The 135,432-nt window shown below is 39.3% G+C and overlaps 1 protein-coding gene across 3 annotated transcripts; it reads left to right on the top strand.

Annotated features, from left to right (window-relative positions):
- Positions 1 to 14,239: 14,239 nt before the first annotated feature.
- On the top strand, positions 14,240 to 128,282 carry MYO1B (myosin IB). 3 transcript variants are annotated; one of them, XM_074145753.1, is made up of 31 exons: positions 14,289 to 14,372; positions 30,814 to 30,954; positions 45,112 to 45,227; positions 65,625 to 65,719; positions 68,293 to 68,397; positions 71,320 to 71,366; positions 73,981 to 74,044; positions 83,005 to 83,103; positions 83,465 to 83,568; positions 84,467 to 84,614; positions 85,285 to 85,403; positions 86,199 to 86,285; positions 86,610 to 86,675; positions 98,532 to 98,636; positions 100,133 to 100,195; positions 101,016 to 101,216; positions 103,342 to 103,568; positions 103,761 to 103,961; positions 105,194 to 105,287; positions 105,732 to 105,881; positions 108,045 to 108,113; positions 108,996 to 109,082; positions 109,372 to 109,458; positions 112,228 to 112,314; positions 115,433 to 115,507; positions 115,919 to 116,053; positions 116,947 to 117,053; positions 119,898 to 120,030; positions 121,576 to 121,728; positions 122,570 to 122,697; positions 125,272 to 128,051. In XM_074145753.1, the coding sequence occupies exons 2-31, from the start codon at positions 30,820 to 30,822 to the stop codon at positions 125,393 to 125,395; spliced, it is 3,411 nt and encodes a 1,136-aa protein (XP_074001854.1). In that variant the 5' UTR covers positions 14,289 to 14,372; positions 30,814 to 30,819; the 3' UTR covers positions 125,396 to 128,051. The 3 variants fall into 3 exon arrangements, with proteins under 3 accessions (XP_074001855.1, XP_074001854.1, XP_074001856.1); XM_074145754.1 differs by lacking the exon at positions 109,372 to 109,458 and having other exon boundaries at positions 14,240 to 14,398; positions 125,272 to 128,282; XM_074145755.1 differs by lacking the exons at positions 109,372 to 109,458; positions 112,228 to 112,314.
- Positions 128,283 to 135,432: the final 7,150 nt, after the last annotated feature.

Here is a 135,432-nt window from a genome sequence, read left to right as displayed (position 1 = left end):
GTGCAATTACTTCACTTAGCCTTACAGTTCCCCCTTTGAGCATCTGTTTTAATTATACTGAAACAAGCTATGATTTTGCTGGCTTAAAATTTCCAAGACTGGATGCCAGTAGCAATGTGTTTGGCTACTGCCTTACTCTAGTTCTGCCAAAGCAGAAACTCCCCAGGATATTTGCTTCTGATTTTTTTTTCAATTCTTTTTTTTTTTTTTGAGGGGGTGTCAATCCTTAAAACAAGTGATGCATGATCTGCTGTTAGTTTTGACTTTCAGACTCATTTATCAACAAACGTTCCCTCCTCTCTGCAAAAATGGTACATAGGAGTTCTGTAATAATGGAAAAAAATTCTTCTTGCTTTAGCAATGCAAAGAGAAGGGATCGGAATAGGGCCAGCATGAAAGTGTTATGGTGGTGAATATTAAGCCTTGCAGCTAGTGTTTATAGCTGTAGAGGATATTTTCTTGTAATTTTATTCTTGTCTTTATAGTTATTATACTGAGTAACTTCTTCTGTTTGTTCAGGAGATGTCTATGTTTGGTATCCTGGGGAGCTGGGATACGTAATGCTTTCTTCTTTTTTAGGAAGAGTACACTGAAGAAAGAGAATAAAACAATATTTAACACATCCCTTGTGCAAATAAAATGAGTTACTATAGATTACTGTTATGTTTGAAATCAGCTATAGCTAACTGGTTAACAACGAAAGCAGCGGGTGGTGAGGAAAGAAAATACTGCTCAAGATTTCTTAACACAGATAATGGAAGGACACAAGCAGATGAGCAGGATTACTCTTTTTTGTTTACTCTTTAAGTGCCAACTGAAAAAGTGTGACATCTAAGATGAGTGATTAGCACTTTTTTTTTAAAGACACGACTATAGGTATGCATAGTCTCCCTAGTTAAAATTAAAAATTGCTTAATATTATATTAAATGAGCGATTATGCCTTAAAACACCATCTCTAAGGGACTGCTTGCAGTGAAGACTAAAGCATGACTTCAGATCATGCAATCAGTCCTTGTTACACTCCATCCTGCCATGACTATGCCATTGGCCATACCAGAGGTGGTTCTGGGAGCTCCCATTCATGGGTTTCAGCTGTTGTAGCTGGTAGGTATTCCCCTAAATTTAAAAGGTCAGCTGGCATCTGGGGGCAGACTGTTTCTTTTTTCCTTTCACTTATTCAGGTTACATTTCTGTGGATCCTTTAGGAAAATATGAGCTGAGGAGAGGAGTTTCCTCGGCTGTGTTGTAGTCTTCTGCTAATGAGGACATGCAACCTGTGTGTCTCCTAAAGGAAAAAATTGCTGTTTAAGTGATAATTAGGTGTTCTCATGTTAGATATCAGTGTGGTGGTGAATTTAACCCTGTTGGAAGCAGTGGCACGATCCTACTCTGTGTTTCGGCTTCAGGAAGTTTGTTTTGCTATATGCTCTTTCTTAACAAGAGATGAAATTATTCTAAACGAAATTCCCTGAAGTGGGTGTTCGTTTTGAAATATCCATGCAAAAAAATGTGGACAAGGGACAATTATGTTGACAGTGATATTTCCATCACATCTTTATGTTAATAGCTTTGAATCTGTGCTTCCTAATGTGTTGTATTTGAAGCGGTGGCAGATTAAGAGCTTTGGAACAAAACCAGACTTTCCTGAGGAAGTGTTAATGCAGCTGCAGGATCAAGCTAACAGGTGAAGTCCTTCACCACCTGATATCTGCAAAACTCCACTCTCGGAGCATTATTTTCAGAAAACAGTTTATTTGCTGAATATGAACTTCCGTGAATTTCCTAAAAGTTTGGTTGCAGTGAGGGCTGAAAAAGCAAGAAGGTTAAGAGGCTGCAGAAGTAGCTGCAACCCTGCTTCCACTCCAGATGAAAAAGATGCAGAGGACTAAGTGAGTATCACTGGCAAGTAAGAGTGCGCTTGCTGCTTAATTAGTTGAATCTTGCTTGCAGAGGATAGGGTTTGTTTCTGCAGATGGCTGAACATATTAATTGGTATTTCATACCCCTTTCTATGGACACCTTTCTATTGCAACCTTTTTCTTCAAAAACTTCAAAAATAAAACTACAGTATTACTGAAAAAGTCAATAATACAGATGCTAAGTGAGCCAGAGCAATAAGAAAGGAGTCTACCCTGAGGGAAGGAGTGGGAAGGCCCAGTGTAACTTATTGGATGTTTCAGCAGTGATATGTCCATAGTTAATAAATTCATGAGAAGCTGTTGTGCAACAGTACACAGAACGGATCAGTGAGTAAGCATTTGAAGAGCCTTGTTTTAGTAGATTAATAATTATGCAGGGCTATTCTAATTTCACAGAAGGTATTTCAGTGTATGATCTGAATCACTGTATATGAAAAGTAGAAGTCCAAAAGGCTTCATAAAAATTTAATATTAGTAAAAACAGTTTCATGATTAAAAAAACTGCACAAAAGCCTTTTTATTTTAAATTAAACACCTGTATGGTTTTTGCAACAATATAGCAGGCTACTGGCATAATCAAAAAACAGTAAAAAACTAGGCAAAGGACAAAATGAACCTATATAAATTCACCTCATAAATGAGGTGAAGAGACTAGCTTTCTGAAAGGTTTGTTTTGAAAACTGATGTGATATTTAGTTTCCAGCTCTCAGTATGGCTTTTAATTTGGAATCCTCTGTTCCTAACATGCACAAGGAATAGCAAAACCATAACTAACATTAATACATCCAATTGCGTTTCTATTGTTACCTTTGGCACAAAGATTCAGCATCTCTTTCTAGCTTTTAGATGCAGAAGCACAGAGTAAGTGCCTTTAGAGTGAGAATGTGCCTTTCTGTTTTCCAGTAAGGCTCCTTTAGTCTCTGTGTTTACAAGGACAGCCCAAAACTTGGCATAGGTGGCTGAGGCAAAATTGCATCAAATCCTGAATGCTATCTAAAGTCCAGACTTCAAGTCCAGCCACCTCTACTCAGGATAAGCTCATTCCTTTTGGCATAACCAATGCTTAGCAAATAAAATCTGGCTGTTCAAAAGTTTGAGAACACGATAAACTCAGATATTTGCCCATATCACAGTGTGGATGTTTAAACAAGACTGAGTTGTTCATTAACATTGATAGGCTTTAAAGGAAATCCTTCCTTACATCTGAGCTTGATTAAGGCCTTGTGCCTCTCAAACTGCACTGTCAGGAGGTGAGCAACTGCAGACTAATCAGAGTTGATATCCTAGTTTCTGCTCTGAAATAAAAAAACACCAAACCAATGCATTTTCCTCAGAAGCTTTGAAATGTCGAAGTGGCAACAGTTGGCGAGTGTTTGTATGAAATGTGCAGTGGTCTCTGCAGTGCTTGTTCATTCCTCTGAGCTCATGTCTACTGGAATGTCTCACGTGGAGAAAATTATCTATTCTTTAAACAAGAAAATGTAAATTAATATCTTTTGTAGGAAACGTGCTGAATAAGGATCTCCTACAGACCTAGTTCTGTATGTAGGCAGAGACAGTTTTGGACTCAAGCCATTAATTTTTCTCCCTACAATCAAAAACATTCATTATAGCCTACGTAGTTTTACTTGAAGTCTACCAGCTTTGTTTGCAATAAAGAATCCAGCCTTTTGGAAATGTCTCTGTCTTTTCTGGTATGCTATCTTGATAAAATTATCAGCCTTAATTCTTGCACCACGGCAGATGAGTTTTATCCATTCTTTCATTGGACTACAGAAACTCCCTTGCTGTAAGTGTTCTTTCCAAGGGCTTGAATAGCATATGTATCTTCAGTATCTGCTTCTCTGTTGCCTTTTTACATTACTTGCTGTCCTGCGTTTCAGCAGCCTGCTCAGTTCTGTGGTCTTGCAGACACAGTATATACTTTGACAGCACACTTAGTGTGATGCTAAAGCCTTACACAGTAGTGGCTCCCTGTAAAGTACAGTGTGGTAACCCTCACCTTGCATTCTATAGTGAAAGTTTCCCTGTCATCGCCTCTGCTGGGGTAACTGCTAGACATGACAGGCAGTAGAGCAAGTAACTTTGACCAATCTGGACTCTTCTCACTCTTTTTGTATAGGCGTAAGAAGCAAATGAGATGGAGAAGAGGGGCAGGCACCTCATCTGTTTCCCAGTATTTATAAGATGTATGGCAGGAATAATCCTTCTGCTCTGCTAAGTAAAATGCATCTAACTCTCACAGGCTCCTAGGATGGGTGATGTGCTGGAGGAAAGGTTCCTTTTTTATCCCTTCCTCTCCGGATTCCCTCTCTCATTAATTTTTTAAGGCAAAAGGTGTAATTTGTCCCTTAAGCAGGTGCTTCAGACCTCACAGATGAAACAGCAGCTTTCTAGCTATTTTCTCTCTCTCAGTTATGCTTTCCTAAAGAGAATAATCATAGAAACCATAGAGTCATGTGTGAGCCCTTTCTAGTTGCATGTTATATTAAAACGGTAAATCACTTTCTTTCATGAATGTGTTTTTTCTGTGTGGCAGCTGTTGGGTAATTTAGTCCAAAGTCAACTGAACATCTTTAGTTACTTCAGAGATAACATGTCCTACAGATGGTTTCAATTAATATTTGTTCAGGGCTGTCTAAAGCAAGTAGCCAGTCTGCTTGTTTAGTAAGTGTCAGTTGGAAATATCTCTCTTTATGCACATGAAATGTGACCTTCAGACTTTTTGTGGTCTGCTGGATAATACCCCCAAAATAGCTTGGCACAGGGTTTTAATTTATGTCCTTCTCTCAGTACCTTTTTTTACCTGGCGTTGGAAGTGGACGCAATACCCAGGGCTTGTGAGCTGGTCAGCCCCAAGCCTCTGCAACAGTTTGAGGAACAAAAATAGTGATCTTTGTTAAGCAGTTATTATGGATTTTACAGAGTGTTCTTTCAGTGTTCAAAGCCTGGTTCAGCCCAGCTCTTCTGCTTCAAATAAGCACACATTTAAGAATAGTATTTAATCATTAACATGATTTATATACTTCACTGGCTGAAGTCCTTCAAAAAGTAGCAGGGCCTTTTTTAGTTAAATCAGTATTGGAGAGAAGGGTGGTTTATTACTTGCACAATAACGTTTGTTAATGAGTGAATATGAAATAACAAAGTGGGTATTTTGAAGAAAGCACATACTATGACCACCTATCGATGAGGTCTGTGAAAGCAAACGGTTTGTAGTACTTATTATACACATACAGGACCACATATCATATATATATAGAATTTTGTTATAATGTATACATTTTGTTTGGGTAAAAATGAGAATCTACATATTACACAGAATAATAATAACAGAGAATAGCTAAATCATACACAATCAGTGGATGCTGAAAGTGTTTGCGTAAGTTATGTTTTGACAGACTAGTGATTAATCTGGTGGCATTTAATAAAGTATATTCTTGGGTTTAAACAGGTAGTGGAATAGCTTGAGTAACTGCATTGATGAGGAGTTAATATGGCAATGTAGAGGCAAATTGCACTGATGCGTTTGCTTTGTTTCTATTTGGACAGAGTTAAAAGTTTGGCTGAGGCATCAGTTACATCATTGTTGCCTTGCTTTTTCCAGTAGAATTGCAGTTGGTTCGCGCTGGTGTAGCTGGGGCTGGATTCAAGTTCCTTGCTTCAAGAAGGTTGCAAATAGCATCTCTTACAAGCACTGCATTCACCTATGATGGAAGCAGAAACACACTATACACATATGTTATTAATTTGCTTCTTGTTGGCAAAAATTTGCACTCCTAAAGAGTTCACTATGTTGGAATAAATCTGGAGAACAAAGAAATTGCTTTTTCCCTGTATATAAGACATGCATAGTCTCCAGTGAGTAGTTAACATTTGGGAAACATAGGAAGAACTCTGGGGCTGGCAACGTCTGTCTGGCGTGTACAGTCACATCCATCCCAGTTGGGTTGCCTTCCACAGGCTTTTCTTGCAATTAAGTTGAAAGAAAAAAATGTCCTTATGTGCCCTAGATAAGCTGATCTCTTCTCTTTAGCTAGCAGGGGAAGTGGAAGGCTCTCAGGCTTACAAAGTTATTAAGATGGAACTTCCAGAAATGTCTTATTTCTGAGTTCGTTAGCCATTGATTTTTCCATGCTGCACTTCTCTTTATTATTTATACTGCTTTCGTTGTTGCTACCGTTCATAGACTGGTGGATAGCCAGTAAAGAGTTTGGCTAAATTGTCCATCTGTCTGTACCTTTGCTTGGAGTCAAAAAGGTTTTGAGTTCACAGCCTAAAACTTGCCTAGTCAGTTCCAGTTTAAACTCTTCTTTAAGGAAATCCCAAAGGTGAGAGGATCATACATAATTAAAGAAATATATGAAAAATAACTTCTTCATATGTAACTAGGTGAACACTATTCAGTATTAGTATTTGTGATGAGACCTTTTATAAGGTCTTTGTTAAGTTTTCACAGTTTCCTGTTAAAGACCAAGGTCGTTCTCTTTTAAACTTCTGTTGGCTTAAATGGTGCAACTCCTTTTGTAACACTGTCTTCGGTCAGTTACTTTTATAAGAAGTGGGCTGTCATTTTTCAAATTCTAGTGTAAATTGCAGTTTTAAATAGTGGAAAAAAGAATAAAACATAACTCCTCATTAGAAGTCTTGATAAATATATTGTAGAAATTTCACAGCTTTTCATACTACCACACAGGAATGGTCAATCCCAGTCTGGAGCAACTTGTTAAGACTCAATACATGCCATGCGGGATTTATTATTATGATATACTTGGCTTTATTCTGAAAATAAGTTTGCATATACCTACAGTTCAATTCTGGTGCTTTTGTGGTGGGTAATTGTGTTTGCAAGAATAGTTGTAGTCCAATATCTTTAATACAAGCACAAGTTTTCCTTCTAAGCAGAGTCCTTGATAACAGAGGATCTTTCCCTCCCTTAATTAAGCTTTTTATGATTTGCTTGAGGGGATGTTTGTGGAGGGATGCATACAGCTGTGTCTCCAAAAAGTTTCTTTTTCAGAGGGAGGAAAGATTAATTTGTTATAATAGGAAAAATGGGGACTTCTTCCTGTTCTGTAACATCAACAATACAATCCTTTGTGTGTGGGAATATTATTTAGGAAGTCTGAAACTGCAAGTGTTACCTCTGAGCAAATTCTTCCTTAAGCTCTTGAAATACCTTCCATGTTTGCAGAATTATGGGGTGACAGTTCAGAAGGTTCTCATAGCTGTAAGTTTTTAATTTTCTTTTTTTTTTTTTTTACTGTGCTTTTTCTTAATTTTAATGGATGTACTTACTCTTGAACTGAAAAGCAGAGATGTTTGGGTAGTTTGACTGAGGAAACCATACTGGGAAGAGTTACTAGGGCATGTTAGCAGGGAAAGTGGTCTATGGTTTGCTTAAAAAAATAAGAGAAGAAAACCTGTTTGGGGACTCCTGGTTTCATGACTCAGTGTGCTGATCCAGCAGCTGGTGAGTCCATCAGACAGCGTAGTACTTGCTTCTCTGGGGAGTCCATTTTTCTGTGCCCTGCATCCCAGGTGCTTATGAAGAGAAACCAGAAAATAATCACCCAAGTACATAACAAGGAGGTGCTCAGCCCTTCAGAGCAGATGAACCACATGGAGGTTCATTCTTTCTGGTCGTGACTGAGTTTGGCTGCTGAGACCATTGGATCAGATGGGGGATGTGCCCTTGTATGATGGCCTCACAGAGCTGCAGAGCCTGCCAGTGTTAAATTCTCTGGAAATTTTTCCATCTTTCCTCCCTGCTGGCTGTTGAAGAGGACACCCAACGCCATTTCTGGGGAAATCCTGTTGAATTGAATCAGTTGCCCCCAGATTTATACCCAGTCAGTTTTCACATGTGTTTTCAAAGAAATGAACTGTGGAAATGAAAGTTCTAACATGTCCCCATTGTAACTTGGTCATGCTAATGTAAAGATCTCACCAGTGTTAGCGTTGACAGGGGGAACTTTTCAGTTGACAGGCCCAAATATGTTGATGTCTCTAGGGAACACTCTGCTGCTAGATAGAGCATGGTGTATGGCGGGATGAGGTGGGGGCTGAGCCACCTCCGTACTGGGGCTTTCTTGGCTATCACAAGACTGTTACCATGAAATATACTAGTTTAGTTTGGGGGCTTCATCAGCTTGCGTCATGTGCCAAACTAATTTCAAACCTGAATTAGCCAGAAAAAGTGAATGCTGCCTCTCAGATGCTGTCCTGTGCTTAATGCCAACACACAGAGTGAAATCTCCCCTGAGGTGATCTCTTTTCTTGAATTCTAAGCCTAGACCCTTGGGCTGTCTTACGCAGGTCTTTGCTACAAAGGAGAAAAACACCATGCTAATTGAAAGCATATTGCTGCCTTTGGACAAAAAGGGAAAGACCCTATTTGGCAAAATGGGGAGACATTATGGCAAAATGGAAACTTGACAGTATTTTCCCAGAATCACAGAATTGTAGGAGTTGGAAAGGACCTTCAGAGATCATCTGGTCCAATGCCCCTGCCAAAACAGATTCATCTAGAGTAGGCTGGACAGGAACACATCCAGCCGGGTTTTGAATGTCTCCAGAGAAGGAGACTCCACACCCTCTCTGGGCAGCCTGTTCCGATGCTCTGTCACCCTCAAAGTAAAGAAGTTTTTCCACATGTTCAGATGGAACTTCCTGTGTTCCAGCTTGTGTCCGTTGTGCCCTGTCCTGTCACCAGGTATCCCTGAGAAGAGCCTGATCTCATTCTTCTTGACACCTGCCTTTTAGATATATATAAGCATTGATGGAGGTCCCCTCAATCTTCTCTTCCCCAGGCTAAACAGACCCAGGTCTCTCAGCTGTTCCTCTTACGAGAGGTGCTCCATTCCCTTGATCATCTTTGTAGCCCTCCGCTGGACTCTCTCCAGCGGTTCCCTGTCCTTCTTGAACTGGGGGGCCCAGAAGTGGACACAGTTCTCCAGATGCTGCTTCACCAGGGCAGAGTAGAGGGAGAGGATGACCTCCCTTGACCTGCTGGCCATGCTGTTTTTAACATGCCCCTGGAGACCATTGGTCTTCTTGGCCACAAGGGCACATTGCTGGCTCATGGTCAACTTGTTGTTCACCAGGACTCAAAGGTCTCTCTCTACAGAGCTGCTTTTTGGCAGGTCACCCCCTATCCTGTACTGGTGTATGGGATTATTTCTCTCCAGGTGCAGGACCATACACTTGCCCATGTTGAATTTCATCAGGTTCCTCACCACCCGACTTTCTAGCCTGTCTAGATCTCATTGAATGGCAGCACAGCCTTCTGGTGTGTCAGCCACTCCTCCTAGTTCTCTGCATCCTCCGTCACCAGGGCGCCCACTTCATTCAGCAGCCGGCCCACATTTTCCCTAGTCTTCCTTTTACTGCTGATGTACTTGAAGAAGCCCTTCTTATTGTCCTTGACGTCCCTTGCCAGGTTTAATTCCAAGTGGGGCTTAGCCTTCCTCATTGCATCCCTGCATACTCTGACAGTGCTCCTATACTTGTCCCAAGTGGCCAGTCCTTTTTTCCACATTCTATAAACTTCCTTCTTCCATCTGAGTTTTTCCAGAAGTTCCCTGCTCATCCGTGCAGGTTTCCTGCTTCCTTTGCCTGACTTCTTGCTCTTAGGGATGCACTGATCTTGAGCTTGGAGGAAGTGGTGCTTAAATATTAGCCAGCACTCTTGCATCCCCCTTCCTTCTGGAGCCTTAGCCTGTGGGACTACTCGAAGTAGGTCTTTTAAGAGGTTTTGACAGATGGGAATACAAATCCTGTATAAGATCCGCAATTGGAGGAGGCAGATGATCTATCTCCGTACTGAATTAACCAGAATTCTTTGGAAAGCATTAACATTGCTTTCCAAAGAACCTAAGGAGCATTCCAGCATGTGGCTGTACAGAGCCATGGCTCATTTGTTCTAACTTGCATGCAATTTAATTTGCCACAGGTGGGTGAAGGATGAGCTATATTCATGTACAGTCTTTGCTTTCTGGTTTTCCAGTCACAAAACTGGAATTCTCTGGACCACTGTCAGCTTGTTTGTTGAGTCATTCACTTGTGTGCAGACAGAGCTCAAACCTGTGACCATTTTCCATGACAGAGAAGCCAGAGACTCTTATCGTTAAATCCCTGTGCTCAGTCTTAGAGCAAGATTTCCTGTCGTCGTCTTGTGAGTACTGTTTTGGGTTTTTTTTTGCTTGAAGTGGAAAAATATTATAACTACTGTAGGGTATATTCCCAAAACTTCTGGTATGCGCTCACTGCCACTGATTTAGAACAGAGGTACAGCTGCAGCATTTTATGAGTGTGCAGAATTTTCTCACTGAATACAGGAAAAATGGCTAAGCTTGGTCTTGTGGCTAAGCATGAGATTAGAAACGTGGACATCTAAATTGTGCTTTCAGCTCTGTGAAAAAATTGCTATATTTTTTGGTGAAGTTATTCTTGCTTACTCAATTTCCTCAAATTTGCCTCAAATTCCTATTATAAATTGGAATAATTTGATCTCACATAGTTAATCTCTTCATAATTGAGAATTGTATAGCCAAACAAATATGAAATAATAAATCACGTCAATCAGTAACTATCCTTGGTGTCTGAAAGAAAGGTTAAGAAAAACAAGGATTGTTTTTGTTTTCTCATTTTTTAAAGAACAAACACTATTGATTGAAAGCTAATTTTAAGTTATAAATAATATCTGTCTTAAATACTGATTTGTTAATTATGGTATTTAAATGCATGGTCCAACCAACTAAATGCATTTGAAAACACTTCTACCTCTCATCCAATTTTATCTAATAACATCTGATGTTTCTGTATTTCTAGTGCAGTAATCACATCCTAGAGCCATAAATGCAAGTGAGACTAGATTACTATCCTGCCTTGCTGTAAATCCCAAAAGGCAGTACAAATTATGGTTCACAGTAGTTCTGGTTTTGTTCTGTGAAGTGGCTGGTTCAGCTATTCTTTGCCTTCTTTTCTTGGCAGGCTTGGCTAGGAAGTACTTCTAGCCATTAACTAGCGCTCTTCTAATTGCCAGCGATTGTCATAGGCAAATTTAAGGACTGTTGTGTGTTTGATTCGTGGTTTGTCAGTCAAAATGGGTCCCCTGAATCTCCGCAGTTGTGCCCTTGCAAGCTTAGCAACAACTACTTTTACAGCTGGTTTTGTATCTGACTTGCTTGGCTTGTGAAGCTGTTGGCCTTAAGGCTGTAATCAAGAAACTATAATCCACCCTGTGGAAACATCCAAAAAAAGAAAAGGAAAAAAAAAAAAGAGAGGGTCATCTGTAAATAAGCAGCTCCTAAACTGCTCTGATGTTCACGGATGTCTGCCACGGCTTCTGGTGAGTTTGTGATTCAGGAGCTACAAAACAGGGATGCAGCCACATTCCCATTTTCTCTCTGAAATTGCTGTAGGCTGTTGCCAAATGAAGCCTCTGCTATGCCCTTTCAGAATGATGTGCGTGTGCTAAAGAAAGCATTTTAATGATTCAGTAGTTGGAAATTCCCCTTAAATATCCCCTAGGTTATACCATATGTTCAAAAGAGACTTGAATGTGTGTTGAATACTGATTATCCCTGATCTCTTATATGGCCCAGGATATACCATTTGGCTTTAAGAAATGAGCCTTTTCTTAAAGAAAAGAATTCTTGGTATCTGCCTGATCATCTGTGACCAGGCGTGTCTTTTAGTTTACTTTAGATTTTTTTCATTTACTGCAGATTGTGTCAGTGGTAATTACGGTAGTCCAGTAGATGTAGTAAAGAGGAAAAAAATATTCTAGATTGAGTTGTGATACTCTTTGTATTGCACTAACTTGCTTTAGGGAAAGCACACAGATTCCAGGACCAATGTTTCTTACTAAGCCAGGACAAAGCAAAGAGTATAAGATAGAGGATAGGATGCTAACTCTCATTTTATAAAGAGTGAAAATAGAAAATTGCCCCAGAATAAGGATGGGTAATGAGAATACCTTCTTTTACACAGGTCTGAAACAAGAGAGGAATGGAGTGTTGGAAGGCTAGAGGGAAAAATGGATATTTTTGGTTCATTTCCTGGAGGACAAGGCAGCCTCACGAGGATGCTTAATATTATCTGTGTTATAAATGCTACCAAATATCACCACCTGTTGCAGATAGACATTCTTATTTACAGGAATCTAAGGATCAAATGGGCACAAAGAAGGCATCTGAGAAGTAGCCACTGTTAACCCTTTTGAAGCACAGCAGTAGGACCATCAAAGAAAAGCTACACTGCTGTTTTTTTCTGTTTTGACGCTTCTCTCTGGATGAAATGGAGAATTTTAACCTGAGGTAGAAATTTTTGTATTTTCATGCCAAAGGAATGACAACCTATGATAATTTTAATGTGTAAAGTTGAAACAGCTATTTTCTCTGTGAAATGTTTGCGGTCACTGTCTTGTGATGTTGCTGTTCTGAGTGCATTGTTGATAAATAGTGTTGGCTGGACAGCAACTGCTTTCCTTACAAAAACTTGAATTTAGTTTTCAGTTAGATTTGGAGTAAAAGGAAATTACTTTTTTTTTCTCTTCCTTCATTATTTGGGAAAGAATGCAATAACTATGTCCCAGAACAGCAAGCTGAGTCACTCACCCGAATGGAGAACCAGGCAAAAGGATGGTGTCACGGTGCTGCCCAGGAGAACAGTTCTTACCTGTGTTTCTTTCAGACCATCCCAAGCCTAAATTATCTTCTTGAGAATACCTGCATCAGAACTGTCAGTGTTTCCACAGAACCCATCCATAGTTTTGACCAAGACTTCATTATTTCAGTGGGAAAAATATTTTGTTGAAACAGTTTTCACTGCTTCTGATGAAAGCAGTCATTATTTTTAGAGATATAAAAACTTAAGGGTGAAATAAATCTTAGGAGCTAAGCATCTGCTTGGAAAATCTACAGATAATAAAATAGTAATGAGTCTATGAATTAGTAGGGCTGTAGGGCTCTAGTTCCTCAAATTCATCTGAAAGCTGTCTCTAGCGTTTATATAGTTACAGATTTGGAAAATTGTGTGAGAATACAATTTCTTTCTATACGCAGAAGAACTACCAAGGAATTAGATCTGTAGCTGAAAAGACAGTATTGACTTTGAGATAACTGAAATGTTTTAATGAGAGAGGGTTTTAAAATGCATTTTGCATCTTTACTGTTTGGGTCTGATCATATTGAATTTGGAGATGTAAGCTGGATTTCTTCCACATACTGAAGAGTTTTGGTTGAATGACTGCAGTTCAGATCCTCTTCACTGTTACCTGTGAAATGTAGGGTTAGTTTGTAGTTGAATTGAAGCTTGTTGCTGTTTAAAGCCAACCCAGCTTGGAAAAAGCCTACTTGCAATCACAAAAAAAAAAAAATAACAGAAAGATAATGTGGTAATTGGTTTGTTAGGAAAAAGCACATGTGGTGAAACTTTTCACGCGGGGTGTTTTGCCAGGAAGCGTGTGTGTGTAATATATAGACCTAAATCCTCCCCTGTCTCATCTGTGCGTTGGGGACTTTTTATGGGGGTGGGGAGAAATGTCTGCTGATTTCCCCTCAGACCCAGTTTCAGGCCAGGGAATGGCTGAGACACAGGATGAATATGACCCCGAGGGCTTTTTCTTCCTTTTTTTTTTTTTTTTTTTTTTTCTTTTCCAACAATGGGGTTGTTGCCCTACATTGTTGGTGGCTTATGTGCTTATCAGGGGCAGGATTGGGCAGATAAGATATGTTATGTCAAAGCCTGCCATAAATACTTTCTGATGCTTCCATTTAAAATGCTGGTACATTTTGAGGAGGTGCTGAAAACCTTATTGCAGAAATCCAGTCAGGGATGTTGGGTTTCATGCCAAAATAGGTCAGTTTCTCCTTTTGGTTAGTTTTTCAAAGGCTAAAGGTGAACTGCACAGGAAAAAAAAAATAGTAATAGCAGGGTGTAACTGGAGAACTGTAGATGCTTTACAGGTTTGAGGCGTATAAGTCACAACAAACAGGATGGGTGAAACAACCCCCCCACCACCTTTGCATCACACGGGGCACACCAGGTGAGGAAGAGTCCAGCTCGGGGCACCTGCCCTTGCTCAGCCCCTGCGGGGTCATCCGGGGAGACCTGCCATTGCACAGGCTGGGAAACGAGGAGCTGGACGCAGCTGGAGCCAGGCAGCGGCGGAGCTCCGGGACGGGCTGGGCAGCCCCCGGCCCGGGGACCGGCGCCCACCGGGCGGCGCTGCGAGGCCGGGGCGGGCGGGCGGGCGCTGCCGGGGGCCGGCGGGCGGCGGCGCCTCCGCCCCTGACAGGCGGGGAGGGGCCCGGGGCTGGGGCTGAGCCCCGCTCCGCTCCGCTCCGTTTCGCCGCGGCTTCGGCAGGGCAGCGTCCGCCGCTGGCTCGGGGCGGGAGGCGTCGGGGCTGCCGTGGGACAGCGGGCAGCGCCCTTCGGCGGCAGAGGTACGGCTCTCCCTCCCCCGGCAGAGGTACGGCTCTCCCTCCCCCGGCAGAGGTACGGCTCTCCCTGCCCGCACGGCCGGCCCCCGGACCCCTTTGTTGTGTGGGACCAGGGGCTGCGGGTCGCGGAGCCCTGCCGCCCCGGCGGGGCTCCGGCACGGACAGCCCGGCGGGACGGGACCCGGCCCGCCGCGAGGATGGGGCCGGGGCCGGGGCCGGTGCCGGTGCTGGTGCTGTAGAGAGTCGGGGCAGGGGGGGAGGTTGACGCCGGCTTCTTTGCGAGGAGGGGGCGGCGGTGCCGGGGGCCGAGCACGGGAATGCCGGCGCCTCTTGGGCGTCCTTCCCCGGGGCAAAACTGCGGCTTTGGGACGATTTACGGGGGTTGTGGCTTTCGTTAGCATCTGGTGGATAGCTGTGGGCTTTAGGCAGCTTAAATTTAGGCATGAATGCTGGTGTGCACGCACGCAGAGATGGTCCGGATCTTACCCTTTAAAATAAGAATCTGTGTATGTGCTTTTTCTGGAAAGAGATCGTGGCATCTGTTTCTTCTCGTCTAAAATAATTACCGTGTGTGCACGGCTTCGCTTAATTCAAAAGAGCGGGCTCGGGTACGGGGAGAGGGGAGGACCGTGGGAAGAGTGTCGGTAACTTGGAGCAGGATGATGAATTCTGCCGTCGGGTAACTTTTGGGGAAGAGACTTGAGGAAGGACTTTCTAGGGCAGGGTCGTTGTCCCAAAGAGCTTGCTCGAGGGGACGGCTTGCTGTAGCCTCCCAACTAAGACCGGCTGTCTGCAGCTCCGGAGGGCGAGGCAGTGGGGATTCTGTGTAGGACATCTGCTGCTTCTGTGTTTTGGGAAGGGCATCTCTTTGTTCCTCGCAGTGGCCAGATTCCCTCCCCATGCGAAACAATGGCCATCCTAGCAGGGGCTGCAGGGAGCGGGGCTGGTGGTACAGTCATGAAGTGCATAGGTGCTTGTCTTGCCCGCAGTACCTATGTGCTTGTTATGTCCATGCACATGCATGCTGGTTGCTTTTTCGAGTAATTTAAACCTTTGCGATTTCAGATTATGTGATTAAGTCAATTGCTATGTATTTAATCAGAACCACTGCCTTAAAGGACAAACATAACAGTAATGAAATAAAAGCTAACTACTCTTGAAATGTATGTTGGGGAAGCTATTTAGAAATAGATCCAGATTAGAAATTAGCACTGGAAAATGTAAAGTTCAGGTAAAATGGCTGACTCTGCAATTTTTGTGTAGAATCATGAGTTTTCCATATCCGGCTGTCCTATTGTTAATTGTGAATTAAGGCTGGCAACAAGCTGCCCATCCTTCCCTGGATGAATCATCACTTTGTCAAGCCCTGTGTCAAAAACAAGGCTTTCCCCAAAAGCATGCAGTGTTAGGGAACAGAAATAGTCTGACCCATCTGGTAAAGTAGAGTTCAGTGCTTGGCCGCTTTTAAACATATTAAAGGTAACGACATTCTTCTCTTCATGTGTTTTTATTTCCAGTTGTCCTAGGCCTGAGTTTAAGAAAGTCTTTAATTTAGTGCTTAATGCAATATGCTGCCTCTGGCTTGATTTTGTGCGAAGGTATAATAGCTGTAGCATTCCCATTATTCCCAGAGTAACATACAGTAGTCACCGCTCATGTCGGTGTTTACCATCATGTAGCAATTACTGGAGTATTAGGTTACCACAAGTTCCTCTTTGTCCTTAGAAAAAAAAGATGTTTCTGAAAACACCTATGTGATGTTCAGTGGTGTATTTGATGGACATCTTAAAAGCTTCTGGCTCCATATGTGTACGACAAACAGATTGAGTGCTCCACAAGGCGAAAGAACTCGTGAAGGCATCTTAGATCACAGAAGGTTGCCTTTTTTTTTTTTCCTTTTTTTTTTTGGTAAGAGACCTTGTTAAATCACACTGTGAGGAAATGATGCCAGGGGACGGTAATTTAATTTAGCTATGTGTGTTAGCCCTTTCAAATATTGTGCAAGACTTCATGTCATTCCCTTTAGAAGGGCAAATGTACATTGCAAGCCTACTAGTGCTTCTGGGGGAAGGGAAAATAAAAGTCTGGCAAATCAGAGGAGGAAGTGGGAGAAAGAAATTGGAAACATAAGCAAAGCCATTAATTTTCCCACTGTGCACTCTTAAGAAACTGCTGGCAATATACTGAAGATACTCTGCCTCATGGAAGTGTCATGGACTTTCTTCACATGATCCTCTGAGATCATCTGGTTTCTCTGAGCTCTGTGGGAACAGAAATTCCTCGTGTTGGAGTCTGATCTCATCTTCCTTCAGCACCAGTAATAGCAGTGGCTTGGGAATCGGAGAGGAAGGTGAAGAAAGCGCAAGTGGGATGGTTTGGAGAACAGCTTAGTGCTCATGTAGGCCAATATGGACACTCTGCGTTTCCTCCTTTTGCTTGCCCTAGTGTGGTCAGAACTGGAACGAATGCTAACATACCCACCAAAGTTAAGTGCTCTGTTGGTGTGCTAAGCTTTTTTAGTGCAGCTCACATGTCAGACCATCCTATAAATTGTACCTTATATTTCATCCATCCTTTTTGTTGTGCTAATGAAGAATAAACTGAAATGGAAAGTGGTGACTTGAGTGATTGTATGCATCAAGCTTAGGGAGTTTCCTGGGTGTGATGAAAGGCAAAAAACGAAGGCTTTCTTTTTCCCTATTAGCTATGTGCTTAGTCTTTCAAATTCTCAGAGCCTCCTTACTTTGAAATGATAGGTAACTAAGTAGCTTCTTGTGTTTGTTGCGGGACTACTGGCAAAAAAATTAGGAAGGCTGCAAGTAGTCGATGACCAGCCCTTGAGTCTGTAACCTGATCCACAGCTTTTTCTCTTCAACTGGGAAAGGAAGTAACAGCTCCTATTACACCCTTATGTAACCTCTCCATTCATATCCTCCGAAAAAGAAGGAAACCAGAGCTTGATTTCTGATGTATAAACTAACATCAAGGCATGCTTTGTCATAAAGAAGCAGTAAAGAATAACGTTAATTTTCTTTTGTTTTGCAGTCCTAGAACAAAAAAAAAGAAAGTAAAAGTAAAGATTTTTCTTTTGCGCTGATGGGAAGGGTTGCAACTCTTTGTCATGTGCAGTGAAGTAGCTATTAAAGAGAACACTGGAACTGCAACAAGGGTCTTTTTGTCAGTCTTTCCTGGTGGGTTTGAGCATTAGTCTCAAAACATTCACCTTTACAGTTGTGCTCTGCTTTGCTTGTAGATTATGAAAGCTTTGCTCTTTCGGTTTCTATGACTCCAGATTTTAGTGTCTGAACTGAGTGCAGAGACCAGGATCTCCTCTTTTTTTGCTGTTGGACTTATGCCCTGTCTTGGGGGAGAGTGATGGGGAAAGAGAAAGGTGAGGTTCTCAAAACCTTTCCATGTGCTTTCACATATGAAAAACATATGAAAGAAGTATAATAGGTGTTTCAGCCTTCAGATAGAAGTACCTCTGCTCACTGAGGAAATGAAGGAAGTCTTTCTGTAACTCTTGCTGGGCTTCCCAGCTTCCATACCTCAGTAGGGACATTAGCTCTTTTCCACACTTCTTCATCATTTTTGCCTTTGGTCTATTGCCAAGCTGTTTTTTCTCTAGCCAAGTGGCCTCTACTTCTTTACTTTCCTCTGGTGCCTGTCCTCCATCCTCCTGAAGCCACTGGCATATCATGCTTGTTGCAATTTTATGTTCTATCTGGGAGGTGGGTAACTGTGAAATGTGTGATTTGATCCTCAGGGACCACCCTGGCCTGTGACAGGCTCTTCTTTCAGTAGAGTTGGGGTATACTTGGCCATTTTCAGTGACTCCTGCCATTTTTGATCCTTTGCTCAGTGTTTGAAGAAACTTCCAGAACCAAGCAGTTTATCTTGCCTTTTGCTTACCTTTGTTTAAGTAACTGTAGAGTCTTTGGAGTTGCCTGCAGACTCAAGGTTTTAGATTAATATATCATCTAGCCACAGGGATAGAACAATCCAAATTGTCTTCTTCCTTGTGAAGAGCTAGGGGCATAGCTTTTGGAGAAAACTATGCAAACACTTAATCTTTTTTTCTCCCAACTCCTAGTTACTGGGAAATTTCCCATATGGTATCAGCAAGTAAAATTGTGTCCATTTCTTGATTTAATTCTGCTAGCAAAGCCACGGTGGCGATGAAAGTGTTTCAAGAGGAGAGACTGAAGTTTTAAAATAGGGTTTTAGAGGTGAAGAAGGCTTATGAAGTCCCCTTCTCAGATGCAAACTGGTTGGGGAATCATTCTGTGCAGACAGTATAGCGGGAGTAATGGACCCCAGAGGAAAGAGCAGCATCCTTTCTCTCCAGTGGAAAATACATGCATACGCCTGTGCACACACACACTAACGCTTGAGCCTTTGGGATGAAAGAGGTGGCCTCTAGCCTAAGCAGCCAGACTTAACATTTAAGCAAACAAGCTGAAGGCCCAAGATAAGGAATACAAATATCCAGGGTCCCAAAGAGTGAGGATGAGAAATATTTACCGTCACAAAGATTTTCTCCTTTGCAGGGGTGGGGAGTGGGTGTATCTTGGGCTTTAGGTAATTGCTTTGTCCCTGACTTTGTGCAGTGCTGACTCTGAATTGCTTTGATGTGGGTGTACTAATTATGTTCATAAATTTTGCCTTGTTCTCCCTCTCTTGTAGAGGCAGAAGTCCTTACAAGGGTCTTATATTAGCAGAAATTCTTATGCTGTTGGGCAAGAGGATCACAAAAAACAAAGTTAGCAGGAAGAAAGAAAAAGTGTATAGGAAGGAGAAAAAGAGGACATAATTATGAGGAATAGGTGCTGAGTAACAGAAGGGTTGGTGGGTACTGTACTATCAGAATTGCTTGCTGTAGATTTCTTTATTTTCTAAATACAGGCAACAACATTTTCCCCTACTGTCAGCAGAAAGCAGTTTTTAAAAGTTTGTGACCACAGCCTGGTCAGCATTGGTACAAGTTTCCTGGGCCCACAAATATGCTCTGTATATGAGCTCTCTTGCTTTTCTCTCTGCTCCTTTTTCTGTAATTTTCCATGATGTTCATAGTTTGCATGCTCCAAAGTGCTACTTGGGGGTACTTTGGATTAGAAATAAGAATAATTTAAACTGCAGAACTTCCTACAGTGGAAATAAAAACAAGTACAGAGCAGTCACATCCTGAAATATTTCTACTCTTTTATATGCATTTTCTTTATGGAGTCTCTTCTTCCTTGTGTCTTCATGAGCACGCTGGTGTTTGAATATCTTTGTAAAGGCTTAACCTTAAGGTAACCATTTCTTGTGCACAGTAGAGCATATGTAATGTCTTGATACTGTGCTTTAACTTTTGCACTGACCTTTGAAAACCCTGTACCTCAGAAACGAAACAAGGAAACCACTCAGTGTTGAATTCTGTATCTTGGGAAAGCATGAGCAAAGGAAGTTGCACCTACTCTCTGTATTTTAACACCTTTGTGTTAAAACGATTTGTAGGACAGTTAATGGTGTCTTTTTAGACCAAAGAGGTATCCTTAAAGTCCTTATTGCATAAGGACTCTTTGGATGGCACTGTAATGAGTTAGTTCTGCTTTTAGGAGAGCTGTTGAAGGGAGTGAAGTTGGTATTAATTCTCTCCATTGTTCCTCTGTGGAAGCAAATGAGCAGCTTAACAGAGGTGCTGGTGACACTGGCTGAGAGATGAAGAGGTGCCATTTTTTCTGAGACTCCAGGGACCAGTTAACCGTCCACCAAGTAGCTATGCTAGAGCTTCTTGTTTGAGGTCAGAGAGAAAAGCTTATTCTAGTGGGGCTTATGCTGAGATGTGAAAGGTGGAATACCTGGGATGTCTAACTTGTGGCAGGAATACCAGCTGCTCTCCCTTCTCATCAAGAGAGGCTTGGCGAGAGATCAGAAGGAAGATGGTTGGGGTTGAAAGGCAGATCACTTTTGGGAGTAGTTAAACCTACAAGTTAAACCTTATAGCTAAACCAGTAACCAATTGGTTACTAAGTATCTGGAGACCCTTCCTAGTTTTTGCCTTTGAGTGCATGTCTGCGTCTGATGAAGCAGTTGAGCTTAGTCGCGCAGGGTAAGCTAGGGAAGTGCTGATTCCAAGTGAAACTTTTGAGAAGGAAAAAGAGGAGTGAAGAGGGTGAAAATGAATCCCCTTCTCTTGGAAGGAATATTCCTGTTTGTGGAGAGGAAATATTGCTGCCGCAACATACCAGGAATCCTCTGTACAGTCTTGGTTAACCCTGCCAAAGATGGGCTCAAATAGGAGTGGGAGCAGAAAAGGGCTACTGGGATGGTTAAGGGGATGGAGAAACTGCTGAGAGGAAAATGAGCAATCCTGGTTAGGCTTTATGCAGAATGAGGACCGTGAGAAGATCCTCTCTAAATATTTTCCGTGGGGGAGAAAACACATTTAAATTTAAAATTAAAACAAAAAAAGTCTCACCCTACTGCATTAGCCCAAGCAAGATGTAGATATTAGGTGACCGTGAATAAATTTAGGCTAGACATTAGGTTCAATGTAGGAACAGTCATTAGAAGGCTGAAAACTTGCACTCTGGAGAAGTGCAGTACAGTAGTCATGATTGTACGATACAGAGGTTTTGGCACTGGTCTTGGACATGCAGAACAGATACAGCTACTATTGCCATTGTTCAGTTCACAGACTGTCAGGCGTTACAAGGGCTCTGGAGATTACCTTCAGTGATCAAAGAGTGCAAAGCTGTGTTAAAACAAAGTTCACTCTGGGAGAAACCTTGGAAAATCTTTTGGCAAACAAGGGTGGAGCTGGAGCTTCTCTTACCTCGTAACAGATTTCTGCTACAGGAGAAGCTTGCGTGTATCCTATGTAAATAGATCTTTTCTGCTTCCCAAAACTGCCAGATGATAGTTCTTGCTGAAACAAAGTGAGGCAAAACTCAGTACCTGTGGGTATCTGTGAGATCAGCTGTTTTCCTTTGGCCAGAGGAAGGTGCTTCCTATTGATATTTTAGGAAGGTGTCCCTCTCTAAATCTGCAAAGCGTTATATTTCATTTGGAAATACCTTTGTCATGCTAGATGTTAGTAGTAACACTGCCGGCTTCTGACTTCACGGACATCTGGACAAGAGTGATTACTGTGTGTTGAAATGCAGCTTCTTGGACTTCTCCCATTGTCTGAGAGATACTTAGGAACAGCTGGAGATACCTTGATTTTAAAAATGGATGACTTTATCCCTGTGATTTCAAGTGTCCTATTGTTGAGAATGAAAATGACAAAACTGTGGATATAGTTCAACACTTAAGACAAGCAAGCATGTCTAACTACGCTTAATTTATCTAAGCCTCCTCTGCCCTTAAATAGATGCTTTTTTAGCTTGGTTTTGGGCAAATGTTGCTTCCTTTTCCTGCAACACTTGTATCCAATTTTTTTTTTTTTAATTTTCTCCCCCCTGCTTTTCATTAAAAATAGCAGTGTTTTGCTGAAGAGAAACTGATGTGCAGAATAGACAGCGATGGCAAATTGTAGGATGAAGCCTTGCGCTGTTCTGTTACCTTGGCAGCTGGTCCTGGGAGAAATGGGACTAATCGAGTCTGACTTCCCGCAGGTTTTTCTCTTGTGACGGATTGCCTTGCAAAGAAGCAATAATTTCCATTTGAAGCTTTTCTGCGGCTAGGGAATTTTGCGAGGCCGTTCTTTTGCAGTGGCTCTGTGGTACTTAATAAGGTGTTTGTTCTCCTTGCAGCTTATGTCTCTGATGGGACGCCTATGCTCAGATCTCCTCCCCTGCCTGCTTTTACAAATGTGTGGAAAAATACCTATTCTGTTGTCTTTTACTCCTCTGTCCTTTGAATGAAATTCAACATTAGGCATGTATGAGAGACTGGATACACAGACCAAGACATGTACAGCTAGCATGATTTGTCTTATTTTTATAAAATACCAGGCTAAAAACATTCCAAGTATTATTTAAAAATATTACAAGGAGCATATCAGGTCAGGTTTCTAGGAGGGGGAAACTACAACAGGCAGGAATAAGATCTCTGGGGTGGTGTTCAGGTGACTTATTTTCCTTCTGTTTTAAATGGAAAAGGAAAGTGAATGGTGTGGAAATACATAGTGCTTTCGGCCATGCAAATTTTAGCTTTACCCAGACTTTTACTGTTTGGACAAGAACATGGGTGCCTGGAAACTTGGACCTTGCTCTGTGGGTAGCTCTGTGAGTGCGACAGTGTCTCCCAGCTGCTCTAGGAATTATGGGCACACTCAGTTACTGTGGGTGGTTTGGCAGTGGGTAGATAGGGGCACCAAAGCCTCTCCTGGGGTCTGGATTTCCTGAAGCTCCTTTGTGACTCGCTTTGTGTTTGTCCGTGTCCGGTTTTAAGTGGTTCAGTGACTGCTGTGATGACTTTCTGTGGCTGCTTTTCCTTCTGCTGTTGGCAGCTGAGTGAAGTTGCAGCGTTACCTGTTCTGTTATTTCATATTCTGCATATCTTCAAGGCTTATCACCAGCTGCTTAACAGGCAACGCACCCAAGCGTTTGAGGAGAAGATTAGTGCGTACTCTGGTATTTTAACCCTGTACTATTAAGACATCTCTTAATACCCACCTTATTAGATGCTATACATTGGTATTTACTCCAGTTGCCCTGCCGTGAGATTTCTTTTGCCTGTGTCGGGGGTGTGTGGTTTATGTGCTGACTGGAGGAAAGCAAGGCTTGCTCTGCCTGTGCACTTGTGTGCAAGGGAAAGTAAAAACCCTATTATAATAAAAGTATAAATGAAAGAACTAGATTACAGTTGATTGCTGGATTGCTCCCAAAAGAGTGAAACCTCAGTTGAAAGAAATGTTTTGACTTTGTGAGGGCTGGTTGTTTTTAAGTAGTATTTTGTGAGGATCTGCTACCAGAGGATCTTTTGAACATGAGTTCTGGTGTGGTAGCAAGCTACTGGTGTGTCACATACAACAAAGAAAGAAGATCCCCCAAGCCAAATAAGTCCTATCTTGGTTTTCATGCCCCTGTTCTGTAACAGCTATGCAAACATAACCTTTGGATTGGGCAAAATCCCTGAAACTGGCAGAAAACTTTAAGCGGCAGCTTGAAAGATGGAGGTAATCAGTTTAAAAGGGCACCCCCTACTTAGTGGAGTTCAGATATACACTGTCAATCTGAAATCCAGTCTTTGGTTTAGGGGAAGAAGGCAGGACCTTTGCCAACTTTTGGTTTTGCAGTCACATTTTGCTCCTTATTTTGAAAAAGATTCAAGAGAATCTTAGCAAGGTATGTGCCAAAAAGAGATCCCCTTTATTCCTGAGTATTTAATCCCTTTCTGTTGATGTGGACCTGGAATGATTATAAAACTCTGTGGTTAAACAATGACTAAGAAAAGCCTAAATGTAAGAAACCATCACGGATCCTGTTTCTGCTGAAGTCAGTGGGAATTTAACCAGAATTTTGGACTGCAAACAGCCTTGTTAGTGAAGATCTATTTCTAGATGCATTATGCATTGGAAGTACCCAAGGTGTTCTCCCTGTCAAGCAGAACTAATTTAAAAAAAAAAATAAATATCAGGCTCTGGAATAACCTTTTATGGAAAAGGCTACTCCACACCCATAATATTTGAAACCTGTCAATATAATCCAAAATGTATAGGAACTTTTGCAGGATAAAAATGGAGCACCAAACATTTTTGTATTATTTTAAGACTGTATTTTAGCAGGTGCTAATGAAGGCTGCCTTAGCAATTTTGGAAGACCAAATGTTTTTCCCAAAACCTAGCATGACTGTATGATCAACCCAGATGAGTTGAAGCGAGGCTGCAAGTTGACTTAGGAAATAGATCAACCCCTGAGTGCAATTACTGGTGGCAGTTATTGTGTTGTGGTTGCAATATAATTATTAGAAGTAATTTGAAAACCTGCACTGCTGGGAGTATAAAATAGAAATAGTAGAATAGATATACCCTGCGGTCTCTTACAGCAGGTAATAGCCATGCTAATGTCATTCAAACTAGTATGCAAAAGTAACAGAAACTAGCCTTAGAGAAATGCAAACACAGCCCCTCACACCTTCCCCGAGGTGCATGAATTAGTCTTTTATTGGGGAAGAGAAGGAGGGCAAAATTGTAGCTTCTCCATACGTGGCTCAGGTTATTTTGGTTTTGTGGTGATGTACTGTGCACCTTTTATGTGATGCTTAGTCTCGTGACAAAGAATGCTTGAAGGAGGCATGAAAGAGGTATCTCTCTCACTTTTGGGGGATTGATAACAACTAATTACTGCTTAATGTAGTTTGTGACCAAGCTGATGTAAAAATAAAAAAAAAAACCACCCAAAATCCCTAACTAAAAAAACCCCAACCCAACAATTCCTCCCACAACAAACACCAAAGACCTCCAGCAGCAACAACAAAATGTCTCCCCTCTGCATTTATAAGGGACCTGAGTCCTGTTAATGAAGGTGGTTTCAGCCACTGTTTATGTCAGTAGGAGATGATGTCCCAGCGAACATTTTGTACATGTCCTAATGAAGTCTAATTATTACGCTGTCAGTTTTTCTACACTGCAGTTTAGTCTCCGAGGTTAAACTGTGAAAAGATGATATTGCTTCATGTAGTTGCAGCTGTTTGCTCAGCAGTACTTTAAGTGGCCTGTTTCTTCCTTGAGAATTGCCCAACCTTTAGCTAAATGCGTGGCGTTTGGTAGCAGGAGCCAGCGGAGCGTGGCGTTCGTTCCTCCTATGGAATTCTGCTGGGCAAATCTTCTGTCATCTAAATTGCAGTCACTGGCATGCAACTCTGTTGTAATCTGATGTTGCTAAAGAGCCATTCCCATTTAGCTGATGCTGAATGCAAACATTCCTGCAGTCCTAATAAAAATAAACCCTGTATTGCTGCATTTTACTTTTGTAATTTACCTGAGCTGTTTGTTGTTAACTACTCAAGGAATCTGGTATGCCTGCATAATGTTCAATGCCTACAGAAAATAAAGAGAAGTTGCACAATGGTTTCAAATAATACTTCTTGCTTGGTAGGTAAGATGTGATGTGAGAACCTGAAACGTTAGCTGACTCGAAAGCCCCAGACTATAAACTTTTTCAGTTTGGACAACACTGATTTGTTCAGTAGGACTGTGGGAGGAAAAGGAATTCAGAAGATATTCAGACGTTGGCCAAACCAAAAGGAAAGATGGAGAGTCAGAGGATGCATTTTAGTTCTTTAAGAGTGCTTTTACTGCTGTTGCGATACCTATTAACATTCCTGCCTGCAGTCGATGTGTCAGGTTTCTCAAGTCCATTTTCCTGCCAGAAGGAATTGTGGGCTGCAACATTGCAGTATTTTCTGCATGCACTTTTCTTCAGCGCATTGATGGTGACAGAGCAACATCTGTGAGCAGTCACAGCTGGGCAGGAGGGTGCAGGTGTTCCTAGCAGACAGTGGCTAGGGACCAGATAGGAAATGCTGGGTGCACTGCTCCCCTGTAGCATCCAGAGACTAAAAGAGTTAGACGGTCTGGAGGGAAAGCAAAGATTTTCTTTGGATTACATAAACATTTTTTCATACATGCTGATGTCGGGAAATCTAGCTTTGCGTGAAAAGGGCACTGTAGTAGTTCAGCTGCAGGGTCTGCCTCAGTTTACCTAGTGAACCAGCACGAGGTGTTTCCAATGAATTTACGCCTTATGGACATCAGTCAGAGTCCAGTGATATGTAGGGTTTGTTGGGCAGCAGAACAGGGTGAATTTAAATCTTGCCTCTTGTCAAATTGGTGCTTGTCATGAGTAGTACAAGATGGCTGTAGTTCCTTCTGGTTTTGTTTTGTTCGGGTATTGACACTGCTTTTTGCAGCAGTGGCCTGTCAGTGTCCCTGCTCTGCATGGGTTGATTGCTCCCTGACAGAGGAAAAAGGGAACGAGTGGGCAAGCATGATTACAGCCTGATGGGGGCTCAGGATCAGACCTGGAACACAAGATCAGTCTGAACTCTGATACTGAATTACTGGTGTTGCAGCTTGTCCCTGTTAAGTCTTATAAAAGAAAAAGGTGGTTATAGGCTTTGCTCTTTTTTTTTTTTTTTTTTTTTTTTTAGATACTGAGAGCTTGAAGCACATATGAGTACATCTGTTGTGTCAATTTTGACTGTAGGGAAATTGCCCTTTTGCTACAATGCCACAAAAGGAGAAAAACAAGCCATCTCTGCAGCCAGTGATAATTCCAGTGCAGCAAACGTGTGCTAACGACTGCACATCTGTAGGAAGCTGCTGACAAGTGTTGCTGTTTTGCTGTATGAGGTTGATGTGGAAAACCTTGGACAATTCCATAACATGCTCTATGCCAATAATGGGGTATTACTTCATTTCCCCCTTCGAGAATGTGTGAACTTAATTGTACAAGGCTTCTGGGGTTTTGCCTATTCTCTGTATCATCTTCTATTTATAGTTTTCATTAGCTCTTGTTTCAGATTGGCTGATGATAAGACTGTGGTGGCTGCAGAACAGTGTAATTTTTAATTTACCGTCCTTGCGGCCAAGAGGGACAAAAAGGTTTTAGATTCACCTGGCCTAGCTGGATGGCAATCCCAGGCATTGTGAATAGTAGATACAACAGTCTGTGTTTTAAAAGGCTACGTGTAATGTGGGAACATGTGGATAAAAGGATTTTACAGATGTAGTATGCCCAGCACTTCTCCTCCCGAGCACGTTGTCCAACATAAAAGAGATTGAGCTGTGAAGGATTACTGAATATTCTTTTTTGACTTTTCTGAGGATGGAAACACATTGAAAGCGTTCTCATTCCGTTGAATTAAGGCCTAGATAGGAGACCAAAGTGAGGAATAACAGATTTGGCAAATGACTAGAGGAAAGGGAGATGTTCTGAAATGCCGCTGATGTTTGCTTTAAGAATAAGAAAGGTAAATTTGGGAGAAGGCTCAAGTGGTAAGTGGGTGTGAGAGAGATCAGGGAATGTTTGGGGAAGAATCTGATTTGCAGACTGCAAATGTTAGAAGACTTCTGGGTTTTTTTGCTGAGCTAATTTGTTGCTGTGTTAAAATTTTAATAATTTGCAACTTTGATCTTTATACAATACTGTCATTTTTCTTAATGTCAGCAGAATCATATGTTAGAGTTGCAAAAGCAATGTATTAGGTAAATCGAGGTAGTACTGCTTACATTTTCACGTTACTTTTTATTGAGTTTCCAGTTTGAATAGAGCCTCACTTCGGTACTTCCATACATCATCTTCTGATCAGCAATCTTCATTTGAAAATAAGTAGAAGTGTCCTTGTTTTAAAGGACACAACCCATTTTGGTTCTTTAACCTAATTTCCGGTTTGCTGGTGCTCTCCCACCAGCACAGCTGCGGTTTCAGTCATTACTGGTCTCTCAGGCGCTGGGAGCGTGTTTTGGTCCTGTCCCTCTCATAGGTCTGGTTCTTGAGAATCGTTCATCTTTTTGAAGGTGCATGAGTACGTATATAGGTAGAAGCTACTTACTTTTACATACTGTTCTCCAAATTGTGGTGAGCATGCTGTCATCAGCACTGGTGAGAAAAGATTTCCAGCTGCAGGGCATCTTTGAATATATGGTAAATACGAATATGTGGGCATGGATTTGGATTGAGTTTCTGAGTTTAGTGATGCATTGCTAAAAATCTTGACTGAAGTTTAGCCTTGCAATGTAGCAAGGGTTTTATTATTTTTTATTATTTTTTTTGTCTGTGTAGTGTGCTGATTTTTGAGGGTTTTTTTAAAAGCTACTTTTATAGTTAATATTTGGTATTTCAAAAGTTCTGTATATATTGATCTTCTATTAAATTCCATTATTGATGAAATTAAATCCAATTGTTTAATGCATGTTTAAACATTGTTGGCTTTTTTTATCAATGCTTTTTTTTCCCCGACTTGTTACCTCAGATAGCCAACCAAACTATCCTACAAGCTTGCCAGATTTCCCTTTGTTGTTAGGGAAAACAGAGCTGGGATTTTTATTGGATTCCACCAAAGTGGGGGCTAACATTGGTATGGCAGAATATTCTTGAATCACACATCGGTGTATGAGGTAATTTTTAATGAATATTTTGAAAAGGCTAAGCAGTTGCAAATGATTTTGAGAATTCAGTGTTAAACAAGATATCTAGGCATGTTGACCACTTTTTTCATCACCTATGTTTCTAATATTTTCTAGCTCTCAAGTTAATGGAAATATTTTAACCCATAGTATGTTATTAAATTATTGTGGGGAAAAAACAAGCTGAAAATTAACCGTTGACCATAACATCAAACTTTTCAAATATATTGATAAATATTTGTATACAGCTTTCTGATCCACCTTATGGTGTCTTTGTGCAGCTGTTTTGCAAAATGTGCCTCTGAGTTTGGGAATATGTGAATGTTCTTGATGGGTTTGACATGCTCTTGGTCTTGAGATTCCCAAGCAGGGATGCATGAAGTGTGGCAGGTGGTATGTAATTTCACAATGGTAGATGAGGTATACTACTTAGAACTTAAATTTTAGGTTGAAATTGCCCAAATTAGGATTTTTATGTTGGCTTTTTTTTTTCTTTTTTTTTTTGGCTACAAACTCAACACTTAATAAGTTCCATACTTGAGAAGGACTTTTATTTTTCAGCCTTCAAAAGCTATTTGAGCATTAGCTGATGTATGGGAAGTAATTAGGTCATTGAAACAAGACTGGTAGTTTAAAGAATTTGTCTTAATGGGATGCAGAAGCTGAAGTGATACCTCTGAAAGGATTCTGTGAATGTTTAAAAAATTTTTGGTGATTCAGAGAGGTGAACTTTTAAGAATAAAAGTATCTTTCTCTACAAAAATATTTGTTCAGTGGTTTTGTTTAAAATAAATGCTCTTTGTTTGTTTAGCAGAGTTGACTCAGCTTTGGTTGGTTACCATAGTTCAGCACTGGTTTTGCATTTCCATGTGAATTCCTAGTAATTCCCAGGCTTGATCCAGGTTTTGGGGATCTTGTTGTATTACTTCCGTTCCTGCCTGTGGAGCTGTGCTTCTCTTCGTTGAATTTGGAAAAACATCAAACATGACTTATGTCTTGATCTAATATCCCTCAAATGTCACTCACTGCTCAAAAATCAAACAGCATGTAGTAACGCAGAGGCTGTGGACAGAAGCAAGGGATAAAAGGCTTCGCTTGTTTCAAATTAGTTATCTGATGTATAGCTACTATGACAAGTTAACGGTGATTGTATAAGCTAATAGCTGTTCAAAGACATTTTGAAAAATGAGAAAAAAATTTAAATATGCTGCAGAGATAGGGGAAGCAAGTATAGCTTGATATCATTTCATAGCTGAGAGGTTACAGCTGACTGGTGAAGTTCAACTGTTGTTTTGTGTAGCTGTAGCTGTGCAGTAGTTGATTCCTAGTTTGTGTTGTCAGCAAAGTTGTTGTCTCACTTCTGGTTCCCTGTTTGCCAGCCACCACTGCTAATACCTTCATTTTTCAGTCTTGCAGTCTTTTTGTGAAAGCTGAAAGCAGTAACTGTGCCCGGAGTTCTTGAGGAGCTCGATTAATCTTCTGTAGTGTTTAGATTGGAAGGATAAAAGGCTGGAAGGATCAAATAGGTGTGGACTTTTGGCCTGACCTTGACTTCGTTGTCTGAATTACTTTGTTTATCAAACTTGGTGACTTTGATCCTGATCCTCTGTCTAAGCCTGGCTTCTGCCTTTTGCTACTCCAGTTATATGGACGCAGAGTCACCACTTGTCAGCTGGGTTGTTGCTACCCTACAGAAAATCACTCTTAAGCAATAACATTATAAATAAATTCAGATAAGTCTGGTTAGGAAATGAAGTGATTTGGTAGCCTCATGCTACCAAGAGTAGGGGAATATAGGTGCTCTAGAGTACAGGGCTTATGAATTAAAATAGTGTGGGTTTTGTCTCTGCATGAGTTCACTAAGTTGGTTTCCATGTAAATGTTGATGGGGTTGGAGAAATGCAAGTAAGAGTGCAAAAGAAATTCAGATTAGGGTACTGACAAATTTAAACCCTAATTTGATATACTGGAGATGTTGATGAAGCTTTTGATAAAACTTGGATTTGCGTACACTTGAACACTGCATTGAAGTCATCCAAAAAATCCAGATGTGGTGCCCACTGGAATCTTCATTCCTGTTTCTTTGAGTTCGTTATTTTATGTATAGTGGACCAGAAGGCATTGTTGACTGCTAGAACTTACTTTTTTTGGAATTGTATGCACTACCTGGGTAGATAGAATGACTTTGGGAATGTTTCTTAGAAAAATATTTAAATCAGCATCATTCAAGTGGGTTTAACTTGTATTCCTTATTTAACTTGTATTCCTGGATAATGCCTATGGATAATTAGAATAACTTTGAGCTAACTTTGCTCTTTGGTTTTTTTTGTTTGTTTGTTTTTTGTTTTGTTTGTTTGTTTTATCTCGTTTCTCTCTTTGCAGGTGAAAATGGCCAAAATGGAGGTCAAGACATCACTTTTAGACAACATGATAGGGGTGGGAGATATGGTTCTTTTAGAGCCACTTAATGAAGATTCGTTCATCAATAATCTGAAAAAGCGCTTTGATCACAATGAAGTATATGTGAGTATATGTTAACAACTAACATCCTATAAGAAGCTATGTTGTCATTCTTAAAATATGTGTTTATTTATAAGGATACACATAGACTGAATGCCTGAACATAATCTATTGTATTAAGGATATTTTAAAACTTACTTGTGCTGTAGTCTTTCCTGTACTGCATTGTTTGCATCTGATCTTTTCCATCTGGGATATTTCTCCTTTTTCTTTTTTCCCTGTTACACAATGTGGTGGACCTCTGATTTTTATAAAAAACAGTTCCAGAACTGATGATGACAATAACTTTCATATTCCTGTTGTCAGAGGACATTGCAGTTGTAAATAATTCACTTCCAGGGAAGGCACTTCCAGGATGTTAGAGCATGTTGATGTAGAAACGGTATATGCTTGGAATATGCTAGGGCTAGCTTAAATGTTGCCTGCTACCTTTGATTTGCAAATAAGAAGTTATATTTATTAGAATGGCTGGCTTTTAAACTAGAAACAATGAGATTGGATATATGTGGAAGTAATCAAAATCTTCAGGCATATTAATCTCAGAGTGATTAATAGGAGAAATGTTGTGAACTGACACTTGAAACACAGGCTGAGAATGAAGAGGCAAATTGTGATTCCAGTTAAGCCTTTCATTTCCTGCTTCATCTCTCTTTGTTCCATTTTTGTTAAAATGTGCACAGTATTGTATCTGTTCTAGTACTGAGGCTGCGTGAACTTAATGATTTGTAGAGACTTTCCAAGACCGCTGGTGAAAGATAAGTCTTCTAAGAGTAAAGCTGAAACATTAAAGCCAAAGTTATAGCTGAGATCTGCAAGCAATTGTGTCTGCAGCTTATTACAATCAAATAGATGTGTTCTGTACTTAATTATAACTTAGCCCCGGTCCCCCCCTTTTTTATTTTTAGTGTGACTATGTTTTTCCTTCTTGCTAAGCATTTGAACCTTCATGGTTTCATTGTACATTTTCCTTTCCATCCTCCAGTATGGAAAGATCTGTGTTATTTTTGTTTGCTTCTTCTATCCCTTAGTTATTGTCTGTGCTTTTGTACCTCTGCTATTCATTTTCTGCTGCATCTTTCTTCTGAAGTCATTTTCCTACTCAACTATGCCTGTTCCCTTTTCTGTAGGCATTAGCTTGTTAATATACAGTTGCACCTATTTGCTATTGCATCACCTCCACCCACTTGCTCACTATGGTCAATTTAAATTGTCAGTTCAAAGAGAAAAATAGACGAACATGAGGATTCTCAGTATCCCTTAAAACCGTGTTGCAGAAGAAACTAAGATGATCTGTATTTGTAGAAAGATTTCTTCCACAATGGTCAAAAAAATCTTCCTGATAACTTTGATGGTTACATTTCCAAAAATCTGTGTCTTAAATTTTCCTTGTTCCTTGAAGATGTAGTTTGTTCCCTCTTGATAACCCTTAGACGTGGATACAGGCAGGTAGGTATCAGACTCCTCTTTGCCGCTTTTTCATCCTGCTTCTAGTAAGTCCACCATATTCAACAGCTGCAGGGACTGCCTCTTGTGGGATTCAGAGGTTTTTTTTCAGTCAGTGGCTTGTATAATTAACCTGTTTCACATTGGTTTTAGGGTTAACTTTATATTCCTAATACCTACAGTAAAAATGGATGATACTGAATCATCTAATTCCATTTTAGCTCAAGAAAACATGAAGGAGAATAGAAGGAAAGGGAGCTATTTGCCTAGAGATGGAAGACTTTCAAATACGACCAATCTTTTGGTCGTATTTGAAAGTTTTATTTAAAGCATTATGTATAGATACCTATTCTGTGAGGGTACCCTAGACTACGCAGTCTCTTAAGAAGGATTGCTATAAGTCATGTGGGAGTGGATTTGTCAAGATTTTTTCTGATGTAAACTACTATGGATTGCAAAGTATTTAATTGCATCTTTCTACTTAATTTAGACTAGATAGCGTTTTCTTGAAAGAAATCAGTTTGAATGACAAATGGGTAATCTGTTTTATTCTTATCTGCTATTACATGCTAGCTGACAACCGTGTTCAAACACACAGTTCTTTGAGGCAGTGGCAGAGAAGCATGTATTTCCTGCAGTTTCTGATTCGACAGGGCCTGGCACTGAGATGCAATGTAATTAGCTGTATTATTTGGCAGATATAGAGGTGTCACTTTTTTCTAGCAATGTAGGATCCTTTACCTTGCAGGTGGAAAAGTCTAACACTTAAACATGCTCTGAGAAGTGTGAACTGCTGCCAAAAGCAAAGGAGGTGGTTTTTTTGTTGTTGTTGTTTTGTTTTTGTTTTTTTGGTCCATCCCCCCCAACTCATTCCCTTGTAGTTTGTTGCACTATCATTTACTCTTTATCTCCAGCTTTGTTTGAACATGTGATTTATTTATTTTTTTTAAGGTCTTAGAAGTACTATTTGTGAATCCACACTGTGAAGGCAAAATGTTGCAGGTCTTTGCAGGTATTAAAACTTTCACTACGTCAGTGGTGGAAAGAATAGATGTTTATGTCTCTGCCACATGCTGCTACCGAGTATACAGGTTACTTAGTTTGAGATGCTGCATGGTTTTATCTCTCTGAGGAATATATCACTCTGAGGAATAATTTCTCCTTTCTGTATCAGTTGAGTTCTGTTGTCCTGCAAATTTCGTGTCACTGTTGCATATTTTGGAAAACTTTGAAAACAGTAACAGTTGGAATGGTTCTCACAGTAACAACCACATTCATTTTCAAGTGCAAACTCTCCTCTCCCTTCTCCTTATTGCCACCCACTCTATTCTCCCCAAACCTTACTTATGAAAACTACACTTTGCATTTGTGTTTTTAGACTCAGATGAGCACAATGAAGCCTTTGTTACATCTGGAAATAATGTTTGTTTTACCATGTAGTTTGCATGCTATCCCTGGGGAAACCAAATTGGACTATTAAAGATGTACGGTTGGTGTTTAGCAAAGACTGCAGATTTCTTCAGCTCTAACAAGCTTTGCAAGCTGACCACTCAGGATCGTTTCAGAGGGCAATAGGAATTGATTTGTCCTTTCATGGCTCAGTTGTGGAGTTAAGTTCAGCCCTGATGTCGGTTCTCCATTGTAGGCACTACCAAAAGTTGTGTCCAGGTTTAAAAAAGTAAGCCAAACTGGAGCCATGGGAATGTATTGAAATGTTTCTACAGCAGTAAACCAGGGCTTACTCAACATCAGTTTCTAAGCAGTTTTCTGTAGACTGACAGCTGTGTCTGTGCTACATGTGTTAGTTTTAAAACGGAGTTGCAGTTGTAACCTTCAAAAGGGTTTGTTGTGAGAAATGAGACCTGTAACATGGATAGCTTTGATTTGAAAATGCTGTAAATTACAGATTTGAAAATGCTGTAAAGCTGGCCAGACATGGCATAATTGTGTTAGCAAGTTTTGATAGGTAAACCAACAAAAAGGGCTTGTAAGAAAGATGCGGACAAACTTTTTAGTTGGGCCTGTTGCAATAGGACAGAGGGTAATGGTTTTAAGCTAAAAGAGAGTATATTTAGACTAGATATAAGGAAGAAATTATTTAAAATGTGGGTGGTGAAGCATTGGAACAGGTGGCCCAGAGAGGTGGTAGATGCCCCATTCCTGGAAACATTCAAGGTCACGTTGGATGTGGCTCTGAGCAACCTGAACTAGTTGAAGGTGTCCCTGCTTGCTGAAGGGGGTTGGACCAGGTGACTTTTAAAGGTGCCTTCCAACCCAAACTATTCTATGATTCTTTGAAATGTGAGAGTCAGATTGAGCCATCAGTGAACGGTGCCAGATCTTTCCCTATAGCCAAAGATGACAAGATAAATGGGCTCATTCCACTGGAAAGAGAATACAATTTTTGACTTTTGTAGTGTCTTTCACAGTAGCTGAATTTTTGATGTTGGGCATCCTAGTGCCAGCTCCATTTACCCCTTTGAAATTCCAGACCTCCTTCGTAATAGCTCCCCTTTCAAGAGCATTCAGATCTGGATCCCCTCTTATACCATCCTAGGCTGGTCACTGTAAAGCCCTTCAAGAAAATGACCTAAGTTTAATGCCATGATGCAAACAGGGCATTAAGAGTACTCCCAACAGTTAGAGAACAGACTACAGCTTGATTACCTGTTGTTCAATTTTATGTGTATTTGATGGAAAGTCTAATGGGCTTGGGTGTTAGGTTGCATACCAGAGCGCAAAGCTGGAGGCTGTGCCTATAAAAACAAGCATGAAGGCTGGTGTAGCTGGAGTTAGGCCAAATATTCTACTAAAGACCATCAGATTCTGCAGTAATCTCATGCTGAGTGGCTTTGCGGGGGAAGGGCTCATTGGGTAACATGCATGTGTTAATTGGAAATGGGAATCTTGGAGTTTAGTCATGTCTGGAAACATCTGGGGTATGTCTGACCAAGAAAAATCTCCTTAAAAAGCTGTACTTGTTTATTATATTCTTTTTTCAACTATTAAACTTTTCATTGATAAAATTTGCATCGCTTTTTTGCGAAAGTTCTTGTCTGTAAATATCAGTAACAAAAGCTTGTGAGACTTTAACTTTACAGAGTAAAATGTGGCTCCTGGGCAGTGCAGTTAGCAAGTAGAAAAAACCACCATGGTGATTATTCGAAGGTTCCAGGGAGCAGTTTGTGTGGTTAAAATGTGTGACCTAGAGACCGCATGGAAAACTTCAAATACATTCATAAAAATCAGTTTGTATGTGACTAATGAATTTTGACTCATTCTGTCAAACTCCCTCCCTCTTTTTTTTTTTTTTTTATTTATTTTTTAAATTGGCTGAAGTATGCTCAGCCAATCCAGCTTGGCAATTACTTTTTCTTTGTATTTTGGGATCCTGACAAATGGGAGGGGGTGCATCAGTCTATACGTGTATTTACAGTGACTCATGAATGGTAGAAATTTGGGGTAAATTGCAATGTATATATTGGTCTGAAACTTATTTTTGTACTGGCTTTGTTGCTTTGTGAAGCATGTGGAAGTGGCAAGGGAGGTGTGAGGAGTCTGGAGGGGAGTGGATCTGCGTAGGCTCATGGGAATCAGCCTTCAGAGGCCAGACACAGCTTTATTCTGCTGCCCTGCACATTTTTCCCCACAGTTATGTTGTTTCTTGAAGTCTTCCCAAATTTGCAGAGGTCAACGTTGTGTTCCTTACAACAAAATGTTTGTTTGCTTTTTGTTCTTAGAACAGAATCTTTCTCTGATGTAAGCATTTAATTTGTATTTTCTGTGCGTGGAGTTTGTGGGCTGCTTTGGGCAGGAACAGTCTTATGGTACTGAACACATGTTGTTTTATCACTGCAATATTAAATATTTGGCATTCCAGTATAACAAACTCAGTGCTCGCTGTTTGAGGTAGCATCCTTGTGGCTGCCTTCTGGTGGCGTCTCTATTGCGGTGTGCTTGTTTCACAGCCTGAGCTGCTTCCTGTTGATCTTTATTGTTTTGATATTTTACGGGTAGCCTTTTTGTTTCTGACTTGACTTTAATCTACTGTGTCTGTCTCTATTATTGATTCACCCCTTTTTCAGCTACCTTACAGTATTTAGGAGTTTACTGAATTGCTGTCAAGGATAGTGGCTTTGTTCCAGCTGCACTTGTACCTGGCATTCTAGATGTTACATTTGGAAAAGAGAGCGGAGGACAGAATTATGTGAATGAGACCAATTGTCTTGGTCTGCATTGGCCTTTTGTGACCATCCATCTACATAACTCTTGTACCTCGATGCGTTTACTTGTGTTTATCCAGCAAGTCCAGCCTGGACTGCTTGTCTTCCTTTGGGAGTTTGAGGAGTGGCAGGTGTGGTGACTGTCATTTCTTAAAGGCAGGATGGTTTGAGAGCTGGAGCAGAGCAGCCATCCATCCGCCTGCGATGGGACCCCAGGGGACCTGAGTTTCCTCAGATCTCCTTCTCTTCCTCCCTTGGGGGGACGCTTGCGTCGGTTTGAGCGATTTTCCCATCAGTGCCTCAACAGTTTCCCTCTTTGAGGGAAACTACTGAGTTATAGTAATAATATTGTTGCAGCTGCCACAGGCTAGGACCTTGAAGCCTGCTGCTTCTCCTTCAGATGTGAAGAAGGGGCTTGTGTGCCCAAGGCACATCATTTAGCGTGATAGCTTGTGGTGTAAGAAGAAGGGCTCTGCTTCCCTGTAAATCTTGCTTTACTTGCTATCTACATAGAAATCCTGTTCGTCCTCTGGCCCTTCTCATCAGCATGCTCTGGTAAAACAAACTTTATAACTTGCCTAGAGTCAGGAGTAAAGATTTTTGCAGCCAGCAGGTTGGTTGCTTTTCACCTTGAAGTGCGCTGTGGGAGGGGAGTTACTTATCTCACGGCAGTGCTTTGTTTCTTTTCCTTTTTGTACGGCTCCCACAATGCTGAGCACAGCCTTTGAGGCACTTGTTTGTAGAGCCATATGCAATATCTGCATAAAGGAGTAAGAAAACATTAATAAAGATCACAGAAAATTACATGCCTCTTGTGGGCTGTGTGTAGGGCTCTTCTCCTTCCCTACACACTTTCTTTTTTGCCTCTGATGTGACACTTTGAAAAAAGAGAGGAGGCGGTGTAGGAAATGCCTCCTGTAGGGCCCCAGGGACTGTTACAACGTTGGCTCTGCCCCAAAATGCTGTGTATTTCTTCACTAAGGTGATGATGACATTTTGGGCATTTACTAGTGATTTCAGTGTATGTTACATGAAATAAAAACACAAAAGGAAAATTAATGAAAGATTGGCAAATAACAGAAATAGAAGCAAAAGTGTGTAAGTACTGTAAAAACATGGGTTTCACCCTGAAGAATATAGGTTAGCCTGGGCTGCAGCGTGGCAGGAGGCATCCCCCCCACCATGTTTTATTCATGTGAGCGTGAAAGTGAGCAAGCACTGACACTGTAGGGTATTTAAATGCTCTCCTTAAAATTTGTTTTATCTACTTTGGGTTGACTTCCTCGTCACTTACTTTACAGGCTTCATCTGTAATTGCATCCTGTGTAGGAATTCTGTTTGTTTGTATAAAAACAACCCAATGTAGTCAGCGAGGCGGATGGCTGGGATGAATAATCTGCTTCATTAATAATAATAATATTAGAGTCTGTCATAATGATCTTGAGCTCAGCAGCAATATTCACTGAGCATCAGAGAGATTTCTATGCCCTCAAGAAACTCAGAAGAGAAACCTGATAGTCTGTACACATGCATCAACATTGAATACTCGCTTCAACTTGCTGTGTGGGTGTCTTTCTCTGGTTCCACTCTTACTCCGGGGCTCGGATCTAAAACAGGTTGCAGTACGATTAAGGGCTTAATCCTGGCCAGTGCAGGTTACCCATAGCTTGCTCAACTGCTGCTAGTTGCGCAGTGACTTGCAGGATCAAGCCTATATTGAAGAATATTTTAGCAGCATTGTCATCCCCTTTGCCGTAGGTTGTCTGTGTCGTGATTGTTTGGTTTAGATCATAGATGTGCCCTTCTGCCTTTGTGTTTGAGCTTTGCTTCTTGAGTCACTATATCAACCATCAACATATTGTACATGATTGCGATACATGCTAATGCTGTCTAATTTTGTCTCCTCTTGCAATAAGATGGTTTTGCTTGAACTGTGGATGCTATTGCCTCAGTTTTTTCTTTTGCTTGATTTTTGATTTTTTTCTTCCCAGTTTCAGGAAGTCATCCTGTGCTCTTCTACATAGTTTTCTTCTGTTAAGTCCTGACTGTCCTGTCCAGGTTTTACAGGGCTGCCTATCATGTTTAATAACTGCATTAAGTACATATAATAGGTCACCAGGATTGGGTTTTTTTCCTACTACAACATACAGACTTTGTCCATTATGTTTCTGGGACTAAAATCTGATGTTCCGGGAGAGTGGTCTTGAGCAAGAGTTTTAGTTATCATGGGGAATAGTCTGTGTTTGTTTAGAAATCCAGTATTCTATTTCTTCACTCATACAATCATAATTAGAAAGGACTCCATCCAAACTACAGTGAAAAATAGTACCAAGGAGGAGAGGTTTCTCCATATATATGTGTGTGTGTATATATATGGAGAGAGAGAGAAAGAAAGACTACCCTATGAGAGCCTGGTTTGTATTTTCAGTTTACTGCAGGCTAGCTTTTGGTTTTAGCATTGGCTTCCCTTCCAGTGAGGGGGGTGCAAAACAGGCTGTCTTATCTGTAGCAACTCACTGATTATTGTGACCTCTTTAGAGCCGATCAGGAACTTTGTAGAGATGGTGTATTTGCTGGGAAATACTAATGAGAGGAATCAGAGAAGTGTCTTTTGCTAAAGATTAGTGCCATGTGATGCTGTGCGAGTCCAGCCCTTACTGGATATGGGAAAACCCACATAGATGCTCCTGTTTGCGGAAACTTTGTTAGTTTCTGTTCTTTCCACTTGATCATTGCTCTTTGGAATCCTGGGGTTGTGTTGTACCTGCGTGGCTGCTTGCAGATGGTACCCGGAGGCTCAGCTCGTGCTCCCAGCGCAATGAAGCATGAGGAGCATTAGCCCAGCATTGGCTCAATGCAAAGCGCAGCTGCACAGCTTGGATCACAGGTAGAGTTTATTTGCTGTGTGCTGTCATGAAACAGTGGAGGCAAACCCTGGAGTATTACAGGATGAAATCCTAGTTTGTTTGTTTGTGTTTTTCAAGTACCCAGCCCATCCCTCTCCACCAAACAATACAAACACCTACATTGCTATACACAGTAACACAGTAAATCAAAGGCCTAGAAATAGTAAATGGTCTAAGGTGGTTTTGCTTTTAGTCTTGATGCTACTCTTTTCCTTAGTGTTTTCAAACACACTGTCTTGCAGCTTTGTGAGCATTTCCAACCTGAAAAAACACAATGGAGCAGAAGCAGGGTGCATTTAGCTATTTTATTGTGGCCAACCACAATGAAAAACAAATTTGAGCACACAGCATGGTTGTTCAAATAATAGATGATATTTTAATAAGGTACTGATCTAGTTGCTAATGTTTATAAAAATGAGAAACTTCATTATGGAGTAACATTGCAGTGTTAAATTTGCCAGGTTCTGTTTGAGTTTGAGACGGTTCAGAAAACTGAGAACATGTAAGTACAGGCTTCCTCTGTGTCTGCTATCTCCTTGGCCTCAGCTATTCTGAGCATGCAGCAGCACATGTGCTTATGAGCTGGCAAGATCCAGAACCACAATGGTTCAGTCAAATACAAGTGAAAATGAGCATTATATTAGAAGTGTACTTTTGCATATGTCAAATTAAAAAACCCCACAAAACCAAAACACAGCCCTCCCCCTTGTAAAGAAAACAGTGCTCCCCAAACCTTAGTCCTGGATTTGTTCCAATAAAATCTAGTCACACTTCTCTTTGATCTTACTTTAATCTCTCTCATTTCAATGAATTGTTTTAGTGGTGTGATCTGAAACTGTTCAAAGTCATAGGAACCCAGTGCAGTTGAGTGTAATCAATACTGAAGAAATGTGTGTTATGCATATCTGGAGTGTTAAAATTGGTCTGCATAAATGGAAGAATCAGTATCCACACTAGCAATCTTATTTTGCTAGAATTTCTTTGTTTTTTATTTCTGTGCTCCGGCGTTTAATAAGTAAGTAAATCGAGCAACCTTATTGGGCCCTGGGAATTTAGTACTCTTGCAGGGTACATTAGCAGTTGGGTCTTTTATAGCAGGAGTGACTTGTGTGCAGCAGCAATTTTTCTGCACCGTTACAGCTACCATGGGTAGGAAGTACTGAGGGTTTTTTTTAAGAGCTGACAAAAGTGATGTCTAGTACAAGTGACATCTAGTACGCTTCCAGGTTTGCAGTAAATCTGTGTAGATGCTTAATGATTCTAAACTGAAAGTTTGCTTTGCAGATGATGCCACAGATCCAGAAAAGCTTTTAAAGATGTGAAGCAGGCTGTTACCTTGTCCCCAGCTCTGCAGCTCCTGTGCTGCAGCCTCAACTGCTGCCAGTAATGTTCCCTGGCTTCTGCAGCTGCAGTCTTCTCTCTTCTGGGCCCCTGGGAGTATTGCAAGACTAAGTTTGCCTGGAGGAAAACCAGCTTTATCAATATACTGTATCGCACCATGTGAAATGTTCTCCCATAAACTCTACTAGTGGTCTTCTAAAAGCTCCCCTTCTTGAGCTGACCTGTACGGCCTCTTCCCTGTGTATCAGATTTCACTGCAGTGCTTCGTGCTGTGTCCTGACTGCAGAGGTGCCTTGGGACCTTCTGCTGGGCTCTCTGTAAGGTTTTTGCAACCTCTCAGCTGAAAAAGTCCACAGGCATTTCAGGCAGTTTGCCAGTTTCTAGCAGTAGCTTTCCCCAGCCCTTGGCTGAGGAGAGGCTGCTGTTGGTAGTTTCTCCCAAGCAACAGGAGCCTCACATCATCTTGCTATTTCAGGCCTCCTCTTAAGCCAGTGTTAAAGCTGATTGGGTTAGGTACAGGTCTTGTAAGGTGCATATAAGCTTGAATTAGCACTAGTATCTTGCCCCGACATAGTTATATTGGCTTTCAGTTCTAGGGGGAGAAAATCAGGCATCAAAGTGTCTTGGTCATTGCATCTCCAACACTACTTAGAAGTGATGTGTAACAAATATTATCAGCTTTTCCAGTTGAACTGTGATGTAGAATTTTCTTCCTGCTTGGGGAGTTAGACCCTTTACAGAACAGGAATGAGTTGTGTGCGTTGTTTTGGTGGAGAACGCAGAATGTGGTGTCATTTGACCTGATAGAAATTCAGATGCTCTTTTCCGCAGGTGAAATGTTAGCCCATTACAGTGTTGCTGTGCTGCATGACAGATGCACTGATAAACAATGAGTAAGAGTCCTTTTGGTTTGGGTTCTGGGTGAACATGCCAAGGAGGCGGATTTTGCCTTTGTGAGTTATTGCAATAAAGTAGAAATTTGGAGGAAGGAGTATTATCAAGAGTCTCTAGTTAGCAAAACTTGAGTAGTCAACAGATCTTGTCCAAACTTGCATAACGAGACCATGTCAAGGCCAAGAAAGAAATCAGATCTCCTGACTGCATTCTGTGCATTCGTCATCATGAGGCCGTTCCTCTGGGGTTTCATTTTTTCCCTTAAACAGGGAAAATGAAGGATCTCTTTAGCCCCAGGGGTGCCACGGTATGGTATCCCACTATTCTTGGGTGTTCTGCTTTCAGCACTGGAATGTTTCTGTGCCTGTTGCTTGCTCAAGGACTTAAGCCATTTATTTTGTTTGTTTATAATAGAGTTCTGGTGGGAAGGCAGATGTTATGTGGGAAAGCTATTTTCTGGATCTGTTTATCCCCGTTACATGGAATCTCACAGACCATCAGTAGCAAGTAGCTATTAGGCATCAGCTTTGAGATATTGGCATTTTTAGAAGAGGAAATGTATTAGTTCTTGTAAGCAGCTTTGCAGCAAGACCAACGATTTCTTGGCATGCTTTGGCTTGGTGTTTAAAATGGACATGAGTATGTCTTTGTTTCTATATAATCATTTGACCTTTTGAAATATTGGTATTTTAGGAAATGGTCTGTATTTGTTCATGTCTGACAATAAACAGCTGACTTGAATTCCCAAAATACATCATCTAAGCAATACTTAGCTGAAGAGATGGTTCTAAATAAATCTCATTTGAATTCAAAATTAAAACCCAAAATCTTCACTTTCACTCATCTTTGTTTACCTTGGCATCTCAGGATACTTCAAGGAACTTAGCAATTAAATTCCGCTCTTATGGTAGCAGAATAGCTGAAAAGGGCAAGTCTTCAAGTTTCAAAGAATTCCTGTTTCAAAATACAATCTTCAAAATCTGGCCTTCACCTCTCTTCTGTTGATACTTTCCAGCACTGATTTCACAACAGGCTGAGTTCACAAATTCTTAAAAACAAGTTAACATATTAATGTTTTATCAGGAAAGAGTCCTAACAGGGGAATGCATGCACTTGTGAAGACTAGAAAGCTGCTTACTCTGGGTATCTGTTATTCTCACCAAGAATCTGTAAGCTTGCAAATTGCCAAAACCGCGCGTGTTGAGAGAGCAAAGTCAGCACTGTAGAAAGGCAATTTTTGCTTTTTCTTCTTGTCCAGCCAAAGAGATTGGACATAGATGGAAAACGCTTTCCTCCTTAGGGGAGGGATGACCACAAAACTAGAACCTTTTGTTTTGTTTTATTATTTGAAGAAAATATATATAAACACATACTGTGTGTGTTTGAAAGAAGCAAAAATCTTAATTATCTTGGGATTTTCTCAACAGTCTGTACCTGAATGCCTTTGGGAGCTCTTCCCTCCCACGTTGGAGTGTGAGGCAGATGGGACCAGTCCCTTTCTCTAGTGCCAGCCTGGCTGCCAAGATGCGAGGCACCTTCAGGCTCGCTCGCTCCCCCTACAACACTCTGCATGGGCTCTTGGTGTGAAACCAGCCTGTTTCTAAGGTATTTAGTGTGCTCTGGGCTCAGATGCATAGGCGGAACTGTTTTGCAGAACGTTTCTGGCCAGTTCCAAAGTATGTGTTGTTTAGAAATGGTAAGTCTTGAGTCCAATTAGTGAAGTATTGTGTTTCATCGTAGCAGCAGCTATAGGACAAGTTGACAGCAGTGGTTGCTTCTGTTTCATCCTGTGGGTAGTAAACACTGCAAGGATGACCTATGAGAGTCTCTGGAAGCCTCATACTACTTGTTTTATCACTGCAGTCTATTTTCTTCAACTCTATTTTACATAGGACAGAAAATGCTATGTGAGTGCATACGCACACACACACTGTGGAAGACGGGAAATCTTGCTCTCCTGGCTTTCTGCTTAGGACCAAATTTGTTTAGTATTTAGCAGAAAATTGCTTTAGATGTGAAAGATGGGGAAGGGTTGCAGCACTTAGTATTGTTAATTTGCGACTGCAGCTCTGGAGATAATTTGATGCTCTGTTGAACCTGTTGGTGACTAACTTGGGCTCTTTGTGCCTCTTTTCTCATTTAAAAGTACATATTATAGCACTTTGCTGTAAGGAAAATTGTGGGGATAGATCCAAATAGTGATTCTGAGGTGCTAAGGTGTTGTGGGGAAGGGGCCATTTAAAGTCTTATGTCTACGTAGAAGCCATTGTTTTTCTTCAGTAGTCACTGGCAAGTGTAATCCACATAACAGGAACCTGTGGCTTTTGAGTACAGCCTTTATACCTCCCAGGGAGTCCCAGGTTATTGGAAGACCATGTTTCACCAGGTGTTATTTATTTATTTAATGGTTGTGGAAAGAGATACCAAACACTTGGGGTTTAATTAATCTTTGATCAGTATCTGCAGGCAGAGTGGGATGGGGTTGTGGCATTTCTTGCCACTCGGGTGTATTTGAATGCAGCCCTTGCAGCTGGAGGAGGTGTAGAGAGCTGCAGGGCACCCAGCAGTAGGCTTCATAAAGGCAGGTTGTGTCATGTGCCGACATGGTTATCAGGGTGTACAGTATCAGTCTTCATTCAGCTTGTTAGTGAACGGGACCTAACATAGTAAAACAACTCATTACTCTCTGTGCTTTCCAAGGGTCATGGCAAGTATTTTTAGAATCTGTAAATAAAAATTAGACTTCACGTCTGCTGAGGAACCATGGCAGGACTTCGACTGACTTGAATCCTGACAGTAAATCACTCTGTTGATAGAAACCTGTCAGAGGCTATTAGCCTTCAGGTTTCTTTCCAGTTGAAGCTCTTCTGTGCCTGAGGCTTTGGAGAGATGGCATGAAGCTTCTCCTCAGGTGAGGGAGCGCGGTCTGACTCTGGCTTTGGCTTTGCATGGTTTTGTATGAGTGCACAAGGGCTGCAGCAAAGCTCATGTGACATTTGCCATGCAGATGGAGTCAGTTCTTTGTGAACATCTGTGTCCTTTTCCTTTTCCCTCCCCTAACTGAATTAGTCACAGAAATATTGTATGATTGGGCTTTCTTGTTAAAAAAATAAAACAACAAAAAAACCAACGTTTGTAAGAGGCTTTCAGTTATGTAGAAATAGCAACTTGGTACCCAACAGTGATTATTGAGAGAGATCTAAAAGGTGTTTGAGCGTATGTACATATTTATTCATTGCTACAATTAGGCTTTTTGTGTGTGTGTGCATAAGTATTAAATGGGTGAATAATATATAAGTGGCAAAAGTATGTTAAAAAGAAAAATCCACAATTTTTTTTTTTTTTTCCAACAGACATACATTGGCAGCGTGGTGATATCAATAAACCCCTACAGATCTCTTCCCATTTATACTCCAGAGAAAGTGGAAGAATATAGAAACCGAAACTTTTATGAACTCAGTCCTCACATGTAAGTACTGTGGAGAAGTTGTAGTTTTCATTCTGTCCTGAAACAGATGGTACCAGCTGTGACTGTCACCAAAAGGTCTGTGTTGATTAAAGCAAAAAAAAAAAAGCCCAAAACCACACCACCACTCCTCTGAAATGAATTTTTATTACTTCATCCTTATTTTAAAGAGAAGTCAAGATGAGTTACTCTCCTGTTTCAAGTATTTAGATCAGAGCATTTTCCTGTAATTGTTAGCAGTAGACTTTATTATTGCATTGTAAAGTAAGTAGTCTGTTTTTGAGAAAATCTGTTCATTTTGAAGTCCAGATTCCTTCTGAAAGCCTCTATGTGGTAAAAATGTTTGAGTCGTATAGTGTTAATTTTGATATCTGAAACTCTTAATTTCTCTTTACGCAAGCAAAAGAATGAAAAAACCCCATGACAAATGCAGAAACATATCCAATATGTCTGAATGGTCTGTAGGAAAATAAAAGCTTGGTCTCCTCTGTGCTGGGTGCAAATGAGCCCATTGTAAAAGGGCAGTCAGAGTACCATAATGCAAATTTTAAGGTTAAAATATATAGTATATAGGCAGGCATATAATATTGCAAAATATGACTTGCATGTGTTGTAAATTTCAAGTCTGAATTTAGTAATAGAAGGCTGGGAAGTAGGTATAAACTCTTATTCTGACTTTCTTTCACCTTCTGTACTTCCTCTACAAGGGTGCATATTGCAAAGAAGTCAAGGGCTTTGCCTTGTGGTTATAGAGAACTGACAGGACCTGCATTATTTGGGCCTGGTCAGAATTGTTGAGAGTAATGGAATGTGGTTAAGCCCTGTCCATAATAGGACAAGACTTTGATCACAGGTGTAGGTAGTATGGCTGAAAATGAGGTATCTTGTCTTCAGGGTCTGTATGTCATGGTAATTGTTTTATCTTGTTAGACATCATAGTGGTGAGCTTAAAGCCAGCTATTCCTCTTCTCTGCGTGGTGCTGGGATAGAGAAGTGTTTCCAGCGTGTTGTGAATTTGCCACCTGACTTTGTGGTCTCATATTCAGGAGACTGACTTGAGTGATCAGCGATCAGAAGAGTGTCTAAACATGGCTGTAAATTTATTCATCTTCCTTCAGTGTTAGTTTTTAGCTTAAAAAGAACTTATGTATGGAAAGAGTTCTGGAATTTATTTTATTCTGATTAATTTTTGCCCTCACACTTTATCTGTGAAGTCCAGAGACGTTGGCTGAAATACAAATAGCCAATTAATCGGATCAAATAAGTTCCTGGTAGTTCCTGGCCCTCTTGGATCTAAACTCTGGCTATGTTCAGGTCTTCTTTCTTCATGTTTTTTGTTTAGCAAGCACAATTGCTTGCTAAATTAACACAGTTGCTTGCTAAAAGAACTTTCTGCTCTGCTAACTTTGTTCAGCTGCATAAAATTTGCTGTCATATGACGGAGGATTTTAAAAATAAAATTTGGGAGTTACAGTTTGACATTCTGAAAGTCAGAACTATGTGCTTGGTTACATGTTGAATCAAGTACATAGTAATATATTGATCTCAACATTTTTCCATCTCTCAAGAGATGTCTTTCCAGAATAGAAACAGTCAACAGTTATTCTTATGTGTATTATGAGAGTCTTTACTTGGTAGAAAAATGTTTCGTAAACATCATTCAACACTAATACAATAATTGTATGGTCAGGCTGTTGTCTCAGAGCAAGAACTTCTGGAGTCCAAATACTAGAAATCCACTTTAAAAGCAGTAGTCTGAAGTAAGAAAATGTTGAATTTTAACTTATGTCAGGACATCTCAACTGTGTGATATTATTAGATTTCCTTGCAAGTTTGGATAGAATGCCAAGTCATGAAAAGTGTAAGACTAATTTGTCTTGGACAGATGTGATCTTTCCACAAATTTGCTTTATTTGGTATTGGCTCTGTATGAAAATGTTTTCTTTTGACAGCTGCTACAATGTATCTTTAAAAAGACAGGATTACAAAATAATCTTTGTTATGGTTTTATTTTTTGGTGTTTTTGTTTTGTTTTTGTGGTTTTTTTTACAGATACAGTGTTTTCTTTTCATACTGTACAAATATAAAAAGATCTTACTTTATGATGACCTTGCTTCCCTTCCCACCTGACTGTAGATGCTTATGAAAACCGCAGAATCAAGAGAGTTGCTTTTGTCTCTGAAAGTTGGTAAACTTCTCAATGTCTTTAAAACGTACTTTTAAAATATTGTAGGTGTCTAAAATGAGGGCTATGCAGGCTGCCTTACCCCATCTCTGAGAAGCCTAAACAACTTTTCATCCCCTTTAATATGTAGTGCCGTGTGCTGTAGCCTAAGGATTGATGACAGTCCACTTGTTCACTCTGTGAACGTAGAGCTGGTACCTGAATGCTGGTTAATAGACTGTGAGGTGAGCTTCCAGGGTGACTATATGGTCCTGCTGCAACCCAGCCTAGACTGATCATCAATGGGATGCTTTCTTACCACGCTGGTCAGTACAGGCCAAGAACTGGATTTGGGACAGAGATCGCATCATCGCAGCCTTGGAGCTTGCAGCTAATGCTAGTGTTGATTGATCTTGGGATTAGGAGACCGCTGTTAAAAGCAGGGTTCAGGCATATCTGGGGAGGTTGCTACATTTCCACAGAGACCTCACAATCTTCAAGGTGCGTTTTTTTTAGCTGCTCAGGAACTTTAATGAAGAGATGCTGTGAGACAAATTGCAATTTGTGGTATTTCTTCTGATGTGGGGCTAAAAAGCTCCACACTGATTTGTGGAGATCTCTATACTTATTTTTCTTTGATGCGTAAATCTCCCTTGAGCAATGGCCTCTTCAGAAAAATTGATTGTGGGTGAGCCCGATGCACCACTTAAGTGTGCTTTTGGTAAAGACTTTTGATTCCTATTGCATAGTCCTGAGCAAAGCAAAACTCTTGAACATTTACAAGGAAACTAATGCCTGTGACCTAGAAAGTATGTCTAGAAATAAATTGATATATAGTGTGTTTCTTATTTCAGCATCTCCTTTGGACAAATAATCTAATTTTGTTAATAGTCCTAGCGAGAAACATGCAAAGAATTTATTGCAAAAAAATTTCTAGCAGTGGTTTGATTTGAGATTCCTATAGAAACCAAGTCTGTATGGCACCAAAACTCTTCTGTCAGAAGGAAACACGTTGTCACTTGTTAACATGGTAGCTCATATTCTCTAAGGTCTGTCATTTTGGAGAGAACCTGCAGGTTTGAGAATCACAGGTTTTAAGCATCAGCGTCTCTGGAGCAGACTGCCATGGGACATTCCCAGAGCTCCATCTCAGTGTAGGAGCTCCTGGAAAACAAGGAATCTGAATCATGTTTTATTTATTTTTCAGTAGTTTTGTATGACCTTCTGTCTATGTCTGAGGTGTGTGCAAGTCTTTGGATGTGATGGATTGGTATGTGAGGGGAGATGTGCTTAAGAATGCCAGCAATCCCAGTATAATAGCAGGCTTGGTGAGCAAATGAAAAATGAAGGAAAAAGAGAAAGTAGTATATAATGACATCAAGCAAATCCATACCTAGAGATTTTTTTCCCATATATGCTCATTGAAGGAAACATACACCCATGTGAGTGAAAATTTGTTCACGTGTTTTCTTAGCCCTAATCTGAAAGATGAGGGAGTGAACACCTAGTCATATGCTCTATGTTTCCTCAAGAGCGGCTGCAAGAGTGACTGACGCTTTCAGTGACGCTAGTTAATACTTAATTGCAGGCTTTGAGTGGCAGTTGTTTGGTGGTTGTTGGTTTTTTTTTGTTTTGTTTTTAAATGTTCTGTGGAAACTATAGAGTAAAGCCGTTTAAATGGGCAGCTAAACTGAATTTCTGGGCGAAAGTTTCTGATCAGGTGATTTTGGATAGTGTTATACCTGATAAAATTTGATCAAAGAGATTTTATTTTAATAGTCCTTTCCTCTCTAAATACACCACTGTTGTTGTGGCACCATGTAATAAAGTGTTACTTTTCTAGGCCTCCTGAATGCTTGTTTTCATAGTCTGTGGCTATTTGCATAGCTGTAATAGGAAGTTTACCAAGCTTTTGAATTGTCTTTTTTTGTTTCTTTGTTTTTTGGGTTTTTTTTAAAATCTTTTTTATTAATCTTGCTGGTTTTGTCCTCCTCTGCAAGGCAGGATCAAACTTGCCTCTGTCTTGACAGGGCAGAGTATGACATTTCAGTGTTCAAACAGTTTACTGCTTGGTTTGCTGCTTGATTTGTGCAGTCCTTACCCTTCTGTTCTGCTCTTTTAGTTGATGTAATTACTATTTCAGTTGATGTAATTGCTGTTTTGCTTACCTTGTGGGTAACCCAGACGTGAGAGAGAACCAAGCTGTCTGTTTTACTATTTACATTGACTTCTACAAGTGAAAAAGGCATCTGCTGGCATCTTCGAAGTGAACGCAATAGGAAATAAATAGCTTATCATATCATTTATTTGTAAGCATCATGCTGTTTCACTTGCCTACCAGTAACAGATTTGCTTTAAGGAACTGCAGAGTAGGTGCTTTCTTGCATTTTCTATCTTAACGTCGGCTCCTGGCTACTAGCAGCTCTCTGTCTCTGGGAGGTAGCATGGCATGAGGCTTTTTGCTCCCCTTCATGGTCTGAAAAGCCTTACCTGCTCACTTTAGGAAAATCGCAGATTACTTTAACTTAAGGGACGAAACAGAAAGAGGCAACTGTACTCCTAACAAGCTACAAGCAAGTAGGAGTTCGGAGTCAACGTGCATTTGTTTTTTTTAGCTCTGCACTGAAGTATTTATGGTGAATAACTGGGAGAGCAGGAAAATATCTGGAGAAGGCTTTTATCAGACATCCGTTGAATTCCACTTAGGCAATTTTGCTGTTTATTTTATTTATTTGTTATTAGTTCTTTTAAGTCAAATGTTTCTGAAGGGACAATAGTTTTGCATTAAAAGCTTTCAAATTATAGAGAGACTTGAACTCTTGCAGGCAACTCCTGAAAATTAGTTTGCTTTTGTATAGGATACAAGCACAAAGATACCAACCTGATACCTATTAAAATGCAAGTATGAGGAACTTATTAATGTTTCCAATTTCAATGATCATCATGTTAGTAATTATTGGGACAAATCATTATCCTGTGAATATCTGCAATTTCTCTGACAGTAGGTAAAATTTGCTGTTTCCTTTTCAAGTTTTGAGCCAATGGAAGCAGTGAGGATAGAAGCTATATTTTTGCTTCTGGCTTTTTTTGCTGGTATGCCAGGACTGCATGACTTTGGAAACACCAAGGTTACAGTAACTCTTTTTCCTCCTTGATTTAAAGCAAATATTTTTGTCTGAAGGGCAGCTGTGAATGATAGGTTTTGCCTATATGTAAAACTCGGCTTTCTCCCAGAGGTAGCAAAGCTTTAAGATACAATGTAGCTATCTTTATTTGTTGAAGAAGGAGATGGTGGGGTGAGAGCCTGGACCATAGTTTAGTGTCCTTCATTGCCCCTTCATGTTTATTTTAGCATTTCCTTTTCAGTTTGTCCTTTCCTCATCTTCCTCATCTTCATTTGCTTTCATTTTGTGGGTTTTTTGGGGGTGCTTGTTTTGTTGTGGGTTTTTTTTTTGGTTTGTTTTGGGTTTTTTGGGCGGTTGGTTTGTTTGTTTTTGTTTTGGTTTTTTTTTTTTTTAAATGCCCCCCTATAGTTTTATTCCCCTTGCAGTATCCTCTTTTTACAAACCTTTTATTCTTATTCCCAATAATTCCTGACTTCTCCAGAGACTCAGTCTTTGAACTCATTCATGTGGCTCGGCAGAGTGCCTCTTTCAGAAGACATCTTCCCTTTCAGTCAAGGGAAAATGATCACTTCAGAGGTTAGTTGGCAAAATTAACCACTGGGCAGGGAGGGAACATCTATGGCTTACAGAAATCATAGACAGCAATTATGCCAGTACCTAATTGTTAAACCCATGCTAGAAATCAGTTGAAAGAAGAAGGGGGAAAAAAAACCCAACCTACAGAGAATATTGAAGTTTTATTTTGGAAGGGGTCAGGCTTATTACTTTGTTAACCTCTATAAGTGAGGCAGTACTGGATATAGTGTATCCATGAATGTAAATTTCTCAAGAATAGAGATGAAAAGGGGATGAAGCATCACATGTGCTTCAAGAGTCAGAAGGACTTCATGCCTGAGAACAGCCTCTTCTATTGCAGGCTGCTGGCATGGGGTGCTCAGCTTACTAAATTTTATACTTGGTAGGAGACCTCAGAAGCCCTTCTGAGAAAACAGAGTTTTGTGGAATGCAGTTGTGATGTGGCTGTATTGAAATGGCCACCTGATTCTCCAAAGAGCATTTTGGAAGTGATTTGTGAACTTGAAGGCTTAGAGTATAAAGCAAGGTTTCTCTCGTGTGCAACAATAAATTTAGCTTTTTCCTGAAATTTGAGCTGGGCTGTTTTAGTTGGTTTGGGTTGCACATAATGCAGCCATGTCACCCCACTGCTTCAGAGGTGAATATAGTCTTATTGACAAGAACAGTAGTTGCTTGTTTGCCGGTGGTATCAGATTGCATGAAATTTTGTAATAATGCGTAATAATACAGGAACTGATTTATAGCAGGACGTGTGGTTGTAAGGAGGCTCAAAAAATGCACCCAACATCCAAAAAGTGTAAACAGCCTGGAAAAGCAGTGTATAGATGAATGTTGAGCTTTATTTTAATTTTTTTAAATGGTCTGGAGTGACATTTAGACGGGATTCCAAAGTTCACTGGAATGAGCCTTTCTGTTGGTCCTCTAAGTAGCACTGCCTAAATTAAGAAACGAAAAGGCCTTTTAAGTTCTTTTTGTATGGCACTGGTGCTGTCATTTTTCTGTAAGTGTCTAGGGGACAGGATTTCTAACATGAAAACGTATGATGCTGTGTGTAGCCGCAGAGCCGCAGCACAGGTGGGGTGGAGCTGCCAGAGCTGCCTCCACATAGACTCTCCCAGACATCAGAGAGTCTGGCAGTGTAGAGTCCAGGTGGATTTTTGTGCTGTTGTGGCATTTAAACACTTCCTAGGCTAGGAAGGAGTGTATATATAGACTATAGGGGATATAAAAAGCATCAAGACAAAACTGTCTCCCAAAATACCCCGGGAGGCAGAGGACCTGCCTCTGGTCTCACCCTCCAGCATCTCTCTGTCTCTCAGAAGCTACAGCAGCATATGCTGCCATGGCAAAATTATTGAAAAGCACCAGATCCACTGGCTCACGAATGATTTCGGTCTCCATAGCATATCAGTTGGCAGTGCTCATTCACAGTTCCTGAAGTACTGCTGCCAGAGGCCCCCCTCTCTGGGCAGGACCCACCTGGCTCCGGTAGAGCCTGCTCATCCATCAGTTTCTCATTTGGAAAGCCGTGTGTGGTCCTAGCCAACACTGATGTGTCCAGTGGACTTTTTGAAGAAGCTTGCAAGAAATACAATTAGGTACCTTTAAAAGATAGTGAGTTTGTAAGGGAAACACTTAACTCAGGATCTGTTCCAGATGCTTCTGTAACTCTATAATTGTCATGGTGTATGAAGGAATATAATCTTGGGGCATCTTTCATGAATTAACTGCTGGCTTAGAACCTCAACAAAATAACTTTGTTTTCAGAACTGTTTTCAAATATTTACTTGTACCTCTGTACACAGCATACTTTCACATTTGACTTCAGTCATGTAAGGGATAGTCTCAAATGTTTTCAGTTATCTGTGATGATCTCTCCTTTTTTTTTTGCATTTGAGTGTATTTGTTATACTCTATGTTTATTTGTAAGCAAAAAAAAAGTTTGGGAGTTGACTAGATTGTTAGAGCAAAGATAATTTTTTAAAAAGTGAAAAAAAGCCTTAATATATGTTGAATAGTTGGAGATGTGTGTTAATGCTTCAGTAGTCTAAACTAATGGTAACTTTTATGCCAGATGCCATTTCTCTCATTTTCCTGGAACTCAAACTTTCCGGCTAGCGTTCATATTATGCCATTGATATTTTTAGGATATAAAATGCTGAGATTTTTTTTTTTAGATTAATTTGCATTTTCACTTAAAGTAGAATCTCTAATTCACACAGACTGCTTGGGAATCCATTCAGTATGACTGAATTTTGTGAATGAAGCGGGCACTTAATAAAGGAAAGGAGCTGCAGTTTTCAGTTTTGTAATGCAGTTCTCCACATTTGTCAATGCACAACGGCTCTTTGTGTATCAGGAATGATACACATGTGTGTATACACATATAAACATGCGTGTATACACATGTATGTATACACATGTATGTGATACTTTGTGTATCAGGAATGATCCACCCGGCCTGTATCAGGAATAGCGTGGCCAGCAGGAGTAAGGAAGTGATGGTGCCTCTGTACTCGGCGCTGGTGAGGCCTCACCTCGAGTACTGTGTTCAGTTCTGGGCCCCTCACTACAGGAAGGACATTGAAGTGCTGGAGCGTGTCCAGAGGAGAGCCACCAAGCTGGTGAGGGGTCCAGAGAACAAGTCATAGGAGGAGAGGCTGAGGGAACTGGGCATGTTTAGTTTGGAGAAGAGGAGGCTGAGGGGGGACCTCATTGCCCTCTATGACTACCTGAAAGGATGTTGTAGAGAGGTGGGTGTTGGACTCTTCTCCCAAGGGAATAATGGCAAGACCAGAAGAAATGGTGTAAAGTTGCGGCAGGGGAGGTTTAGATTAGATATTAGGAAGAATTACTTTACTGAGAGAGTGGTCAGGCACTGGAACAGCCTGCCCAGGGAGGTGGTGGAGTTGCCATCCCTGGAGGTATTTAAGAAACGTGTAGACGTGGCACTTTAGGGCATGCTCTAGTGCCCGAGATTGTTGGTTTGTGTCTGTTTGTGGGTGGTGTGGTGTGTGGTTGTGGGTGTTTGTTTTGGTTTGGTTTTGGTGTTCTGGGATTTTTTGGTGTGTTTTTTTTTTTTTTTTGTTGGTTGAACTCGATGATCTCAAAGGTCCCATCCAACCAAAAATTTTCTGTGATTCTGTGATTCTTTGTCTCTTCTCAACATTTCAAATAGTTCTGCTTCTGGCTTGTAATTTGTATGCCTAGGCTAAGACTAGCCTTTTTTTTTGCTGCTTAACAAAATAAGGTTCTTCCGATTAGAAAATTGGCTGATGTTATGGTGCGACTTGGAAATAAAAGAAGCATTTTTGAACACTTCATGTAGCTTTAAATGTAACTTGATATTTAAAAAAGGATATGATAACTTCATTTTTCTTTTCATTAGAATTTGGGGACTTTTTGCATGCTGAAAAGAATGAGAAGTACTTCAAAGGAGACACTACTATGTTTCAATTCTTAAATGCAGACTGAAGGGAAGAGGAAGGTAGAGGCCCTGTCAGAAATGAGAGAAATCGCATTTTATGCATTGTGTGTACATAGACCAGAATTTTTTTTATGCCCTTCCTGAATTGGCAGCATGATACTCTCTTAAGATCTGAGATTTCAAATTGCAATTAAGAACAGCTGTCGTCCTTTCATTGGAAGTGTCTCATTGTGTTTAATGGTTGTCTTTTCTTTTTTTTTTTTTTTTTTTTTCTAGCAATTTATAACACACCAGAAAATGCCCATCTGCTCTCCTAGGAGCCTTTGTCATGGTTTTAGAGACAGCGTAAACAAGGCTAATATTTAAAGCCTTAAAGAAACTTCAGTAAAATTCCAGCTTTTGTATCACCTTTAGAGGCAGAATGTTTTCCGTTCAATCTCTTTTTATTGGCAGCTTTATGCAAAAGGCTCCAATTTCTTCAACTCTGGCTACATTATGGTTAATATAGTTTGGGTTATTAAAGATAAACTTTTTCATGTTATGAATCAGGAAATACACAGTCTTAATATTTACTGTCTAGCACATTGAATAATCTTCTACTTATGTTTTGAATAGATAAGAGAGTTGGGACTGGGGTTGACAAACAAAGGTCTGAACTACAAAGCTTAATTGTGGTCATTTCAGTAAATTAGTTCAAATCTGCGTTTTTCTTGTATACGTAGTTTCCTTTTAAATACTGCAGAGATGATTTTTAGTTGCTAAATCTTGTGGAGTTCGAACTGTAACTGGTCGTAATTGCTCCAAGACGATTCTTAAAGAGGATATATCCACAGGACAAAAAAGATGTGTGCAGTTGACATCCTCCTTGAGCATCAGCAGACCAACCAAGGACATGGTTGTTGAAACACATTGTCCCTGGAAATAGTCCCCGTGGGCTGGACTGAAGCCTGGTGTTTGAGCAATTTGAAGAAGGCTTTTCATTTCTTGCTTTGACCAGTCATCCCACACTCAAATTTGAGCAAGTGCCACTTTTTAGACTGAATAAACTCATTAGCTTGATGTCATACCTGAGCTAACAAGCTCTCGGAAGCTCAGATAAGCCTTAGTGCCTACTTCATCCAGGGATTCATGAGTGATACTTCATTTAGGAAAGAGAGCTGGGAGGCCAAAAAGAAGTTGCGTAAGGCTTTTTAACTTCCTAACAAACTACTTGGTTTGTTAAGGGTACTTAAGAATTACATGCAAAATGTAAAAATTCAGTAACTCCTCCAAGTAGCAACACACCTGTGTAATTACATAGTGTTGACGTTGCCCATCAGATGATTTCTGGATAACTGAATTACTTGCGGTTTTGTCACTGTTGTCTCTGATGAACTTGTGGGCAGGTGCATGCTAGCTTTTGTGTTACAGAGCCTAGATTTCAAATCTGATGAACAGCAACTTACTTCAGCTTACAAACAGCTATGAGGATGCGATAATAATCTGTTTTCTCCAATATTGTAATCAGAATTTGGTGGAGTGCTCGGCACTTTTTCTGATGGCAAATTGTGTTGCCTTCCGGCGCAGTCTATTGCACTAACACATGGCTGATGTTTCTTTACCCATCTCACCAGGCAGAGCTATGAAGTCACTCCAGGACACATCTTTTTATGTGAGATGCTTTATCTTTTGGGTATGTGCAGTATACTGGAGTTTAGTTGTGCTTGAGCGTGCTGTTGTCCTGTGAGATGAGACCTTTGAAAGCAAGTCCCTTTCTGCGAAGTGAGTATGTGAGGCCGGGCACCTCACTTCACTGTTCATCTTCCCCTGAGTACCGGAACACCTTTAACTACTTTAGAATAAAGGAATAAGTTTATTTTTCATTCTTCAGTTAGCAGAGTAGAGCAAGCTTGTCTAAGATAGTATTTTTACTTTTGCAATAAAATTATTTTCAGTGAGTGAAGTCCCTGCATGAGCATACTTATTGTGGAATCCAAAACTTGACTTGGAATATCTCTGCCCTTACAGTGTCAGGAGGAAATTTCTGACTTCAGGATGGTGCTTCTTACAGCTGCAAATAAAATTCCGGTTTTCTTTTTGCTAAGCAGGAGTATGGTTTTTTGAGGCAGCAACATGGAACACTGCCTGTTTGCTAAACATTTTCCTGTGTGAAATTCTAAGAGCAGCACACTCCTCTCCTCTGCCTCTGGAAAACCCTGCAAGCAGTACAGCCCTATTGTACAGCCCTACTGTGCTTTCGTTTGTGAGATCAAGAAGTCACTGGCATTTTTACATGGAGTATCTCTGCTCTGCCACTGATTTTGACAAGCTCAAACTATAAAGCCCAAAGATACACTCTATTTAAAAAATAAATTAAAGAAGAAAAGGAAAAAAAAGCGACTAACAGTATATTCCCTTCTGTACAGGAAAAGCCAAGTTACAGTGATCATTGTTCCTCTAATAGGATTATTGTCTTCAAAGTATTTCACTTAACCTGTACTCTGAGCCTATTTTTTTCTGAAATAGCTGTGGATAATTGCAAGGACCTGTGTTTAGCCATGATCAGTGTTTTAAGAACGAGGAATAATTGTTTCTCAGTGTTTTATTTTGATGTAATACGTATTATGCTTAGCCACCTAAGTCAAGATGAATTGCCTTTTTATTGGAGGAGTTTACTTTTAGTGTGCTGTTCACACAGTGCAGCAGCACACTCAAAGCATGGCTTGTTCTGCAGAAAAAGATTTCTTTTATGTAAAATTTGGTCAAAGCTGACATGTACTGAACATGTGTGTTTGACCAGCAAACTTCCCTAATTTTCATGCATGTGCTGTATTAGGTACAGGAACTAATTCAATTTTCTGTAAAATATTGAGAGTCTGGATATTTCGGTGCAGAAAGGGAATGATTGTTTTTTCTTGTGCCCCCTTTTCCTCTGTCCCCCAGCCCTTCATTTCCAAATATATGCAAGAGTTCAGAGGTGCAATTCAAATCTGCTAGTATGTAGATGAAATAGTAAACTGGGATTTAAAAAGAATGTTGCATCCTTTAAACTCTGACAGAAGCCAAGCAAGGAGAATCAGTTTGTCTCTCTTTCCTTACTGTCCTGTTCAGCTTTCTGACCCCTTACTACTCCATTTGAACTGGGGAATGCCTTTGTTAATGGGATAAATCCTAATTTTTACAATCCTGACCTCAGGGGCTGCAAAGCTTCAGAAGGTCCATGGAGAAACGCGAGTCTCTTGCCACCAGCGTTTCTGGTGTGCCATGAAACTGTTTCCCTTGCAGATGGCCACAGGCTTGTTTGGTGCAGTCAGGCTGGCAGTTCAAGGAACAGTATGGACCTTCTGACACAAAATGTGACTACCAAAAAGGTTCAGCATATACTTCTGCAGTAAAACCACCAAGTGCAAGAAGTTGGCTGGTTTAAGCAGTCATTAAATCAAGAATGCAAGTGCTGATTTATCTTAGGAAATAAGCTACATGTAATTAAATATGGTTTTAATAAAACAATGAAAAACACTTTCCTGTACTTCCCTTCAAGGATATCATAGCCCAGTGAAATTGTTGTTTTTGTAAACAGAAGTGCTTTTTTCCCCAAGAAACTTAAAATCTTTGCAGTGCACGTTGCAGCAGGCCGATTTGCTGTAGGTCGGTAGGAGGCCCAGCTGTGTCCTCCTGTGCGATTGTGTAGGGGCTAGTTGGCTGCCTTTGGCAATACAGCCCGGAATGTGGGGTGAGAGGCTGTTTGGGTTACAAACTCATCTGGTTAATGCTGTGCCTTGGAAATGGGAGTTACTTGTTCATGCTAGGCCCATGGGCTGAGTATTAGTATGGGTAAGGAGGTGATGGTTATGTGGCATCCAGCTGGCTGATTTAATTTCAAGGAATTAGACTAGTCAAAGGGGAATCCAAGCCAAGCTGCTTTTCTGAAAAGCACAGGACATGGAGATACTTGCTTCCCCCCGCCTTGGCTTATGCATATATTCACTTCAGCTGATAACAGGAACCTGCTCCAAGTAAGACCTCACTATTTTAATTGCCTTCGTTAGGCAAACTAAGTCACGAGTTAGATGTGTTGTTTTTGTGCAGCTGCAGGTGTTTATGGCGTGTACAGATGGCACTGGTCCATGTTAGTTCAATTTGGTACGCCCTAGTGGGCTTACCATGATTAACACGTTACCAGGGAAGGAGACTGACGTGTCAGCTTGGTTATCTGCAGCATCAAAGCTCTGCCCGCTGCTCCTCTCTGCCACCACATTACATTACTTTGGAGGACCCAACCTTGGACCTGTGCCCAGGTCACTCTCCTGACAGTCTGCTGGGCAAATTTCACTGCTAGCTTATAGGATTGAACTGTTGAATACTGGATGTGGACACTCTTACCTGGGGTTGATAGTGTTTGCTGAGATTTAGAGGAAGAAATTATTTTGTAGTCTGGATTAGAAAGTGGCACCGTCATCCTCAGCTTCAGAGATCCTGTTTTCCACCAGTTGAAGGGAAACAATACAACAGCTGGGTCATAAGCTCCTGGTAAAAGGCGTTTCTTGTTTTCCATCATACTAAAACGCAGTTCTAAAGAGATGTTGTTGAAATAGAAAATCATAGGCTGCATTTTTGGCTTTTGTGTACAGTGCTGGGGAAAGACCACTGTTGATTTTCAAAAAATTACATTTTTTTGGACTGTTAGTCAATAAAAAGGAAGTGATCAAAACAGATAAAGCCTCCTGCTTGCTTGGAGGGGAAACGTGTGCCATCCTGCAAGAGAGAAAAGGGTCAGGGACAGACTGTGCTGTGGTGAGCTGTGAGGTTGTACAGGCAGAGTATTTGGGGAAGAAACGCTGGCTGGACCTCTCTGTAGGGAGGTTTTTGAGGAAAAGTCATAGAATCTTAGAATTGTTTTTGTTGGAAGAGACCTTTAAGACCATCAAGTTCAACCATTAACCTAGCACTTCCAAGTCCACTGCTAAACCATGTCCCTCAGCACTACATCTACATGTCTTTTAAGTACGTCCAGGGATGGCGACTCAACCACTTCCCTGTGCAGCCTGTTACAATGCTTGATAACCTTTTCAGTGAAGAAATTTTTCCTAATATCCAATCTAAACCTTCCCTGGCACAAGTTGTGGCCATCTGAAATCTGCTTCATCCTGAGAAAGACAAGATTTTCAGAAAGAACATTTTCTTCTTGTTGTCCAGACCTCAGAACAGTGGCCTGAATCAATTTTTCTGCTAAACCTGCAGCATGTATATGAGCATCGGAGGGTATATTATGTTCCCAGTCTACTGGAACAGAAAATAAATCTCTCTGGCTTACTATTAGCCTGTGTTTTAAAGTGTTTTACTCTTGAAAATCAGAAGTGGCTTTGTCTGTCCTCTTCCCCCTCCCTTCCACTCTCTCCCTTCCATAAATTACGGCTGCTGCTTACAAATCAAATGGGGTGATTTACACAGCTTTGGGCTTTATTCTGCATCTAATAACGTCACAGTTGCTAACGTGAATTAACAAAGTGGGGAAGCGTACGCAGGAGGTACCCTTCTGCTGTGTATATTAGCCACATAGTATTGTTGATAAAACAGGTTTCTCTGCTCACCAGGAAAATAAAATTGGAGAATATGAATAGGAGAAAAGGCTTTCCATCTGTCTTAGCACAGCTCTTTATCCTGGTGTTTAAACTTATTTTATTTTTTTCCTGATTGGCATTTGTCAAAGAGCAGCTGCTTGCCTGTGAAGGTCTAGCCTAGCTGATGCTCCATCAATTTAGCTGTTACTTTATTCACTCCAGTGGCAGGCTAATCAACCTTTTCTTTTCAAGTGTGTCAAAGTGCTGAACATGAGACAGTTTGTAATTATGGAAAATGGGAGTACACTTTTTCTCCTTAGGGCAATTAGATTAAATGATTTTGCGCTATAAGCTAATACTATAAATAATCTCTTACGGTTGTTTTTCCTGAATGGTGAATTTTCCACTGAACTTCAATGGGCGGGGGAACATATATAGCAAGTAGTGATGATTTACAACTTAAAGCCTCAAAGCCCTTTACAAAATGTGCTTCTGCTGTTCCTAGCTCAGGTTATTAGGAATTTTTATACCCAAACAAACTGGGATTCTGATGTTTTCCCACTGCATGCTGTGAAAGGAGGAAGTAATTTGTTTGCTGTTACCCTGTTACTGAGCACTTCTGTGCATTCAGAAAGAGAAGGAACTTAAATGATGCTCTTAATTAAACTTGAAAAAATTACCATGAATTATATTTTAAGTAAAATTTACATTAACAATGTATGTGCAATTTACATTTTACTGTTCTTTTTAGTCTAGCACGGTATATAGTCTTTGATAAGCACTGACTTAGAGTATCCTACCAGTGTGTTTAGACACAGTTGAGAAGAAGTGAAGTGGTACCAGGGCTCTGCTTCATGAGGAATTGGAACGGTCAAGAAGAGAGGTTTTTCTAATTTCCTTTGAAAGTAGCAAATTAGTTGGCAGTTGCAAGCCAAGATTAAGCAACAGATGTTTTAAAATGGGGACCAAGACTCTCAGAACCAAAGCAACAGCCAGTGAAGACGGGATGATGGGAATTCACTCTATTAGTGCATGAGAAAAGCAGTTGGAGGGAGTTTAAGACAGTGTTAACTAACTATGGTTAATTGAGAATGCTAAGCGAAATGAGAGGGAGAATTAAAATGATAGTGGAAAGAAGTACTGATAGCTGGCAAATACCGATTCTTGTGATTTTGGCTTGAAGGAAAAAGATGGTAGAAGAGCTGCTCCTGTGAGCTGATTTTATGAAAATAAGAGCAAAGTTTTTACCCCTGGTGTAATTGTGGGTGCAGTCTGAGCGTTCAAATGAACTGCTAGCAGTTGATGCTCACTTCGGCCTGAGAGGGTGGGAACCTTCCTTCTGTCTCTTCCTGACCCTGGTGTTTTGTTAGAGCACAGAGATGCTGTTATGCTGCTGAAAACTGCCAGAGCCCTTTGGAAAGCCCCCTTGGAGGCCTGTGCGCTGTTTCCCTTTGTGAGAATTTTTGGGTTAGGACTTTGTGACAGCTCTGGCCATCTGGAGCTATGTGGCTGAAAAAGCCGTGCTATAAAAAAAGCCGAGCCTTCTTACTAAGCTAGGTGTGGGTGGTGTTTCAATTTCAAATTGTTTCTGTAGTTAAATCTTAGCTAAAAGAGAACCCCAGTAAATATTTCTGTGTTTCTTGTGGTAGGAGAATGTCGTCCTCTTTCAGGAAAACCTAAAAATCAAACAAGAGCTTATTATAAGGTATGGTAAATGACGCTGCTGACACACTCACCAGCTAATTCAAAACACATGGTTTATAACTGCTTTTTAAACTACAAACTATTCTAAAATTTTTACTTAGGCTCTGTAATTGTGAGGTGGCTCAAAGAGTGGTATGTGGTTTAAACCTATAGTTGCAAATGTTGACTCTACAGAGCTGTGTCTCTTAACGTCGCTAAAAGGGAAAGAATAGAAGGAGTCTTTGTGGTCTACAGATCATCAAAACGTGCTAAACTAAAATGACCTTAAATGAAATTATTTTATATGTTTGTAACAAATGGGGAATACCATGAAATTATATTTTTGGATCAAACAGAGTTTGAACCAAAAGACTCGAAGTTTGTTTGTTGCTTTTTTTTTTTTCTTAATTATTACAAAGATAGAAGGCGATAATAGTTGGGAAGAACTGTGAGGTGTAATGGTGTGCCTTGAAAGTCAACATGACAAATGAATAGATTTATCTCTTTCTTTGAGATAAAGATCTTTGTTTGGGCTCTGACATAAATGTGTCTAATGCTGTTTATGCAATGCCAGAAAGACAAAGAAATCTTAGTTATTTAAATACTCTCTTGGTTATGCCTCCTCCAATTGAATTGTCGGAGCAGTGGTTGAAACTTCAGAGGTAGATTTTAGAATGCTTCTACTAGATAACTTTTGATAAGTACATATGCAAAACTTCTTTTGAAATGAGTTGACTTATTTTTTCTTTTGTCTGTAGCAGATAGTATTTTATATACTTGTGAAGTATTAGGCTTTGCTGGATTGTGTAGATTGGGGAAAAGATAATGTATGTCAAGCATCTCTGACTAGATTGGATAAAACCAGAACTGGATTAAATCCTACTCTCTTCTTGAGCTTTAGAGGTCTCATTGCAGTATTAGACCCAGTTTCTCTGTGGAGGGAGGAGAAAAAGCGTGATTTGGTGTTTTTAACTATGCAGTGCAGTGCAGGCAGAGTTAATAAATACATCAAGCAGTGAAATATATTTTGACAGGGGCTGTTGGGAAACTAAAATTCAGGGTATTAGAAAAGATGAATGGTTTCTAAGCTGATTAACTCGTAACTCAGTATATCAACAGAGAGAATACTTTTTCTGTGCTTGATGCTGACTTCATTTTCTGGCATGAAACTACTGCCAAGAAAGTTGTTTCAACAGTGAAATACAAGTTGGTGGCTGAGATTGTTTGAAGGACAGCAGGCACAGAATGAGCTGTCCGGTCTGTAAGTTTGAAAAGCATCGCAGAGTCTTACCTTCCTTCTGAAAGACAGTTTCCTGAATCAAACCCATGGAAACCACAGCATTAGTATTAACATTCTCACACATGGCCCATAAATGCTCAGTGCAGTTTTATTTCTTTTCTCTTCATCCTACTGCCTTTTTTTTTTTCCTTGCAAGAAGGAATGTAATGTGTGCTGGAGTAAGCTTTTCGGAGTGCCACGTGTTGTACTCTTCAATTTACAAGTATGTCTTCAGCAGCGTTCAACAAATATTATTCATTTCCTAAATATGTCCTGTAAGAGAGTCTGGTAAAGTGTTATTGCTACTGTAGTTTGGATTCCGGACAGTAAAGTGGATGCCAGAAATTGTGTCATGGTCTCTCAACAGCAGCAGAATATTTTTTTTTTGCTAGTTCTCCAGCATGTTGGCCACATCACAAATTGACTTTGTTGTAATGCTAAAAACATTACAGCTGGCTACTTTCTCGTAAACACATTTTCACCTCCAGTTGAACTACTGAGTTCAAATGCTTCAATCACCATAGCAGTATTAAGTTTTGAGAGATCAGTGTTAATTCGGGTTCAATGGTATATGTATCAAAAGGAGTTAATGACCTTTGATCGTGCTTGTTAAGTGGATCACCCAACCATCTGTGCAGAGAGAAGAATTGTAATTTAGTGCCTTAGACAATGTAAACTGGCGAGAAAAGCAGTGAGAGAGATGGAGCCCTGGGCTGGTCATACAACTAGACAGGCAGATGTGCAGGAGAGAAGAGGACAGGAGCGGGACACAAAGAGTGGGGGGAATCAGTGACATGAGCATCATTGGCCGGAACTAGACAAGGAGGGGAAGGTGTGATTATGTAGTCGTAAAGGAGCCATAAGGTATTTAATTTTCCAACTTTTTCAGAATACCACTCGGTGTGCTGGTCTCTTGCAGGGTGGCCAAACTGATAGCATAATGCAACCATAAAAACAAATAAGCAAACAAACCCCAAATAAGCAAATATGAGATGAATCTAATACTGATGAGGGATGAGGAAGTGTAAACAGTGTTGCACATGCATGTGATAATAAATTGGGAACGATATGACATGCTTTGTCCATAAACTTTTTTGGATGAGAGATGCCAGGCAGAACTGCCTGAGCTAAGGGATGGTGGTAGGAATAAGTATGAACTAATTTGAGATACGTAGGTTTAATATACATAATAGGAGCCTCTAGAAAAGACTCTGTGTAGCTCTTGCTACTTGTATTGTGTTGTCCGTGCTACCCCTAACTGGCATCATGACAAAGAACTCGCTTATCTAAAAGGGACTGAGGTTGCCTGTGAAAGCACTATAGGGCTATGTTATTCAAAACAAATACTTGATCTTTTTGTAGCTATCAGCTGAATGCAAAGCTCCTGAACTGTAGTAGAATAAAGAAATTGGGTTTCTAAAAGGTGCATTGAACCTTCAACGATTATGCATTTTATGTTGATCTGAGAGTTAGTTTCTGTTTTTCATACCTTGTTTGTTTTCTGTAAATAATAAACAATATCCACTTTTAAGTACATACAAAGACTAAATATTTTACTAGGTGCAGTAATCTAACAAAGCTCTTCGTCTGTTGAATGTATGTTTATTTCATGTAAAAAAAAGCTTTGTTTAGCTATCAGGTTTTTTTCTTTAAGTTGTGTAATGCAAGTGTGCTTTTTTATTTGGATTTTGCTTTTCTGTCCTTTTTCAGATACTACTTGCTTAAGTTTTTCCAAGTGGTTCTAATGCTCAGTTTCCAGAGTCCTTTATTCCATGAACTGAAAAATGCTGTTGAAACAAAATCAATATTACTCTGTCTCAAAATTACTACTAAAGAAAACTAAATATAAGTAGCACATCTGCATTTCTCCAAAATATGTGTTGCTACATGGCAACAGAGCACATCTGGACTCAAATTGCAACCCAGTAGTTTCAGGGTCATGATGTTCTGAGCTCCAGGGAAAGACATTTTTGCTACAGGAAAGCTGTTGATTCTTACTACGTTCTTTAATTTCACTGCATGACATCACCCTTACTGAGTTAAGAACATACTTATCTGGAAACATTTCTGCATATTTATATAAAAGTCTAGCAATATTTGCATGCTTAAAATGCTCAACATTTCATAAGATTCTGAGATTTCTTCATATTTTTCAGAGTAGAAATTGCAGCTTAAGGTATTGTGAGTGCTCAGGATTCCGCTGTTTTCTTTTTCTTAAATGTCTTCAGACAGAACATGTCCTGTTGACACATTGACATTTTGTTCAATGAAGAAAGCTACCTATGTTTCCCTGAAATTCTGCCCATTTGTTTTGAGCTTGCTCTGTATAGAAAAACTTGGAGGTTATGTTTGCTCATTCCGAAGAATGTCTAAATAAGCCACTGAGAGAAAGTATCTATTTTGGTTCTGTGTGTCTTTATATTCTGAAAAGTGGATGCTTTACAACTTGTAGAACGTTAGCACTTCAGGGGCTTGGGGGTTTTTTGGCGTTTGTGTTTGTTTGTTTATTTTGTTTTGTTTTGTTTTTTCACCGCCTGGATGTGAAAGATGGATTGTAGTTACTGTTCGTATTTGTTTTATCTAATTAATTGACTCTTACTTTGCAGCTTTGCTCTGTCAGATGAAGCATACAGATCTTTAAGGGACCAGGACAAAGACCAGTGCATCCTTATTACAGGAGAGAGTGGAGCTGGAAAAACAGGTAATAAGCAGTTTTGATCTCATTCAAAAATGTTCAGAGTTATTCAGTCTTGCAAAGTGATGCTGGAGTCTGTAAGAGTTGAGAGATATCAGGATCTTTCTGTGTCTGGTGACTGCAGGACATGAATGCTGTCACGCTTGTTGCTGTAGGTGTGAACTTACATAACTAGTGTTTTTTCACGTTGTCACCATGATGCAGTCCTATCGCATGTTAATACAGTATCCTCATCAGTATGCAAGATCATACATCAGCAAAGTAATGCTGGTTTGTGATAGAGTATTGCAAGGGCCAGAAAACTTTCAGGCTCTCCCTGGGGGAAACATGAAGATGGAGAAAACTGAATGCTCTTGGTCTTCTAGACTGGAAGACAATCCTTTGACACTTCGGCATTTCTTTTAATAAATATATGCATTTAAACTGGATTATGCTATTTAGCCAAGCAAAATAAATAATAGTAGCTGATTACTTTGGAAATTTCATCAGTCTTTTGCATGCTGCAATTCTAAGATTGGCTTGTGTACCAGAACATTGTGTTTCTCAGGCAAAGCTGAAATTGCCTTGAAAATGGCTGCTAATTTTTAAACTGGAATGGTAGAAATCAAGTGAGGATTGCATAACTGCATCTCATACAACTGAGGTCCACCTTCCATTCCTTTATTTATTCAGTTGAAAGGTATAGCAGTGGTTGAGTTTCTGAACATCTCTATTTGTAGAGAATATTCTAGTAGATTGATATTCGTACAGAGATTTTGACTGTTCTGTAATTTTAATAGCCATATGGGATGTAATATGAATTATTCCTTCTTTATAAAGGGTAAGTACAGAATAAAATAGGGTTTGAAATTCAAGTCAACAATCAACTTGGAATCTGTGCTATTCTTTTGCTAACATTTGATGTAAGTACTGTTGCTGAAATGGGGCTATTAGCTGAGAAGTCAGGTTTTCATTGCAAGAAAAAAAAAAGGGGGGGATGGGGAGGAAATTCCTGGAGTTGAGGAAACAGACTTGTTAGTACAGATCCTATATAACTGTTTTATATTTCTGGTAGCCAGAATATTTGGCTGGAAGAACTGAAATTAAACTGTCATCAGTTTTTTGGGTTTTTTTTTTATTTACTTTTTTTTTCTTGTTTCACTGCATGTTTATATTGCTAATCAATAGTTACATTGTGCAAGAAAACATGGTACATTACCAGAATAAGTGGTGTCTTTAAATGTTTTTAGATGTTAAGGTGATGATTCCCTTCCTGATATCTTTATTGGACCAAATGGAGTTCCTAATAAAAGAAAGGGCCTCTATTTTCTTTCAGTGACGTTCAAAGCCTATCTTGAAGTCATTGTGTGTTCTTACTGCTTATTATTTTATAATAGCTTATTTGCTGCTTCAGTGGTTTCTCCTCTCAGTGACTGAGTAGCTCTACTTAAAGATGTTGACTGTTTTAGGAAATATTTCAACTCAAATAATTTGGTAATTCCAAGTTCTGAAGGGAACAGATTCTTTAAAATGAAAGCTGAGTTCGAAGCATGATTAAAGGAGATGGGAGGCCTTATGGACACATCTGTTAATTCTTGCTCCTTGCTTGCTTTCTGTGCTGCAGGTTTGCTCAGTTTTCTCTACAGTATGGGATAGTGATTTAATACTAGCAAACAAATTTGATTAAATGGGAAAGAATCAAAATTTAGGGGATAACTTCTTGTTTGTCAGTTCTTTCCTGAAATGAAACCCTTAAATTTGTAACGGATCTCTGATGAACAAGTAATGGGTTTTTTATGACCACTGTCTTGGGTTGATGTTAGTAATTACATTGTATATTAGCTGATATTGCCTCAAATTTCACTATTGTGCATCATACCAAACATCACAGACTGTGTTTATTAACACAATCCTTTCTCAGCTGCTCTTCGTCCTGACTAGCAAAAACATAAAGGCTAGATGGATTATTTAGTATTTACTTCTGTCTGTGTATGGCTGATTGACACCCATATGAACCCAGCTTTGAGAGTCCAAAAAGACTTTGTTAAAAGTTTGTACCTTCAAATTAATTTCATTTTTAATATTTTTTAAAACTGTGTAATGTTATGTTGCAGTTATTCATTTGCTTGTACTTTAGAGTTGTAATTACGTGTGTATAGTGTTGTCTGTTTACACTTGTGTTATTGTGTATCTGCTGATATAAACTGATTGAATTTTGCATCTTGAAACTGCTTGGGCCTATTTTTTTCAGGCTACATTAAAACATTTCCAATGTGTCAGCTAGGGATAGTGCTCTTTCCTTACCGAATGCCTCTTACTGAGGCTAAATGAAAAACTGGCAGGTAATGTGCCATATCCACTGGTGGCTTCTTTAGCTTGGGAAGGCTCTAGGTATTTAAGTGAATAGGGCTGCTGATACGTTGGCGTGGGTGTCATAGCAGGATATGCTCTTTCCTCATTTCCAGATGGTACAGCGATATAGAAGAACTGAAATGAAATGCGCTTACAGTTCCTGTCTGGCAGGGTGAAAATGACTGCAAATCATTTTATGGCCTATTTGCCAATACTTATCACTGTGTTATTTTGCTCTCCCCCCACAGAGGCAAGCAAACTTGTCATGTCATATGTAGCTGCTGTGTGTGGAAAAGGGGCAGAGGTTAATCAAGTAAAAGAACAACTTTTGCAGTCAAATCCAGTTCTTGAAGGTAAGAGTCGCATACAGCATTTATGACCATATTACCTCTGCATGTATCAGCGTTCCTGCTGAGCCGGGTTGGGAAACTGTATCTGTTCTTGTTTCATTGTGAATTGGTGTCCAAACCCATAGGAGATGCTTTCTGTGAAGACAGCTACAAGATTTTGTTCAGTTATGGAGAGGTTTTCTTGAGAAGAAAACTGTCTCCCTCATGAAGGGTGAGCTTAGGAAGTTAGGTCATATTTCCCAGACTCCCGCTGCTGCTCTCTGAGGGCGTACCCTTTCTTCACCCTGCCTTGGTGATGCTTAGCTGTATCAAAAGACTTAACTTCAGTCCCTTTGACTCATTTCCTTCCAGATTATATTATTATAGTCTCTAATAAACAAACAAGCTCTGTAAAGCATTTTTTTTTCCTTTAGAAAAAAAAGGGTTAAGAAATGGATCTTAGAAAAAACTAAGCCAATCCATATGCATGCCTGTTGTTCCCTGAGACTTATTGTTCCCTGGGTCTGGTGACTCTGTTGGCCTGTCTTCCTGACAACTGCCTTTCCTGCTCTCCCATGAAAGACTTTTTTTTAATTAGTCATTTTAATTTAAAGATGTTGGCTGCCAGAAACAGGATCTTCATTTTTCCTGGAGATAGGATATATGATCCCCAAAGCTTGCAGTTTTGTCCCATTGTCTAACAATTGCCTTCAGAAGTGCCTTGGTTAGAGTTGACTTATTTAGGTCTATTGTGTTGATTCCTGGCTCAGCCTTTCCCACAGTTCTTTTAAGCTATTGTGGTGCTAAGACAAATTCTCATGACTGCTGTACAATAATTTTGCATTATGGCCAGATGATATGCAGTGTTTGTAAGACTGTTGAGTGTCAACATTTTATTTATTGCCTAGCTATCTATATGTATATGCGATGATTTGGAGTCTGTAGGGAGCAAGCACTCTACAAGAGATAATGGAGGGGGGAATAAAAAAAGGGAAAGGGAATGCAAAACTGGGCTGAGAGCAGTGAACTGGATGGGTAAAACATGGTCATCGACTGTACAAAACCCCCAAAAATTGTAAGCAAAGACTTGTAAAGAAAGGGTGAAATGTTAAAATTAAAGAATAATAAAAATGCTGGATAAGCCTTTCTTTGATGATCAGATATGTTCCACTTAAAGCTGAATGGGGGGGATTGCAATCTTCCATTGTTTTGGATTCACAGAAAAGAGCTGTGTTGCTTTTATCACTGTCCTGGAAGGCAGATTTCAAATCTAGACAGTATGGAAAGTATGGAGGTTTTTCTTGCCAAAGCTGGGTTGTTCCCCGGGGACTGCCAAATGTATTGGATTTCTTGTTGGTTTGCAAATCTTTGTTTTAATGCAAGAGAAATAGACTAAGCTTACAGAAGAGTGCCTTATCATTTTAAAGCATTATTTGTTCTACTTGGTGTGCTGGTAACTGCCTGTTTAGCTTAGGACACTGGATTATTCCATGAGGCTGCTGCACAAGCCTGGCTGCTTATATACATTTTAGACAGAAATTAAGCATTTGTGGTTAGATTTATTTTTCTTTGGTTATTTAGTTCTGTTTCAGTTGAGCTTCAGTGCAAGAAAATGAAATAAATGTTACATATGCATAATTTATCTTATGGGATTTTTTGTTTTAAACCATAGTTGCTACTGTAAATTTACTTTTAGAAACAATGGACTTAAGGGAAAACTGAGGAATGTGTCTCATGCTTTATAATGAAACGTTTGTGCTTGATTCTGTGCAGTTATAAATGACTCTACTGTTCAGCACTGAGTTTAAGAAAATGCAGCTCAGAGATTTGGTTGTTGAAAAGATGATTTATTGCAGGGCATAAAGATTTTTAAAACAATTCTTTCACTTATCCTTGGCCTTCAGGAGCAACAAACTTTTCCTTTTGGCTTCAGTTCTTTGATCAAGAATAAGTCTACTCATGCAAGTTTGTTGAAGCCTAAAAGCATGTATTTATTTCTGTCCAAAAAACATTGACTTGACTTGATCTTTGAAAATATATATGCTATATAAATAAATACTGGGATAAATAAAGTCTCCTGTTAAAAGAAGGGGTGCTATACTTAATAATGTAGAGGACACTCCTGTTGGACTCGACACACTTTTACAATCTGTGGTGTTTAGACCTTGAATTGTCCTCCAGTCTGAGTTCTTGTCCTGCCTATGTTCTAAGCGGGTGGCTGCCCATCTGAATGTAGCCCTGGGAAGTCCCTTCTTGGAGAGTTTTCATTGTCAGAAAACTTGAGCTAAAGAAATTAAACGCAAACTATTCAAAAAGCTAGTTTAGGTCAAGCTGAAGAGTGTGTGCAAAACTTAGATTGTAAATTAGACTTATTTCAGCTGATTAATATTCAGCTTAAGCTAGTATATAGGTGTTAGAATAGCGTAAATAAATCTGTTTCAAAGCATTGATTAAACTGTCCTATGCAAGCAATTTTTAGGTTTCGTTCTCTAATTTCCTCTGTTCTGGCCTCCATCTTTTACCATCTTCAGTTCTGGGAACTAAGATTAATTTCTTTCTCTGAAATGAAGAGAAAGAGGTATATTTAAAGTTATTTGGGCAATAAAATTTTAGATTTGATGATTCAAAGCCCAAGGATATATGCTCAATCCAGGTGCAGTTTTGTCTTGGAACCGTTTCCCCTTGTATGTTTTTCTTTCATTTTTTTAAACAAAGGAAGTGTTGAGATGAAACTTCTTTGAACTTCCATAGGTGTTTTCTCATTTACGATTGTGTCTGTCACACTTTGTCTATCCCCAGTGACTGATACCCATACAGTGAACAGGCTATTGTTTCTCAGCAGTCTAAGATTCCTTGAAATATCTAAACTGTCATAGATATTTTAGCACTTAAATATTTTTTTTTCTGATAGATTTGGTTGTCACATTTGTTTTTCTCTTTCTCCAGCTTTTGGAAATGCCAAAACTGTGAGGAATGACAACTCCTCTAGATTTGTAAGTATGTTCTTCAAGGCTGAATTTGAATTCAGTTTAGGGGAGTATATTATGTTGTTGTGTTTTTCTGTTTTACCTTGTCAGCCATCAAGACATTTGTAAGGAGGGAATGAATAATTTGGAGAGAGAACTTTCTGGTAGTCTGAGGACTGTGGTATTTGGAGAACGCAAACGCCTTCAGCAGCAATCAATATTTCATTTTGTACCTCCGAGCATGTTCTCCTTCCCCACTGTGCTATTAGTGCATTATTAGCAGTCACCCCTCTTTTAAAAAGATGTTTCACCTCTTTGTCAGAAATCTTGTTGGTTTCTGATGTGGGCATAGAGCTCTATTGAGACTCAAAGTAGAGGCTAAAAAAAAAAAAAAAAGAAAAAAATTAGGATGTGACAGTCTGTGACCGGATGAAAACATAATTACAGTGCAGCTGGATTCTTTAATTTTCTGGCACTGGTGGCTTTAAAGTCAGCGACCATGTGGCTAGCAACTGGTCTGCGTAGCAAGTGGATCTTTCTGCATGATCTTGTTTTCTGTCCGCATGTATACATTTTTTTGCTACAATTGCTACTTCAGGTTCTCTTTTTCATTCTATGATGTTTCAAACTGTGTTTACAACTTTAGTTTTAATATAAACATTTGTAACGTTTCTTTTTTGCTTATTTTCTTTATAATCATCTGCTTAAGTTCAGGGTTTTTTTAACATGAAACTGAATGTGAAATTATAGGAATTAACAATTGGCAAAAAAAAAAAGTTGAAGCTGGAGTTGGGAGATTCAGAAGTGTGAGTACTCATCACAGTTTCTCCTGCTAAAATCAGAAGACTGAATGCAACTCCAACTTGCCCAGTTGTGTGCAGAAGAGTAATATTATGGGATGAATAAAGTAGACAACAGAAGACAAATTAATACACTGGGAAAATGGTGCATTACGAATAAAAGCAAATGAATGAAAGCCTGGGATATCGTGGCACTGGAGAATGGCTTTTTTTCCACGTGGGAGACTTCTCTCCTCTTCCTTTCTGAGTCTCAAGCGTTGGTGATATTGTTCCACGTGGCTATGAATGCTCCTTCTGCGGCTGTTGAGCCTTTGCTTGTGAACTGAACAAAGGGTCTTCATCACAAGGTCAGAGCCAGAATTTGAGGCACTGTAGAACATTTTTTTGGATGGAAAGGGTAGAAAAAATGTAACTCTCAGAGTTGGCATACTACAGAAAGGAGGAGGAGACAACGAAGAGGAGAAGCAAGCCGTTTGCAAGCAGAAGTCTTTCCAGGACAAAGTGCAACCAACTACTATTTTGCCTTTCAAGTCCTTGCTTATAAACACAAAGCTAAAAATATTTTTGGAAACATCCAGTTGGCCCAGTCCTTGGGAAATTAAAATTTAATTATCTGATTTAATTCTTTATCTCAGAAATTTGAATCGGCTCAGAATTAACTTCAAACAAGAAAGTACAAGTACCGTCCTGTCTAGCCAGCCTCAGCTGGCAGCAGTGAGAGTAGCTTTTAAATAGAGTCAAGCCATTCTTGACAAATACCCAGTAAATTAGAGAATATCTTTGAGGTAGTCAATGTAAAGTGCTTCTTTTTTATGTTCTGTAATTAAAAGCAAAAGACAAAGAAAAAAGAAAACTCTTCCTAAATGCAGTGAATAAGAAAGTATAAACACAAGACTTCTCTTTTCAATAGGTTGTTTTTGTCCTCTGTTAAGTAAGCACCAGAGGGTGGTGAGATCATTTCTGCGCATGGTTTGTGGAATTTGTTTGAATTACTACCAGTGGTTTTTATCTTTCTAAACTTCCTTGCCAACGTGAGCTGCACTGCGTTTGCCTTTTCTACACAGTCTGGGCCTGTCCATTTTGTCACTGTTAAATGTAGCTCTTACTACATTAAACACTTGTCATATAAATTAAAATGATGCAAAGACCAGAGCGATCTTCTGTGATGTGGAAAAGTCAAACAGAAGTCAAGGAAACACACTGCGGCAGTACAGCTAAAAATGAAATCGCTTTTGCAGTGACAGTCTGTTAATTGTTGCCTCTGGTCTCCTGAGTTACGAGGGAAAGAGTTCAGTGGGAAAAATCCATCACTTTTACAAGGCAGGCACACGCTTAGGGACAGACACCCCATGATTACTTAACAGTAATCATTGCCAGCCAGTCTTTAAAGCCAAACTGAATGGCTATCCTTCATCTGCCTTCATTCACGCTCCCAGAAGATTTTACACTGAGAAAATAAGACTGCATAGAACATAATTTCTTCCTGCATTCTTATGTTAATAAGCATGATAATACCTACATGGCCACAAGTATTGTTTGGTGTTCTTGGTCTTCTGGTGAAAGTTTGTATAACATACTTTTTCTTCATATAACCTTAGAAATTACTGGGTTGCATTACAAACCTGAATTAAAGCTTTTCTCATTAAAATCTCTGGCTGTGATAATGCAATTGTCTTAGAAGCTTTGAATCATTTTCTGTTTTTCAGAATTTGACAGAGTGTACAGAAGGTTGCCAAACTGTTCTTTTAGCCTGTAAAAACGACTAACTAATTTCTTTAAAAATGCCTTGAGCAGTTCTGCTTAAAGAGAAATTATAGTCTTAAAATATATTTCTTTCATAGGGAAAATACATGGATATTGAGTTTGATTTCAAGGGTGATCCACTTGGAGGAGTTATAAGCAACTGTGAGTATTAATCTTCGTATCAGCATCTTAACACCTTAAAATGTTTTGTTCCAAAAGGAAGATGGTTAAAATATTGAAAAGATCGGCTGTGTTTGTCTAATCAAATCTGTCTCCATTATGTGATAAACTCTGCTTTTTAATTTTCATGTTTTCGTGCTGAATAGTGTACCTTAGAGTAAGTGAAAATAGACTTGAAGAAGTAAGCATGAGTAATAAATGTACTGTATTGTTTAAAAGGTATTGAGTAATGTGTGTGGGTTCGTGTATTGTCTCTGAAGCTGGTAGCAGACGGGTAGGGATGTCTGAGGCTCTTTTAATACTTGAATCCCCCAGATCAGTCACGTTATTTGATTTGATGGGTTGTGTGTTTAAGGTAGATGATGTCTGAGATACGCTGTTTTGTAGTTCTTAAGAGTTATACAAAGTGTGCTGGAGAACACCATGAGGTGGGTATGTTTATTTGGAATCAAAGTGTTCCATACTAGCTTTATCACACTGCACAGTGTAGGAAAGGGCTTATCATGAGAGAGGATGAACAGCTGTTGAGTTTAGAGAGGCAAAGGTGGCCTCAGAGGTTGTTACTTGACGTGAGGATACTGCTACGAAATGTACAGCAATTCAGAAATTTTAACCAGCTTTGCGTGGGGAAGAAAGAGGCTGGGAACTGAATGCCAGCCCAGTATGCTTTGACTTGCTTTCCTTTCAAGAGTTTAAATGCAGCTTTTAAAAGAAATTGCTCTTCTGTGCTATATAAAGCTCTGTTTGTTTGCTTTTCTTATTTTTGAAAGGGGATGGAGGGCAGTGAGTGACTATACTAGGTGTCACTGACCTAGCCTTGACCTCTCTTCCCACTCAGCCAAATTCATCGCTGTTTCTAAAGACTGACTTTTGACTCCATTGGCATTTAACTGGTTGTGAAATAATGAGAATCATCCAAGGTGAATTGAACTCTCTCTATATAATATAAACATTTTAAAACATTGTGAAGAATTTTACGCATAAATACAGGCTTTGGTTTATTTCATAGGGCAAACATTTTTTCTGGACGAGGTCACCTTTTGCAACTGTGCCTGAAAGAGCATGATTTTCGTGACAGAGTAGATCTCGAAACTCAAAGCAGTCACTATTTAAGTGTTTATGGCTACCTATTAAATTTGACATTTGGTAGTAAATGAAATTAGAGGCCAAACATACTCAGTGTATTCGTCGATAATTAAATGAGAACAAAAAAGTTCTAGCAGGCTAGCTGTCTTGTTTGTTTCTTTTTATTTCACATTCAAAATAGATACATAAAAATTAACCCTCCTTTGTAGAGTGGACATTCAACAGTTTGTCTTTGAAAGTACTGTGCTGAGTCATCTAATTAAAATATTGTGTCATATCAAAAGGTGATCCAACTAATTACTCTATAGTTTATCTGCCTTATAAATCTTTGCATGTTGTAATTATAGCATTACATGTAATTATAATGATGTGATGACATATGTAATGAAAGGGCAGACATATTTTTATATCTTCCTAAAAGACGCCTATTTTAGGCATTCTCCCTGTCTTCTCACATTTAATAAATATCTAATAGGAAGAAGATTAATTTAATTTTAAAAATGAAGACCTTATGTGTAAGCGCTATTGTGGAAAAGACATTACTTGTTGAACTATGAAACACCCCGTACTTGACAGGGTATGTCACAAGTAAATACTGAGTTCCTGTAGCTGTGTGTTAATGTATTTCATCTTTGATTTAATGTTTGCAAAATTTGATAGTCTATCCATCTCTCTTTAAAGAGAGTTTGAATTCTGTACAGGTTTAAAGCAAGTTTGTTGTCCTGCCTTAGATCTTTTCCACACATCTGCAGCATTGCAACAGAAATGCTTCTGTTGGGAGGTATCACCACTCTGGAGATACCAGGGGCTTAAATTCTTTTATGCCGCTTAAAATTTACTCTAGTTTTAGTCGAATTTAAGGGTTTGTCTTCTTAATTTGCCAAGAAGAAAGTAGTGCTGAAATTTCTGATCCTTAAAAAGGAAAGTATAATTAGTTTGTTCATAAATATTCTTTGCTTTCTGACCATCTGTTGGTTTGGTGTTAACAGGATGTGAAGATGATATAATAATATTTGATTAAACTTTAGAAATTGTATCTGATGAGCTTGATTTCAAAACACCAATGAAGTTAGTGGGCTTTTTGGATCACATCCTATGTCACCAAGCTGTATTTCATACTATGAGTGGCTGAAAGCAGACACAGTGAACATCTAGTTTATTTTGGTGGCAAGAAGGGTGATGAAAACAAGCTACTAATTTTATCAGACTGGTAAAGATAAGTAGAGATCCATTATACTAAAAGGTCTTGTTGGAAATGTTCTGTAGTTTTGTCCTACTCTAAAATGCTATGAAACTCTGTGATGGGCTTCTCAATCTGCCTGTGTCCCTTCATGTAGTGGGTGATGCTATTGTGACCTTCTCTTGGGCCGTTCTCTGGTATCCTTCAATGAGCTCTTACTTATTAATGACAGGGGTTAACCTACAAGTGAACCTTTCACGGGATGGAGCTCGAGGGTAAAATTATCATGACAACGCGTGTCTCTCCTGTCCAGTTTGCAGGGAATGGTATGTTCCATTCAGTGCAGTGAGTAGTTCATTGCATTGAACTGGTATGTTCCCAAACTGAAGATAATTTTACATTTGAACAGCATGACATACATATAGACTCATTATACATAGCTGCTCAGAGCTTCTCAGTGCACTGATTTGTAAGGTATTTGTCATATTACTATACCATGATCAGTCATAAAAAGAAACTGAGAGTGGAAAATCTGAGGTGAATGTGATTTATGCAATCTTTAAGTATATTACTCCAGTCAGGAATTTTTTCCCGTTAGACTACAAAAGAAAAATGATTTTGTGTAGCATGTGTTGTACTTGTTTGATGCTACATCGGCAGCAACTGAGACGTGGGGGTGAGCAGAAGGGTGAATTAGGGCTGAGAAACTGAGGTATGTGGTAAGCCTGAGTCATTTGAATCCTCCCTTTTTGTTAGTTTTCTGTGAAGGTCCCAGCTGGTTTTCCTAATGGGTGGGAGATGCTGGAATCTGCGTAAGGTGAGGCACACAGCCCTAGTGCAAGCTAACAACTAGCCCAACCGGTCACGAGCTGACCTGATTCACATGTGTGGGGTTAGGAAGCCCTAATTACTCTTGAGACCTCTTCTGAACACTAAACCCCTGCTGTGTTCTCACCAGTGACAAACACCAGTCCCTACTCAAAGTTATACTGAGGCTCTAAAATGCATTTACAGACAGGTAAATTGCGTTTACACTTTCTCTCAGTGAATTGAGTATGAGGTGTAACTGCTCGTCCTGTCCTCCCGTGCGGTGTTTACGTGCAGTGAACAGTCTTGTCAATGCTTATGCACTTTTTCCAGAGCACTTGTGAAGGAAGACAGTTGGAGTGTTGGGTAATTAACTTACTTCACCTGGGCATAATATTGTGGAAATAAATTACAGAAACCATCACTACTATTGTTAGTTTTCCATTTATTACAACTACCATCGTAGTGTGGATGGGAGCAGGAGAAAGGTAGAAAAGAAACTACTGTTCTTCTGTAATTACAGAATAATATGTATTTCATGTAAAAACGGGTATGTTTGTATGTTTGTTTTTAAAGTGATAGGTGCTAATTGCAATAACTTTTACAGCTCTAAAATGTGGCTCTCTGTCGACAGATGCTGCATCTGTTTTGTACTCCAGGTGACGTTTGTGTTCACACTCGGTTTGTTAGTTTTGTGACTGGTTTTGTGTACACTAAATTTTATGGCTGAAATGGTTTTGCATAATACAGTCCGAAATGTTTCATACTTGCAGTTGTTTAGACCTTTTCAAAAGTAGAGATCGTAAAATAGCTTTCCCAGAATATTTAATATCTTAAATTTTCTATCTCTTTGATATTTAATAAGTCTTAAATTTTCACGTGTCACCTGGGATTTTCTGCTGAAAGATACCTAGCTTTTTAGCATTAGATGATCTTTACTAATCAGCCTAAGCTCTTCAGTGATTTAATGATTAACGAGAAGACAACAGTGGTGCAGGTGAAGTACAGTATATGTAATGCCTGCTTTTGAAAAGCCTTTTTTAACTGGCACAGTGTACTTAAAGTCCAAATAACAAGTGATTAAGGAAGGGCCTTGGTTTGCCTTCTTTTCCAACAACAACATGAAAGAAACCTATGAAGCTTATTGAAAGCAACAACTTTTTAAAGTTACTGAAGTGATAATGATAACTTTACAACTTGTTCGTCTTTACAACTTGTTTGTTCATTTTAAAAGACAAGTAATTACCCGCTCACTGAGAAATCAATAACTTGGGATGTTAATTTTAGTTATGTGATTGCTGTTAGTGATCTCCTTTGCTCAGGAAAACATTGCACAAATTTTACAATTAGACATTATGGAAAGAGATGCTTATTCTTGTTGATTTATTTATTTATTTTTTTAATCTTAACTTGTTCCAACATCTCCCTTGGTGTTTTTGTTAGCACAGTTGCCACCATTTAGGCAATTGCCTTGTCTAGATTAGGAAGTGTTAAAAAACCCCAACCAAACACTACGAAACATTTTTATTAGCTCAATTTTAAGCATTGTTTATTACTTGAGTAATCAGGATTTAACACTCTTAAAATGTGCAAATGTTTTTTCACTGCACATACTGCCCACATAGTAGTTTTTGTTTGATACAATTACGGATCATTTCATTCAAGAGAACATCATTATAAACTTGGTGGGAATAATGGGAAAAAGTTCCTGAGAAACCACCACTGTATGTTCTTTTTCATCTCTGCCTTTTTTTGATGATAGCTGAACAATCAAGGTAGGAAAACAGAAAAAATAATTTAGCATAATGTGGGTGTAGAGATAAGTTTCTGTGACTAGAAAATGTTCTGTAGCTTTTGCTGAGTAGCTAAGAAGGTCCTTGGTCGTGGCCTGCTGAACAGAATATGACTAAAATAAACTTCTCCTAGTTTATTCAGAATATACCTAGGTAGCGTCTTTTTCTTTTTGTAGTGTTTACTTATTCCTTTCTTGAATGTTGATTCAATTTGTAGTATATTTAGAGAAATACAAAGATCCTAAATTTTTCTGCATTGATCAAGTTCATGGGTCAAGTAACCAAAGAGAAATCCTGTAAATTTGTACATTAGAGTTTGCGGGAGTATTTAGCATCAATTTCTTTTTTTTTTTTTTCCTCTTTTTTTTTTTTTTATATTAAGTTCAGTTGAGTGGTTTAGCAGGATGGATGCTTACGCAGATCTCTTGCGTTTAAAACAGTGTTACCTAGGAATAACAAATAATCTACAGAACCCGCGGAATGTAGCTGGATTTTGCGTGATCTGAATTGATGGATATTCAAACATTATGATTTAAGAAATGTTTCCAGGATGGACCATTCTGAAGCAATTTAATTTTTACAGTTACTTTGATACACACAACATGTTAAATGCTTCAGTTCAAGCGGGACTGTCAGATAACACAGAAAGAATACCTAATCCATAAATACACCAAATGTAGTTCTGTATGTTCTCACTAGATAACCCTGTGTAGTCCCTATACATAATTTATATAGACCATATAACAAAATGTAATATGTATAGAGTTTGGGGTTTTGGCTTGTGTGGGTTTTCATATAGATAAGCACCACCTGTCCACACTTGCCACAGTAAACAGAATTACCGAGTGGATGCATGCAGAAACTCAGTGTGCATCTTTGTGTCTTCTCTTTAGCCTGTTCGACCCACAGAATTTGTAGTCATGTGAGAGTTAACACAAAAGTTACTGGTTGTGCAGTTGTTGGTTTAAGTAAAATATACTTGGTTGATTTATTAAAATGCTAATTAGGGAAAACAAAGGGAAGGCTTTCTTAAGAGTAGGGCAGTTGGTCTGGATCTTTTCTACCAGTCTGATTTCAGTCTGCATGTGGGCATAAAAGAAAAAAAGCAGAAAATCAATACAGCTTTAAAAAGAACCGGTAGCAGCTGCTTTGTTAAGGTAAATACCTGATTTTCTATCAGTAACTGCTTTCTGGAGCCTTTTTCCTCAGTTATGAAGGCTGACAGAATACAGAATATTGGGACTTTGGAAAGCAGACCTAATTAGTTAATCTCCTTGCTTCTGAAAACATATAAATAAGAAAAATTGCAGTGAGAAATCTTAGACAGTTATTCTTCTAACATAACTCATTTGATATATGCTCAAGAAACTGTTAAATCTGCTGAAGGCATGCATGTAATTAGGTGAAGGCTTACATACAATATTTTGACAGGATATGTAGCTGAGGTTTTATGGCAGCATTTGAGTAAATTTATACATAGAATATTTTTAAATTCAAATAAGCCAAACCGCTTCACAAACTGCATTGCTTCAATATCCTTTGAAAATACAGCCATTTCCTGAAGTGTGTGTAGCCACTGCGGGAGCTGAAGTTGTTTATTTCTTTGAGATTAAATTTGGCTGCGATCTGTTCCAACACTTCACTGGGGAACCTTAACAGCCAGCGTGACTCTGAGCTGCCTGGCACTCACCTTGCCTTTCTCAGCCCACAAATTAACACCTGGATGGTGGACCAGCCTCTCCCTTGGAGCTACAAATGTAAAACTAGAGAGGATCAACTTAGGTACAGGATGACTCTGAGTTTAGACCTCAAGGAGGGGAGCCCCAACCTTAGGTGAACTTGGAGGTAGAGAGGGTGCGTGCTACACTGCTGGCAAGAACTGTGCCTTCTGAGCTATGCCTTTCCGACATAGTGTCAAATGTCAGATTTTAGTCATCTGTCAGCTGAAAATAATGAAGACAATAAAATGGAAAGAGCAAAAGTGGGAATCTGTAACCTGCCCCATCCTAACGTAAAGATGAGCTGCTGGCAATATGGGACAGCCACTTGTTTAGGTGTATCTGTACTTTGTCATCTGTCATGTGCAAAACTTCCTGGTGCTGAAACAGGGCCACCGTGGAAGGAAAGAGACTGTGGGCTTATGGAGTTAAAAAAATACAATTGTCTGTTCAAACAAGACTAAAGTTCTGACCTGGTCACACAACACATTCGATGGCGAAGAGTTATTCGTCTTCATACAGTCTTCACCCTCTCAGATGCTCTGGTCATTGGGAGCTCCATGCACTGTCACCTGCTGTGCTCGTGGCAGTTCTTCACTCAGGCAATTGTGTGTTTATGGAATTAGGTAGTTCAGCTGGGCTGTGAAATATATGAAACTTGTCCTACTATAAGCCAACCCAAAGATTAATAATGGTGTCTGAATTTTTGTCATTGTTGTCAGTGGCTAATTATTAGAATGGAAATGAATTTTTGATTCTGACTTGCTGTAGTTTATTTGGAGGAGGCCCTCCTAAAGCTTTTATAATTCTGTAACTTGAAGCTTGGTCTTTGTTTCCTATTCCACGAGAAGGGGTGTAAGCTTAGGTAATTACAGTGGGTAACGCAGGCAAAAATCTGAACACACTCTGTTGCACTCTTCCTTGCTCCTCCGTTCACTGAGCGAACCCCGGGGCAGATGCTCCCTCGGGAAGGCTGGTGGAGCCTGGGGGCTGCAGCCCGGCACAGAGACGCCGGGCTGGAGGGGCCTCTGCAGCACAAAGGCGGCTGCGCTGAGCAGGTAAAGGTACGGTAGGATACACATTGGGTATTACAGCAGCCAGGCAGGGGAAGTGTTTAGCAACCCCACATGTCCTTAAATGGATTGGTGTTCCCTGTGTTTTACCTTTGTGAAACCTGATCGCAACTTTGTGGCAGCTCTTCTGAAGAGTCACATCCGAACTGTGGTAAATTTCCCTTTTGGGGCTTTCTTCTTGCATGGGCACAGTTTAAAGAGCGCTTAACCCCAGTCAGAGAGAGCTATGGTGGGTACGCAGTTGTAGGTGTGTGGGGGAACTCCTTTGCTGTGCACTTGGAATGAGGCACTGAATGTCTCTGTCTTTATGTTGCTGAATAGATGTAGCTTAAGAGAAACTGTGTACTGGGGACTGTGGGTTTGCTCTCCGGGAAAACGGTGTGGAGCCCTCACGTGCCACTGAGAAAAGAAGGAATAACATTTATATTTTTTTTGTACAAAAGCAGTGAGTGACACAGATAATTGTCCAAAGGTTCTCTTAATGCATCCGTTTCCCCTCTCCTGGTGCATTGGGGACCCAGTGGAGCACAGGCTAAACAATCCTTTTATTGTCACCTCCATAGTAAATATGATGTGGAGTCTGAAGCAATGTGTTACGAGTCAGTTCATTTCTGCTGTCTGCCCAGATTCCTACCCTTATTGTTAAGGCTTAGAAATGTGCTCATCACTAATGGTAGTAGACAAAGCAATCTTCTTGTTAAGCTACTCAATCAGTCCAGTGATGCTTTTCAAAGCGCTGCTTTTCCATTTCACTTTAAATGTCTTATGATGGAGCTTCTGTCAGTCCCGTTGGGAATTTTTTCATAGTCTGATGCACCTGAGGATCACAAATTGCTATGTGATTATTCAGTTTAAGTTCTTCCTTTATCTGGCTTCCCCCTTTCGTTTACCCATCGCTCGTGTGCCTAGCCTTTTACCATTTCAGTTCTTTTCAGACCTTCACCCATGCAATCATTCTTACCAAATCTTAATTTTGTGGTTGTACTGTATATTGGTTGGTGGCTTTTGGGCACATTGCTTCCCTGACCTGAGTTTTCTTTGCAGCTCACAGACTGCAGCTTTTAGAAGTGTACTGGGCTTATAGTTTGCTCAAATAATTTATTTGATGAATATGTACTAATGCGATACATTGTGGAAAAGTTTGTGCCTACCATTTATCATCTTCTAATTTGATGATGATGATATAAAGTAATGAAACAGAAAATGATGGGGGATTATATTCATAGTAAAGTGTTTTGCTCCAACAGTCTTTTGCTGACCTGTGATATTTTGTTTGTTTGTTTAGATCTGCTGGAGAAGTCTCGTGTTGTTAAGCAGCCAAGAGGTGAAAGAAACTTTCACATTTTCTATCAGATACTGTCCGGTGCCTCGGAAGACTTCCTCTGTAAGTGTTGCCCTTGTGCTATTTTCAGATATGAGTCTTTTTTTATAGTTAATGTGTCATTCCACGCACATAATCTTTTGTGCGAAATGTGATATTGATTCATTTTTCAAATTATTTGTGGTAGTGGCAATAGTAAAATACACGGTTTGTTATTATCCAGATATCTAGGTCAGAATGCGCTTTGCGGTGTATTATAAACAAGGAAGAAAGCCTATTCTTATTCAGAAGGCCTGTATTTAAAAGATCCTTAAAGAAAACTTAATCCTACTAATAATGACAGTTCTTGACCATACTGGTTCTGGGATAAAAGAGCTATTATGAATAATGCTGTTACTAATGATATTTTTATTTGATTTATTAGGCAAACTCAAACTGGAACGGGACTTCAGCAGATACAACTACCTAGGCCTTGATTCTGCCAAAGTGAATGGAGTGGATGATGCTGCAAACTTCAGAACAGTTAGGGTAAGAAGTAACAGGGGTTGGGTGTGAACTGCAAAAGGGCTTAACAGAAATGTAGATCTTACGCCCTCGGTCTGGCCATTTGCCCTAGGCCATGAGAGCTATCTTTTCTAAGTCATTTTCAGAGTGCTCAGCACTCTTTGTGCAAGGGTACAGCACGTTTGCACAGGGGAGCTTGGCTACAACTGGAAAATATAAAGAACCAAGTTTGTGGAGTATTCTAGTGGGAATACAAAAAAGGGACACACACCAAAAAAATTTAAAAAAGAAAAAAAAAAATGAAGAGAAAAAAACCCGAAGACCAGACCCCTTGATCAGATCATGGAAAAGGTTATATTATGTAGTTGCTTATGGCAGTGACTGAGCTTCATGAACAAGGTGATGCTGACCAAGCTGAAAGAAAAACGGGGCTGGGATGGTTCTCAAGATGATTTACCATGATGTTTTTGCTTGATTGTATTCAGGGACAGGAAGAATACAGGACCCTGTTACCCAGTGTGTGAAAATTTATTTATTCGAAAAGTCACTGGCTTTTAGAGCAACAGAGTGGACTGAGAAGACAGCAGCACCTGTTCGTTTGACTCTGGAAAAATTGAGTTAGGTTATAAAATAAATTCAGTGGCTAAAAAAAAAGTGCTGCATTTTAGAAACCCATAAAGTGAATGAATTATAGAAGTGGACTGGACTGACATGCCCACTCAATTACCAGATCTTCTTTAATCTTTTATATTAAAAAAATTACTTATCTAAGTGTAGTAATTATATCATGTTCTTTTTGTAGCAGAAGTGTTCATAAAACATTTCCAGTTTATGCTAATACAGATAAATGGTGAATTTTGCATGTATGATCTGTTTAAATGTAGATTCTTTTATCTCATAATTTTACTTGTCCCCTTTACAGAACGCAATGCAGATTGTTGGTTTTATGGATCATGAAACACAGTCTGTTTTTGAAGTGGTGGCAGCCGTTCTGAAATTGGGAAATATTGAATTTAAGCCTGAATCTCGTGTGAATGGCTTAGATGAAAGTAAAATCAAAGATAAAAATGGTAAGATGAGATTAATGACGGGAGAGAAAACACCAGTTTGCCTGAAGTCATTACTAATTTTGCCATTTCTGTAGACATACAATATCCTTACAGAGGAATTAAATTAGTTTGTTTCCAAAACTCACCCACAGGCAAATATGGGTTGAATTCTGTGCCATTTCAGTCACTGTTTGAAATTCCAAAAGTGATTATTTTCTTTTTTCTCCCCTTTATTCATACTTTCTTCTGAAATATTAAATGGAACTAAGCATTTCTGTAACTGCTTGGTTATTCTGCAGTGGAGGCCTCTAGTTCTTTTGTAGTAGGGTATTTCTGTCTGTAATGTTAGATTAATTTGGTCATGTTTTTGCAGTTCATACATTTTGAAAGTTCATTTATTTTCATGTGAAAGTTTTTCATCAGGAAAAGTAGTCTGTGATAAAAGGAAGAAAAATTTCTTCACAAAAATAACCAAAAAGAAAGTGCTTTCAAAACTAATAACTCTGTTTCCTCATGCTGTGCATGTTTTTAAAAAATTTGCTTGGCAGGAGAGTATTGATGGGTGACACCTCTGTTGAAGAAAACCTGTTTTGGGAAAATACTGAACCACTTAAAAACTAATAGTTTTGGGGAAGAAAAAGCAATGGTACGAAAGGATTCATTATATTTACACTGTCCTTTTTCATGCTAGAACTCAAGGAAATCTGCGAGTTGACAGGTATAGACCAGTCCGTATTGGAAAGAGCTTTCAGCTTCCGGACGGTGGAAGCCAAGCAAGAGAAAGTTTCAACAACACTAAATGTGGCGCAGGTAAAAGATGTCCTGATTTTAAAGGAAAGAATAATTTAAAATGGCTGTTTATTCTACACGACTGTACTGTAACTGCCCAAATAAAAACTGCAATAGTCTGTACTGAATAAAACATTTCACTAATGTGTGTTTTTTCTTCAGCTGTTTCTAAGTGTTCATATATGCTGCATGTTTTGGGTTTATGTGTGAATTACCTCAAAAAGATGAGGGATAGGAAAATGCTGCAGAGAATGAAAAAACAAAACAGTTCTGCACAAAACGCGTGTTGAAAGTATTGTGGTAGACTGTTTTCATTTAGAGCAACTGGTGTAATTTCATCTGAATTGTATGCCCCAGGCTGCTGAAAAACTGCTGCTGCCAGTTTATCTTTCTGTAATGCTGCAGAGCCAGTGTGATCGCCACCTGTGTCTCATCAGCTCAGGCTAGCAGGAATGTCGTTTCCCTAACCACAGCTGCTCGAGTCCCTTTAGGACTAAGGAATCCCTTTAGAATTAGGATGGGGGATGTGAGTCTTTAGGGAATAAGCAGAGGAGCAGGAAGGGAGTCGAAGTGCCCTAATTGCAGCTGCTGTTCCAGCCAGCCAGTGCTCCGGAAGGCAGAGGGATGCACCAACAAGCTGCCGGTGCTGCCCAAGCGTCCTGGCACCCTTGTCTGGCTCCGGTGCCTGCTTAGGCAGAGGCTCTGCTGCCTGAGCCATTCTCCCTCTTTTCATAGCACCTTTAGGATATGGCAATCAAATAAGAAGTTTGGGATTAGCCCAGGATTTGTAACATTTTTCTTCTTTCTTCTGTTTAGGCTTATTACGCCCGTGATGCTCTGGCCAAGAATTTGTACAGTCGACTGTTTTCTTGGCTTGTTACCAGAATCAATGAGAGCATTAAGGTATTGTTGTTTTGTGCCTGTAAAAAAATCAATAGAAATCCTTTAAATTAAAGTGGACAGTAAAACTGTATTTGCCAACTTCATTTTTCATGGTTGTACAGTGTTACATATGGTATGGGTGAATAACTGTATCACAGCTCAACAAGTTGCTGTCTGCTCTGTTTTTAAGCTTATGAAAATAGTCAGGTTAAGTGTATTTTGTTTTTATTAGTTTATGTTTCAGTTTACAGAATTTGACACCTTACTTATGAGATACTTGGGAATCATGAAAACTAATGTATGAAATGTAAAGATGACTGACTCAATGTTTAATTTTTTTTAAAGGCACAAACAAAAGTGAGAAAGAAGGTAATGGGGGTGCTAGACATCTATGGCTTTGAAATTTTTGAGGTAAGACCTTTATAACACTAAATATCCAAAGTAGAGGGTTGTTATTAAAGCTTAATAGAGTAGTTCATGAATGTGTAATCGAAATACATGTAATTTGAATCAAGTGTCATTTCTGACAAAAAAACACTCAAAAAGTAAGCCAGAGAGAGATGTCTTAGCATGTCTGGCAAATGAAACAAAGATTTATGAAAGCCCAACTTGTGTTTTTACACCATTGGTAAATAAATATTTATGATGGGTAAAATAAATATATTTTGTTGTGACATACGTTCTGAGCATAAGAAAAATTCTGGCAGTGTCAGTTCTGCCCTGAGGCATTTTGTGGATGCCTTTGAACAAGCTTTGTATCTTTTAAAAAACACAACAAAGACTATACATTTTAAATTAAACCAGGAGTTATATTCTGTTTTACTTCAATTCACTTAGTTAAATATTCTGTACCGATTCCTAGCTAATGATCTGTGGCTCACTGCTGTTTGTTTATGCTAGTATTTTTAGACTGGTGGTATTCTGAAACAAAAACACTAAATGAGGAATTTTTAATTGGGTTAGAGAACACCAGGGAGAAGGAGTTTTCATAAATCTTACTCTGACAGTTTATTTTAAGAGATTTATAGATCTCAGCTGGAAACTGTATATAATGTTTAAACTAGAAGGTCAATTGAGGAGGAAAATCAGTAGAAACCTTGCAATCCTTACTTCCCTACATCCTTCTTGAAAATCCAGGGAGCATGTTTAAACTGTGTAGATGATGGGAATAATCCAGACAAGGGTAATTACATATGGGAGGGTGGTGTAAGCTTTATTTCAGAAGCATAACATCAAAGTATGTGCAAATTAAAATGCCCCTATGAAGAGGAAAAACAAAGCTGATGCTTGCTTCAAGGGTTTACTAAGCTAGGCTGTATGTTTGCATTAAACATAAGAGCATATTTATGAAAATATATTGCATGTGGTCAGGTGGCTGAATGCAAATCTCCATGCCAGATCTCGCTCTGGAGCTGGTCCTTGGCGTACCTTTAGAAAGCTGGACACTAGAATAGTACTGCTGGCATCTTCAGGCAGGACTCTTGTCCTCACTCTTTTATGTTTGATTAAGGATAAACATGTAGGGTGAGGTAGAAGATGGAAGCTTGTGCTAGCACACAAGCCAACTGAGTAATCGTGTTTGCAGGATGGTGTTGCAGAAAAAAGGTTGTTTCGCACAGGCAATTCCATTTTTTGTAGGTCTTCAACATCTTTGGAGGTCATAAAAGCAGTTGAGTAAAGGAGTTGTAGTTCTGCAGAAGAAAAATGCAAAAACGAGGCTCTTTTCACTTACCTTGCATACTGGACTTAGCTTTCCTGATTTATACAAACTCAAAAGCTTTAAAAACAATACAGGTAGTTATTGTTCAGTCCTTTAAATGCTGAGTATTGGTTCTAGTGGAAAAGGTGTGAAAGGTTTGCCTCGTGACTCAAGAGGATCAAATTCATCAGTACATTCACACAAGACTGGACTGTTCCTCTCATGAGTTAAGACCTGTGGCAAGGGCACTAGCCAAGCAGCTTGGTTCAGCATCACAGAAATTATTTCTGCACAGTCAAAATGAGATTCAGGTGGTATGCCAGAAACATACATGGCTTGTATTATACGCTATTTTAATTTTATGACATTTGAAAAGAAACTTGATTGCTTTAGTTTTCTAGAGGTAACTAGTATAGTTACAGGTATTGGGACTGCGTGGCAGTGTTGTAATTCAAAGGGTGAATGGTAGAAAAAAAATCCGTCAGAAAATCCGGAATCAGCTGTGTTTCCAGTACCGCCCACTTAGCCATCCCTGTGTTTCCAGACAAGTTAATTTTATAATCAGAAACTGCTGACTTAGTTGGATCAAAAGAAAAGATAATATTCAAAGGCAAAAGAAAATTTATTTTCTATACAGCTCTAATTGGAACAAAAGATGATGCTATGTCACAGTCCTTAAATTGAGTAAAATAATTCTGTAATGAACACTGTGTAGACAAAGTGTATCTGGTCCTGTCATCGCTTGAATGAATGTATGTAGTAAGGTCAATCAAGAGGATGCCTGCCAAATGTTTTGTGTTGAGTTTTGTAACAAATGGTTGAATCTTGCAAAAATTATTAAGGGTCTTGAGAAAATGCTTACAAAAAGCAATTTTTGTTGAGAATTTAAATAACGACTTCACAGAAAATATGTTGTTTAAAATTAATTATGTTAAACCAATCAATAAATGAATGAAATGTTAGCACTGCACAATACAGTAACTCAAGGAAAAGTCAATAATGTCTTAATATTTATAGCACTCAAAATATAGTGGAATTTGGAGTGTGTGGTACATTTGTAAACACGATGGCTAAACATTCAAAATAATAGCTGAGGTGTAGCTTATGGCAGGAACTATATCCATGCAATTATAAATTACTTAAAACCACTGACTAAGGATGTGCAGTTCCCTTTTGAACCTAATTCTTAAGTCAGATTTTGGTTTCCATGTCTGTTCTCGAAGGTTAGAACTAACATGATCTCTACAAAGAATGTTTTTGACAAAACTATATTTGAAATACTTCTTTATCCGTGAACATGTGCATTTTAAGCTTGTAAGCTATTTGATATGCTGAAGGTAAAAAGGCTTCTTTAATCATGTTTCTACTCAGGAAGCAGATAAGTTTATCATTAGTATATGTTCTTTGACCTAAAGCGTCCTTGTACCTTGGAGACAGAACACATCAAGAACCATAGAAGGTGTAGTAGGAGTTTTTTATATACGTGCTAAATATTTACACATGAAACTTAATACCATTGAAATAAGTAGCAAGGTATGTGTTTACTGAAGGGTGTTTTGGCGTTTGGTTTTTTTTCCTTTACCCCTCAGGATCGCTGAAAGAATAAGCTAGTGATATTCTAGTTTACCTGTTTTGTCCTGAGGTTCTTACTTAAAAGTTATTGGAATACATTATGGACTAGTCAGTTTCCACTGCAAAATCAGTTTGCTACAGATTTTTGAGGTTTTTGTTTTGTTTCATAATGAGCAGGGCAGACAATATTTCTTGGGCCTTACTCCTGTTTAGGATGACTCCTTAGACTGCCTTACAATTCCTCCTATAAAAAGAGTAGAGAAATCCAGATTAACCATTCTGAAAGATCCTGCACTTCACCTTCTGATGACAATAGCAATCTTGTTCTATTGTATGCAAATTGAAGCTTATATAAATGAGATTTTTTTTTCATCTATTTTTGAAAGATTACTTTATTTACTGTCCACTGTAATTTCTACAGTTTTCTGTAATTTAAGATGAAGTTAATTTGCAAAGTAACTGGAGGTTGAAATTTAACAAAGGAAAGATACTTGAGCATTGATAATGCCGGCATATACTCTTTGGGATTTGGTTTCCGCTAATATTTTTATCAAGCGCAAACCCCATTTTTCAGAAAGACCCAAAAGCTACCCAAGAAAGCAGATTTAAGGACTTGACTGTCCAAAAATTCAGATTAGGGAATTTAAATCTATTGATAATCCTCAGTCTCTGTGAGTTTGGCAGATGTCAACAGCAAGCTTGGCTAAACAATCCACAAAATAGGCACCGTAAAGCTGTGTTTATTTTTGAATTCTGTCTTGCCCTTTGTGGTAAGCAGTATGCTGGGACTGAATGTTTCGAAAGTGAAATGCTGAAATTCTGGGTGTCAGTGTGAATTGTCTATGGACAAGGGTTTAGGGACTAGGGTTAGTGTGAAAATGCAGGCTGCAGGACTGGGTTGTCTGTGTAACGCTGCTGGAGCTCGAGCAATGGACTGAAGCCTGACACTAATTGCTCCAAGTACGTCTATCTACATTTTTGAGTGGCTGCGTGTGTAGTCAGTCTGCAGTCCAGACTGTGATTTGAGATGGGGCAGGGATGATGGCTGGTGGCACTGGGAATTTCAGAACCAACTCGATTGCAGAATTCCTGGGGTAGATTTAGGGCTGGTCCCATTTTATTCCACATTTGATTCTGTATTTTTGGGCAGAAACGGTTTCTGCATATCTGTAAAATGTTGGGGTTGGGTTGTGGAAAAGGTGAGGTTTATGAAAAAGAAATGAAGGCTGTAGAAGGTAGATGATTGAAGGCCTGGCAGGTTTCAACAGAGATGAGAAGACGACTCATTCTGTTTGGTTTGGACAGCTAATTTTCTGTTGTGTATGTTTCCTGTGTAGATGAGGGCTAGGATATGTAAAGATTAATGTCGTGGAGCAAGTATGCCCATGGCAGGGGGTTGGAACTCAATGACCTTTAAGGTCCCTTTCAACTCTAACCATTCTATGATTCTATGATTTCTTCTTGCCTAGCCTTCAGAGAAGAAATTGCCTGTCTGTGCTAGTTGGCTTAAAGACTTTATTCTGAATTTTCAGGCGCCACTATGTAGCTGGTCCATATGATGAAGCTAGTGATTTGGAGTGCAGTTTTATGAAAGTTAAGGCTGCCAAACAAGGCTTATTCTTGAAATTTGCCAGGCCATGAGAAGGCAGTCCAAGAGTGTGAATGCTTTCTGCTCGATCCCTTGGTGGAGCAGTTTGTTCCATGTATTTTAGCCTGGCGAGAAGCAGGGATGCACCGGGGATAGAGCTGCAAAAGTAAAGGCTGCAGAAAGAGAGGGACCATTTCCATTGGGCCCTCAGGTACCTGCTGAAGGCCGACCTGAGGTGAAGTGAATGCATTGTCTTTGGGGACAGCATCTGACCAACTCCTTTTGCTCCAGGTACACAAGAACATGCAAAGACGTGGCAGCATCCATCACTTTCTGCGTAAAACCCGGCAGTAAATAAAAATGACACCAACAAAAGAGCCAAACAAGCTACCTAACAGTAAAACCAGGTTCATTTCTCACAGTCTGTGATGCAGTTTGATAGTGCTTCTATTTATTTACAGCAATTAGCTTGTTTCTTGTGTGTAGAAGTCCCTTGTGGTGGTGGAAATAGGGTTGATTATATTGCATGTGTACATAAACTGTCATCTGGACATTGATAAAATGCCAATATCTTTATTGAGGGAATCTGTCAGAAATATGAAGAATGCAGTTTCATTATATTAACATGTTCATAGTTGTGATAATTACCTATTTGCAGAGGGAAGTAACCACATAAGGAGAGGATAAACATTGAAAATACCTTTCTGAGATGTTTAAGGCATGAAAAAATTGGGGAGGTATTTCCACCATTCCATAAACCTATATGACAGTTTGGTCCAGTTGCTGAGTAGTTGCTCTGCCTTTTTCTGTCCTGTTCACTACATGAAGGAAGTTACAGTTGCAGAGCGTGCTGAGCTCTGAGAGATTGCTGCTGGCCCAGAGACTTCCCCCCACCCCCCAAGGATGATTTTACTGGAAGAAGGGTCTAGTTATTTGCTAGAAAGATGACTTCTTAGAGAGAGAAAAAAAAGCACAGGGAGAAAATTGACTTATCAGGATCTTCTTTCATCTTCATCTTTTCATTTTTTTACCATTCTTTTAGTATGGAGACCCTTTCTTCATGTCTTGACTTTGGCACTAACTCAGCCATGGATATCTGTTGTCTTGGTAGTTGCCTTAATCTCCAGACCATAATTTCCAGCCATCTCTTCTAGGCACTATACCTTGCAACAGATTTCCTTTTCGAAATTGTTCAACCCTTTTCTGATGCCTAACAGCATATCTAATCACGCAAGGCAAAGCCCAGGTTAGTGTGAGAGAGGAATTTTTAATCTATAATTGATCGACTACACTTGCTGTCAGGTGTTATGAAAGAGGGGAGCTTTACAGAGAGGGACCTTTGGTTGGACTCCTAGGTGCTATGGAGATTTTAGAATACAGTTAAAGCAATCATTTCCTTAAGTGCTAGAATGCTCAGAAACAGAGGTTCATCCCAGGAAGTTAATCACCATTTAATTAATCACGTTATAATTGAAGGATTTAGAGAGGCTTGGTTTGCAAAACACAGGTTTATGAATTAAATCCCACTGGCTGGCTGTTTTCAATGCAGGAAATATTTGAAATGCTGGGCGAATATACATATGTGAAATGCTCTGCTTCAGTTTGCGAGAATAACGTTTTGCCCTACAGCAGCTATTATGTCTTAGTAGAGGAATGGATAAGATTATATAGTAGGTTCTTGCCTATTTGTAATTCCTGTTGTTCCAGGACTGTAATTTATCAGGTTGAGTTTGTTGAAGTGATAGTACCTGGGTTTCCCTGTGGATCTCACATGCATTGTGTGCACTGAATTTACTGTAGTTTCTTGCCCTTTTAACTCCAAATTTGGTTTAGACCTCTGTGTCCGGACACCACAGCTGAGAGCAAGATGGATTTCAGAGTGCCTGGTTCTCTACCTGCACCAGCAGCATCGATGAGGATCTAAGCTGGTTGTGCTACACAAATATGGAAAATGGATAATCCCCAGTTGCTTCCGTTAGATACACTGAAACATAATCTGACTACATATATATAGAATATTTAAAGTTAAATAATATGCCTCTGGTTCTTTGCCTACGGAGATATTTACACAAAAGCACAGAGCTTATTCTAGTTAAAGGAGAAATTTTTCAATTAAGTTTGATTACTTGAATGTTTGTATATGTAAACAGAAAGGTAAGGGATAAATATTGATAACATATCTTCACTAACTCTGCAGAAAATAAAAAAATGTTATAACTGGGTCACATGTAGCCCATTGCTTTCTAAGATAAAAAGTGTCTTTTCAAATTTTTTTTTTAAATGCATTTTGCCCGTTTTGCTGATTTTCATCTTCCAGCATTTATATTTCTTAGTTTCATCTCATAAACTCGTATGCTTCTCTGGTCATACATAAAAAATCCCTGTCCCCAGACACCACAGTAGGTTATAAATTAAATTTGCTGGTTGGTTTCACCATTGTTCTCAGTGAAGTGAGTATGTTGGTCTTTTAACATCATTACTTTTGCCATCTGGCTTTTTCTCTAGGGAGCCGATGGAACTACCTGGGATCACCTGCCTGTGTTAGGAGGTGGTCAGAGAATTCTGATGCCCAGGGCTTTATTGATGTTGAGAAAAAGTTATTTTCTGGGGCTGTATGTGTTAGAGCAAAAGCGTCAGTCTCTGTATGTCTTTTCCTTCTCCGATATTGATCAAAAAGTTAATTTTAATGGCATTAGTTTTGTTGATTTCAACAGACTGTCTCATGACTTGAAATGTTTAAGTTTTGTTTTAAATTATGCTTTTCCTTTAAATATTTCTCATGTATTTTTTAGCTGCATGTGTTCATATAAGGTATTTGAAAAGGTGTTGCTGAAAACCTTTTTGTCAGTGTTGTTGTAGACTGAGCAATATGTAGATTTCTGAATTGGCTCTCAACAAGAACTGGTGTGATGAAAGATCAAGAAGGAAGAGGAAGTATTGAGAAACACCTCGTATAGGCGTGATACTGATGATATAGCCGAGCCTGTAGGTTTGGATCAACAACATATGCTTGATTTGGGGAACATAATGAAGTGGAGAGGACACAAGAAAATGGAGCGCTTAAATTAGAACTTTATTAGGCAGGTGGAAGATAAAAATTTATTCCTACCTTTTAGTATGGAACCCCGTTTTCAGTTTTAAGTAGGTTTCTTAGTTGCCTCAGTGTCTCTGGAAATGATTGGAAACTGGGTACTCAAAAGTGAATTTAAATTCTCTTTGGGGAGAGAAGGTTAGAAGGTAGTTGGTTTTCATAGGAAAATGCCATTTTAGATATTTAGTGTTTGTAAATCTAATGCAGGAAATGACACTTGGCATCAGCATACTGGACACATTTCTGTCTGAGACCAGTAAGAGACTTTTAGCCTAATTTTAATTTTTTTAAAAAATTGTTATTTTTAAAATATTTTTGTTTTGTCTGTTTGTTATTGGTATTTTACTGGTATAACAATGTATAAGGTCAGGAACATCCATATATGTTTTTTCAGATGATTCAGTGATACACATGACTGGAATCTTCCAAATAAGAAATTAGGTAAAATATTAAGGAACAAAAAATATTTTCCTTAGACTTTCAAGCACCTGTATGTAATTCATGTAATAGCAGTGGTTCAAAACTAGAACGTTTTATCATTTCATGGTTGATTAACAACCTGAGTGAGTACAACATTATGATCTGCTTGTGTGTATAAGCACTATATTTTTGCATGGAGCAGAATTTTTTAGAGTTGAAAAACTTGCTATTCATGAAATGCCTAGTAGTTTGAAGGTTGCTAAAGTCTAAAGCTGTATGAGCAAGACACCATTATTTGTGAAGTGAAAAACATGGTGAAGTAGTCTTTGACTTTTTTGTCAGTGAATTTTTCTACTTGTCTCAACTTATTGTTGCACCTGATAAAAGATTGAGAGGATAAGCTGAGGGTGGTTGGCTGGTCTGTATCTATAAATTTGACATGACTTTAAGCCTATCTCAGGTGACATTCTGACATTTCCCAGCACCTTTAATTTAATTTGAGAGACTGAGTGTTTTTTTCTTCTCCAAAGGTTATATTTTGTCCTCCGTAGTAATTTCAAAGGGATAGTTTGAAATGCTGCTATAAAAATGCAGGGATTGAAGTGATGCTCTCAACATTAAAGTAGCAGAATTACAGCCTGGAAGAGAAGCTGGCAGTTTGAGAAGTACTGGTCTTAAATATTTTCTTTTTTAAAAATTTGCTAAGAATATTTGTATTTAGTAACTCTTCCTGAAGTTTTGAGTCTGACTGTTCTGTTTCTGTCTGTCAAAACCCTTTCTGGCACTTAATGCCAGCATAAGGAGCAAGTACAATCTCTTGATGGCTGTATCCTCCCAGCCTGTTTCTCCTGAATTAGTGCTGTGCTGTCACTGATACTAACCATTCCCTATTGTCTTCTGAAAAACAATGTCAGAAGTCCTTTAGATCACTTCTAGTTCTAATTTCTAACACTAATTTCTAGGAGCCTTCATTAAAATATTGGGGGACAATTTATTTGTGAGCATTCATCTATGATTTGTGAAGCCCTTGCATAATAAAAAAACTATAGGTATGCAATAAGGGGGAACAAATTCACAGAATCTGTAGCCTTATTCAGGTATGTGCAGAGATAAGCCCTCTAATAATTTTTTCATACAGTGTTTTTTAAAACCTGTAGGAAATGCCTCTTTCTGAAATGTATTTAATTTACCAAATGTCTTCTGGTCTGTTCAGAGTTAAGTGTTTTGAGAATTTCAGTAATTCCAAACATTTTTCCTCATTTTCTTTGCTGTAATTAACTGTTAGCCTTTTGCTCTGTATCGTACAGACCGAAATCGTTAATGCTCTTCAATGACTTTTTTCCTGGAATAGCAATTTTCAGTGGCTTGGCAATGTCAAGTAGAATTTCATAGCTTAGTGAGGGATTTGTGAAGAACTCTGTGGATTTTGGTTTGCTTTTCTTTGGCAAACCATAAATATCACAGATACATAGCAAATCAGGAAAGCATCTAGCAATTACTTTAATATATTCTTAATGACATTTTAGTTAGATGTTTTAGCTGGATTTGCAGTCCGGTTTCTGTCCTCTTTTGAAGATGAAGGCTGTGTATAATATGTGAGCAAAAAGTCCTGCATTCCTTGTAATCAGAATAACACGGCCTTTTTGAGAAACAATCTTTGCCTGAGAGGAGGATGCAGAGGGTGTTTTAGCCTTCCTCTTTGCCAGGGTGATGTGTCAGTTGGGGTCTTTTTACTTCAAACTCAGTATATCGGAAGTGATGGCCTTATCTGAATGTGTCAAATAAACTTTTACTCATTCTTCCTCCAGAACTTTCTCTTCCCTTCCCCGTTCTCCTCTCCCTTTACTGAGATTTGTCTACTGAAGGTTATATATATATATATATGGCTTTTTGAGACAAAAGATGCATGATGATTTAGAGACGTGACAATGCAAGAACGCTGTTCTGTGTTAGACTCTGAAGTGCCTCAATACCTTGGTTTATTTTATAATCTTTGGATAGTGCCTAAAGATACTCTCATCTACAAAAGAGTAATACATAACGTTTGTGCAGTACTTCACGTTTTCAGTGACATACAAATACGAGTCTGATAAAAAGACTGATTTACTTGATACACCAAATAAATGCTAATAGATGTTTTGTATTCTATGTTGTTATGGAAGTAGTATAAGTACTGACTGCAATTTGTGTAATTTCTTTTTGCAACAGAATGCAGTAAGTATGACTTGTTTGCGGTGCTGATTTTGATGCATGCCAAATTTTAACCTTCTCATCTAGAGCAATGCAAGTTTTGCAATCTCTGATTGATAATTGCAGTTGGTGTGAGGGGCAGTTTGATGTGGCTGAGAAAGTTTGGTGATCAGCTATGATTTTGCTTTACCTAAAACTAAAATGATAAAAATAATCTGTGCTACCTCAATATTTTGTAATCTGCTTGTGTGTTCTTAATCTCATTTTAGCAACCAGATCCTTAATTCAAACATTTAAATGATTGCAGTTGCCCTTAGTCGTAACAATTTTATCACCATAACTTGAGCTTCACAGGTATTGTATGGCAGACTTATTTGCTAGTGTAAAAAGGCATAGTGGTTTATTCTGCAAATTTTCAGGCTTCCTAAATAACCGAAGTATTCTTGATGACTAGTAATTAAGAAAGGGGAAAAAAAGAAAAAGTTAAGAGGCTGTGGTGAGGGAACCCTGCAACTCCAAAGCCAAGAAGAGAACACCAGCAGCGGATATCCAAAATTACTCTTGATTGCAGTTATTTCTGCAGATACATGTATGGAATTCTTAGAATATTAATGACTCTTTCAAGCACTGGAAAAAAAAACACTAAAGGTTCTGTTCCCTTTTTCTTTGTAAGGGGCATTTTTAACCACTCCTCCAGAATGAGCACCGGGCCTCCAAAGTGCTCTCATTTAAGATAACGTAGACGGAGTGGTGAACCACAGCTTTTATGCTGCAATCCTGGCCCTGGTGATGCTGGCAGCAAAAGTTCAGTTGACTGAAGTGGGAGGGCTTTACCTGTGCTGTCTAGGGGCTTGCTGCGGCCATCGTTTCTGTTGCTGACTTGTGTCCCTGTGGAAGCGTGTGGCTGGAATGTCGCAGCCCTGCTCCTGCATCAGTCCTCCTGTGCAGCTGGGATGGAGCAAGCTGCCGTGGCTGGAGTCGCTGAGCAGCCTTCCCACTGCCTGCCCCTCCTTCCAGGGTCTGATCTGTTCCCTCGTCCCTTCCGCAAAGGTTGACACGTGTGCTTGCTCCCTAAGCCAGTTTTATATAAATTAGCCTTTTAAAGGATTTTTGGATTATAAATTTCTTTTCATCCCCATCGCTTCATGGGGCAATTACATGAGCAGTTTGGCAGGGAGGAGGTGGGTTGACCTCTGGAGACAATAATCTCTTAACCCAGGCTCAGCTGCAACCAGAATAGCAGCTTGGGCCTCTGTCTGTAGTGAAATAGGACACTTCATCTGCCACTGAGCGATCCTGGTTGGAAAAGAGTTAATGCTACCATCATAATTTTATTTATCAGGACATGCAGGAGACTACATTTTACACACAGGGACAGATTAGCGCAGGCAAAACTTCCGTTGTTTATTCCCTGACACCACAGGCCTCCTTATGACCCCTCGCAAGGAATCGATACAGGCACATCGTGAATATAAACCTACAGAGTTTTTGTCCCTCCCAATGGAGAAAGCCTCAGGGAAGGATTTGGTCTAAAATTTCCAAACTAATCTCATTCTCAATAAAATATTACTCAAACCATCACATCGCAAAGCTGGAAGGACTAGTTAATAAAGCAGCTTGTTGACTTGCAGCTGCTGCAGTAACTTACTCCAGCTGAGTTCCAGGGTGTTTACACAACAGCAAATGCAAACATGTTTTATCTGACAGGACAACAGCTTTGAGCAATTCATTATCAACTACTGTAATGAGAAGTTGCAGCAGATCTTCATTGAACTTACCCTCAAAGAAGAGCAGGAGGAATACATCCGAGAGGTAATACTTACTGGATCTTCACTCATCCTCTCCTCTTCCCTTTGTCCCTGTAATGAAGGTACACAGGCATGCATGCTGGAACCTCTTTTCAGGGAACACAGTCACTTTTTGACCACAAGCCTGGCGTGGAGCATGTTTGTGTAGGACTGTGTGGTAGCTGTTAAGCAAAAAAGTTGGTTTTGTTACACATGATGAGTTCTCCAGGTATAAACCAGACCCAAATCTCATTCATTGGCAACAGTGACTGGAAGTTCTGAGCAAGGGCTAATTATTAGAAGACTAATGTTGTTTTCTGGTATTAATGCCATTACTCTACCACTTGTGTTTTGGGTGATGCAGTAGCATCTGGGACACACCCCAACAGCGGCTACAGCTAATTCTGTTTCAGAAGGGAATTGGGTGGGTGAAACAAGAGCATGCAAGATGAAAGAAACTACAAATAGATTTTGGTTCTAGTTTCCTTTCAGGGAAGTATTGAAGGGAGCTGCGTGAACTTTATGGGTAAATTTAAGACGTGCTTTGGAGCCCAGACTCTGGTGTTTGATGGTATTCTGTGAGTGAATGTTGAAGTTTTAATAGGTCTTAGCAGTACTCCCCGTGATACCCAGAGCTCAGGCAAAATACCAGCTCACAGCTGTGGAAACTGGCATGCACTGTCCGTGCTCAAATTGGATGATACCATTTTTCTGGGTAAACATTTTTAAAAATTTAATAAAGTACCTGCCTTATAATCCTGAGGATAATATGAAGTTTGGGCATGTCTTTTTTTCTTTTTGCGTTCAGTAGTGAAATTCTCGAAACACCATTACTGCAATTTGGTTCTTGAATGATATTTCAAATTCTCTGAGAAAACTAAACTGTAAGAAGTACCGCAGAATGCAAATTAAGAATGAAATGAATATTTTCTTTTTCCAGTCCTTTGCCCTACCAGTGTTACCTCCTGATGCATTGGCATCTCATCCTGGAAATTTTATCACTGATATTTGAAAAAAATTAGGATATTAGGAATATCTGAACAACAGCCAGACTCCAGATTTTTCAGATAGCTCATCTAAATTTAGCCCTCTTTCTTCCTCTCATTAAAAAAAAAAAAAAAAAAAAGCCAACTAAGATCTTAGAAATTTTAATCTCAGATGCTTGCAGTGAAATGGGCTTATTTCCTTATAATCAGTGGGAGTGTGGGCAGAGCGGTGCTGGGGCGGGTGGGGGGGTGGGAGGAGGCTGGCGGGGCGCCAGGGGAGTGCATGGGAAGCTGACACGGGTGGGGGAAAGGAATGGCAAGCGGGTTTGGCAGCTGCTCAAGGACAGTCATTTTGTGCAGATGATGTTAGTAGTAGATGATTGCATTTCTTTCTTAATAAATAAAATGTTGGTAAGCATATAGAATTAAATTTGAAAGTAGTATCTTAGTTAATGAATACAATTTAAATTGCCTAGAGAAAAAGCTCCCTTGATTGTTTTCCTGTTCAAACAATTTATTTTTTTTTTTCTAATAGGGAATTGAATGGACTCATATTGAGTATTTCAACAATGCTATAATTTGTGACCTAATAGAAAATGTAAGTTATGTTCAAGAATCTCCCTGAATAACTTTTAATACATGGATTGAATTTAGCTGTAAAGTCTCTACACATCCTCATGCACTTTGATTTTATAAAACAAGCCACTCGTATTATTCATCTTATTTTGTATGGTAAAAGTTTATTTTACTAAAACAATATTTTTTTATAAGCCTATATGTTACCTTGTTAGAAATGTTCAGCAGCACCTACACAAAAAAACCCAAAAGCCCAAGTACAAGACAACCCTTAAATGCTTACATTCATTGCTGTTTTCAATAGCAGATAGCCCATGCTGCATTACAAATGACTTTTTTTGTATATGGAAACTAGAAAACTCGATAACTTGTTACTGAGTGGTTTAGGTACAGAAAGTACTTGTATCTAATAAGAGGACATCCTGCAGATTTAGCGCAGCAAGAAAGATTAAATTCTTAAGAGTTGCAAAAGAACAGTTTTTAACCATTAACATAAAAAGTATGCTGGTTTTACCCATAAAATGGGTAAACTTACTTTCAGTTAAGTTGGAGTTACTTTACTCCAACTTACTTTCAGTTAAGTTGGAGTTTCTACAGTCTGAGTAAATGACATAAAATTCCAACATGAACTTCAAGATTCAGATCTCAGAAGCAGTCTTTCAAAAATGCAGATACTAAAAATTTGTTGAAAATGGGGTTGAGGAAGAGAGTCAACTTTTCGATGGCTTGAAGACTGTTTTTCTGGGTAGCAGAAGTCAAAACAGGAGAGAGTGGTCTCCTCTTTATGCCTTGATGGATATGTGATGGGAACAAACAGTAAAGCTCTTGTCTTGAAACTTCAGAACCAAACTGGAATCCTGGCCATGCTAGACGAAGAATGCCTGAGACCAGGAACTGTTACCGATGACACCTTTTTAGAAAAATTGAACCAAGTCTGTGCCACTCACCAGCATTTTGAGAGCAGGATGAGCAAGTGCTCCCGGTTCCTCAACGACACCTCCTTGCCTCACAGCTGCTTCAGGATTCAGCATTACGCTGGCAAGGTACCTGGTGAAGCGGGGAGTACTCAGGGTTTGGAGGGTGTTGTACCTGTGTGAAGCCTAGGTTTGGTACAGTGGGGAGGTTCTTCATCCATTAAATGATGTTACAGTAATGGAGGAGAATTGCTTGAGTCAATAGTTGATCAAAAAATCCAGACCTGTCTTAATCTTTTTCATCTTAAGCCTAAGATTCGTGATTTGGGCTGGAAGGTTTTCAGAGATCATGCTGCTCTAGTTGAAATCAAGGGCAGTACTCCTTTCAGCAAAGGAGAAGGATGTCCCATGTGCTTTGGTGGTGAACTGCTTGTGCTGTTTGGTCTCTGGAAATAAAAATGTTGTTTAGAATGACAAAAATTCACACACATCTGAAGACAAGATATTTTGGAAAACATGTTCTTTGTCACTGAACTAGCTGAAGTCCTTAGTCATGTTGATGAGAAAGTCGAGTTTTTGTACATTTGAAGGGGCTGGGTTTATTTTGACAGCTTGTGTGTTTAAACAGATGGAAGAGAAAGCTATACAGAGGGCTTGCAAATGTATTTACTTTTTACTACATAAGCAGTATGAATAAATACAAGTCTGATAGCTTTTGATGTATCACTTTTTATTAATGAAATTAATGACTTTTTATTAATGAAAATTAAAAATCATTAAATTTGTAAAAAGAAGACAACTTATTTTTTTAAAAAAAATTAAAAGTAAGCATAGGGGTTGAAACTCTACACCTCTTGTTTGAATCTGCTGAACTGTTTCACAGAGTAATGAATATTCCGGAAGTGTTCCGCTCTGGTAGGATTGTTTCATACTTCCCTATTTTTTAATATTTTCTCAATCTTACAATTTTGAATAGTTCAATAATTTGCTCATACGAAATAGTGCTGCAAATACTTTCTACCTTTGAGGCAGCCATTCATTAACTTTACATTATGTATTTGCTAAGAATATTTTGCAATTGCATATAATCTATCAGGGATTAATACTTAGGAACTTCTTTGGTTGTCCCAATTCCAAGTGAATTGAAAATACCCCAGTGCTTTGAGAAGGACTGCAAACAGACTCTGTCTTAGCAGGCGGTGAGGGTCTTCGACTGTTACTGGCATTCGCTTACCCAGTAGAGCAGTCAGTGAATTCCTCCTATTTTGGGCGGAATGTTGTTTTTCCATCCTCAGCTGAGAACATTTTGATCTTGTCACTGGACAACAAAAGTTTGATTCTCCTTTTATGAAATATAAGCAAGTTCATATGAAGAGTTTTTTTTCAGTAGTGGCATTTACCACACCTGTCAGAAACAGAAACATGTACTCCAAAGAAAAATGTCACCTGAGTACCCAGTCACTTGCTGTTGTGTGAAATATGGCTGTGTCAGTACTAGTTTTATTCAGTATTCTGTGTACATAGTACATATCTACACAGAACTGAGAAATCACGAAGCTGAAGAATGTGTGTTACCAGCCAGATGACTTGTCAAAATTAATCAAACTAAATTCCCTACCCTCAAAAATTAAAAAAGCCAGTAGCAATCTGAGATTCCAAGTTCCCCTGGACGCCTCCTGGGTCTCCAGCTGCAGGTCAGAGCTTTGCATTCATGCTTGTTGTCATTGGACTGTTTTCCTGGTAAAAGTCCTTTAAAAGAACAGTCCCCTGAGGACTGCACAGATAGCTGCTGGCTGCTTCCATATCAAAAGGTGATATTTCATATCTTGTTTGGATTAGGCAAATAACGTAAGCATTACTATTTTGAAGGGAAAGGGTATTTTTGCTGTTGTGATTCAAAAAAGAGGGAGAAAACCTTTTGTCGGCCAAAAAAGGATTGTTTTGGAGTATTGGCAAGTGGTGCTGTTTCAGAGTTATCACAGAAGAAGGGTTTTTAAAGTTCAGAAACCAGAATTGATCAGCACAAGGAACTGTTAGCAGTGTGAGAAAATGCATCATTCTCAAGAGGCGTGTTCACAGAAATTTTGCTCGACAAAAAGTCTTCCAAATGTCAAATTTAAAAGGAAACCTGAAATGTCTTTAGTTTGTTTTGGATAGTGAGAAAGAAGGCAAAATCAATTTCTTGGTTCAATTTTAAATTGGCCTGTGTTATAGTTCAAAACATGCTCTGATGAGACTTTTCTGTATCGTTCAGGTTATGTACCAGGTGGAAGGATTTGTTGACAAAAATAATGATCTTCTGTACCGTGACCTCTCCCAGGCCATGTGGAAGGCCAGTCATTCTCTTATCAAAGCGTTGTTCCCAGAAGGTAACCCCGCTAAGATCAATCTAAAGAGACCACCGACAGCAGGTTCACAGTTCAAGGCTTCGGTTGCTACCCTGATGAAAAATCTTCAGACAAAAAATCCAAACTACATTAGGTAAATTACCCTATGACAAAGCTTTGGTGGATTTGTTTGCCAAAGTTAAAAAAAAAAAAAAAAAAAAAAAAATTAAAAAAACCCCATGATATCCAAGGGTAAACTATTGGAATCTATGGTATAAACTCAAAATAATAGTTGTTGACGCGTACAATGCTGCAAACAAGTGTCCCTGTTCGTTTCACTCTCCAGGTGCATCAAACCCAATGACAAAAAAGCTGCACATGTTTTCAATGATGCCCTGGTGTGCCACCAGATCCGCTACCTCGGTCTTCTGGAGAACGTCCGGGTCAGAAGGGCAGGTTATGCATTCAGGCAGGCGTACGAGCCTTGCCTGGAAAGGTACAAAATGCTGTGCAAGCAGACGTGGCCCCACTGGAGAGGACCAGCCAGGTAGGAAGACATCACTATTCTTACCTGTCCTGCTCCAATAATTCAAATTACTATCTTCCACATGTTCTGATTTTTTAAAATTTTTTTTTTTATTTATTTAATGAACTTTCAAGTATTTTAAAAGGAAATTAAGCCATCGAGGCTCAAGTGTTCTACTTGTATGTTGTTCCTCAGCATCTTGTTGGATGAGTTCATTCACTGGGAAACCTGTACTTTTCAGTAGGCTAAAAATTACAGTTCCTTGGCAAAGGAGATGATTTTAGTCATGAACTAATCTACTAATGGAAAAGATTTTGCACGTGAGCTAGGAGAGCATGTTGTTTTTAGAATATATTGCAGCCTTTACTGATTTGGGCCTGAAAGAAAGCAGCGGGAGAGAGAGTGAGTGGCTGGAGTGGAATAAAAATGACAAGGAGGTCTGGAATGATCAGGACACTTATCTTTAATAACCAGCTTTCAAAGTGTAGGAACACCCATTTCTTTGAAGACAGTCACGCAGTCTTCCTCTGTCTTTTCAAGAAAAACACTAAATAATGATTTGTGATTTACCTCTTGCAAATCAATTGTATTAAATAGGTAATCTTAAATTGCATGTTATTCACATGTATTTTTGCTGATGAAGTCTTGGGTAGGCAAATGAGCTTCTCTTAATTCTTTATACACGTGGCAACCAATAGCATAATTTAAATTTCTTTCATAATAGATTAATATCTTTGGCTAAAGTTTAAATCTTTAGTTTTTCAAGATAACGGTGGAAGTGCAGTATTGGTAACAATAGCATTGTTAGAATCCTCACAAAGTTCTGTGCAATTAGTCTCTTTTTTGTTGACGTTTATAAAATGCAGTTGGTGGAGTATGGAACATTAGCATTTGTTAAACTTGTCAGTCTTTCACATTTTGACATTAGAGTGAGAGCTCTTCCTTTTTTTTTTCTTTTTTTTTTTTTAAAGTAAAATCATTATAGATGTAGGGAAAAAGAGGCCATTGCTGATGATATTAAATAAAAATTGCTCTTTTTTCTTCAAATTATTCCGAATCTTTACAGTTATTATTCTTGCCTTTAGCTAACTAACCAGTGAGTGAGTTAGGTTTTCAATCTTCTTATGTCAAGCACTATTTAAGAATTTAAAATACGCTTTCACATACTTTCCATAAATTAATCTGTCAGTATGTAAAGTAAGAAGTCTTAGAGCTGGGAGTCATGTTTGCTAAGCTCATTTACTTCTTATTAGGGCTGGAGTAAAGGTACTGTTTAATGAATTGAAAATCCCTGAAGAAGAATTTTCATTTGGTAGATCAAAGATATTCATCCGCAACCCAAGAACGGTAAGTGAAAAATGTCTTTCCCTGCAAAACCAAGCCATTTTTCAGGAGGATAGCCTGTTATGAACTGCATAATTCACTAGCTGGTTACTACAGATTTTTCTAGATACAGTGCTTTGATACATTGCTGTGGAATATAGCATTAAAAAAGGCACTTTTTAACATTAGGCCTATTATAATTGGTGTGAATCAAGACACTACAATAGCTGTCAGCCTGAATTTGATGTAACTTTCATGCACTGACTTGTGGCAACATATCTGCCACAATCCATGTTGATGGATCTGCCTACAGCTCTGAAGATGAATAAACCAAAACGCATCTGAAGGGGGACTTGAATGATGGAGAGATTTCTCTTGCAATAGCTGTGCTTATGGGTTTTTTGGTCTCTTCTCCCCTACTGTTTTTCTTCCAATGTCAAACAAAACCCTAAAAACCATCACACCCAGCTCTTCAAACTAGAAGATCTGAGAAAGCAGCGGTTGGAGGACTTGGCTACTCTAATTGAGAAGATTTATAGAGGTTGGAAGTGCCGCACACGCTTCTTGTTAATGAAGAAAAGCCAGATTGTGATTGCTTCCTGGTACAGGAGATATGCAGTAAGATAATACTCATACTAAATGGGGGGTTCTTTTTATTCTTTAATATGTTTTTTCCAATAACCCTCATGATATTTTTCCTTGATATGTATGGAGAATTGTTGAAAGAATTCAATTTTATGCTAGTATTTAAGTACTAAAAATGTGAATAAAAGAAAATTTCATTTCTGGTGACCACTATTAAGTATTTACTTTGCACTTAAATAATTAAAAAGCTCACCAGAGCCCTTTAGCTCTGGGAGAGCCGGATTTTGTGGCCCAGCTGGGAAGAGTCTTTTTCATTCACCTAAAATGCTGTGCTTCTGGCTCTTAGAGTGCTCTCAAAACACATGGTTAATGTGTAAAAAATGTTCAGTAATATACATGTGCAACTCTGTGGAATTCAGTCATTCCTAAGGCTTTTTGTATTTTTGCCTTATTTGGAACCTTTTGCATTTGAGGCTCAAGAATGCTGCTTGGGAGGATCCCAGGGATTTATTTTAATTATAGCATGTAAGACTCGTAGCTCAGTAGTTGTTATTGACACAGTTCTAAAACAGTTCCAGATCTGTTTGTAGACTGGGTATTCTGTGTCATGACTCTCTCATGCCTTTTTCATCAGCTGGTAAATAACACTGACTTATATGATAAAAGATTAATTGTTTTTAAGTTTTAAAACAATTTTTAAACATCTCAGCTGCATTTTGTTATTGTGTTCATATCAGGAAGCTTGATAAAATATATGATATGGAAAGAAAGCATCTTCTTAAACTGCAAGTTGCAGAATTTACAATTGCTGTTTTTCAGTTGACAAGCAATTCTGTTTATCATCTTGAAAGCCAGTAGTATTTGGTTTGGTTACCTTGGATAATTAGAAAGAAGCATGGATAACTTGAAAAAAGTATCAATAAATGCTTTTTCACTGTAAAAACTCTTCTCTCAACTTCTGTGATTGAATGTATGTACTGTTTCTACAAACAGCATAATTACAGAATTGCATTGTGCCCATATGGCTTCATTATGATTTCATACAATCTTAATGAATTAAAAATGGAGTTACCACAGCTAGATTGGCACAGCTTTTAATATAAAGAAACAGAAACAAATACGTGACCAAATTCACATCATTGTGGATTTCTTAACTGTAGACCCTTATTGATTTAGCGGTGAAACATGGCAGCAATTGTCTTTGAATGCAGGATGAAGTCATAGCAAGACCCTTAGAATTACTTACGGGTGACGATAGAGATATTTCCTCAACCTCTTCATGTAGACGAAGGGCACCATTCTCCTAACCCAACATGACTTTAGGCACTGTGATTCGAAAGGTTTCATAAGGAATGTGTATCCCTTCCATGAACAAAGCTTTCTGACAACAACTTGTGCCGGAGGCTTGGCTAAAGGATCTGCAGACACTCGTCTGTCTGTCCCCTCACAAGGCATGGCAGACATCTGTCATGGCATGAATGTGCCCTTGATGTGGCCCAGAGGGGATTCTCTCTAGCTCCCTCACAGAGATGTTCACTGTAATTGAGTGGGCTGAGTGTGACGTCTAAAACCATGTTGCGAAGTCTGTTAACTGTTGTTCACTTAGTATTACACTAACTACTGGTCTACTGGAGAATTGAGCTTTTTAGAAGGAAAAGCCTCAGCTGTCCAGGAAGTTTATTGTTCAACCAGCATACTTGCATAATACTCCAGCATGTCATTCAAAAATCCATGGGTTGGTTTTTTTTCCTATTCCTGAGTTATCATCAGCATTTGGCATTATAATGGGGCTGTGGGTAACAGGAACAGCGCAAGTCTTATGAAAACATGGTAAAAAGCTTAGCCAACAAACCTGACCAATTGTGATGGTTTGTATGCTACTCTGTTGGTGGGAAAGACAAATAAAGCTGTTACTGTAAGCATTTAATCCATGTCACTTTTGTGCTGCTGACCATGAACTTACTGTTTCTGTAAACAGAGTGTGACATTGTCCATGCAGCATTGTTGATGTGCTTTGTTTCGAGTTGAACACAGAGTCTACACTCTGATCTGCTTGGTCAAAATTTGTTCACTTTTTACATATAGTGCTTGTTTCCTTAATCATATTTTCAAATGGAAGTAATGAAGGTTTTATTATACAATATTTTACAGTTGCATTATTCTGTTCTAAGCATCACATATTTATTTCCAATACAGCAACAAAAGAAGTATCAGAAGATAAAGAGTTCAGCTATTATAGTCCAGTCTTACATCAGAGGATGGAAGGTGAGTTTCCTGTTACTGCAGCTGTATGTATGCACATGGTGCAGTAAGGAGTAGGCCAGAAAACACATTTCAAGTGCACTGAGCCTCCTAACTTTCATGCCTTCTGTCCATTGAGCTGTGGCTGTGCCACAGCTGGTATTAAACACTCATGTTTGCCATAGAAGAGGTGAGTTTGGGATATCTGCTTGTAGCCTGGGCTCTAAATCCCTGCAAACAGTGCAAGTAGAAGGCTGGGACCTCACTAAACTACTGGGTTATCCTCGGGGCATCTTCTGCCCTTAATAAATACTTTGTATTTATTGTTTTGTTTAAATGAGTTAGAAATATCCTTTCAGTCTAACTGTTGATGTGCTGTCTTTGCCCGTAAGTGTTATTTGAAGAAAACTGGGTAAAAGCATCACCTTGAGTTACGGTTTTCTGTTTGTCATTGGAGAACGTGCTCTTTTGTGGTAGCACTGCCATGGATAAAAGCCTGGTGTGAAAGCAGCCTTAAGTGTGACCTAAAGCCAGGCAATTTACTTGTGATTTATTCTTTATTGCAGTCTACGTGGATATGACATATACTATGATGAGGAAAAGTATTGTTGCCATTGTACAGACAGACATATAGATATCTCAGGTGATGCTGCAAGTCTGGGAGAAAATTAAAAATTGAACTAAAATCCCCTGAACTGCCAGTCCCAAAATCTCACTTACACACAGAATCCTCCCTGGAGAGGCAAATGTCAGGCTGTGTAGCATTTATTAAATTATTTTCTTGGGAGTTTGGAGGCATTTTGTTTTGCTTTTGCCTTTCTTTACAGGTTGCAGTGCCTTAGTTTAACATCATTAAGAAATTATAGTTGTTTGTTTGAATAAAATAATGTTTTCAATTGTTTACAGGCTCGGAAACTTCTTCGGGAACTTAAGCATCAGAAGCGTTGTAATGAGGCTGCAACAATAATTGCTGCTTATTGGCATGGTACCCAGGTAAGAAAATGGCAATATATGGTGCACATAATTGTCTCTACGTAGAATGAAGAAGGCCCTTCAGGATAAAGTTATCTGGGAATACGTTCAGTGGCTTAAACTACCAATTTTTATGTTTCTCTTTGCTGCTAACATGTTTTAGCTGGTGCAGTCTGGGACTCTGGGACACGCTTTAATATTTGCTGTTTGTAGTGAATGGTTTCTTTCTTCCTTTCCTGCACCATTGGGAACTTGCAGTAACCTTTTCTTTCCTAAGCTTTTCTATATCCCATTTTCAAATGCATCACAGGCGCGAAGGGAACTGAGACGACTGAAGGAGGAGGCTAGAAATAAACATGCTATTGCTGTTATTTGGGCTTACTGGCTTGGATATAAGGTACTTCATGCACATGTCATATGCCTCTCTTCATTACCCAACAATATCAACATTTAATCAGTAGTAAATAGTGAGAATTCATGACTAATACAATTGACTTTAAAATAATAGAGCATGAGCATTGATTCCTTCCATTTCCATTCATGCCACACTTAATAAACCTGACAACGTTCTGTATGTCAGTTTTCTGTAGAGTAGGAAATTTCTTTGCATGGCAGCCAAGTAGTGATTTGCACTAACAAGCCATTAGACTAGATTAAAAATTACTGGATTGCGGTATTCTCAAATTAGGAAATGCATTTAACCACATGTAAATATGCAAAGCATGGTTTGCGGGGGGAGAGAAGGTTGGGTTTTTTTGGTGTGGTTCCCCCCCCGCCCCCCAACAAGTGCTTTCAGTGACACTGAGTGATCCAGTTGAGATTTTCACCAGGCTATATATTCTGTACCCTGAACGTCTTAATTTTCAAGTTCAAACCAATGCTATTAAGTTTTACTAAATTTTGATTTTAATTGGTTTAATCGATTCTCTAGCTGTGACTTGAACCAGTTGAGAAAATTTCAGTAAGTACAAGTAATGCATGGTTTTATGACCTGATCTTTTAGCAGAAAATGATGTTAGTTTGCAATTCTAAACTTACAGCCCTAGAAAAATCTCAGGAATTCCAGCATCAGCTGTTTGTTTTCAGAAGCTAAGTCCCACTGAAAGATTCTTGCTAATCCCCAGCCTGCAGTTGTGGGTTATGTGAACGTTTGAAATGCTGTTCACTAAAGGCCAAAAATTTATTGGTTTCAATTAATAAATTCGTAACTCAGTTGAAAACTGCATTCAGTAAGTACGTTAAGTTTAGAACATCTTTCAGTTATTATTTAGGTTGGAGAGGAGTGGGGGTTGTTGTCAGAACACCTTGCCAACTAGATGGAGAAATTTGCTCAAATTACATCTGGAGTATAGTGCCAAGTTTGACCTTTGCTATTTTGATATAAATCTATTAGATTTCTAATGAAATGGCAGCCCTGGGAATCCAAACAAACATGTGCAGTATTTCCCTCATTCTTGGGAGACTCTTCGTCTTTTCAGTTCTAGCTTGATATTTAGGTAGCTATGTAATTTGACAGACACACTGTTTCCTCTACATCTAAGTGCAATACATTGATAATTTATTTTATTTTTAACCAGAGTTCCTTTCACACCCAAAATTGCTCAGTACTGCAGAAGTGATAATTTACTTTCCTAGGTTTAAGGTGTTCTTTAGAATTAAAAAGGACACATCCAGAAAGCGATGCAATAGTGTTAGCTGTGTTAGAGCTCCTCATTTATATACATAGTAGATTTGGAGAATTTTTAAAATGTTTTAGTGGTTATTTTTCTCAATTGGCTTACAGGAAATTCTTGACAAATTGCTACCTTATTCCTTAAATATAATAATATATATATATATTATTTTTCTCAATTGGCTTACAGGAATTTCTTGACAAATCGACACCTTATTCCTTAAATATTATAATATATATATAACTTCAAAGATAATAATCTAAATTGAATTAAGATTAGAAAAAGAATTACAGTATCTGATAAAACTTGTTATTGGTGTGATGTTTTATCTTTTCCCAGGGGAATATTTAAAACAAAAGTTTCTGGAAGTTATCTTCAGAGATCACTTGCTTTACCGAAATAAAACAATAAAAAAGTTATAGACCACAAGTACTTAGTTTCCTTCCTTTTCACAAGACAGACAAATACTTAGCTTTGCAGAGTCCTTGTTTTTATAGTACTGTATAGTAGGAGCTTTTGTGCCCAGCAGATGAGTGAAAACATATTCTTTATGAGAGCCTAGATGTAATGCAAATTAACCTCTCTAGCTACATCAGAAAAGCAGAACCGGCACAGCCTGGAACTGCTGTTGCCCAAGTCTGTTTGACGGCATATAACTTTACAACTGCAGACATATCTCTAGAGTTGCTGATCCTATAATACTGGAACTTTTTGTTTTTGCTTGACTTGTATCATCAGATAACTGGTATCTCTGAAAATGCGAGATTCTTTTAAGTTGCCTACACATGCTTTTGTGTTTAGAATACTCTGCAAATTGCTTTCCTAAAATGGGAGTGGTTGATGAAATGTAGGTAGGTGCCTATCTCTTTGTACGTGAGGAAGGCGCTAGGTTTGGGGGGTTTACCCCTTCATTCCATAAAGACAGACATAATTTACCAGGCTGAAGAATATTTTTTTAAAGTACATATAGAACAGAATTAAAAATACCCTCCAGAATAAAAGCCCTCTATACAGTGCAGGTAATTCACCCTGGTGTACATAGTTCCAGGGTTGATTCTGTTCTGCCCAGGCACTTGCCAGTGGAAGAAGTGACTAGATAGTGAGATTTTAGTAATTCCTGATTTTCATACGCATCTTTTTGCTGAAGCAGTTGCAGGCAAAGTTCTCCATTAGAATCAAGTTATGAGACTGACTTACCACTGATTGCGAGGTGTGCACAGAAAAGAAGATGGAAACGCTGATAGCAAATAATGGGGCTGACAAAATTCTTATCTGTGCATGCCACTTAAGCAGCAACGGAGGCTTTTTTTGACCTCCTGTGTGGCTTCACACCAATTCACACAGACATGCTGGGTTTTAAAGGTTAAACGCTGTTCTTTCATCTTTCTGTATCTTGATTGTAAGTTGGCTGTTCTGTTTGGGAGAAGCCTTTTCCTGGTGGTTGTGCTATCTGCATCGGGCTGTCTCTTTTGTTCACTATCTAAACCTTTTAGGCTCGAAGGGAATTGAAACGCTTGAAGGAGGAGGCTAGGCGTAAGCATGCTGTTGCAGTCATTTGGGCTTACTGGCTTGGACTGAAGGTACTTTCTCAAACACTCCCATCTGTCAACGTGAACTCGATAAAGCGTGGCACCTTACTAACTCTTAATAAAGAAGCAGTTGTGTGGGCTCACTAGTAGGGATGATATTTACACAGAATTGCATTGCTTAATTTTGTCGTGGACTTTCATGACTCATAAGCTGAAAATGCCTCATTCAGAGCAATATTTAGGCATCAGGTGTTTTTGGCCATATCGGGAATTTCAGTTTTCAAGTGAAAGACAAATGTCAGGTTGAAAGGACCCTATTATGGTTGTTGACTTAAAAACCTGACCTACGTTGGCAAAGATCCTATCCAGATTACAAGCATGTATTTTCTTATTGTGACCTCTGCTTGTTTGAATGGGAAGTAGGGTGGAGCTGTTTGACTCTCACTGCTGCTCAGGTTAGACCCATGACACCCGTGTCGAGGGCATGATGTAAAGCTAATAATAATGTCCTGTCACTTCCGTCAAGCCTTTTTAGGCCATGCCATTGCATTCAGTTACCTATGGCTTGTGGCAGCCATGAATTCCCAGAAAAATTGAGACAAGAATCTTTTTGGTTTTGTCCCTTGCTTTCAAGGACTGGTTGGCAAAAGAAAACACATTTGTGATCTGGAAAAATATAGTTCTGCTCTGTAAATTGACTATGAAAATGGCATCTTGAGATTTTTCAGGTCTGTTCCCAAATGATATACATAATACAGTTTTAAAACATAGTTTTACAGATACAATCCTGAAGAACTGCGGAATTATAAATCAGTTTTGTTTGGTTGGGTGTCACTATTGCTAATAGGGATATTGTAGACTACAGAAGTATAAAAAGCAAAAATTTACTTGATAATGCAGGGTAAGGTCCAGCTCTCATATTCTCATACTTATTCTGTCAATGATGAAATTGGAAAAATAGTGACAAAAGATAATTATATATAATATATGCATATTATGTATATAAAAAATCCATTACAATACATGCATGGAAACCGGAGCTGGAAATACAAAGGAGCCATTTTAAGAAGTCATTTTGCAGATCAGAATCACACTTGCAATTCTACTGCCAAAGTGGGTCTGTTTCTATGGTTTTAAAACAAGAATACGTCTCTCCTGAGAACTCAGAGGCTGTTTTATATCAAACAGCAGCATTTAAATGAAAACTGATGAATCCAAAATCTTTAAGGCACATTACAGCAGGAATATATTTCTGCCTGTCTGTGGTGTGGTTTTTCAATGTATTTTCTAAATAGTGTAAGCATCAATTTTGTCTTACCTGAAACATGCAGATTTTTCTGAATGAAGAACATAGTCTGTAGTTCCAAAACACCAATGTTACCACGGGCAGTTCTCATTTGTCTGATGGCAAAGTATTTTTACCCATGACATATGGAGGTGAAGATTTAAAGTTGATACAAGTGATCAAGATTAAACAATTAACTCTTGAATTTTATTTATTTTTTTTTGGATTGTATGATAAGTAGATTTTATTAGCATTTGTGGTACTTTCCAGATATAGGCTTTTCTGGAATGGCTTGCATTTCTCATTGCTTGCTTTGCAGCTTCCCTGCAGCGCCAATAGGATGTGTGGGTGTATATTAGTCCCTTTGTTCCAAATTAATTTGCACTATTTGCAGCTCACAAAGAATAATATAAAGTAACATCATTAAAGAGAGTCTATGAGAACATGGTGAAATTTGGGATGATTGTGGTTGGAGTGGCTTTAAATGTGTTAATTTCCATCCCTGAATAATAAATAAAGGATGTACATTAATTATAGAGCAGTAAACCTTACAGAAAATCGGTGAATAAGAAGTCTAATAATTTTTCTTATAAAGTGAGGAAGAAAAAATTATGTTCTGGATTTGCATAGAATGAAGACACCCGAATGCTGTCAGTTTTGTTGATGCATCTTAATGTGTAATTAAGCAAAACCCATTTATCTGTGGTTTTTTTTTAATCCCAGAACGGTGACAGATTTTTGCTTTCAAAATGCTGGTTTATCTTAAAATGCATGACACTCAGTATGGGGCAGAAGGTGGGCCAGGGTAAGCCAAGCAAATCTTTTGCTGTAAGTTGATGTGGGTTTTTCCTCCATGGGTTTCCCTTTATTTTCTGGTTACAGTGAACTCAGCAACACATAGGAAGTTAGCTAAAACCACTAAATTTGCTCTGGGGTAAATTATGCAAAGCCACGATATTTTCCGTGGTTTTCACTCTAAACTTTTAACAGGTGTGTTGCAGGCTGTGCCAAAGTTTAAAAAAAAAAAAGAAATAAAAATTTGGGGATGCTTCAGCTCACTTGATGTGAGCATGGGCTTCACGTGAAACTGCAAACCAGTTGTGCTCTCTCTCAGATTGGGTTTTCTGAGCGTGAAAATTTAGATACTATGCTAATTAGAACTGTAGAAATACCAAGGGTAAAACAAGTACTCCAAAACTTGCATTTACAAGCACATATAAAAAATTAGTATCACCTGCAAGAGTGGTTGTCAGTGATCACTTTTTTTGATTAATTGCTTTTAAATAAATTTTAGGAGCAAATATCAAGCTTACTATCGTTAAGCAACCTTTGTGTTGATTCCTGTTCTTATCAAGCACCAAAACCTTATTTCCCTTTTGGAATGAAAAGACTTGTATGCAAAGTTTTTTCATGCATAAGTCTGCTCTGAAAAAAAAAAAAATCCCTTTTTATTATAGAAATCTCTGTTTATTAAAAATCTTAAAGGAGAAAAATCAGAAACAGTTCATTAGTTAACTATATAATTAACATCAGTTCAGTGTCACTTTTTAAATCCAACTTTATGCAAAACCCTGTGAAAATAGGTTCATGCTCTGAATTCAACAATATTTGAATAACTTGCCTTTTCAGAGGAAAGTACTTCAAATTCTCTGTTAAATTTGCAAATGACTGTATTCAGGTCATCCAAGGTAACTTTCTGACTTCTTGGTCCACGTTTTGGTTCATATATTTTTTGTACCCAGTTAGTGTTCCTATTTCAGGGAACACTTTGCATGCTTGTATGGTTTTTTTAGTATTTTCTGCCATAGAGCTTTATTAAAAAAAGTACTTGTGCAAACAAATTAATTCTTTGTATTCACTTTGAGGGTTTGTTTAACTTTTCAGGTCCGTAGAGAGTACAGGAAATTCTTCAGAGCCAATGCTGGAAGAAAAATTTATGAATTTACCCTTCAGCGACTTGTATGTATATATCCGTACAAAGCACGCGTACTTTTTCTGTGTTTTAATGTTTGTTTTCTAGCAAAATTAACAGCTGTATTATGGCCTTGATTTTCTTTGTAAGGAAACGTCCAAGCTAAGCATCTGGAAAATGGACAACTTAAGTATTCTGATGTTGTAAAGAAAGGATAGTGATAGTGTTTTGAAGGTGTGGGAGTGATACTAACTAAGCATTTGCCACACTCGTATAATATCTAAATCTGCATTTCTCAATATACCTGGCTTTTTAAATCCATATTCAGGTTTATGAAAGCTGAGAGTTGCAGCTTGGTAACTGTGATTTTAATCACAGAGCATCTGCTTTTCCTTGCTTATTTCGATAACTCTGGTATTTGAACGTTAATAAAACATCTTGCTTCAATTTTGTCACAGATGCAAAAATACTTCCTGGAAATGAAGAATAAGATGCCTTCTTTATCACCAATAGATAAAAACTGGCCAGCGAGACCTTACCTTTTCTTGGATTCAACTCACAAGGAGCTAAAGAGGATTTTCCATTTGTGGAGGGTAGGACACAATCTGGTCCAGTCTGTACAGAACTTCATCGCACAATTTTCAGTAGTTTTGTGTTGTTCATAAAGAGCTTATTTTTAGGATGTATTTCTTCCTGTTCCAGACAGGATATTTTATTTTTTTGGAAGGAGTGTGTCTTTTGATCTTTGTTTTTGGCCTGCAAGGGGTATAACTATCCTGCCTTCTCCCTTCTGGGGCTAGGGAGAGAGGATTGCTTCCTGCCATCAGCTTTTAACTTCATAGTGAAGCGGTGTGCCTGTTCCCTGTTAATTGGTAGCTTATACTTGTGTCCGTGGCCAGGACTGGGACTAGCTCTTAGCCCAACATTGGAAGTATTGCATGGAATTTTTTACTTATGAACTGCGGTTAGCTGAAATTTGTTTTGGATCTTTGTATGGAGAGAGCGGCGAGAATCTGTACAAGTGCTGATGAGATGCTTTACTAATCTTGTGGGCTACGGTTTCTGTGAATTGTCAAGGAACAGAAACCTTCTTTCTGCAAAATTCATCCTCTCAGCTATGTTTTGTTCTTTCTGTCTCTTTACATAAACTTCCACAATCGTGGAATTATGTATGTTTCTGGGAACCTTTTTAGCACAGTCTCCCAGGTGACTGGTATCTGATAGATTAAGCTTGCGTTCAAATGCAGCATGCTTAAATGATATGTTTTAGAGATTGTTTTTGGTGTAATTCCAAAGTATCTAGAATGAGCGAGGAGAAAAACACCTCTGCTGTTTGTTACTGTGCTGCGGCGGCATGTAGGATGGAGCTGAGTCACTTCAGAAGTATACAAAGAATGTGCATCTTGAGCAATAAGCAAACAATCTGTGGTCAAATCAGATTTGGAAGGATAATTTTCTGGTTTGTTTAATGTATCATGTTTTGTAGTGTAAAAAGTACAGAGACCAGTTCACAGATCAGCAGAAGCTTATATATGAAGAAAAACTGGAAGCAAGTGAACTTTTCAAGGACAAGAAGGCTTTATATCCAGCCAGGTAATGACTTATTCTGCTGAGTTTAGTGTACAATAAATTCAATATCCTTACATAGATTTAGGAAACTAAGTAAGATTTTGCCTTTTATCTTAAGCAGGAAAATGCCTTTTCTTTCTTTGACAATGTCCCTCCATCATTTTACTTTACAATCCTGGAAATTGATCTCAGTTTGCTTCTAACTTAGATGTTGTTGCCGTCCACTAATCCTGTGATACTGAGCACTGTCCAGAAGCCAGGACGTTTTGTTGTTCTGACCTCCATGACCTGTTCACATTGTAAAAGTTTGGAGAACTTCTAGAAGAGAGTAACTCTCACCCTTTCCCCTAGTTTCCATCATGCTCGTTCCTGCAACCAGTAAATGCAGAACTGAAAGGCTGTAAGTGACAATGTCACTCCCAGATGAGGTGTGCTCTCCCATTTTCAAACTCGGTACACTCAGCGTAATGCTCTAATGTGAAGAGTCGGTGATTTAAGAGTTAGATACATCTGTATATATCTTTTTGAAAGGATGCTTAAAATAAAAAACGCTTAAAAGTTAATTTCCATTTTAGAACTTTTTTTTTTTTTATAATTGGAGACTTTTTAAACATGAATTCTCTGCATGTAGGTTTTTTGGTTTCTCAGATGATTAAGTTCTTAAAAACTGGTAAATACTTGTCATTGCTACCTACAGAGCTAGCATTACTTAAGAAAGTGCAGTAGTATCTGATTTTACTTAAGGAATGCAATTTTTTTTTTTTTTTGCATGCAATAAAACTGACAAAATAGAGATCTGATGTCCTTGAAATGAATTGAATTGAACTTTTTAAGTGTTTATGAACTTAGGAATTGTGTTTTTCTTGAAAACAAAGGTCTTGTCCATCTCAGGAGAGTTTTCTTTTAGAAGCCATAGTTGGAGTTGAGCACGATCAAGGCACTGTAAAGCGAGAAGCACGGGTCAGTAAAGGGAAGAACAGGAATCTGCAAGAGTTGACAAGGGCAGTTCCATGCATGGAAAAGCTCTGCTTGGTTGTTTATGTTTTATTGGTTTTGTTTTGTTTCTTTTTTTAGTGACACATTTCCTTTTTTCTTGTAATGGGCTCAGTATGTTTCTCTTTCTTCCCTTCAGTAGATCTCTTATTTAATGGCTTTTTATGTTAGCCTGTGCTTTGTTCCTTACTTGCTTCGGGATGTCTTTTTATACTGCTGGGAAAAGAGAAAGACACTGCCTTTGGACTTTTCTAGGAGCAAACAGGTTTTTTTGCTTTGAGTCAGTATGCATCTGAACAGCATAGCACTCTGTGGGAAGGAAGGTTCTGGTTTGGTTCTTCTTGCACCAAGACTGAACAATGAAATATTATACAGCAAAATATATATCTGATTTATTTTTGTCCAAGACATTCTTACATGGTATATGTGATAGAAGGTAATTGTTGATTCATTTCAGTTTTAGCTTGTAAATCCTCATCATGTGATTAGGGACAAAGTCCACAGGGAATCTGCTATTTTGGTGACTATGGTTTCATAAAGCTAATTAATAAAAACAAAAAATCCCAAAGCTCCAACATGGTAGAAAGTTAGAATGCTTTCCCCACCCTGCACGCATTTAGAAACATTTCCATCTCTTTTTGTCTTGTATTCAGAGCTGATTAGCTCCTGTTGGGTTTTTTTTATTGGCCTGAGGGTGCAGGAAATTATTGTGTAAATTTTCTGATTAGTTAGTATGATAATAATTCATAGGATGTGGCTAATTTTCAATGTGTAATATAATTATTTAAGAACAGAGAGGTACTTCTCGTGAGTAATAAAATACCAGTACCCTTCTTTTTCTCTCCCATCTCCCTGTGTGATAGAGATGCAGTTACAAAGGTAGTGCTATTCCACATAATATATTGGTTCCTCCTGGGCTCTAGTCTTGGCAAAGCTTTGCATTTAGTACTTTGATTGTAATTTAATCAAAGTGATTAGCTAATAGACTTCCAAACAAAGCAAGCCGCAACTGTATTCATCAATTCTTAACTGATAGTGAAGCTCTTACTGTGTAACCCTGAGGTGGATAAAGATGGGGCGATTTGCAAGCACAACTCTTCTTCTTGAGGAAGAGCTGGTACACATTTAAGAAACAGCAGATCTGAAAGGCAAGTTCTTGTCTGTCAGTCTGGAATACCGAGGAGCGGAGGTGTCGGTCCTACTGAAGTTTTATTTCCTCTGCTTTCAGAGAGACTGCTATTGGGAGATTTTAAGTCAAAATTCATTGCATATGCAAGGATGTACTTATGTCTGATACCCATAGCAATTTGGCCCATTTAATTGGAAAATGTTTCCAGAACAAGGAAAAAAAAATAAATCCTATTACTGTTTTTGGTGATAAATTTCTTTATTCACCATCACTGTGCTGTTAATATGTACAAGATTCTATGTCTAATACACATACCATTTCTTACCCGTCCTCCTCCTTTCTTCTTTCCCCTCAGACAATGCGCTGGGAGATATATCCACCCTACTCTGTAGCAATTCCCAAGTTATTTTCAGCTGATGTAGTATGCACGCGTGGCACAGATTGATGCCAACACCACCGCACTGGGTGAATGGTGGTACTGACCTGAAGAGTCTTGGGGCAGAGCTCGGGGGCTGCGGTTTTCAGCTTCTGAGGGGACGGAGGAGAATTCCACTGCCATGACTTTCCCTGGCAGACAGTGTATCAAAGCTTAAGGATCTTTTTGGCAGTATAGAGTCATTGACAATGGTACTTGGTGTGTCTCCTGGCTGCATGAAGCCTGAAGCAGAATGTGATGGTTTCAGGAGGTTTACTTCTTCACTGCAATTCTTATTTAACTTGTGTTTCTCTTGTCTTTTGTTGGGCAGCGTTGGGCAGCCATTCCAAGGGGCTTACTTGGAAATCAGCAAGAACCCCAAGTACAAAAAACTTAAAGATGCTGTGGATGAAAAGATCATTATTGCAGAAGTTGTGAATAAGATCAACAGAGCTAATGGGAAGGTAATAAAATGGCATTGCTTTATCCAGAAGGGTAGATCATTTTTGTTATAAATGAATGGAGAGGGAGACTTCATTTCTGTCAGCTAATAGTCTGAGGATTTTAAAAAATGCCTCGTCTTTTTTAAGGGCAAGATTGGGAATGTTTGATTTATGTAAACTGGTGATTTTAAGCACCCATTTTAAATTTACATAAAGATTACTAAAATCTCGTTTGGGTTTGTAGTTTTTGGTGACTTTTTCAAATAAAAATGGTATTTCATCAACTGGTAGCAGGATGTGTTGATTCAAACTTAGATCTTCCATTTGCCGATTGAAAAAAAAAATACGTAAAGAATATTGTTCTTGTTCAATATTTAGAAAACTTAACCTTTCAAGGTTCACACTGTCATTCAAACTCCTGATTACCACATTTTATTATGTTTTAAAATTGTGAGTGGCATACTCTGGTAGCTTTGCCTATCTTCTGATTGATATCAAAAGTTTTTTGGAATGAAGAGACAAGTTTCTTGTATCATTTGAATAAGGCTGTTAAATATACTGGGTACTTTTTAAATCTGCCAACACAGAACTTGTTTTGCATTTAAATTATGCTTATTAAACCAGGAAGTAATATCCTCCCTTAGTAAATGTAATTGTTTTCACCATATCTGTCTAGATATTAGAAGTAGTAGATCTCAGCTTCTCAGATGTAGATGTCATTTGTGCGTTTTTAGGAGTGAAATTAGGTTGCCTGTTGTTGATGCCAAGTTAATTTTCTGGTTTAGAAGAAACTAATTAAATGAAGACAATATCTTTCCTGTACTTGCATAGCCTACAGCTCTCAAGATTTAAAAAAAAATATTAATAATGAGCTATGGTTCTGTGTGCTTAAGACAGCTACTTCTTAATAATAATAGTTAAGATTTTATTATTTAAAATTTTACAGGAGAAAAAGCTTTATGTAGATTAAGCTCTCATTTCTCTTTCTTACTATTTTCTAAGAGGAATTTAAGAACACACATTCATACTGTAAAAATATTTGTCATTTAAAAATATGAATGTGTATCATCCTAAAGAATAATTCCAATAGATAAGGGGAGGAGAACATAGTATTGAAAATACCTACATGATTTGTGTTGTTCTGCAACAGAGTTTTGGTGAATAACAGCAAATAGTGAACCGTAGTCCTGAATTAGCTGTCGCTGAAAAGGTACGTTGGTTTTCCTGAGGACTGACAGACCATGAGAAATGAGGTTGTCCTCATTTGCGCAGTTTCTGAGTTTCAGTTGCTGGATTTTATAACTGTAAGCTAGTAATTAAAGGAGCTGCTTATATCTAATAATATGTGCCAAAATGAGCTAAGCTTCTCAATCTATAATTAGACTCATAAATGAATTTGACCTGATTTCGACTCTCTGCAGCTTTTACTGAACATCATATGTTCATGTTTACTAATGTGGGCCAGGCTTATTAACTCTATGAACTGCTTGTAGTCTTAGTAGGTGCTCAATGAAGACCAGTTCTCTCTTTGTATAGATAATGGTTTGCATTTTTCTATTGTCACAGGCTACATCCAGGATTTTCTTATTAACCAAAAATAATGTTCTTCTTGCGGATCAAAAATCTGGGAATATCAAGTCAGAGGTTCCACTGGGAGATGTTACCAAAGTATCCATGAGCTCCCAAAACGATGGCTTCTTTGCAGTGCACCTTAAGGAGGTTGGTTACAACTTTATAACACAATAATACGATGGTTTTACGTGCAGTAAAATAAAAATTGTCCATTGATTATCTTGTAACATTAAATCATAGTGGTTAGCCTGTAGGTTTAGAAGTTTATTGAACTTTGCCATATCTGCAAAAAACTTGATTTAAAAGTACTGAAGCCAAATGAGAACAGTTACCACATTATGAATGATCATTTACTTGTAAAAATCAGACTTCTCACTTCACTGTAACCTCTTTCATATAAGTCTTCCTGACATAGTGGCAAAATATTTCTCTCTTTATGGGATACTAAGAAATCTATGTTATGGCACAGCTAATTTGGTTACTCAGTTCTAAAGAACTTTAGTTCAGTGCTGTATGTGCTTTGCTGCACTGTCAGCGTTGCTCTGCTAAAATCGTTAAGCTGGCATTTGTATTCTAGCTTAAATAGATTTGAGAAACGTCATATACAGTCTCTTTTCGTACTGACCACCTTTGTCCTAACACTGGTGTTGGTAATTGGGTTCTGTTCCTTTCTGAAAATATTGTGAGCTTCCTGTGGTGTAGCCAGCAGAGGGATACAGAAACACTATAGTTTTGTAGGACAAATGAAGGTGACCCTCCTTTAGGGTCAGAAGGCCTTTTTAACTTTCTAAACAGGTTTGCAGTTTATTTGAGAGTTAATTGCATTTTGATCCTATACACTGCACTGCACCCCTATTTAATTTACAAGACTGTTGTTTCATTGCACTGGGAGGAGAAGACTCCTTGTAAAATCTCCTGCTTGGCTGGCATTTAATATTTTTCATATTCTAGGTTTTGGTAGTCCTAACTACTTTTCTTTCTGTTTCAGGGTTCGGGAGCAGCTGGTAAAGGAGATTTCCTGCTCAGCAGCGATCACCTTATTGAAATGGCCACTAAACTTTATCGCACTACTCTCAGCCAAACCAAACAGAAGCTCAACATTGAAATATCTGATGAGTATGTTTCTTGTTTGCTTAAAAGTGCATTTCCTTCAATGCAATGTGCTAAAAAGTATCTAATGTTAGAAAAACAAAACACTGTTGTGTAACTAATACTTCTTTTCTCTTGCCAGAATACTTGTAAATCCAATTTTCAATGTGTACTCATTCCTAGTATTCATTTTGGCTCTTATTTCCTTGAAAATCATTAGAGAAATAGTACTTTTCTTACAGTTTCAACTAAGGCTACGAAGCAGAATTGTTGCTGTAGAAATAATTAAGAGATATATTGAGAGAATAATTTTGTGTGTGACTGAAAAGTTCACATATTCTTATGAGGTGTATGTCAGTTGGTCAGAGCGGACACCAGGTGCCAAGTTCCAGTGAAAACAACCAAAATAGAATGAAAAGCTCCTCCCCAAATACACATAATGATGGTGCTTCTAATGTATATAAAGCTCTACCTTCTTTTTTGTGAAGATGAAAAATGTATTCTTAAAATTCCTGCTGATAGTTTTTGAACCACCTGTTGTTTTGGGATTTTTGGTTGTTAAAAAGCTTTGTTTGATGAAAAGCTTGCATCTCAAATTATTTCTTTCTTCTTGGTGCAATTTCATATTTTGGCCTTAAGTTAGGACTGCATTTGCAGTGTTTATAGCTATGGAACAAAAATGTTCATGTGTGTGTGAACTCCTAAAGCCTGCTGAGTAAGAGTCCCTCACTTAGTCCACCATTGTTATGCACTCAGTTTGTTGTGTGCAGCAGTGTTGATTTGGTGGGTTTATTCATTCTGAATAAGGAAGAAAATTTGGAACACTTTAACAATAGTGAAATAAAATTTCTGTAGGCAAAAACTGAACCTTTTATCTGGCTGCACAGCACTGCTTATATTCTAGTCATGATGATTAGTACAGTTTCTATCTGTTCAGATTTGAGAGTTTATTTAAAAGCTAATTTTGCTCTTTCCTTGAAAATGGTATCTGCCATTTTCCTTTGTTCTGTTACCAGATGTGATCTTATTTGCTCAAGGGTGTGCGTTTTTAGCCTCTAAAAGAGTGTGGCTGTCCCCAGTCAGATTCTAATTTAATGATGGCTACAAAGGAATAAACTACTAAAACAAAGTTTAAGCATGCATTGCACTGGTCTGGACTTGCCCGCCTTGGGTCTGGAAAACAGTCTGCTTTCTGAGAGTCTTGCATTGGGATGTGGTTTTGTTTCTTGTCTTGCAGATTAAAAACATTCAAGTGTGTATTGCTATTGAGTTTATCCAGACTAAATAATTTTAAGTCGTTTGGTTCTTTTTTAGCAGTTCCATCGGTGAAGCAGTACTCTCTTCTCCCTCCTGGAGTTTAGATACAAGCACAACTAGGAATTGAGGAGAAAATGTGGCCTTACTTTGATTATTGTACACTTATTTTGGGGAAGAGAGCTTATATAAGTAAAAATGCTGCTCATCCAGGGGTATGTCTAGTAAGAGACATACTGCTTATATATGTAATAATGGAACAATGGGCCTAGGAAAATGCAGCCTTGGTGACAAGAGAGGATGACTGTAAGACCTACTTGTGTTTTCCGGATGCCTGCATGGCTGGGAACGCTGAACAAGTTAATCTCTGAGCGTCTGGGCTATGCAGCAGGAAAGCAGGACTAAAGGGCAGCTCAGCGCAGGAGAGGCCACTTCCTCCCCTGAGCTCTGCCGTCAGCTTGATTTGTGGTTTCCGGCTGGAGAACAAATTCTTTGAAGTTTTTGGCCTCTGCTGGAGGACTTTTTAAGGATGCTAAAAGGGAAAATCTGCTGTATTACAAAGGACGTTTTAGGTCAGCAACCGCTGCATGTGAGCCAAAAGGCAGCGCTGCCCTGTTTATTGCTTTTAATCTCGCTATCCAGATCAGTGAGAAGTTTGAGGCTCCACAGGAGCCTGCTGGTTTGGTTTTTTGGTTGTTTCCTTTTTTTATTTTTTATTTTGTTTTAAAGCAATTCTCCACATTCAATAAAATTTCTCTTCCAGTAGAAAGCAAAGAGTCAAATCCAGATTAATTTATCCTGGACTGTAGGAAATGCCTAAATTCGGAGATCTCTGGGAAGGAAGTGAATTTTCCCAATTGCTGAGCAGGGGTCTGTGAAGGCTAACTAAGGATTAGAAACATGAGAGCTGCTAAAATACCAGCTATACTAAATTAAACGTAAACCAGAAGAAGAGCACTCCCAATGTTGCTATAGAAGTACTTAGCTTCCTTCCATGAAAACAGAAAAGTCCCTTTGGATGATGGTGAACTACTTGGAAATAGTCTTTGCTGCATTTCTGGTACATTAGAAATTCTGTTTTAAACTGCCTTCTAAAGGAATAGCAAACTAACTATTGTAAAAGGTCCACAGTTACAGGCAAAAGGTAATAATTAAGAGACACTACCTGAAGGAGACTCAAGCCATACCATAACCTACTGCTTTTTTTAATTCCCCAACTCTTAATATTAATACAGACCTGAAAGTGACATCTTTTGGAGTGATGCTCAGAACGAACAGGAAAGGACTTTTGCTCCTCGTGGTTTTTTTCCCACCTTTAACTAAAATGTATCTTATTCCCTCTCCTAGATTTCTGGTCCAGTTCAGACAAGACAAAGTGTGCGTGAAGTTCATACAAGGCAGCCAGAAAAACGGCAACATCCCAACTTGCAAGCGAAAAAACAATCGGCTTCTTGAAGTGGCTGTCCCTTAACTGCAGCTGGTGACTCTACCTTTCACGGACTTGTTTCTTTGTAATAGTGCAATTTCAGTTTTTGGTTTTGCTATTTTTATCCCTTTCTGGAGCTGTTGATGGCTAATAGCTTTAGAAACCCTTGGCAAAACATTTGATCAATCAACTTTTTAATCTTTTTGTTCATGCCGGTGCTTTAACCCTCAAAATGCAGATTTTCACCCAGTGAGGCAATTTTTACCAGCTGGCACGTATCTGTCATACACAAATCATTCTCTTTGTTTAGGGGTCATATTTTAGTGCAGCATACCGTAAACCCACATATTAATGATAAACTACTCATATTCCTTAGTCTAGAAATCCGCTTAACAGGAACTATACATGGCTTTGATGCTTGATGACCACTTGTGCCCAGTGTCTTTTCATACCAACCTGTTCTGGTGTTCTGACGGGCTCCTTGCTTGCCAGCGCTGGGGAGACCAGCGCAACGGAGACTGACACACTAACTCCTGTAGTTAACACTAGGACCCATGTAACTCGATCTTTTAGTCAATACAGCACAGGAACATCTAATTCTGCAAAACAGAAGGAATATATGATTATATAAGCAGCTATATGCATAATTTTATAGTAAAAAATACAGACATTTTGCAAATGGGATTTTTAACTAAGTCAGGTGTTTTTAATGACTTTATACAGTAGAAATCAGTAAAACTTAAAAAGCTTGTTTCTTTCACAAAAGCTACACAGTTCAAGGCGTATATTCTGTTTTGCTTTTTTTCTTTTAAATTATCAATTAATATTAGAGCCTGAAAAATGCAATAGTATTCATAACACAAGTAAATGCTAGATATTTAAACAGCTAGTTATCAAGTGAAAGGTTTGAGCCTTTCTTTTAGATATTGGCATGTACAATGTGCAATAAAACATACATGACATTTTGTGAAAAATTATTTATGATACATTTTTGTGTGCAAGAGAGAGGATTGGTGCAGCCTGCATAGACAATGTGTAGGGGTTAAAATAGATTTGTGTTGTTAATTTGCAGTTTTTTAGAGTGTACACTACAGTTGTCAATTTGGGAAGAATACTTAGAATTAAAAAATCCTTAATTTGGGGGTCTGTATATAAATTGGTATTACGGTAATAAAACTGTTCTAATTCTGTGCTGTTTGGTACTCCTATGTTATAACCATATTTTTGTACTCCAAACTATTTTATATAACTCGTGTGCCTGATGTAAATGCATGCACAGAAAATGCAATCAAGAGCTGCATTATAAACTTTCAGTGTAACTGATTGCACTTAATGTTTTATAAGCCAGAAGCATTAGTTGAAATCCTGAAGAGGAGAGATGCATTTTTAGGTATAGAAGTAACTACTCACGTGAAGGGTTTGCTGGATGTGACTGTTTGATTTTTTCATGCAAGGGCAGTTGAGAAAGCATTGTGGTTTTGCAGACTGATATAGGACAGATTAAGACCCTGGGTATCTGATGTGCGGTGCTGGAAGTCCAAGCATAAATAAAGGAAAGATAAAGAAAAGTTCAGAGTCTCGTTACTCTCCTGGTGGTAAAGTGATGTAGCGCTCATGGCTATGAAGGCTCCTCTGGGTAGTTCAACGTTAATGTCGGCTCTCTGCGTTGAAACTGTATTTGCTGCAATAGATGTTCTAGTTCTAATGGTGGCCTCTTATCAGTCTGAAAAAAACAGCTGGCTTGGGTTATACCACAATTTGCTATGGGATTAAAGTAAATGATTTTGCTATGATTTGGATGCAAAACAATTGTTTTAACTGGTTGCTTGATGTTGCTGTTAAAAGTCCACACACATGACCTTGAAAGGTGGGAGTAATCAAAACATGTATTTTCCAAACTATGACCAAAAGTTGCCTCTTCCTTATGATCTTTGTTTGAACCCTTCTTTTAATAATCGAGTCAGGTTAATAGTTTAGTAAAACTTAAATCATTTTACATGTATTGTAATTAGAGATGCTTACAAAGGAGATCCCAGTATTGATTTGTAATGTGAAATTGGGATACTTCAAAGGAATTATTCCATTGTCTTAAGAAGATGACACATAATAACATGGTATCTAAAACTCCTAAATCCTGTACTAGAAATGCTGCTTGGTAAAGATTGGAGGGTTTGTAAAACTGTTCAGTATCTTGAAAGCCTTACAGTAAGAACCACACAGGGCAAATTTTTAAAATGAATACAAAAGTAAGGAAAAACATTTAAAGTTTGATGTAATCCTGTAGTTGCTTGCAGGTAGGAAATGGGAGAGTTTAGATTAAGTGCATCTGGATATTTGGCCCATGAAATTAGGGTATTGCAGGATAATATTAGGATATTTGATCAACCCCAGGCAGAACCAGTACACATCCCTTTTATTTTTTTTCATCTTTGCAGCAAGTCATGGTAGCCATACCTCCAAAAGACTGGAAGAGGGGCAAATTCCTCACCTTGGTTTCTGTTGTTTCATTTCTTTTTCTGGACCTTTACAATTTTTACCTCGCATATTAGCTGGTACTTTGTGATAGTTACCATTCGACACTTAAATATTTCTTAATGTGCAGAGCAAGTTTTGCTGAACATGAGTAATGTAGATATGCTAGATGAGTCATGGTATCTTGATGTTTAGATTTAAGTATCTAGGATGTTGGAAATAAAAAAGCAAGGTCAGCTAGTTGTTTGTTTTTTCTTTTTCTTTTTCTCTGTTTTCTTGTATAGCCTTCTAAATGGAATTACAAAGAGAAGACTATTCCTGCTATGGTGCTAACCGTATGCATCCTTTTACTTGTAAATTTGAATCTGTCATCTGAAAGCTGGGCAAGGATCATTAAAAAAAAATGCAGTTTGTTGCATGATACTTTCCAGAATCAAATAAAATTCTATTCCTGGACCTGTACTTCCTCTATATCTTTATCTTCCTTACTGCCATCAAATCTAAAAATTGTGGGTGATGGGATTTTAGGTTAAATATACACAACACTGGTGTGTGACTTGGAGAGAGAAGGAATTTTTATTTTGTATTTGATTCCTTAAGAAGTAGCATGTCTTCCTCAGTAATTCACAGTAACCTTTTTTGGTGTAATTCTACAGTGCAAGTCCTTTCCTCGACATAGTTTTCTCTGCAAGTTCTGCAAACTCATCTTTCCTAACATTAGAATTTAGTCCAATTCCCTAAGAACAGTATTATTAGCCAGACTAAGCTGATTTTTAAAAAAAATGGCTTTGAGACCCAAACCTATCATGTTCCATGTTTTGTTTTGTGATTTTTTTTTTTTCTCTTTTATCTTATACATAAATCAGGATAAAAATGTTAATTTTTGTTCATCATACAAATTATGGAAAGAAAACTAAAATGTAAAATCAGAAAAAGCATCTTCAGTTTTAATCCGGGTTTGTTTTCATTGCAAAAATCAGGCCCTTTTCCTAAAGAGTTCTGGGGGGAAAAAACAGAAGAATTAATTCAGAATTTTGATATGAAATGAGACTATTTTCCCCAGTTGGTGTAAATTTCACTGTTAATTCTTAAACTTTTAAATCCTTAATCTTGAAGAACGACATATTTTCCATATTCTACAGAATATGGAAATGGTTATTTGAAAAGATTTCACTGTAGTGTGATGGCAGTGGGCAGGAGGGAGATGCACATGTCTACGCTGCTTTGGACATTAGAACTTCCCAACACATGTTTCGAAGACAGAACTGCAAGTGTTTTATGGAGACGCCGCCAACTTACAACAATACAGGCAAGTGGGAGTTTTAAGTAATCTCTAGCATCACTAACAGATGAGTTCTGGCTTTCCTCCTGTCTAGCTTCCATCCTTACTGGAGTATTTTGTAGTTTACGCAAACATTTGACTGTGAGTCGGGGTGCAATTCTTTACCAATGTTTGTAAAACCCCTCAGAATGATTAAAATTCTCTGGGTGCTGCTTTTAGTCGTGTAGTTTAAAATAATTACGTGTTATATCACTGTCCCATGACCTTCCAGTTAAACGTTAACTAAACGTTGTTGGCACGTAGCACGATCTTGTCGCCATTCCAGCACGGTATTTGCTAGTTTGCAATACAGACCTGTCTGTCTGAAATTCCATGACCTGTTAAGTAGTTTCAGGAGACTTAATTCAGGCAGTGAATTAACCTCCCTCAAACAGAACAGACTTTGCATGCCAGTCCCAGTTACAGCGAGGCTTCCCATTTTATGACTAGCTGGAGTCTTTCCTCCTAGAGATGTAGGTAAAGGGAGGTTTAGTGTATGAAAAAAACCAAACAACCTTCATTGCCGAGTGGGTTGGTGGAGCAGTATTTGCTTCTGCTGAAACATCGGATGTACGAGCGGTCACAGCTCTAAGCACACACTGCATGTACACTGCACGGAAGAGCCAATTTCGTTCTTGCAGGGTAACGCTGGCAGCAGTATCGTAGAATCACAGAGTACTTGCTCGTTCAGCGGCACTGAGTCTCTTCGATCTTCTGCACTTTTGACATGGAGTATACAGAGGATGGAGGATTGTGTAATCCTTGTAAAAATGTATTTACATGAATTTGGGCAGGGTTGGTTTGGCCAGTCTCAAAAAATTAACTGGAATGCAGAGAGGAAAAAGGTGCTTCTATGAATTTGTTGTTTTTTCAGGAAACACATTGCATTTCTGTCTGGCTGAGCCCTAGCTTACTGTAGACAATTTAAAGGATTGGGGCTGAGAGGAATATCAAACTTAATCCCAACAGGTTATCAGCTAGAACCAGTTCTGCTCCTGTTCCCTTGCGCACATGAATGAGTTGGGTATTCAGGCTTTAACTTAAAATGAAAGTTAGGAAAGTTTTGAGGGCATTGCAGTTCACTTTGATCATAATCAATTGACGATCAATTATGTCCTAAAAGATTTTTAGAAACACATTCCCTCTCTCCTTCATCCTAAAGAAAAAAAAGACATTGACATCTGACTGTGAACTGGCTGGGCAAAATTTTGAAGTATGAAGCACAAAAGCCTTTTTCATGAATGAAAAGAAAATTTGAAGAATCTGACTATCTCCTCTTAATAATTCAACTGATTTCCAAGGGTGCATCCTGCACTTAACCCAAGGTAAGAATCTCTTGGCTGTATAATATTCCGCTATTTGTGGTCTTTAATTATTAGAGAAAAGATGAAAACTAAATACTCCTCTGGGCAGAGAATCTTCCCTGAAACACGGCAAAGCACCAGGGATCTGTCGGGAGTCCTCCTGTAGGAGACCTTGCCCAGGCCTCCGGGACTTTACTGCCCAGTCTCATCTTCACCCTCTGAAACTTCGAATGCCTTTTAGGCTGTTCTTTTCTGAAAGGGCAAGTGTAGGGTGCCGCACCTGGGGAGGAATAACCCCACACACCAGTAGAGGTTGGGGGTTGACCTGATGGAGAGAAGCTCTGTGGAAAAAGACCTGGGAGTCCTGGTGGACAACAGATTGACCATGAGCCAGCAATGTGCCCTTGTGGCCAAGAAGGCCAATGGCATCCTGGGGTGCATCAGGAGTGTGGCCAGCAGGTCGAGGGAGGTTATCCTGCTCTATTCTGCCCTGGTGAGGCCCCATCTGGAGTACTGTGTCTCCCCAGTTCAAGAAGGTCAGGGAACTGCTGGAGAGGGTACAGCAGAGGGCTACAAAGATGATTAGGGGCCTGGAGCATCTCTCTTATGAGGAGAGGCTGAGGGACTTGGGTCTTTTTAGTCTGGAGAAGAGAAGGCCAAGGGGGGATCTGATCAACACCTATAAATACTCAAAGGGTGGGTGTTAGGAGGATGGGGCCAGTCTTTTTTCAGTGGTGGCCAGTGACAGGACAAGAGAAAATGGGGACAAACTTGAATATAAGAAGTTCCACCTAAACATGAGGAGGAACTTCTTCACTTTGAGGGTGACAGAGCATTGGAACAGGCTGCCCAGAGAGGTTGTGGAGTCTCCTTCTCTAGCCACATTCAAAACCCGCCTGTATGTGTTCCTGTGCAACCTGCTCTAGGTGGACCTGCTTTAGCTGGAGGGTTGGACTAAATGATCTCCAGAGGTCCCTTCCAACCCCATATCATTCTGTGGTTCTGTGAAAGTGGGAGACGATGCTTTTTGCCACCACGAATGGTCATTTTTACTGGCCTGGCAATGTTCCTTCTGGACATTACAAATCCTTTCCTCACCAGGACCTTGACTCCGGGTCGTCTGAGAGATGCTGGGTGCTGTTTCCCGCTATGGCTCTCATCACGTTCCAATTTCCTCCTGCCCCCATACCCTCCTGCCTCTGATGTTCTCTGCAGTGATGAAGGGAGGCATGTATCTCCAGCATAAAGCAGCAATGTATTCTTTTAAGCTATTTTCTTCCATTATCTACCACTGCATCTTGACACCTTGGTTTCAGCTGAACATACGGGAAATGTTTTATTTCCCTTCTAACCAAGAGCTGTTTTTAATGAAAGATGCTTTGTGTTCCCTTTTGAGTTAACTTGTTAGCTGTATCAGTATCACCAGTGTTTCCTAAAATTCTGACAAAAAGCAAAACTGAAGCCTGAAATGTGAAAAGTTGCTATTACTATGCTCTCTGTCTCTTCCTGTTAGAAGAGAAATCCACTCGAAGCGATGTTGTGCTGAAGTCCCTGCTGGCTTGATTCACTGCATGCAGCCTTCAAGGTTGTTGTACACGCTTCTTGTAGCCCGAAAAAAGGAATCCATCAGAATATAAAGTCGGTAGTTTCTAACTGTGGTGCCAGAAGGAGTGAACTCATTTATATTCAGATGCAAAGGAGCATTAAACAGCTGTGAATATGCTTATGTGTGCTTTTACTTGTCTTTATGCTGCTATAGCTAGGAGAGGGACCTTGGAATAAATTTAACCATGAAGATTCCGATTGGAGGTGTTCAAAGCAATGCTGTCCGATCAAAATCACCATAAGCTATTGATTAACATTTAATAATGAAGTCCAAAAGTTGTGGATCAGCTTGCAGTGGAAGGTCCTAAATGCTGACTGCATCCCAAACTTCTTAATATTATATGAGGATTGTGGCCTTGTAATGAGTTTTCATGAGCTGTTCTGGGGATAATGCAAAAAATAAAGAATAATAAATTTCAGCTATTTCTGATAGAGGAAAAAGGCATTTGTTTTAAACCAACAGCAAACTCATTGCAACATAAAGGTATGATTGTTTCCAGCTCACAGACGGCCCATTCCTGGCACAGAGATGTTCTCCTTGACCGTCCTTTATTAGAAAGCTATATTTAGAAAGCGTTGCTGTATTGACATCATGGGATGTCCTGCACGTGCTTGGCTCCCGAGCACCACATGGTCCTGGCAGGTGGTTTTCTCCCTTCTGTTGAGGCAGAGGTAGGCTTTCTCAGGGTATAAAACCAAACAAATGGAAAAAAGAACAAACTGGAGAAGAAAGGGGGACCGTGAGCCAGATCCATGCTTCAAGTGTCAGTCCCATATTCAGGCTCTTCTGCACAAAGGAGGTGAGGAAACCCTTTCCAAAGAGAGGAGAGCATCTTCTCCAGCTGCCAGGCTCCGGGATGCTGTGGGTGAGGGCCTGCATCTTCCTCCAGCCAGGGTGGAGCAAAGCCTGTTATAGATTTGATCTATATACAGGCTTTGATCTGATACAGGCTGGAGAGGTGGGCCCAGAGGAACCTCATGAGGTTCAACAAAAGCAAGTGCAGGATTCTGCACCTGGGAAGAAACAATCCTCAGTATAAATACAGACTGGGGGATGAGGTATTAGAAAGCAGCCCTGAGGAATGGGACTTGGGGGTGCTGATGGACGAGAAGCTGGACATGAGCAGGCAGTGTGCTCTCGCAACCCAGAAGGCCAATCACATCCTGGGCTGCATCAAAAGAAGTGTTGCCAGCAGATCCAGAGAGGTGATTCTGCCACTTTGCTCTGGTGAGACCTCACCCGGAGTACTGTGTGCCGGTCCGGAGCCCTCAATATAGAAAGGACATGGACCTGATGGAGCGGGTCCAGAGGAGGGCCACCGAAATGATCAGGGGGCTGGAGCACCTCTGCTATGAGGACAGGCTGAGGGAGCCGGGGTTGTTCAGCTTGGAGAAAAGGAGGCTCCAAGGAGACCTCATAGCGGCCTTCCAGTACCTGAGGGGGGCCTACAGGAAGGCTGGGGAGGGTCTGTTTACAAAGGCCTGCAGTGACAGGACGAGGGGCAATGGTTTTAAGTTGGAGAAGGGGAGATTTAGATTGGATATTAGGAAAAAGTTCTTTACCGTGAGGGTGGTGGAACACTGGAACAGGTTGCCCAGGGAGGTGGTTGAGGCCCCTTCCCTTGAGATATTCAAGGTGAAGCTCGACGAGGCCCTGGGCAACCTGGTCTAGTTGGGGGTGTCCCTGCTGACTGCGGGGAGGTCGGACTAGATGACCTTTGGAGGTCCCTTCCGGCCTGGACTAATCTATGAATCTATGAATCTATTTTTGTGTTACTGTGCTAATCCCGGTCTGTGGTGTTATTTAGAGGCTTCCCTTGGTGCGGCTTTCTCCCCGCCCTCAGTTTTGCACTGCCAGATGTCCCCTTTTCTGACATTACCCCAGCGTCTCCTACAGCCCCCTTTTGCCCATCTCTGCTAGGGCTCAATGACACTTGCAAGGTATTTCTAGAAACTGGTGGGATGTAAGGGGGAGCAGGAAATCTTTCCTGAAGGGAGACCAAATCAAAGGCCCGGTATGGGTAAGAGGCGTCGGGGAAAAGGTGCTGGAGCTGCAGGGCATTAGAAGTTTGTTAGTGACTGCTAAACCCCACCCACCTGCCTCGGCGTGTAGCTGCTTTGCTGCTTCAATATTGGAGACTTGGGCTCAGAACCCAAGAGTATTGGTCAAAATGGCAGATATCTTACTTGTGCTTCACGGATGGCACCTTGTGAGGTTCAGCACGGGGCTTTCGGATTTTGTAGTTACCCTGTTCAATACTGATGACAACTTTAATTGGTGGGAAAGACGTTTTCTGGGAGGTGAGGAAGGGTTGCTCTCGCCATAGTGCTTGTAAAGCTCTTCTCCGCGTCCTCACCCGGAGTGTGGGAACGTATGTACTTCAAAGAAATGAAAATGCGCATGGTGTGTGAACAGCTTTGGCCCGACACATCCACTGGATGCGACTCCTCATTATATAAAGGATTTGACCACTTTGTTCCTTGGAGATTGTTCCTGGCCTCCTGTGGAAGCTTTAGTTCAGGGTGGGGTTTTTTTGTTGTTTGTTTGTTTGTGGGTTTTTTTTTATTTTTCCACTTGCGCTGTGACATAAAGGTCACTGTGGCTTTAAGGATATGTCTTTTTCCTCATGAAAAAACTTTAACGCAGAAGGGCAAATTTCCTTGTTTCTTTTTTTTCTCAGACTGAACTGGCTACTAATGGAGTCAAAAAATATTGAAAAAAAAGAAACAAAATGGATCCTAGCAACTGCAAGTGAGACCTGTATTTATAGCTATTTCTTTCCTAAAAATGGCTGGAAAAGTAAAACTGAGGCTGTGGTTTCATGTTTCAGCACGAGCTGAACCAGCATGTTTTCTGCAGCAGCATGGCCCGGTCCTTCCTGCCCACGGCTCTGGCTGTGCCACCCTGACCCTGCGATGAGCCAGGGCTCTGTGCTGGACGGGCAGAGAAGTCGCCCTGTGACAGGGACTGTGGGGGGGGACGCAGGTCCCTGCGTGGCCCAACGGGGCTGGCCAGGGGAGGAGGACTCGGGGAACTGTGAATTTGGCTCGGGCGTGATGTGAAACCACACGCTGGGATAGCAGTTGTGTTTTCTGAGGTCTCAACGGGTTTCAAGGACTTCATGAGTTCTCTTAGATGACTGTGTGCCAAAATCCCAGGTTTTCTAACTTAAGACAGACAAGCGATAGAACAAGAGGAAACGGCTTCAAGTTGCTCTAGGAGAGGTTTAGATTGGTTTGGTTTAGATTCTTTTCACCCAAAGGGTTGTCAAACATTGGAACAGGGTGCCCAGGTAAGTGGTGGAGCCACCATCCCTGGAGGTATTTAGAAGATGTGTAGACGTGGTGCTTAGAGACATGGTTTAGTGGTGGACTTGGCA

The sequence above is a fragment of the Numenius arquata genome, chromosome 3, assembly GCF_964106895.1.
Source record: "Numenius arquata chromosome 3, bNumArq3.hap1.1, whole genome shotgun sequence".
NCBI lineage: Eukaryota > Metazoa > Chordata > Aves > Charadriiformes > Scolopacidae > Numenius > Numenius arquata.
Note: the sequence above shows the minus strand (reverse complement) of the source record. Positions and strands in the feature narration are given on the sequence as shown.

Coding starts and splice junctions, on each gene's coding strand:
- MYO1B (XM_074145753.1), top strand. CDS start 30,820: ATGGCCAAAATGGAGGTCAAGACATCACTTTTAGACAACATGATAGGG. Junction 86,286..86,609: donor GAATCAATGAGAGCATTAAG/GTATTGTTGTTT, acceptor TTTTTTTTAAAG/GCACAAACAAAAGTGAGAAA. Junction 103,962..105,193: donor CACTGGAGAGGACCAGCCAG/GTAGGAAGACAT, acceptor ACTTCTTATTAG/GGCTGGAGTAAAGGTACTGT.